Source organism: Cupressus sempervirens, chromosome 3 (assembly GCF_028749045.1).
Source record: "Cupressus sempervirens isolate cs-2001-9-10 chromosome 3, ASM2874904v1, whole genome shotgun sequence".
Lineage (NCBI taxonomy): Eukaryota > Viridiplantae > Streptophyta > Pinopsida > Cupressales > Cupressaceae > Cupressus > Cupressus sempervirens.
This window is the reverse complement of record NC_143120.1, coordinates 25,840,122-25,984,300: the sequence shown is the minus strand read 5'-3', so window position 1 is coordinate 25,984,300 and position 144,179 is coordinate 25,840,122. Positions and strand designations below refer to the sequence as shown.

The 144,179-nt window shown below is 35.4% G+C and overlaps 1 protein-coding gene across 1 annotated transcript; it reads left to right on the top strand.

Annotated features, from left to right (window-relative positions):
• Positions 1-59,714: 59,714 nt before the first annotated feature.
• On the top strand, positions 59,715-124,289 carry LOC149564585 (uncharacterized). The gene is made up of 4 exons (XM_089816887.1): positions 59,715-59,945; positions 123,257-123,500; positions 123,671-123,778; positions 124,119-124,289. Exons 1-4 carry the CDS (start codon positions 59,923-59,925, stop codon positions 124,236-124,238), a joined length of 495 nt encoding a protein of 164 aa, XP_089673013.1. The 5' UTR covers positions 59,715-59,922; the 3' UTR covers positions 124,239-124,289.
• Positions 124,290-144,179: the final 19,890 nt, after the last annotated feature.

The following is a 144,179-nucleotide window of genomic DNA, read 5'->3' as shown; positions in this document are numbered from 1 at the left end:
GAGTTAGATGAGTTATACTTGTTGGATGTGAAGAAATTGTGACTCGTAACTGCAAAACAATATTTTTTTAGGAGAGTTTAAGAAAGATTGGTTTGTCTTACAAATATACAGATTATTATTAAATACATAATATTTATAGTTTGAAAATTATAATGTGCAAAATAATCAATAATTACAGTTGTAATGAATAATTTTTATAACATAACCCATCAACATATAAGTCCACTCAATTTCGAATAAATACAAGTTTAAAAAATAATTAGGTAAAATAAACCCACCTCATGTCTTTAGAATTCATTGTGTTGTCGATTCGTAGAGGACTAAAGAGGAGGATACCTTTAGAGGGTTGCAATGATCCACAATATGAACTAACAATGTTGTCATATTTCTATATATGTGTGTCTAAAATAAATGAAACAAGAAAGGTGAATTAATGGATGTAAATATTGCATTTTTAAGTTGTATATTTTTCTCCATTTGCACCTATGAATTCAACTACAAACATTAAATTTGTGTTCATGTATAGACAAAACTTGGCTTTAAAATAGGAATAGGACTAAGCATTGAAACATAAATCTATGGCATGGTGCTTGCATACTAAACAAAAGACTATGACTTGTTTTTATACCTTACATGAGTAGGGCATCAAAGTAATTCTATTGTTGTAAGAACATGAATCTTATAATTTTTTAGAAGCATTTGCAATGGAAAGTCAATTGCAAAATCTAAAATTATTCAAAAATTAAGAAACATATAAAAAAAAGTGCACCACATGAAAAATAGAAAGTAGTTTATTTATTGAAAAAATAGAAGGTTGATCAAAGAAAAATTTAGAGGTATATTCACTAAATCTAGAATAACCAACATCTAGAAAATGTCTAAATGTACTTGTCGAGGAAGGGTAAGGAAGCTACATATTACATGTATAGAAATATTAAATGACAATATAATAGGTATATCAATGTTTGAAGAGGCAAATATAATTAAACAAGATATTTTTAATGAACTCAATGCACACCATTGGTTAGGACCTCCATATGGACTATAGTTAGATTTACAAAGAAGTTATCATTACTAGAAAAGGAAACTCTGCCATGATTGGCAAGAGTGGCTTGAGTGCCAAGAGAGTGATTGTTGATGGCAAGTTTGAGCTAAATTTCAAGTTCTTTTTTTATGATGACACAAGCATTTAGTGAATCCATGGAAGTTTCACCTTTAGTGAGGAAAGTATTTCGTAAATCAATAAATATGACAATTTTGGGTATTACTAGAAAATCAAGGTCATGTATAGATTAGGAAATTTTGACTCTTTCAATGAAATATTGTTTCTACACATTTTTAATGGTTTTGTTAGGGAAAATTGTTAGTATTAACAAAAAGAACATCAGAGCTCATAAGTTGTATTTTTTTTTCTAGAAACAATGATGGTAAAGTGACCCATTCAGCATCATGAAGTTAAATATATTTTGCATTCTAGTGGGAAAAAACATAACTTGAGCAAGTGGACTCTATAAAGACCATCAAAGTGAGAAACATAATTGATTGAAAACTTTAAAACTAAGTGTTTGAAGATAATCGTATGATGCACTTACCAATGGACCTTAATACATGATTTAAGTTTTGAAACAAATTTTGTGACTGATTTATTGTGGAAATTTAACATATTATAAATGCAACTACAAAAAAATCATAACTTAATGGCTTGCACTTTGTAAAGATAGTCACATTGAAAAAATTAGAGGGTGAAATTTTTCAAACTAAACTATTGAAGCAATTTTTGTGAATCTATTATAATTAGTATAAGATAGTTAAGATAAGATAATCATAGGATAAAAGTTGATATATATGTAAGGTAATAAGCATAGTGATAAATTGAAATCCTTGTCTACAAATTCATGTAATCAAAATAAATGCAATACACATGAATTTCAAATTAAAACCATTACAACTCAATGGACATCCTTAACAAAAAGAAAAATGAAAAAAGAAAGACTACATAAGTTAAGTATATGCATTATGTATTTTACATTTTCCCTTTTTTTGTGAACCTTTATATATGAGTAAATAATAATTATGCTTTGTATTTGAATTTTCTATGTAACCATGGAAAAATAAAAATGGGTCATTAGTGCACGTAGATATACTTACCACCATATTCATCTTAGGTACGTCTATGGACATCCTTCACCCATGACACCATATTGCATGCTCATTGAAGAGAGTGTCATGTGGTGAGGCCATGAAGTTTTCAAGAAATAGGAAGTATGATCAGTGCCAACAAAGGATATGAAGGCCTACCATGTATCCTGCCCACAATCAAACCATATAAATGATTCCCCGGGGTCCTCTATTTAGGTAAAATGATATCACTTTCTTGTCCAAATGATAAAGAGTCAAGGATCTATTAAAATCATAGGGGAAGCTTTATTAGGATTAGAGAGATAGAAATAACAATTACATGCAAATATAAGAAATATCATAAAGGAATAAAGTGCATAGAAGAGAACACAAGACACAAAGATTAAACATGGTTCACCCAATCCCCAGGCTACATCCACCAAACAAAAGGCCAAATATTATTATCTAGTGGTTTTAACCCCTTGCAACTCAATATCATAGGAATAAGTTATTAAATCATCATATTTCATAAAATTCATAATCCTAAGCCATTTTATACAATAATTATGTTTCTTACAAAATTAGGGCTAGAGTAATTCATCCAATAAGAAAAAATAACTCTCAATGCCTTTAACAATAGTAAAATCATTGTGTTCTTTAGGAGTGTTGCTTCTCAGTCTGACACCACAACCTTGTCATGGGCACTAGCTCTAGATCCCATAAGGAGTATTCCCCTTGATCCCTAGTATAGGGGTGTTGCCCCCAAGCCCCCATAGGAAAAACATGGGGAAACTGCTTCTAACAAAGTTAGGAAACGTTAACCTCTAAGTTTGGTAATCTCCCACTTGGAGACTAATCAAACTCCACAACAATAAGCTCACACTTGGAGACTAATCATATAAATGGTAAACACGTAGCTCCCACTGCAATGCAAAACCACCTTGGACTATGTTGTTCTTTTATTATTTTTAGTCAAGAAGACCAACCGAAGCTGAAGAGGAGTTTAACTTCTCCCTTGTCACTACCTTTATAAACATATATGTTGGATCATAATCTCTATGTATATTTTCTAGGTTTAACTATCCATCATCTAAAACTGACCAAATAAAATAGCACTGTGGTTGTATGCATTTTGTCTTTAAATGTAGAGAAGAATTCTTGACAAGATGAATGGCACTTTAGCTTTATGTAAATAGACACTCTAGCTTTATGTAAATAGATAATTGTCCATCTATGGGTGCCCCAATGTCTATGTGAAAAATTGAAGCCTTTTCATCTCCATGGTTGTCTTTGTAGAAGAAACATACTTTGCCTCTATAGTGGATAAAGCATTCACCTTTTATAATCGAGAAATCCAACTCACTCCTATTATTCCAAGAGTAAATACATATCCTATAATACTTCATGGACCAAGGATTATGCTACCATTGGCTTCTTTTGGCCTTCATTACTTAATTTCTTTCCTTTTTGACTTGGTCATTTTTTTGCTTATATCAAGGCTATAAGCATAGTAATATTCTCAAGTTAATTTTACCTCATATGGATCTTAGCCATGGTTTTTTTCCTATACCTTCCATACCTCCTTTATCTATGGCTTCTACATCTGTTGATCAAGCTCCTCCCATTGCTTGTCAATCTCTTGATAATCCTATTAATCCTCCTATAGAATAGGTGAAGGATCCCGTAGTTGTTCCTCCTAGTTCTCAACATATTTCAATTAGAATAAAATGTAATTGTTGGTGTAAATAAGTATTTACTATTTACACTTTACTTAAGTTTACTTAGGTTAATGCATTAGCATATTAGTTATCATGTAAACAACTAGGAGTTTGCATATTCACATGAGTTATCATATAGACAACACAGTTGTCTATTACATCTCTTTATGAGATACACCTTTGTATTATTATCCTCTCATTGTTGCACATAAATTCATGCACAATGGAGGATAATCCACTCTTGGTAGACATGTGCTTAGTTGTTATGATTATCTCTTTGCTGACTCCTAGTCATCCTAGTTGCCTTTATATATAGGTACTTCTATGATGTAATTATCTTATATGCATTATCATTTTGATCATTATTGAGATTCTCATTTGATCACTATTTGTCTCTCTTGTGCTATCTACTGAGCTTCTTGATCTTGGTGTTGAATTATTGCCTTAGGAAAATTCTTACATGGTATTAGAGCCCTAGGAGCTTCATTGCATAGCCATTGGAGAGCTTCATTTTGCTTCATTTTGGAGGGCCACGATTCAGATCTGGGATATCCATAGTTTTTGGGAGTGTTTTGAGAAGGATTTGACCTCATCATTGCGTCCAAGTGGCCATTTCCATAAATTTTGACTATAAATTTTCCTATGTTGGGCAAAAGTCAAATTTGGGGCAATTTTTTTCTTTTACAAATCAAACTTGGAGGCTTGATTTGCCAATTTGGAGGATTAAAGCTCACCGCAGTATGGATATGAGTTTTTTTTAATTTAAAAAACTATTTTCAATTTTTTTTTCAAATTTGTGTATATTCCATTATTTGAAGATTTGTAAATTTGGCATTATTTGGTGCATATTTTTGAATCTCTATTATTTTAGAGTTTTGAATCTCTATTATTTCAAAGCCTTTTGTGGTATTTTATTCTGCAAAAATTATGGCAAAATATTTTGGTAAAAGTGCTCTTTGACTTTGTTAGAATCTCCAAGAAAAGTTCAACATCATTTGCAATGACTTTTGTCTATGGGTTTGATCAAACAATTGTGATCCTAAGAGTTATTAGCATTCTGTATCAAGCACCATTCTTCATACCCATTGACACATTGGTAAATCTGCATCTTTGGCCCACTTCCACATGTGACCAGACCTTGACCACCTTAGTCAGGAAACTTGTGTCATTCATTTGATCTTTGACATCATCGAACACTAATTCTAGTGAATACATTGGCACGTGTTTGGAGTTTTTTCTACAGTCATTGGCTTGATCATATTCTCAATGTGGGTATTCATAAAAGGTTTGGCATTGTAGCGAAGTTAGGCAAGCTCACTGCATGATCATTGTCATTATAGATCCTCACCAATTCAATCTCTCTATGGTAACTCTCCTGATTTCCAATCACCACCATTCATCCAACCCTTTATATCTGTACATCTGCAGATAGATGACATCGTGACTATGTTATGCCCCTCCTCACCTAGATATACCACAAACCCCCAATCATAGTGATATCACTGCACATTCAAACCAATGTCTGACACTATTGTGTTCCCAATTCATCTGAAAATCATAGATTTTGCGAGATCCAGTAAAAATTGGCAATTCATCAAAGTGATCCGATAGGCAGAGAGTTTTTTTTTTGCAAAGTAAATATAGATTAAAGATCCAATTTACCTCCCGCTTGATGTGTGTGGTGTATTCCATTATCAAAAAAGCATTGACATTGTGGCTTTGCATTGATCCCAATCACCAGGACATTGGACATCATAGGTAGGTCTGGACTCAATAACCATCCACAGTGAACCATGGCTTCCTACCAACACAAAATTGGTAAATTTTATTAAAATTTTTGCATTTCCATCAATTTCTTGTAAAGTAAAATTTGACTGGTGTACAAGTCTCATTAGGTGGACATTTTTATTTTGCCTTGATGGGATCCAAACTGTCAATTTCAGCTATACAATTTGCTGATGTCATCAGCTACTTATAAATGGAACCCCTCTTCATATGTGTTTTTGATTTGATAGTATGACTTCAAAGAGCCATATCTTGGTCATTCTAACTCCAAATCAAACACATTTTTTTCAATTTTGGGCTACATTTCCTAAATTTTGCATTGATGTTGTATCACCTAATCTAGTAGTGCCATGAAGAAATACTAATTAATAAATGAAAGCATTCATAATACTAAAGCAGTTAACACTTATAATAGGACCAAAGTTATTGCCAAGAAGGAAAGAAAATGAAAAATGGTAGGATCCTTATGGTATAACCTACGATGACGTAGATATGTCCCTGATGGATGGGGTTGTATGCTCACATTGTGCTCAAGCTTACAATGGATGGGTGTTTATCATGTGTGTACATTGATGAGGGTTTCAACAATGGAGGTATGGATGGATTTCAGCATTATGATGGTGTAAAATGGCTATGATGGAGTAGTTAGTGGAGCATTATAAGGTTGCATAAAAGTGGATTCATGGATTTTTGAGAGGGAAGGGCTTTATTTATAGGCCAAGGGGTAGAGAGATGGATGGTCAAGATGAAGGATGTCAAAATGGTGAGGGAGGGTTAGGATGCACTCAAAGGGGAGCACATGGATTGTGCTTGTTTGGGGCCAATAGGGGAGTGACCCTTGTCAGAAGGAGGATGAGTGTGAGGGGATGGGATAAGGGTTGGTCAAACAGAGTAATGAGGGAGAATGAGTGTGTAAGAGGGATGTAAGAGATATAAAGAGGGATGCAAGAGGAATTAATGGCATGTAAGAGCCATTAATGCTCTTGGATAGGGATGGAAGAGGATAAAGGAGACTTCTTGACTTTGGCTTGGGTTAGCAAGTCTTAACCCTTGCTTAAAGTAGTGCACATGTTTAGGAAGGGGATTAGACTTAGCTTAGGAAGTGGGTTAGGGAGCAAGTGGCTTAGCTTCAATGGGATGGGTTAGATGGCTAAGTGAGGTTAGTATGGGTGAATGGGTTGGATTAGGGGGTTTGGGATAATTTATTAAATGTTTTATTTAATAAATGGGGGATGTGAGATTAAATTAAATAGATTTGAGGATTTATTTAATTTAATAGAGGAATAGGGATTTAATTAATAAGTTGATTTTGGGTTATCATTTGATTTTATCAATTGGACTATAGTTAATTTAATTAATTAATTAACTAGGGGATGACGAATAATTAATTAAATAATTAATATTTAATCAATAATATCCTAGAAGATGACTAAATATAATTACCTATTTGTGTAATCAGATTTAGGTGTCTACATTTTGCCCCTCTTTGACATAGTATTGGGATAACACTATTTCAAAGAAGTTTGAAATATAAACAACACGAAGAAGACTTTAAAGCAACATGGTTGCCCTAGTCTTTAGTAGAAGAGGAGAGAATGGACTGCATGATGCCTCCTCAAGAAGGTGGTGGAGAGAGAAGGTGAGGCCCAATGGCTTCTTGAAAAGTTGAGAATCTGAGGTGAGTAGGAGGACTAAGAGTGGCTAAGAGAGGAGGTTTAAGGAAGCTCATACTCTCACTGTGGGAGAATCATATAAAGGAAAATCTTATGTGTAGGGATAAGTGATGGCGAAGAATAGGGGTTATAGGGAGAGTGGGGAGGATGATTGGCTATTCTAAAATGAACTCAAGGAAGTGATTTGTATGATGGTGGGGTTGGGGAGATTATGATTCTAGGATTATGATTGGTGATGACTAAAATTATGATTGATGTAGAAGCTATGATTATGATTGATGTAGGAGTTATGATTATGATTGATTCAAGAGTGATGATTATGTTTGATGCATGAGCTATGATTATGATTGATGTAGGAATGGATACTATATGATTGATAGATTGGTTGGATCATGATGGCAAGGGTGATTGGATGGGATGCTTTGACAGGATGTGATGTTTTGATAGGATGGGATGCTAGGATAGGATGGGATGTTTGGGATGCTTGGATAGGATGGGATGTTTGGGATGCTAGGATAGGATGGGAGACTTGGATAGGATAGAAGTGTGAAATAATCTATTGGAGCTTAAGTGTGGGGGTGTTCCAAAGGGGAGCACCACCATATAGTTGAGCACTTATTTTGATATAGGAATATAGGGGATATGCAAAGGTTACCAAGAACATCAAGGCCTTTGCACCAATATTACATAAGACTGACATGAAACAAACACACAAGGATTGCCCTAGCATCACACATGAATTCCAAAGGAATCAGAGTGGAAATGATACTATATAACCCACAAGAAAATGATATTTCCCAAGTTCACCATGTAACCAAAAGCAATCACATGTTTGTAATATGCAAGGGTCATATCTAACTAACTCACAAGCAAAAAAGAATAGGAAAAAGACCTGATCAAAACCTTACCCTTGAATTGCCCCATTTGTAGCACACCATGATATAAAAGATTTTGGTGACCTTGAGGAGGGAACAACCCAAATCACTTGGAAGAGATACTTTAAGAACCAAATTTGAAATCCCAAAAAGAAAATAAACCAAAAGAAAATGTGAATCCATGAAAAAATAACCTTTTTCCAAATGGATCAGTTAGACTAGATAATGATGGACCAAGATTAGACAAGAGGAAGGATGCATCTTACAAGAATCTATCAGTAATATCGAGGATTAGGATGAGCTGGGCAAGCAAAACTTTTTAGGAAAAAAATTTGATGACAAGGAATCTCATACGAGGATTCGCTAAAGCACCTAACCAAGATAATTGTAAGTTGTGATCAAACATGAATTGACATGAAGAGATTAGAGATATAAAATGGTACCAAGTGAAGGACTAAGGTGCAATGAATATAGCTGATAGACCAAAATATTTACAAGGGATTATTGTACAAAAGCTTAGTATGATAGGATAATAGCAGGAAAGATAAAGATGAGAAAATAGTGGATGAAAGATTTGGGATGAGAAGATTAGTGGATAAAAATATCAGGATGAGAAGATAGCAGGGATGAAAAAGCTTAAGATGAGGAGATAGTGGGTGAAAAGCTCAAGATGAGGAGATAGCAGATGAAAAGCTTGGGATGAAGAGATAGCAGGTGTAAAAATCTCAAGATAGTAGATGAAAAGATTGGGATGAGGAGATAGCAGATAAAAAGCTCAAGATGAGGTGATAGCGGATGAAAGCTCAGGACAAGGAGATAATGGGTGAAAAGCTCAGGATGAGGAGATAACGGGTGAAAAGCTTAGGATGAGGAGATAGCAAGTGAAAAGCTGAAGATGAGGAGATAGTAGATAAAGCTTAGGATAAGGATATATACCTAAAGATAGGGAGAGGGAAGGATGGATCCCAATTATGATGATTGGGGTGTGATTGAGGCTTACAACAAGATTGGGTAGAAGATTAAGAAGGTGATGGGATGAGTTGAAAGATGTGTGATGGGATGGTGCAATGGATAGTAGATTTCTAGGAGCATTAGGAGATGAATGGATGATAGTGGGGATATGTTAGATACCAATGACAAGGGCTGTACTAGGTGATAGAAAGATGGAGAGATCGGGAGAAGTGCAAGGATAGAAGAAAAGGGTATGACTAGTTTTGGGGATGACAAGATGAAAATAGGCTGAGAATGGTGGGAAAGATGGACACAACATGGTCTCCAAGGAATATAGTGCCCCCAGTTATATTTTATTCAAGAGGAGGTTTTATAAGGGGTAGGATAGGATGGAAGATTTGTCAACAAGAGGACGAGGGAGATAGATGGAAGCTAGGATGTGAAAGGTGAATGAGGCAGAGGATAACTCATGATGGGTGGATGAGGGTCATGGAGGGATGATATGGATGAAATAATGGTTGGATAAAGGATAGGTGGATACAAACTATGATGGGAAATGGATAGCAAAAAGGATGATCAAAAGCATATATCTAGTGATGGACTTTTTTTGTATCAAGATCCAAAGGAGGATGGCAAGTAAAATGGATAAGATGTGGTGGGTATGGTGGGTAATGGAATGTGCACCCAAGTGTGTAGAAAATTTGGATAAAGGGATTGCGCATGATGCTTCTTTACCAAGTTTTCATCATGGTACTTATCCACGGTGCTTGAATTGGCAAGTTTTCACTAGTGGATGATTTATTTTTGTTACTTTCTTTTTTCTTTTTCTTTCTTTTTTTTCTTTCTTTTGTGACTTTTTCGATGCATTTTCACTCATAGATGTTAGTAGGAAGGGGAGGAAAAGATTGGATTAAAGAAGTGGAATGGTGGGTGGGAGTTGGAAAATATGGGATGGGAAGACATAAGACTTGTGGGTAAATGGATGAGGAAAATGGAAAGATCATCATTGGCACACACCTTGAGAGGTGATGAAGTAGTGGGAAAGATGATGTTGAACGAGGTGAAGGAGAAAATGGAGAAAGACAAATATAAGGACTACAAGTAAATTTTTAAGATGGAGGATGGGAAATTTAGGATAAGAAGCATATGAACTAATAGTGGATTGGGGGGATGAAGGATGTATATATGGAGATTTGGATAAAGTATGAATGGATGAGGCTTTTTGAATAGCATGAATGGATGCCAATTGAGATTTTTCTTTGAGATGCATTTCTTTTATGAGCATTCTCCTAGGTATCCACATGATGTTTTATTTTTTCATCTTGGACCTTTGTGACCTCTTGACTTTTTCTTTAATTGGGATCAAATGCTTCTCTTCGAGAACATGTATTTGAGAAGGGACATGTCGATACTTGGATTTGTGTGGATTTTTGGATCTATGCTTTTTTATTTTGGCATCTAATATGCTTCTATTAGCCATGGTATGAGAACAAGAGCATGGGGGATGTTGAGAGATTGTGGATGGAAATATAGAGGTTGAAGGTCGAAAGGGATTCAAGGATGAGTGCCTTTGATGATCTAGCTTGTGGATTTGAGGGGATGGAATGATGGATTGGACTATAGGTCCAAAGCTAGAGCAAGAGTCAGTCCCATAGCCAATTGAAGAACCAGTGCTAGTCTCAGTTGGACCCGTTCTATAAGAACCAGATCGAGTGCCCCTACTATTATAAAGGGTGGGGCCCCCCTTTACTATATTGGGGTTGTGGATTTAGCCTGACTGGGGCAGAAGTTGATCTACCAGCAGTTGCAGGAGAAGCAAAGGAAAGGTAGGACCAGACTCTACGGGACCAGACCCTACAGAGGATAGAGTTCTCAATTGAACGATCGAAGTGGAGGGGATAGTTAGATAGTATCACTTAATCTAGTAGTGCCATGAAGGGATACATCATTATAGGCCACTTATTGGAAACACATAGAATTATTTAACATGTGTGACTGGATCACTTTTCCCTCTAAAATTATCAAACTTGGGGATCTCAGAGTGTTTAAGAAAGGGTGTCATCGTGATGGTTTTTTCAAATGGATATGGACAATCATTTTCAAATTTAAAATTTTTGGAGTCTATCCCATCTTTGAGGGCTTTGAGAGAATTTTCTTAGAGTTTATAGACGGCATAACAAGTGCTCCCAGTCTAGGTGCCACCAGTGTGGGATATGTAGTAGATATGGAAAACCCTGACTACCATATGATGGTTGTAGAAAAATAGGTTGCACAATTGGTGGGATAGATGCTATGGGTTGTTGGAATGTAGTTTGTTCATATTGTTGCATCTGTTGGGAAGATTATTGATGGGGAGTGTAAGTATGAGGTTGTTGCCCTACTAGATAATTTTGCGAGGATTCCTAGGCATATGGTTGGCATGATGATTATGTCTCAAAAGATGGTAGCATCAACAATACCTAGGCCATGCTTTGGGAATGTATACTTTGCCCAATATAGGTCGGTTGTGCTCCTACTTGAGAGAGCAACTTAAAATTAATAGGGGCAAGGTAATTAATGTGGGGAAGAGTGTTCATAGCATGATATTGTGGTGGAGGTGTGATTTGGCTATTGCCTAAGGGTAGCATAGAAAAATAGTTGGTCATGGGTGGTAGCGAATAGACATGAGGAGTCAAGGATGAGAGTGACTAAGGTATGGATGCAACGCTAAAGGGGAGGCTAGTGGTAGGCCCTTGTGTTGTACCAACACTCCAAGGTTGTAAAGGAAATAAAGCCGAAGTACTTTGGATAGTAACAAATGGATTGGTAGTTATGTTGGGTGGGATGGAGGATGATGTATTTGACCCTAGTGGAGGTATTTCGATAATGAATGGATTTGATGTGCTTTGATATGGAAGGGAAAATGTGGTGTTTTTGGGTGTAAAAGGGGGATTTTGTGGAGCAGGGAGATGGGTAGTGGAAGTAGATGCATATAATAAACTTGGGATTGGTTGAGATGTGGTATGTACTAAGGGTTGAATGAGGATGGGATGGGTGTTTATTGGAATAGGAGTAGTCACCTAGGTTGAGGGTGCATTTAGGTCTACTAGTTCTATCTATGGTGGTTGGTACCCGCTGTTGGGTGAAGAGAAAGGATCATGAGGGACAAATGACCCTATAGATGGTTGTTGCCATCCAAACAGAGGATGTGTAGGATCCGTAATGTTGGTAGGTGGTGGGCACCCAAACTCAAAGACACCAACATTGTCCCTTAAGAAATTTGCCATGATGGTTTCCTTATTTTGATCTATGATGGCATTAATAATGGTTGCTTGGCCAGGCTGTTTCATGAAAGCATCAATGTATATGGAAGAACTTGTCTCTTCAGGGGTTTGTGGTGGTGGATCTGGTGGTTTCATGGAAACTATGGGGTATGGCTAAGCTTGAGCTGTGCTACTACTATGACTAGGATCCATATCCTTCTTTTTTCATATTTCTTACCAAAGTGTGTGGTGGATGGTATGAAAGGATAACTTCCCTAAGGGTAAATATGAAAAAATGATGATGAAAAGTGTATGAAAAAGTGATTTGCCTAAGTGTAACTAGGGTGGATTTATTTCCTAAAATGTAAAGAAGAGTGGGTGCAAGTGTGTTTAATGATACCTTAGGGACTTAAATGCTATGGTACTAAGTGATAGGAGATTGTGTTTCCTTTAAGTATGATCTTGAAACTGTGATGGTGATATCAAACCCTAAGATAGCCTTATGTCTACTTTTTGGAAGACAAAGAAGGATCAAGTGTGTAGCCTAACCTTTGGCTCAAGGTGATGACAACCTATCCTAGACAATGCTTAGTTTCAAGGATAACTATGATGATGAGGTGGATGGAAATTTTCTTTAGGGAAAAAAATCCTAATGAAGTGATGCTAAAATGTTTCTAAGAGGATAAATAGTGAAGGATTTCTAAAAACCTAAGGTTTATGTCAAAATGGAAGGAGGTGACTCTATTTTAAATGTTTGAATGGGGTAGTGGTTTTATGTAAAGGACTAAACCTATGAGGAGATAAGTGCATAAGTGTGTGTGCAAAAAGGAGGACCTAATCAGAGTGTGTAACACTAGAGTTGTTGATAAGGCTATGGTTGACACCTCGTCAAAGAGTTAGGTTCTAAACTTTGTAATCCCACTCAGTTTGTAATGAAATCTATGCACCATCTTTCTCAATTTGGTCTAGTTTGGAAATCCTTGGGTTGGGCACATATTTCTTGTGTTCTGCATCTATTTCCTCATAAACTAGTATTTGTGGAAGTTTAGCTTTTTTGAACTTGGTCTTGGTTTGGCTTGACATGAGATAACTCTAAGATATTTGATCACAACTATGGGGTTTTATAGGTAGTGACTATGCTAATAATACATTGTTAAGCTTTGGTTGCAAACATAAATTAGTTGACAAATAGCTAAGTTTCCAGAAATGGTAAAGTAGTGAAGTGGGGCAAACTAAGCTTAGGATTTGTTGCGAATGAACTTGCTAACAATATTTTTGAACCAAGGTAGGGAGGAACTATTTTTGAAGACAAATGTGTTATTTTTGGTCAAGTAGGATAGGTAATCAAGGATAATTGGAAAGAGACAAATTTGGACCAAGTAAAAAAAAGGTTTGTAACTGGATTTTGCTACTAGTTGGTTTTGAGATAACAAGTATAATTTTGGAAAAGGTAAAGTTGAACCAATGAGACAAAAGTTGTTGCAGATGGACTTGCCAACAAATATCTTTTTGATGTGATGGATTGTGAGCAAACAGTTTCTCAAAGGACAAAGCAACTTTGAGAAAGAAAAAAAAAGTCATCTCTTTAGCAAAAGGATTTAATAGTAACCATAGAATTGTGTATGTTTTTTAAAAAAAATTTCATGGGTCTTGAGCACAAATAAGACACTTCAAACACACTCTTTATCCCTAAGGTCAATTTTTTGGTTGCAATATGCCAATCAAAAGCCCACAACTTGGTGTTTCCTAATTCTAGTGTAATATGTCGTTCTAATCAAAGAGGTGAGTCAATGCAAGAGTTGATCAACAAAGGATACACATCAAAGAATCTTCAAGGCATGGCAAATAGGAGTTCCCCTTCTGCGGGAACAATGACCATTGGAGATGAAACCCAAGTGGCCTTATGCCTCTACCAGGGGAACACAATGGTAAGTAATCTTGAGGGATGTTTTTTCCCTTGCACCATGAATGAACATACCATGTATAAAATCAAGAATTTTTTAGTAAAAGAGGGTTGTAAATGGGTCTTTGGAGCCTCACCGAATGGTTATTACATATGTGATCCACTTAAGAATCTATTCCAAACATGTTGAAATTACAAGAAATTGTTCCCACCTCAGGCTACCCCTAGAAACACATTGCCTGAACTTCAGTGATAGAGTGAGAAAGTTTACCTTTCACCTCATTTATATAACAGCCAAACTTTTTAATAGTTTGAGCTTCTCACCAAAGGGGACGTGCTTCCTAATGGTGGATGAACTCACTAGAAGCACTCCTAGGTTGTTCCAAATGATCTTGCTAACAACTTTTGGTACATGTGTCATGTACTTTAATCTCAAAACATGCAAGACACTTGATTCATTTCTATTTGGATGCTTTAGTGTATCCTAATCAAGCTATTTTCGGAAGACACACATGAGCTCAACATTCAATTGTTCATTCCAACTTTACAACAATGGTCAACAAAAGGAAATCAAGTCAATGAAAGGTAAATTGTGTGTGAAAGATTTGAAAAGGAGGGAACAAGAATGAGTATATGCTTAAGGCATTTGAGATTTTATGAGTTCATTTTAAGCACTAAAATTGAGGTGTTTTCACATAATGTTCATTTGTGCCTTGAAATGAAGTGTTCATCTCATTGGTATACTTGACATTCAATAGTGGATTTTTTTGAATTAAACTACCCAAGCATTCCAATGAGAAGTGATCTAAAATTTTAGCATACATTCCATGAAAAAGAAAAAATTATTCTTTTTAGAGAATTTAAAGATGGATTTTTTTTATCAAACACTTAAGGAAACTTACAAAAATGTGTTAGTATTCTGCTCCAACAGATACCTGCAAAAATAAGGTCAATCCAGCAATCTCGTAGACATAAATAATGATCTCACAAGTTTAAATAGTGATCCCACAATGTGGGAATGTAGAGGAGAGCCAGCTGGATTGCACTTAGAGAACTAGTGAAATCATAAGAAAATAGGCCACAGGTAAAAAATCACAGAGCGATCCCATAAAAATTATGATCCTACGAGTTTGTGAGGGAGCATTCCCATCGAAGGATTTGTCTACGGGTTTGACAGAGAGGGAAAAAAAGTGGAATATAATGGTTGAAAAAATATCTCAAGCATTCCCATAGGCCTTTTACAGAGATCCCACTGGTAAAAATTGGTGTTCCTATAGGAATAGGGTTAGTAGGAAGGAGTGAGGTGTTTTAAATTACACATGGCAATGGGTTTTGGAGTAGAGAGCAATCCCACCGATGCAGGGTCATGTTCCTACGGGTTTAGTCTACAATCCTGTGGCTATGGGTTCATGATTTTGCATTCACAGGATTACGAACAAAAGGTGTGAAAAGGTTTCCAAAGAGAGAATTTTCTTCTATGGCTGGGAGCGCAATTCCTAATAAGAGACTTTGGTGCCTGCAAAAATATTAGAAAACCACCTGCATAGACAAATAAATGTAAAAATGTTATTTGGTTAGTTCAAATATTAACAAGCAAAAGCAAGATTGTAGTGACCTAAATGTGGGGTCCCACTAGGTGTGCCAAAATGTATCACCTAATCTAGTTAGTGTAAAAGGAATACTAATACTAAAAAAAGCATTCACAATAACCAAATAAGTAAACACTTATGATAGGATGAGGTTATCACCAAAAGGAAGGCAAACCAAGCATGGTAAGCTCATTGGGCATAACCAATGATGATGAAGCTATGTCCCTAATGGATGGTGGATGTATGCTCACATTGTTCTCAAGCTTCGAAAGGGTGGGGGATTTTACCAAGTGTATACATGGATGAGGGTTTCAACAATAAAGGTATGGATGGCTTTCAACATTATGATGGTATAAAATGGCTAAGATGGAGTAGTTAGTGGAGCATTATAAGGTTGCATAAAAGTGGATTCATGGATTTGTGAGAGGGAAGGGCTTTATTTATAGGCCAAGGGGTAGAGAGATGGATGGTCAGGATGCAAGGATGTCAAAATGGTGAGGGAGGGTTAGGATGCACTCAAAGGGGAGCACATGGACTATGCTTGTTTGGAGCCAATATACGAGTGGCACTTGTCACAAAGAGGATGAGTGTGAGGGGATGAGATAAGGGTTGGTCAAAGGGAGTAATGAAGGAGGATGAGTGTGTAAGAGGGATGTAAGAGGAATTAATGGCATGTAAGAGCCATTAATGCTCTTGGATAGGGATGGAAGAGGATAAAGGAGACTTGTTGACTTTGGTCTAAGTTAGCAACTCTTAACTCTTGCTTAAATTTGTGAACATATTTAGGAGGGGGATTAGACTTATCTTAGGAAAGGGGTTAAAGGGCCAGTGGCTTAGCTTTGATGGGATTGGTTAGTTAGGTGGCTAAGTGAGGTTAGTATGGGTGAATTGGTTGGATTAGGGGTTTGGGATAATTTATTAAATGTTTTGTTTAATAAATGGGGGATGTGAGATTAAATCAAATAGATTTGAGGATTTATTTAATTTAATAGAGGAATATGGATTTAATTGATAAGTTTATTTTGGGTTATCATTTGATTTTATTAATTGGACTATAGTTAATTTAATTAATTAATTAACTAGGGGATGAAAATTAATTAATTAAATAATAAATATTTAATCAGTAAAGTCCTAGGAGATGACTAAATAAGATTACCCAGCGATGTAATCAGATTTAGGTGTCTACAAGAATACGTATCATATTTAGGTGTCTAAATGGGGGATGTGAGATTAAATTAAATAGATTTGAGGATTATTTATTTTAATAGAAGAATAGGGATTTAATTGATAAGTTAATTTTAGGTTATCATTTGATTTTATCAATTGGACTATAGTTAATTAAAGTAATTAATTATCTAGGGGATGATGATTAATTAATTAAATAATAAATATTTAATCAATTTTGTCTTCGGAGATGACTAAATAAGATTACCTAGTGATGTAATCAGATTTAGGTGTCCCACTAGGCATGCCAAAATGTATCACCTAATCTAGTAGTGCCATAAAGGAATACTAATTAATAAATGAAAGCATTCACAATACTAAAGTAGTTAACACTTATGATAGGACCAAAGTTATCGCCAAGAAGGAAAGCAAACCAAAAATGGTAGGATCCTTGTGGTATAACCTATGATAATGTAGATATGTCCCTGATGGATGGGGATGTATGCTCACATTGTGCTAAAGCTTCCAATGGATGGTGTTTATCAAGGGTGTACATGGATGAGGGTTTCAACAATGGAGGTATGGATGGATTTTGGCATTATGATGGTGTAAAATGGCTATGATGGAGTAGTTAGTGGAGCATTATAAGGTTGCATAAAAGTAGATTCATGAATTTGTGAGAGGGAAGGGCTTTATTTATAGGCCAGGGGGTAGAGAGATGGATGGTTAGGATGCAAGGACGTCAAAATGGTGAGGGAGGGTTAGGATGCACTCAAAGGGGAGCACATGGATTATGCTTGTTTGGAGTCAATAGGGGAGTGAAACTTGTCAGAAGGAGGATGAGTGTGAGGGGATGGGATAAGGGTTGGTCAAAGGGAGTAATGAGGGAGGATGAGTGTGTAAGAGGGATGCAAGAGACATAAAGAGGGTTGTAAGAGGAATCAATGGCATGTAAGAGCCATTAATACTCTTGGATAGGGATGGAAGAGGATAAGGGAGACTTGTTGACTTTGGCTTGGGTTAGCAAGTCTTAACCCTTGCTTAAAGTTGTGCACATGTTTAGAAGGGGGATTAGACTTAGCTTAGGAAGGGGGTTAGGGGGCAAGTGGCTTAGCTTTGATGGGATGGGTTAGTTAGGTGGCTAAGCGAGGTTAGTATGGGTGAATGGGTTGGATTAGGGGTTTGAGATAATTTATTAAATATTTTATTTAATAAATAGTGAATGTGAGATTAAATTAAATAGATATGAGGATTTATTTAATTTAATAGAAGAATAGGGATTTAATTGATGAGTTGATTTTGGGTTATCATTTGATTTTATCAATTGTACTATAGTTAATTTAATTAATTAATTAACTAGAGGATGATGCTTAATTAATTAAATAATAAATATTTAATCAATAATGTCCTAGAAGATGACTAAATATGATTACCTATTTGTGTAATCAGATTTAGGTGTCTACAGATGCAACTATTTTCTAGTTTTGGTGAACAAATTTTATAGAATTAAGAGATTTTGGTGATTGTTCCTATGCAATCCTCAGTTTTGTGACTTTAGAGGCTTCATTCGGGCTCATACGAAGACATTTTCAGGTGTCATTTTTTCTAAGTGCATAATTTTTTCTCTACTTTCCATATCTAATATCAATTTGGAGAAATTGTAAGCAAATATTGTACTTTCAGCATTTGGTCATTTTTGACCTATTTTAGCACTTGTACTTCTTTAGATCATTAAGAGATCTGATGTCTTATGTACTTGAGTCTGCTATAGCTTCATCTTTTCTATTGTAACCATCAAAATTAGAAGTCCGCTTTGGTCTATTTTGGCAAGTGGAATTTGTAAATGTACTATATATAAAGTGCCAAAAGCATCACTTTTGGGGTGGTTCTTTGATTCAATAATTTGGGGGGGTGTCTTGTGTTCTTGTTTCTCTCTTTCTCTCTTGTGCTCTTTTAATTTTTTCTCATGTGTTCACCTAAAAATCTACTTTTAACTTCAAATGATTATACTATATGGAAAGATATTGTATGGAGTAGACTAATGGATAAAGGTTTAAATATACATGTTGATGGTACAATTGTAAAACCCACTAATGCAGATGCACAAGTTGATTGGAATATTAAAGACAACTAGTCTTTAGGAATTATTATGAGTTGTTTTCATAGAGATCTCTTCTTCCACATTTCTAGCTTTAAGGATTCCAAGGGTGCTTGGGACAAACTTGAAGGGTTGTATAGTAAGGTGGATGAGGAAAATGGATTCCAAATTGAGGATGATCTACTTCTCTTGGATCTTAAGAATTTTGACACAATTCAAGACTATGTCAACAAAGCCAATGAATTGAGAGCACTACTTAAGGATTGTGGTAATCCCATGAAGGATGATAGATTGATTCATCACATCTTGAAAAGGCAACCTTCAGAGTATGCATCTTTTTTTCTGAGTTACAAAACTCATAAGTTGACCATGGAAGTGCCTTCACCAAGCCTTCATTTGATGCATTTGTAGAAATGTTGATGTTGGAACAACCCAAGTTGATAGATATGGAAATTATCAAGTCATCAAAGTCTAAAGCATTGGTGGCTAGTAATGAGAATCAAACAAATTAAGGCGGAAAAAGTTTTACCAACAGCAAGAAAAAGTAGTGGAAGCCAAAATCACAATCAAAGAAACAAGAATCTTCCTCCTCTCAATAAGGCAATTCTTCTTCCATCAAGAAGGGAAGCAATAACAAGAAGGATAAACTATTTTGTGCATATTGCAAGAAACCAAATCACAATGAGCATCATTGCAAGATTAAGAGAATAGATGAGTTGGAAAGCTTACTTAGGAAGAACAAAATTAATGTGTCAAATGTTTCCAAGGATTCAAATCCATCCACTTCAAAGGGAAAATGGAAAGCACTTATGGCAAGTTTAAGTTCTTTATGGGAATGGATTCTTCACTTGGGTGCCTCACATCATATGGGTTCTTCAGAGAAACTCTTTTTTTCCATTGGAGCAATCTAAGGTACCTCACATATTTGTAGGGAATGATACACAAGTGGAAGTTAAAGGGAAAGGACAAGTTGAGATGGAAAATGGAGAGTTCAAAGATGTTCTCTATGTTCGCAACCTTAGCACTAATCTCCTTTCAATTTACCAAATCACTCATTGTGGAGGTGTAAATAAAGTTGAGTTCCTTCTTGATTCAATAATGATGCAAAATCTTAAGGATGATTCATTGGTTGTAGTGGGTAAAGTTAATCATGACACAAGGCTTTATTCTTTCTCCCACTTTGTACCTTTAAAGTTTCCTTCACATACCTTGTTGACACATTCACAATCACAAAGTAAATTATGGTATGAGCAATATGGACATCTTGCCTTCTTTTATCTTCATCAATTTTGCTATAAAAAAATGGTCAAAGGTATACCTACAATCAACTTTTTTAAGGGTGAATGTTCAACTTGTTCAATGGATATGCATCTAGAAGAGAAGTTTGACAAAGGGAAGTCTTGGAGAGCATCAGTTGTTCTTGAGTTGGTTCACACAATTCTAGCAGACCCTTTTTTAGTGACATCAATTAGCAAGGGTTGCTATATCCTCACTTTCATTGATGACTTTTCATGCTACAAATGGGTCTACTTTATTAATCACAAGAATGAAGTGTGTGATAAGTTTCTAGCCTTTAAGAGTCATGTTGAGAAGCAATCAAGTAAAGTCATCAAGGTTCTTCATATGGACAATGAAAGTAGATATGTGAACTTGAGACTCAAAGACTTTGTAAACTTTAGGGTATTGATCTTTAGAATCTTGTAGCAACTAGTCCACAGAAGATAAGTGTTTCAGCAATGAGGATTAGAACTCTTAAGTCAATGGCAAGTTGCATGGTTCAAGTTAAGTCTCTTGATCCATCACTTTGGGTAGAAGCTATAAGTAGTTTCAATCACATCCTTAATAGGTCTCCTCATAATGTCTTAGATGGAATGTGTTTTAAAATTATACATCTAAAACATATAGTCAAATAAGCATTCACAATAATATGACACAAGATATGATTACCCAAAAACCCTCCAATGAGAAGGTAAAACTAGGGTGTGGATGACACCCACAAATCTTCACTACTATAGTAATAGAGTGTACCCAAAAAAGGTTACAATGTTTGACCATGAAACATGATCTACCCTATGAAAGGTCTGCCCTATTAAAAGCTTACAAAGATGGTTAGGTCTTACCTGTTAAAGGATTTCAACACCCTGTTAGAAGTGTGCCTAGTTAAAGGACTTCATCTCATAATTAAGTAAGCACCTTGTTAGAGGATTTCAATACAAACTATTAGGACTACTCTATCAAGAGATTTAATTGATTCACTTGTTAGAATGTCTTAGCAATGATCCTATAATTAGCACTCTATTTCTTGATGTCAGATCATCTTTAAACTGATGTATTCTTGATCCTTCTTAACTAGATGTCTCTTTGCTATTCATTGTTTCCTTCCTCTATTCTCCTTTAATTGATTTGGTAATGAAATTTAGACCATAATGCCTTGGTCACCATGAATGTCCTAGTTTGCATATGCAAACCTCTCCTTTATCATTCATTCATTCCCTTTCACACTCATAAGAAGTTTAAGGTTTGTCCTACTTAAGAAGAAGAGCTAGGTGACTTAGGGTTAGGTATGAATCAATGGTTGTGATTCATCCATATTGTTGCTTAAATATTTCCTTTACCTCATTGGATGCATGTAATGCATAGGGATTCTCACTTAAAAATTTTCCTTATCAACAAAATATCATAATTCAATCCTTAAGTCAGCCCAAAAAAAGATTTACATGGTAGTTTGTGCTAATACAAACAACTCTATCAAAATTGTGTTACTTAGCATCTAAAGTCCCTAGTGCTTGGCACATACTGTGACTTCAATGTTATCACTCGACATCTGAAAGACTCGGCATGCACTGCTTACTCAATTCTAGAATCACTTGACACATAGTGTCTACTCAGCACTTGAGTGACTTGACATATGAGTGACCCGACACTCATTGTTTACTCGGCATGCTCTAATTATGTTGTGCTTAGCATATGTTACTTGTTCGACATGGTGCAGAAGAAAACTAGTTGTGAAACACTTCAGAGTTTTTGGTTGTCCGGCATGGGCATACATATCTTCAAGGGAATGCAAGGCACCACCACCAAGGCCTTGTACTTTTATTGGATATAAATAAAGTGTTAATGTATATAGACTTATGGATCCTGAGAATCATGAGATATTCATAGAGAGGAATGTTCACTTTGAGGAAAGTTCACCTCGCTTATCATCTAATCCTCTCCATACTTCATACATTATGGAAACTAATAGTGACAACAATGTTAGTGATTCAATAGGTTTAGATGTGGGGGATCCTTTTGATAGATGTAGGACAAGGTCCCAACATCAAAAAATTCCACATGCGTACATTGCTACAGTGATAGTTCCATATAATTCAGTACAATTGGGTACACCTTGTCTTTTGGTTCCAGCATCAGGGGGTGACTACTTGATAGATTTTTCATGTTTGTTTGTGGAGTCCTACATAGAAGATTTGAGAGACATTATTGATGATACACATCTTCTCTTTGATGAATATGATCCTTCTTTAGTTGTTGCAAGGGAACACTTTGACCCTCTTTTCCATTCTCTACATGATCATTCTTACAAGGTTGATATGATTGTGGATCCTTATGTACAATAGTTGTAGGAGGTCTCTTTATCATTCAAGGAGACAGTTGGTTCTTTGGAATATGTTCTATATCCATCCTTGCTAGATTTGAACTTGTTCTTTTCAGTAATGTTGGAAGGGGTGACTGTCAATATCGATGTAGGGACAATTGAGTAATTTTTAGAGACAACATTCATATTTAGTATTCTTTTTACACACTGGGGAAGCATCTCATATGTACCTATGACATAGGGGAGGAAAATTATTTGGTAGTCATGTATCAACTTCTACATTCTTCTTGAAATAGCTATCACTAATGGGCATTTTATATTAAGGGGGGACTACCTTATATCATTCCTTCTTCTTCTACTTCTTCTCTCTTATGGGGAGGACCTTTTCCTTTTATAGGGTTTTATCCTTCTCATACTTCTCTATTGTATATACATGATGTATGTTGTAATGGGGGATCTTAATTACTCCATCCATCCATGGATCTTGTTTTTTCATCTCTCTTTTTGGCGGAGGGTTTTTCCCATTAGGTTTTCTCTCTTTCTCTACTTTATGAGAGCTTGCATGTTTTTTACATTTTGTTCATATGTACTTAACATGGCCTGGTAGTCAAGACCCTGCAACACCCTTAATATTGGTGCATACAGGGTTATGAATAGTCAACTTGTGGCTATCTTAATTCTTGATTAAGTCATGTTATCATTATTATATTATTATTTAGGTAGGTAGGTTGTCCTAGGTGTTATGTAGGCTTGTTTCTATTCAACCTAAGCATAATTATGTATATATAGGAGGTTATGAGTCTTATTTCAACATCATATCGTGAAGTGTGTTCTCATTGGAGATATTTGGAGGTTGCCCCCTCAAAGTGGCCTATTACTCTCATTTATTATCAAGTATTTATATAATATTTCAAATTATTTCTTCTATTGTGCAATTAATTTCATTACAAGTGGTATTAGAGCAGGATCTTGGCACCATAAAGGCAAGATTTTTTCTCAACATTGGGGTGATTTTTGGAAGAGCATAAATTTTAGATTTTAGCAAATTTTGCAAAGATTTTTATAGGATTTTTCAAGAACATATTAAAGAAGCTATAGTCCAAAATTAAGAGGAATTGGAGAAAATTTGAGAAACTTATTGTAGAATTACTATTTCTACCCAATTTATTGAGATCTTCATATCTCTCACATCCTCTTGAATTGGAGTATAACTTGTATTGGGTTTTCCAATATATAGTAGAGGAACCTAAATTTCAAAGCTTGGAGAATTTTTTATTTTTTTAAAAGGCAAGATATTGAAAAATTAGGAAAATTCTCTCTCAAGACAACAAATTTGCTAATTTTTTTGGGATTTTTTTCCAAGTAAGGGTATCTTGGCCCTAGTAAGTTACAATAAATAAATAAATCAGAGAATTTACATTTCATTTGTGTGATTTATTTTAAAATACTAGTTTCCATCATGATGGGGCCTTCAATAAGAGGCAAAAAGAATGCTACCACACTGGGGAAATCCTCTGATCAAGATTGGGAAGCAACAGAGGATAGTAATTCCAATGAAGAACTTAGTAAGTTCAAGGAAGAGGTTAAGAGGGATATGTGTGACCTACAAGGAGATATATCAAATATACGAAGCATGTTAAGCACCTATATGAATGAAACAAGGAAGGAGTTCTCAAGCAATCAAGGTGAAACCTTCAAGTCAACTAATAATGACACAAATTTATTAATCCTACGAGATCTAGGATATTTTTTCCAGAGGTGGATATGCAAAAATTAGATGGCAAGGATCCTCTAACATGGATAAATCAAATGGATAATTTTTTTGAAGTACATCAAATCCCATATGGATAAAATGTCATGATGGTTTCCTTATATCTAGAACCAAATCAATTCATTTGGTATCTTTTGCTTTGTACTCATAGGAGGAAAAAGGTTCTCACTGTATCATGGTCAATTTTTACAGAAGAACTCCAAGCACAATATAGCAATAGTATGACAGAAAACTTCTTTAGCCAACTTGGTAAGCTTTAACAAATATGGTCAGTTAAGGATTATATTCAAAAACTCCAAAATTTATCCTTAAGAGTCAATACAATTACAGAGGAGAACATGAATGATTTATTCTTAGGTGGTCTCAAGGATCACATTCAACATGAGGTATGTGTGTTTTGTCCCAGCTCAGTAAATGAGTCTTTTATCACTAATACATTAGGGGTGAATTTGCGACATCAATTTGCGACGACGAGCAAATGTAATGTGTTTTTGGCTTTTTTTTTTCAATTATAACCTGACAACATCGCAATTGCGATGTTAATAGGATATAAGGAAAAAAAAAGTGTGTTCGTCATTATGCCCTCCAGAGCGCACAAGGGTTTCAAAAGGTTTTCAAAGTTTAGGTGAGGTTTTTTGTTTCCTTTTTCTCTTTTCTTCTGTGATTCATAGTAATGAAATGAGGTTTGTTAGCTTAGGTTTCTACAATTTGTGAGGATTAGAAAGTTGCTTATGATTTTAAGGTTTGGTAATCCACTGTAATGTAATCGGATAATTTGAGGATTCGGATAATATACCTTGTTCAAACTGAGGATGGAATGCTTATCGTGCTTTAAAATGGAATGGAATAGCATATTTTCAAGATAGCTCTTGTTTTGGATCACACTTTTTTTTTCTCTCGGATTGAAGCTACAATACATACCTTATGGATGAGCCATGGAAAAGCAAATATACAGACAATAATGTTCTTTTGATTAACAAATACATGATGAAATTAGGTGGTTTTTTCAGTGATTATAATGATAAATGGAGAGTTGGGAGCAAGTAACATTTTGAAAAAGTCCCAAATCCGATGGCAATTATAAGGACTCATTAATATTTCAAGCCTGAGGTATGGTTCAAGAACCACCAGAAAGCTCCAGCAATCTAAGTTGAAGCAATGGTCAAAGCTACAATATACATCACCATTTTTTATTTTAAGTCCTTAGTCAATAAAACCATTGGTGTCATACCAAGGTTAGAAAAACCACTTTCAGAACCCAGTGGTAAATGGAACAATATTGATACCCAAGACTTTTGATGGAAAATGTGAGCTTTGTCACAGGAACATTAATGCAAAATGAAAGTATGTAGAAGCATAGCTCCACCAAAGGTTAAAATAAAAGGTGTTAATGTAGTGACTAATGCATGTAAAGGTGGCAGTAGTGGCAAGAGGAAGAAATGTCAAAAAAAGGCATCAGCATTTTGCATGGGTTCCAAATGTAGTATTGGATCTTGACACAACATTTAGAATTATAAAAGGATAGGAATTTTCAACATAGCTTCCTAATTGGACTTTAGAGCCTGATGCGTCATCTTGAAGTCATTGCATAGGTTACTTTTTAGGGTTCTTCAAGTGTTATCAAAGCCCGCCATATTACTTGGAACCATGGATAAAAAATGTCAATCTGGTGTATGTGGTTGTTTTGTGTGTACTATATTGCTGAAAATTTCCTGAACTAAATATGATCTGAAATATATTGAAGAATATAAAATTTGTGTATTTTGATTTTTGATTTCACAATTTTGAGCCGGATTCACTATCCCTTTTCAGGAGATTATTATCCCAAGGAAAATTGGGTTGAAACAAAATATGAACCCATTTTTATAGCCATGATTCAAACTCCATTAATTAGGAGCCCCTTTAATCTCCCGTGAATTTTTATTTCGAAGGCACAATGTGAGTGTACTTTTTGTTTGATATCAATGAACAAATTGTAACATCCTTTCATTTTGCATGAATCTTAGCTATCTTCACCGTGCCTCCCTCACCCTACTTTCTTGCTTGGAGCGATGAGTGTTTCTTTCTATTGCTTTGTTTTCCAATTGATTTAGTAATTACTCACCATTTGTCTTCTACATGGGTGTGCAGATCACTTGCAATAAAAAGACTACAGCTTAATAAATACCTACGTTCATGTGCAATTCTCTTTAGGATTTGGATCATGATACTCTCTAAAGATGCACCAACATAACAGGTAATAAACCCTAGTCACTAGCAGAGATGGAAACCCTAGTCACACCAGCAATTGAATATGATAACACGAGAATAGAAGAAAAATCCTAGGGAGAAGATGCATTAGACTTAATCTTAGTTGAAACAACAACCCCGGCTAGGACCTCAACCCTTAACATAGAGCTAGTAGGTAGAGAAACCCTGGGAAAATCACCTCTAGCCTTTGTAGAAGGCTCAACACCAGCAGAATCCCAAAAGCCAACAGGATCCAGAAGACCAACACAAATATTTTCAATGTTATCATTGACAACATCATAACATTTTTGTAGTTTTGCAATATGAAGATTCATATGCACTCTAAGGCCCAAGAAAATATAAAATGGTGATGATGACCTTGAATATCATGAAAAACATGATGATATGGTTTTTATCACATTCGACTCTCTTTGACCAAATATGCACAATGCTGCCTAGTTGTTCCTAAAGTATAAATCCATGCCAACTTTGGCTTTAAAATATTGTTTTCCATTACATCATTGGTCTAAATTATCGATGTAATTTATTATACTTACTATGCCCTACTAGGAACTTAATTAGTTTTGGCCTTCAATCTAAGCTTGAGGTGTTCTTGCATGATACTCCCGAAGAGAAGAAGTCTAAAGTCCTCTCAGAGAAAAATTAATCCAAATCAATACATTTATTCCTAATTTCTTCCTCTAGCATCCATGTAGCTTCCAAGTTTTATAGCCTGATCCATTATCAATTATTTTTTCCCATTAAACCTTGTGCCTTGTCATTTTGGATTCTCAAGTATCCACAATAGCTTTAATCTATGTTTCCTTTGTCAATGGTAATTCAGACACCTAGTCTTCGTCATTTAGAGTTGAATATGTTTGTTTAACACCTTCATCCATAAAATCTTTGAACATGGTCAAATCTTAGATATTGAATATAGGAGAAAGACCTATATAAGGTGGTTACAACAACTTGTAAAAATTTTCTCCATACTTTCACAGGATTCTGTGGGAACCTCTAATTTGTTTGATTGGAGGTAAATTCCTAACACCTTTTATATGTAGTCTCATAAGATATAGGTGTTTAGGCTTTCTCAATCCAATTCATGGTAATTGAAAACCTCCAAATTGATTTCTTAAAAACTACTGATTTTCGTAAAAAGAATATAGTATATTGTTTTCTTCCTTTTTTTGACTCAATTTATTTTACACATTTATCTGGAATGCCATATTATTACAAACTCTCGGCTGATGTAATCCATTTTCGCCATTTATAAATACAAATATAGAGACAAATGAATGCCAGAAAAATAATGATGTAAACTACTAATTTTAATAACCCTTTACATATTTATAGATTTGCAGATAGGAGCATGTTGCATGAATGTCTCTCTACTAGGGCTTCATTGTAGGATTTTGAGTTGAGCAATGAGTTGGTAAATGACAAGGATCATGGGTTGGTGAGTTTTTGTATTTGGCTAGATGTGAAAAAGGCATTCTACACAGGGGTGTAAAATTTATGCCATTACAAATTGTAATGGTAGGATAAGATGATATTGTAATTGTTTTTGTTGCATAGTTATTTGATACATTGATAAGAAATCATTAAATGATAGTTAGAGTTAGTGAACTATGTCATTACATGATGACTATGAAAAGAATCTAGGAACATTTGGGTTTGGTGCTATAAAATGAACATGTAGTTTAAGCAAATGATATTTAAGGTTCTTATTATGTGATTCATTAATGTACTTAGATGGTTTAGATATGTTATAGTAGCACTGCTCAAGTAGCAACTTTAAGAAACCCATAAAGGACCTAGGATTAAGTTAATTATTTTCTATTTATGTTTTATGAATAGTTATGTTATGTGATGATGTATCCATAATTCTACTTTCTTAGAATGTAAATTGAACTTAATGTTAAAATAGAAGCTCTAATCATATGTAATGAATATGTAGTTGATTGTTTAAACAAAATATTTGCACCTTTATTTTGGCTAGATTAGTGTCATCGTCTTGGGTTCCTTAGCGGGGTGTTGCACAAATAGTCCAAACAAAAGAATGGAAGCAATCTAATTGTCTATCTTCCAATATTTTGTAGCTTGAATGTCTATCTGAACAGTACAATGGATCAGCTTTGACTCTTGTTGAATCTCTTTCCAGGTATATTGGCTCTGTGTTATGTTATAAAAATTGACATACTTTAAATGTATCTCACACATCAAGCAGTTGTTCGTAGCAACATGATGTATTTTTAAAAATGAAAATAGTATTATTTTCTAAAGAAATTAGTGAAATTTACAACAGACATGAAAATGTTGTTGATATTGGCCTCAAATAATTTGATTATTAACTATATCAGTGTTGGATTTAACAATTAAGGGACAAGACAACATTAATTTATAATTTTGTTTCCAGTTCATGAAAAAGTTGATTGATACATGTGTTATTGCCCATAGACAAATGCTTATGCTACTTTGGAACATTTTCGACAGAGTATACTGATATACATTGTAACATTTGTGTTTTGAGTTTTAGCAACATGCCTTAATCATGTTGCTAAAACTCAAACTATATGTTTTGAGTTTGAGTCTTGCTGCATTAGCTACTTCAAATAAACCCAACTGGATAACCAAAACATATACAACAATGTTTATATTATGATAAAAAAATTTTTAAAAAATGAGTGCAGCATATAAGGAGCAGTACATCAACAAATAAGCATATAAAACAATGTTTATATTATGATCAGACAGATAAAGAAGAATGAGTGCAGCATATAAGGAGCAGTACATCAGAAAATAAACATATGATACTATCAACATTTCCTTTATAGAAATCTTTAGATTTCTAAGGGTGTAAAATTTGTCTCAAGCACCTTTTACCAAATAAACTTCAAAAACACAATAAACTAATCAAATAAAAGCTACATAAGTATGCATTGATCACATGAGAATAATTAAAAAAATTTGATCACATATTAACTCTATTGAGGGTACTACTAGCTTCCAATTCCACTTGGAAGAAGTTTTGTTAAAGTTCCTAATGGTCTTGACATTGTTTATCACCACACTTATCATTTTTTTTTATGGTACCTCTAGTTCTTGTGTTGAGACCAACATCCCCCTTAGTAGTCATCATAGAACCAAAACCAATTGCGACATGTATGCAAAAATATAGATGAGGCACATGAACTCTTTGAACAAATTCATCTAAGAAATTTGGTATGATATGTACAAAATGGATTTTTTGAAAAGGCTTTAGAAACTTTCAAGAAAATACTATTGCTAATGATTTATCGCTGCTCTATTTTGGTATTTGATGATTGTCCATGCTTAAACATTTAATGTCATTATGGTTATATGAATGGATTCTTTGCCTTAGAACACTATCATCTTCAAAATCCTATATGAAATCTATATGACCATTTCATTTCTTCAATGTTCCCTATGGATGTCCCTATCTAACTATATATCTTTTAATTGCATATAATAACTAATTTATGTGTTTTTTCATGACTATGTTTGACTTATATAATTGTGATCTCTCTAGCACTATGATGTCGTTTAATATGTCTTGCTATAGCTTGTAAATTTTGTTCCTTTTTCCATGTCATGTAATATGTCTTGCCTTGTAGCTTATATGTTTTGAAATTGTTGTTAGGCCTTGTAGCTTGTATAATTTGATTGGAGAGTTTCTACAGCTAAGCAAGAAGACCATTGCACGAGTTATAGCCACGCGCTCGGGTATGAAAATTGTATATTGTTTACTCTAATGTATATTGTAAGTAGACTTTTAGCTTATATGTTTTGAAATTGCTTTTAGTGGCTTAATGTTGTAAGGTCTCTTGAAATAAGACCTTCAGGCGGTTGGTCAAAGTTTTACAAATAATCTTATTCACAAATTTTCCTAGAGCAATTGACTGAATGTTATAAAAGGTGATTGGGTTAAATGTCTTAGGAATAAAGTCAAAGAAAGTATTTTTAAAATATTAAATTATTTAGTTACGTCTAAGAAGATTTGTGTACTTTCAACAATTTTTCTTAGTTTGTGAAAGTTGTAGACCAAAGTTTTCATAGCCCAATTTATGCTTCCTATGAAGAACGATCATGTCAGATAATATAAGTGAAGAACAAAATAGGGAGACAATCGCTAGATTGTGGTCTAACTTGAAAAGAAAAGGTGATGGAAAATGTTATTGTCCTTGCAAAATTTGTAAGGGCTTCAACTGTAGAAGACTGCTAATCAAAACAGTTAAGAGACATTGTAGGGAGAATGGTCACATTGAAGGGGGGCATGACTATCATGCACTGGTAAGTTGTTCATTATATCATTTTAACAATTTATATACATATGAAATCACTTGATGATGAGTTGATGATCATGGTTTATTTATGTTAATCAATTTTATATAGGTTGATCTCCCTAGGGAAGTACATGATATGAACCACAACAATCCAAAGAATATGTTTTTCGAAGTGGAGGAACATGGAGGTGAGAATATCCAAGGTGAAGATAATGATCCCATGGAAGATGACGATCATGCACCAGAAAACACAATTGAAGATGATGGTATAAATACATTGATCCATGACACATTTAGTCCAAGCGTATCTGATCATGATGATGATGATAGCCTCGATGTACCTCTACTTGAGAAGGCATACGAGCCCCTATACAAAGACTCCCAAACAACTCTTCTCTCTATTGTATTGTTGTTGTTGAACTTGAAGGTTATGAATAGTTTATCCAACATAACAATGTCACGTATGTTAAGGTATGTCATATATGTCTTTATAGTTAACAAAGGATGAATAATGTACCACTAATATTGTTTATATTAACAACTTATATTTTTTGTTGTAGATTGATAGGTGATTTTCTATTACCACCATCAAATATTCTACCTCACTCATATCGAGAATTATCTATTGTTATGAAAGATATTGGAATGGAGTATGAAGCAATACATGCTTGTCCCAATGATCATGTTATATATTATAAAGAACATTAATTTGAAACACAATGCCCTATATGTCATACAAGTAGATATCGAACAGATTGACTAACAAAGAAGGTACCTCAAAAGGTTCTTCATTACATCCCCATTATTCCACAGATGTGACAATTATTCAGGTGTAGTAGCTTGGCTCAATTTATGGATTATCATGCACCCAATAGAAGTCGAGATGACATTATTCAAATCCCTATGGATGGTTCGGCATTTATACACATAGAGGAAAAGTCGCAACACTTCAAAGAACCTCGTAATCTCGGGCTTTCATTAGCAGCGGACAATGTCAATCCATTTGGAGAGATGAGATCTATTTACTCGATGTGGCCTATTTTTGTTATCAACAATAACATTCCTCCATGGATGTCAATAAAGAGGGAGCACATTATGTTGGCAATGATTGTTCCAGGTATCTTATCATTTGATAGTTATTAATTTACATGTACTTACAAATCTTGCAGTAAAACGGTCACAATAATTATGTAATGTTACTGTTCATTCAAGTAGGTAAATATCAAGTAAAAGATATGAATGTATATATTGAGCCTCTTATTGACAAGTTGGTGGAGTTATGGAACGGTGTCACTATGTATGATGTGTCTAGATCAATAGGACAAAGACAATTTCAATTCCATACAATACTTGCATGGACAATACATGATGCCCCAAGGCTAACGCATTTTTGTGGTATGTTATAGTGAATTCAAGTTGCGCACGATAATTCTAATTATAAAAATCAACATCTTTAATAATCCAATTATATCATTATCTTGTAGGTCTTCAAACAAAGGGAAAATTTGCATGTCTAGTTTGTGGTCCAAAGATGAAATCTTTTCATTCAAAAAGTTTAGGAAAGCAGGTGTTTGATGAGTGTAGACACTTCCTCCATGGGAATCATAACTATCAAAGTACAGAAAAACATCTTTTCAATGGGAAAGAAGAGACTACATCAAAGCCACGAAGAATGACACCTCAACTATGGAAGTTGGAATATAACAGAATTAATCGTCGAGGTAATGTCGTTCCACCTAATGATTTATATTTGTAATTTATATATTTCTATTGTGATTTTTTTTTACTAATTGTGTAATTGATGATCATGAAGGTCGTTAAGGCAGTACTGACAACCTTCCAAAGGGACTAAAAAGCTATCCCAGACAATTTAGTAGGTTTCCCTACTACGAGAACTTACAAATTGTGCATTTGTTTGATACTATGCATATTGGAAAGAATATAATAGAGACATTGTGGAAAATATTGGATGGAAGGCGTGACAAAGAAAAAATTGTAAAAATTTGTAATGACATTCATGAATCCAATCATGCATTGAAGAATTTCATTCACTCAAATAGCAATAGAGATCAGATAAATATAAGTGCCCTTCCTTGGTTATTAACGGAGCAGCAAAGTGATGTCATAAAAGAAGTCATACAAAAAAATTGATTTCCCACAGGATTTGTTGTGAACATAAACAATCTCATGTATTAAAAAAGTGAATTTTTGCTAGGGCTCAAAATGCATGATTGGCATACTTTCATCAAGGTAAGTTATGTTCTTTTGTATTTACAATATATTCATAAACTACATGTACTATTTGTTATGTTATGTTAGAAAATAATGAAATGATTGGTTTATAATTACTACAGTACGTGCTTCCTCTATCTCTCCCAGAGCACTTCAACAATAACATCAAACAAGTGATATACGATCTTGGAAAATACATGAGGTAAGCAGTAACATCTATTCAATTTGTTGTATATATTTATTATATTCGCGATTTGTTTTTCTTGCTATGTAATCTATTGTATATTATTTTGTAAAGTCTCATATCTATATATTTTTTGTGACTTGAATCTCTTAATGTAGGTGGTTTTCATCTAAAGAAATCAATAAAAAAGATATAAACTATTGCAAGAGAAGAATTCCTCATTTACTATGTGAAATGCAAAAGTGTCTACCTCTAACTTTTTTCAATGCATACGAACACTATCTCATACACCTAGTTGAGGAGATTGAATTGTGTGGACCTGTACACACTAGGTCAATGTGGATGGTTGAGAGGCACTTCAAATATTTGAAGGCTTTGGTTCGAAAAAGAGCACATCCTGAGGGTTCTATGGTAGAGGGATATATGGTATACCAGACTATGGTGTACATTACTGAATATCTTGCTAAGTTTGCATCAAATATCCATGTAGATCGCATTTTGCATCAAATATCCATGTAGATCGCATTTGGGATCTCAAGCCTTTTAAAAAATTAGAAGGGGAGTACTTGATGGGGAAAGGTACATTGAGGAAAGTGAGAGGTAATAAATTATAAGATGTTACTGTAATAAATTATTTCTTAATCTTCAAAATAAATCGGTTGTAAGTTTGTTTTTTTTTTTTTGTACAGGTGCTCGAGAGTGGGATGCACTACATTTGTATATTGCAAACAATCTTGATTTGATGACGATATGGATTGAACGATGTCAACATTATGGTCACACATTAACATGGGAAGGTGTATCTTCATTGGTTAAAGAAGCTCATCATAATGGAGATTTCAATGTTACGCAAGGGAAATAGATTTAGCATGTGGTTTAAGAGATTTCTAGGTACGTACAAATTTATTAATCACACGTATGTTTATCAATTCACGATACAATAATTTTGACATGTTTCACATATTATTGCAGGTTAAACACCACAAGGCTATGTTCTGTAATGGTCAAAAAATTTGCATCAAAGTGTTGGATGACATGAAGAAAACTTGTGATTCAGGAATAACTGCAGTCTTTCAAGTGACTAATATTTCATCTAGAAATGACTTACATCCTCGAGAGTCTGAAAATTGATACTATGGCATTTTGGATGATATACTTAAGAGTGACTTTAGTTCCTTCAAATTAGTACTCTTTGTTGTCAAATGGTACAGGCTACGACTTAATCCAAATGATCTTGATAGAACTATTATTGAACATGATAACGGATTTACAATGGTTAATACAAGGTCGTTTGAGCCAGTTGGGGATGAGCCCTATGTTCTTCCAAGCCAATGTGAGTAGGTATTTTACTCAGAGGTTCCACATAAATCAGGTTGGTCATTTTTTGTTAGACATGAGCCAAGAGGAAGGCCAATAAAGTATATTGTGATGGAAGAAGAAGATACCAAAGAAGTAGAAGATGATGTAGATGGTGACCATGATCGACAGTTATTGGATGATGTTCCTGACACAAATTTTCATGAAGAAGAAGAAGATGATGATGATGATGCTGCTACTAATGATGATGATGAAGATGATGTTAATGTTGATGATGATGATGTTGATGATGACGATGACGACAACGATGATGATGACGATGATGACGATGACAATGATGATGATGGCGAGGATGATGATGATGATGATGACGATGATGATGACGATGAGGATGATGATGATGATGCTGCTGATGATGACGAGGATTATGATGATGAAATTTAGAGGTATGCCATAAATCCTTAATCTATTTAATATTCATTTCTTGATAGAAATTTATTTGTCTTATATGGTTACATAGTTTATTCATTATCTATTTAAAAGCTACAAGTTTCAACTACAAATAGAATACTGCTAATCTAAATTAACTATTAATCTAAATTAATTAAATAAAACTATTTAAAACACATATTGATGCGTGAATGTATTGAGCCTTATTATCTTTCAGGTCAAAAGCATTTGTAAGTGTTTAGTTTAGAAAAGGGAATTCATTAGATATCTATAAAAGGGAGTTGTACCTAGAATAAAATTCATAGGGAAAACATAATATAAGTGCTTACCTAATTTTTTGGTTAATAATTCTGCCTCTATAGGTGATGTAGAGACCCTAGGTGGACTTGCAATCATTCATAACAAGAGGGACTTCCATAGTGTTCTCACAACACCAACCAAGCATCTTCATAAGATCCCTCTCCTTGATCCAAGCCAACTCCATAACCTATTAGAGTGCACACCAAATCCTTATGCCACCTTAGGTTCTACATCTTTGGAATAATCCCATGAATGTCCCTCAATCTATCCAATGGATTCATCCAAGCAATCTAATCAACAAACTATCAAATGCTCACAATGCCTCAATAGGTGCCAAACTTGACTTCACCTTAACTAGGTGTTTCATCCACCTCCACACACATCAAACAACTTCAAATAGCATGTCACCAAGGTGACTAAGCCCTCAACTCATCAGCTGATACAAAAACCCAGTTTTAGCCCTTCACTAGGCCTACTTCCCTAGTAGGATTATAATGTGAGCCTGATTTAAGTGTTATATTGTGTACCTTTTAATGTTTTTAATTTTTATGTGATGCTTATGATGGATGTGATTATGATTATGATGTGATTATGCTCACGATAATTGAATTACATTTGCAGGAAACTAAACTTCTTTCAGGAGTATCTCGCACAGTCTCATGGATCGACAGGTATAAGTCAATACTCCTTATAGACAGCCTATTTAATACACTTATCAATAGTAAGATTGATTTCTTCTAAGATCTCTCCCATTTACAGGTAATAGTGAATAGGTATTTGTCAGAAGTGTCTTCCTCGAGTGAGGGAAATATAGGAATAGAATAGGAAAGTGAGACATGCAGTTTATCTAGAACAGGGAGATTAACTAGAGGTCAAAGGGCTAGAAGGGAATTCAATAAATGCATGAAATTTTTCCTTGCTTAAGGGGGGTCATTTTCTTATGATGATGAGATGGAAGGTGACATCAAGGTGCCCTTGAGGTACCAACATCTACAGAAACATTGGGTACCCAAGGAACTTCCTCCAATAAACACTAATTTTTGTGTTAACGAGAGGATATATCGCATAGCACCATCATCATTACATGGTTTGGGCCTATTTTCTATGGACAGAATAAAGGTTTCTTACAAAAAAGTTTTTGAATTGATGGAGTATGTTGGACCATGTTACGATTACAAAAGTTGGATGCATATTGTTCAATATAAAAAAAGTATGCGTAGGTATGCCCGCTTGGAAAATTATATACAATAGCAAGACAATACTCAAAGTAAAAGTGTGGCTATATACATTGATGGAAGGCCAAAAGAAACAAGGAATATTGCAGGTTTTATAAATAGTACATGACCTGGGTCAACTATAAAGCAACCCAATTGCATATTTGAGGCGCACAAGGGAAATCGTGTATTCATCTGTGTGATAAAATTAATACGTGCAAGGGAAGAGCTTCTTATTGATTACAATTTGAACCGCATAGATACAAATGAGGCTACTATCATGGGGGTGGTACATACTATTAAACCAACTTCTAATCAATGACTCCAACATACCATTTAGTCAATAAATTTTTGGCTAACATTTTTAAACTTGATCTTTGTCACGGGGGCACAATATGGAGCAACTGCCCAGAGGGGATGCTGGCAATGTTCCTGGCTCATCTACACATGAGCAGGTAAAACTCATTGTAATTGTGCAAACTAGATAGAAGCAAAATGTTTTTTTTTAATGTTTTTTTCTTCATTGTTTTGGAGTAATTTTGATAATACTAATACTATTGTTGTCATAGAGGGCCAGTGGTCGGAGGGAGGGAAAAGAACCTGCAATTCCTCAGCAGCCCCCCCTGAGGAGGACCCTTTTTATATTGATTTAGCAAAGACTGATGACGTGATCAATTTAGTTAAAAAGGTGCTAAAGAAAATTGGCAGAGAAATTATACATTTGGCAACCATAAAGCCTACTACTCATGAAATAAAAGATAGGGGATCTGAATTGTTGCAAACCTTTGAAACCTTAAAAGTAAGTATTAATGAAATTTTTAATTATAACAAGAGTTCAATAATGGTTTTTATGTTATTCTCTTTTATGGCATTAATTAAAATATGGATGCATTGTCTTTACAGAGTTTTTTCTATGATTTTGAGCCCCATTCCCATGATAAGGGTGTTGCAGGTGGTCCAAGTAGATCACATGTTCCATTCCCCACTTGTGTTTTCCACTGAATATATATAGGAATGATCATAATCATTAACAATACATGCTCAAACAATCTTTTTTTTTTAATTCTCTAACAATCTTGTCCATGCTAGTTCACGCGTTCTATATTTATGCATGCTCTAACAATTTTATTCTTTAGCTTCAAGTCAATTATATCCTATGATGACGTCGCCTCCATCCAGGACAACCACAAATATCTTTTCGACTACTAAGTTGACAACATGTAGCTTACAAGCATCATTTGTTGCACCATCTACTGGTACACAAATCCCTCTTTTTCTCTGTTTTGTTATGTGTTTAAGTGTTATGTGTTTACGATGTAGATTGTAATGACCCCCCTTTAGTAGTCACTCAACGTTTAAACTTTTTCACAATTCCAAACCATAAGAACTCAACTCCATTCATAGCTTGGATATACAAGGTTATGTTATAGTTCAAACTTCAATTAGTTGTCTTTAGTTATGAAAGATTGTAATATTGAAGATCATCTTCTCTTGTAGTATATTATCACAATTATATTCTGATGCAGAGTCTAGCAACCACTTCTTCTACTAGCCTTCAGAAGGCTTTCACAATCCAAATTTATAGGTGTCCTGCCTCCTAGGTACTTGTTCCCTACTTGTTCCCCTGCCTCCTAGATTAGGTGCCCTGCACCATATTCATGTGCTTGATCATGCAATGAGATGTGAATAAATATTGCTTTTATTGATGAAATAATTGTCTAATATAATGTCCTTGATTTCATAGAATGGTTAATGGGATAATAAATCTATAGTGATGTTGATATTTCAGATGAGCCTTATAAACTTACATCAAGTATGATTTTGTTTCTAATGTGTATGAGTTACTTCATGATAAATGGAGTTTTCTTGCTTTGATCTTCCTTAGTAGTAATCAATGCTTTCATCATCTTCAATTTATATATATATATATATATATATATATATATATATATATATATATATATATATATATATATATATATATATATGTATATGTATATATATATATATATATATATATATGTATATGTATATATATATATATATATGTATATGTATATGTATATGTATATATATGTATATGTATATATATATATATATATATGTATATGTATATATATATATATATATGTATATGTATATATATATATGTATATGTATATGTATATGTATATGTATATGTATATGTATATATATATGTATATGTATATGTATATGTATATATATATATATATATGTATATGTATATGTATATATATATGTATATGTATATATATATGTATATGTATGTATATATATATATATGTGTATATGTATATGTATATGTATGTATATATATATATACATACATATACATATACATATACACATATATATATACATACATATACATATATATATATACATATACATATATACATACATATATATATATATATACATATACATATATATATGTATATATATATATATGTGTATATGTATATATGTATATGTATATATATATATATATGTATATGTATATATATGTGTATATATATACATGTATATACATATATATATATACATACATGTATATATATATATATATATATATATATATATATATATATATATATATATATATATATATATATATATTGCCAAAACCATGTTGTAATTATTGGCTTTGACCTATATCTGATTTGTCGTCTTCCCAATAGTCACCCTTCATAAGTTACTCAAGGATTCAACAATGTCTTGGAATCCACTCAAGGAACTAGAGTTCAACTTAAGGATCAATAAGAAGTCCCTAACTTTAGGATATCAACCAAACACTCCTCTGTAATAGGTTCACTACCTTGATTCATTTTGAACAACTTTCAATTCACTTTGTCCATGTTTCAACTTCCCTTTCATTGGGAACACTCCTAATTCACCCTTCATGCAATCAACACTTAATCTATGTCTTCAAGGATTCTCCTAATCCTTCCAATGCCTCAATAACCTTCAAATAGCATAACTAAGGAGTTCCAACCCCTACCAAGCATCAACTCTATACCAATCTTCAAAACTACCTTTTGTAGGACTGTCCTATTAGCCCTGTCTTGCAAGCAAATTGCATTTTTCTTCCATATTTCTCAAACACCATGGTAACTTCTCCACCTCTTCAAATACCCTTTAATGAGTTCTTAAACCCCTGCAAATATAAACCTTTCAACTTATGACTAATGAACCCTTCTATGGCCGTCTCTACAATCAATTAGGCCTAATTAGCCCTTGCCTAACAAAGCAACTACCTTTTGTGCTTATTATCAACCTCCCAAACCTTTACCCAACCTTAAGGAATCTAATAAATAGTAGGATTCCTCAACTTGTTTAACCCTCCATGCATTTCTAGATACTTTTCCATCAAACCCTCCCTTTAAGGGTTTCTAGCCTAGGGCTTCCTAGAAAAGACCCTAAATCAACTTATAAAATCTTTCTAATGGCTCAAACACTTTTAAAAAAACCCTCTCAGATGTTTTCAAGCAGAATTTAGTCATTCCAACCCTCAGATCAGCATATTCACCATGTGTTGCCTTGCAAATGCACCTTCACTATTTGGTTCAACAATGACCCTGCTATTCCTTTCTTTGTTCAATGTCACCTACATCTAAATCATGTTAAAGTCATCATATTTACAAGCCTTAGTACCTCTCCCACAAGTTACATTTTAATCATAGAAAGTGGGAGAGGCACATTTTCCCAAATTACTTCAAAACAATGACAAATTGTCACATTTCCTGTGACAGTAATGATCTAAAAAGTAGTTTTGCTTGAGAATAACTTACAAAACCCTTGCACAAAGTTAACCAAACATGAAAATCTCTTCAAGAAGAAAAATGGTAACTTTTGAATGGCAAGAACCTTATTGAGTTACCAGTTTGAATCTTGCAAATTAGAAAACTGTTTGTGTGATAGTGAAGTGCAAAATTCTTTTATTTATATCTTTTCTTCGTACACACACACCCCTTTTCTTGACAACGAAACTTATGTCTTATAAAAACCTTGCTTTTCAAGCCTTTTTCCCATCTAATTGACTCATCAAACTGAACAAAGACTCCTTGGATGCCAACTGCCCTTCATAACCGTCTTATGACAGCAACAAATAGTTTTTTTTTTTTACAACTTTTTAACATCAATTATCATTTGTTCTTTTATACTTCATGACAAAGACTTATGAAACTTATGAAAATTTTTGCAATAGGAGCTGCAGCATCATTTCCTAGATGTTCCTATGTTCCTAGTACGGGAACATTGAAGGATGTCATATTGATCGTCAGCGACAATGAAGGCATTCCATTAAAAGTAGCCAAAGTTCCAGGTACTTTAAAGTTATTATTATTCTATAGTGATATAATAGTAATTTAGTTTTTGATCACTCTTCATCGACTAAAGATCCCATGATTGTTTTGTAGGGAATGATGTTTTTTGGAAAAAACTTGGTGATGAGTGTTTGCGAATATTCGGGCCCACCCTACATACCTGGTGGAACATCATATCCTAACTAAAACTCCAAACCACTATTTTGATTTCATATCATTGCTAGAATAGTTTTCCTTTTCATCCATTTCTTTAACTATATTAAAGGTAGCTTCACTTCATTTATGAGTCTAACATGTTTTTTTTACTTAAAAGGTGGAATAACCAAGACAAAAAGTTGAAGGATGATCTTATAGAGAGCATGACCCAAATCTTTGGACCTTGTGCATTCGAGAGAAACAAGCTCCTTGAAAAAGTCAATTCATGTTTGAAGTATATTAGGGACCAGTACAGAAAAAATTTACAAGATAACCCCAGGTACAAGTTTCCACCCTATGTTCCAGAGGCTGAGTGGCAGGCTCTGATTTTGGATGGAAAGTATAAAGCTGAAAAGAAAAATAATATTATATCGGTAGAGAGTATAGCAAGGTATGTGATACTGTTGAGAATGTAATTATGTACTAATTAACCTCTATATTTATACTATCTAACATATTTCAAACTTTTCATAGATTGCCTGACACATCAAAGGCAACAAAGGCAAGACTAGAAAAGCATGGGACACACAAGCTTGGCTCTGGTGGTTTTTCGAAACTTCAAGCACAAGTTGTAAGTATTAGTAAATGAAAAATTGTATCAAATTTTTTATATATTGTGATGGGAAATGCTAGGATTGACTAGCTTGTCTATGCTCCTGATCCTCAACTTGGATCTCAATGTTCCTCCACACCAATATATGATGTAGAGTAACATTCTTTGGAAGCACCAACAAACTCCTAGCACCTTGGAACAACTAAGCAGTTCAAGTTATCACCCCAATCATTTGTTTTTCATATGAACATTCAAGGCTTGATTCACCTTCAAACAAGGAACTAATATTTTGTTACAATTGCTCCTTTAATTCATGGACCTAACTCATCACATAAGGCTGCATACTAGTTACTTCTCCCTTGTACCATTCAAGGCCTCATACACCCAACCTCTACACCAAGTGTGTTGGAAACTTTTTTATTTCCTTTTGATATTTTAACTACCCTCCATTGGTTGATGAAACAATGCAAGTAAAATTCACCATACCACGCAAAAATGCAGGGTCAAAGTTCAAGAGATGCCTCATAGAAGAGGATAAGAGAATTGGCTTCCAACAAAGGTATAGAGCCGTGGTTGAACAGCTACAAGCTGAAATCAGTGTGGAAGGTTCTAATAATGATGCATCTGAGCCACATGTAAATAAGATAAATGAAATTTATTTCAAATTGAATACTTTACCAATTAGTCTATTTGATGTTAAGTTCCAATATAAAGTGACTATATCTATTTTAAGCAAGCAATGATAACAATGTGTAGGATGTTGGAATGCAGCCTAACAATCCTTCTACATAATCTGTGGATGTTGAAGGTTCGCATGATGTGCATCCCAGTGGTGGAGGTATACATTTTCTTTTAAAAAATTTATATGTAATTGCAATTGGTGTTTGGATTAACGTAACATTTTGTATAGAAGTTGTAGAGGATCGAGGGGTCGATGTTCATGAGCGTGTTGGCGTTGAGTTCAACAAAATGATGTGGTTAATCAGGTAAAGAGAGCCACAGTTATGTTATTTAAAATAATTAAATACTTGTAACAATTATAATAAATTATTTTTAATTTAACTCTTTTATTTGTTATTGCAGAGGACCCCCCTGTGCAACATAATAGGAATTTGAGATCATCAAGAATAGAGAATAGAACAACTAATGAGGGGGTAATTGATGATGACATTGATGCTCCTCTTAGAGCTTACATAGAAAAAAGAAATAGAAAGAAAAAAAAGAAATGATTGTCATCTACATACCTTAATTGATAATGACTAAATTTTACGTCTCAATGAATTTAATTATGTGCTAATGAATGTTCATGAATTATGTGTTAATGCAAAATATTGATGAATGTTGCATGTTAACGAATCTAATGTGTTAATGAATGTTATCATATGATATTGATTGAATGTTATCATGTGATATTAATTGAATGTTACATTTTATTAATGGTTGAAAGAATGAATGAATGTTAGAGGTTAACAGAGAATGTAGAGTGATGTTAGGGGGAGGGGGGTGGGTCCAAATGAGCTTCCACCTTCACATGGTTGGCCCTATTTAGTAGAGAATATTAAACTATTCTCAAAACAAAGTGAAGCTCAATAAGATACTAAATATTTCTCTATTTTGTCCTATGTTTAGACTATTGTCCTATGCATCTAAGGCTTCATGCTTTGAACTGTCATGGAGTTTTAAACTTGTAGCTTTTTTATTGTATCCTTGAATCTCAGCACTATCTTGGGATTGTATTATCACCAATGATACAATTATCATAATTAACTAGGGAAACAATGAGTCCATATGTTTCATTAGATCTCATGCAATGATAGAAAAGAAATGAGAGTATAGATACTTGTGATGACACTTGAGAAAAACTTTGCGTTTCTATCCTACATTATCATACAATCAACTTACAATTGATGCATGTGTACAAGTTCTTAAAATTTATAGTACAATTTCCTCACTATCATGATCAGACTCCCTTTTCCAAATGATGCCTAATTCAACAAGCGAGAGGGGAAAAAGACTGACTAGCATCCACCTCATGCCAATAGATTGTGGTTAGACAATGTCAGAATCAAAAGATCATAATTTAAGTCAATAGAAATAATTAAAATATTGCTTGTATATGATTTGCAAAACACAATCAATTTTACCAATCTTATTTATAAATTATTCGAATAGGAGGACCTATGGAAAATATTTAGACTAACAAGATATCAAGTCATGGATATTCATAAAATAATAAAATACTAATTGACATAAATTTGTATTTAGTGTCATCACATTTAGTTCATTGTATCGAATCATCAAGTGCACACAAATAAATAGTTAGTTAATAATCATTTTTTTTATTCACATAATGAGTTAATAAAATGGGTTGTGAAAAATAATATAGAATGCTCATGGAATGTGGAAAAGACAAGAAAGCTTATGAATAATATAATCAGGGCCACAAATGTCATACGCAACATCTCACCTCATTGTAACTTAGCCTAAATTGGAGAGTTCAATCTTCAGAAAAAATTGCAAACGTTACTTTGATTTCCACTTTTTTGTATCATGGATTTTTTAAGCAGTATACAAATCTAGTCCTAGTGTCATTATTGTTTTTTCTTGTGAAGGTATATGGGCAGGTATGAAAACTGTGCGCTATTTTGATGGGAAAACTTATGAATGGGTGGGAATAAGTCAACAGTGTAGTATTATGGGTAAGGTAAGTATTATCTTCATGCTCAATTTTCCTTATCCAAATAGAAAAGTATACTATTTTTTAAAATTTCCAATCTAATTATATAGCTCTAGAAATAATGTATTCATAAGGCAGAATGTTTACCTATCTCATCTTTTAGAATTGTCGATTGTATCTGTTTGATTATTTACAGCACAGGATTTATCAAGTATTAAACATTTTTTCCTTCTCTAATTGAAATTTTGAAGTGTGGAATACTTTGAATGACTCTCAAATGCTTAGCAAATCTTTAGCTATTCTTATTCGTACATAAGGATTTTTTGACTCTACTCAAGAAGTCGTGAATTTTCTACATAATACACATTCCCTAAACTTTGGTGTAAATGTACTGACATTAATAGTTGTCTCCTACAAAATCTTTCTCATACAATCTATATTAGAATTTACCAAGGTGTGAGAAACTTTTATCTTGTTTATAATACTTAAGTATATATTTCTGTTTTTCCCTATTTGGAAGACTTCCAATTGAAGAAGTATGTCTCAAATATCTGGTTTCCATCTTTAGGGACCTTGCCTCTGGTGTAGTATATATCTGTCAAGGGTCATTTCTCTCTGTAAGTTTGACTCCCCATGTTAGTGAACTCTTCTCATCATTACATTGCCAAGAGAAGCAACATATGGGTAGCACACATGCACATGATACAAAATAACTGAAGTATGTCTATAAACTGACAATCGGTTTCATGCGATTCCAATGCTTGATAGTACTCCATCTTAGATCAAAATTATTTACAGCATTGTAGAACATGGCCTAAAATTTTAGGCACTTTAATGCTTAATTCAATTGAGTACGCAACTTTATTTTTTAGATTTTAAATTCTGAGTGATCTTAACCATTGTATCAAGGACATCTCAAGATGACCTCCATGGCTAGTGGAACACAAACAATTGCTTAATGCACGTTGGTAATATCTTGCATATAGGATAGCTAAGCATTTGTTACTAGAGGGAAGAAACTTGCAGCCTTTCACTCTGTAGCAACTTCATATGTGTATGCATTGAATACATTTACATAGTAGGCATCTTTCCTAGTAAGTTTTTGTGTAAGTTTTTGTTCAAATAATTCAAGTAACATTAATTAAATAAAAAATGATGAGATCAATATGCACATCTCAAAAAATTATGATGATGCTTTACTGGCATTAATATCCAGAGATATTTTTGATCCAATTACATATATCAATGTATTCAATCTAATGCCACATCATTGCAATCTTTCTTCATAATATTTGTTTTCATTGAACCTTCCCAATTTTACTGGCTTTTGCTTTCATGGTTTCACTACTTCTATATTTGTATAGGGTACAAATCCTAAAACTTAATAGTAATGACATCATAAAGGTCCACTTATGATAACCTTTTGATGTAATGACATCAAAAAAGTCCACCGAGTTGAACTTTATATGCAGTGACATGTAAAATGTCCACTTTTGATAACTTAAAGTCATTTAATCCACTTAATTTCATAAAAATGTTACTAAATGGATCACAAACAATATTTATATATCATATTAAAAAATACAACATATAAACATCATTTAAATGAGCATTTGATTTAAAAAAATTAAATTAAATTGGAACTATATAGTTATATAGTCACTTTAATTGAAATTTTTGTTTAAGTAACTTAAAAACATAACAAAAAGTGAAATTAAATTATATTTATCAAAAATTGAAAGTCAAATTAAAAATATAACATCATATTTTTAATTTGTGCTGTTGCACCAAAAAGGTCCACTTTTGAGGCACTAAAATAGGCATATCTCTTGACTTACAACTCCAATTGAGGTCTAGGTTAGGCCGAATCAAAGGGAAAATTGAAAGCCATGATATGAGCACAACCAAAGGACTAAAAATCAACAAACACAGACTCAAAAGAAAAGAAAATGATGATGAAGGCTTCAAAAATTAAGTAAAGGCTCGACAGGAAATAGAACGAAAAAGACTTGATGATGTCGTTAGGAAATAATGTAATGGGATGTACCTGTCGAGGTAACAAGATGTATGTGTCAGTGTATTGGGATGTTCCTAACAGGATATTTGGTTGAGAGGCTATCTTGGCGAATGCATAGAGAGCTCGGGAGGAGTCAATCATCTAGTTGAAGGCACTTCAGTGACACTTGGCTCAGTGGACCCAGAGTTGGAATCAGACTAAGTAGCACGAGTGGCTATCAAGGTTAGCTAAGGAGATAGTTTTTCTTGTCTAGTCGTCGAGAGATGACTTTTCTTTTTGGGGGCGATGATGTCGTCAAGAAATAATGTAACAGGATGTACCTATCAGGGTAACGAGATGTATGCGTCAGTGTATTAGGATGTTCTCGATGGGGTATTGGGAGGTTCTCGACAGTGTATCAGGAGCTTCCTAACAAGGTATTGAGAGGTTCCTGACGGTGTATCAGGAGGTTCCCAATGGGGTATCAGGAGGTTCCTGACAGTGTATCAGGATGTTCCCAATGATGTATCAGGATGTTCCCGATAGTTTATCAGGAGCTTCCTGACGAGATATCGGGAGGTTCTCGACAGTGTATCAGGATGTTCCTGACAGGGTATCAAGAGGTTCTCCACAATGTATTGAGAGGATTTTGCCAGTGTATCGGGATGTGTGCCGTCAGGCTGACTTGTATCGAGATGTATCTAGAAGGTTCTATTATTGTAGTAAACATGTTGTGTGTGGCCAACGGATACCTTCGAGAAGGTTCCTCGAACAGTATTTATATCTCCCTTCAAGATCATTGTAACCATCATATCAGAACCTAATGTAATATCTTGGCATATGTGAATAATAAAAAGAGTTCTGCTATTCGAGTTCATGTTCATTATCTATGTGCAATTCTTAATTAACCTATGCGGTAAATAGATGAAAGCCTTAAGTAAAACAATTTGATATACGAATTGGAGTTGATTGATCAATCAACATTAAGCAATTGAATATCAAAATCAAACTTAGAGATACGTGAAACTAGCTTGAAAAAGTTTCATGTTGTTACCAACATTCTGTAGTGACAAAATATAGGACAACAAGCCTCCTTCAAGAAGAAATAAAAATAATATTTAATTTCACTTTCTAGAAGATTCACCCTTTCTTATAATAGTCACTTGCACTTTCAAGTAATATTAAAAATATAATTAAAGGGAGTGTTCATTCCCATTGGAGGAGCTTGTTACTTAATTTTAACACATGTTAAAATTCAATTGTGAAAATTTTAAAAATGTATTTGCTGAAAGCACTTTTTATTTGATATTTGCAAATGAATATAAATGTCCTTGTATTATTCATTTTTTGAATATACAATTGATATTTTACAAAATATTGAATGAATTAAAATGCTGAAAATGAAATATCTCACACAAGCTATGAGTCTAACTACTACTGTTCTACATATTGAGAATGAAAGAAAAGTATAAAATATGAGAGAATAGTTAGGGGTAGCCAGTCATTTCCTTTTCAGCCTTTGATTGGTTAAGTGTTATTTGTTGCCGCTCCTGGTCCAACCCTCAATCTAGTAGCTCCTAGTTTTCATTCTCTAGCATAAGAAAGAGCGGAGTTAGATCTTTAAAGATCTAAGCAATGACTGATTATCTACAACTACGTACCCACACATGTCATATTTATCTTATTTTGAATACATACAAAAATAGTAAGTGTATTCTAAGTGCTCAAATGCAAAAAATAGAAAGTATAATGTTAAAGGGACATATTATTTCTAATATGAAACCTTGCATTATAATCAAGAACAAGCATATCGATTTCATAAGGAATAGTTGTAGATCACAGAAAGGTAGTTTATGAGTGTCATGAGCCCATGCTCAAACCTCATAGAATACTCCTTAAAATATCACAGAATGAAATAATTCAGCACTCAAGGAGTTGTTTCAGAATATGATGAAAAATTGCATAACTTGCTGCAGAAAGGATCAAGTATGGAGACAACACAGAACATTACTACAGTAAAAGAGCTATTTTCAAGTAGAAGCAAAAATATGCTGAAGATTGAGAACAAAATTAATGAAATAATGCACAGAAATACATACTTGACAAGTGTTAAGAGTGTAATTTGGTATGGTTGGTTCCTCTGGAACTTCATGGGATAGAACTTAGTTTAGGATTTGAAAGATATCATACTCATGGAATTTCTTGTCCTACTAATCACTTGTGTTTTTTGGGTAATTCATTCCAAATAGATACAATTGCATATCATTTATTAGTCTTAAAAGCATTCTGTCTTGATGGCATCAGAGTATTTTCTTCTTAACAAACAAGTAGGAGACCTTGGTAATCTTGGAACAATTCGAGAATGAGGGCAGAAAAATGAGCCTGTAGAATATGGATATGACCCAGCTCTCTTGGGAAAATAAATATTCAGGGCTCCAAGTACTTGCATCCATGTTGCTCATGCAAGCTAGAAAGAATCTGCAATGTCCCTATGGAAATGTTGATTACAATCAGCAATAACAAGAATATTGCAACCAGTATATGAATAGGAATTCAGAGAAAAATATTTCTAGTTTGGTCTCAACTCCAATCAAACTACCAAGAATGAGGCTTTACAAGTCCTTATAGGTAAAGAAAAACATGGTCAAGATGGTGCATAGAATCATAGGAAAAATGGAGTATAACTTTCGAGAAAACAAAACCCTTATGTAAATATAAAATAACAAACACTTCATTCAACAAAGAGAAATTTACAAGAAACTCTTAACTTGCAAATTCATGAACAAAAACAAATATGAGAGTAGATGCTACAAGAAATTTCCACTGAAAATGCAAGGAAATTGTTGTTGTAGCAAGACCTTCCAATATGGTCATCATATATTTTAAAATGAAGAGTAAATATAACAACACATGATAGAGGAAACAATGAAAAATTGAGCTTCCAGCTTAAATATCAAATATAACCCTCCAGCAGTATCATTTATAGCTACAAATGAAAGAAAATGCTCACGTCAAAACCAGTAATGAGCAGCTACAGCAGCCATAACCTCCAAATAGCAGAGTAAAAAGAGTTACTGAAGAAACCCAAATTGGGTTTTTGAAAGAATGGAGTATTGCATATCAGATCTAATATCTACATCAAGTTGAAAACAAGTAATAGTATCCTCCTTTACGGTGCTTCCAGCAGCACAAGTCAAGTGCGAATGAAGATATTACAGTAAAATGCAAAAAAAAAAAAAAGCAAAACAAGAAACCCGTCAAACAATAAAAAATTGTTCTTCCAGCTTTAATGTAAAGAATGGCGACTCTAGCAACAAAGAAAATTAATATAATGAACAACATTATCTGTCATATGGCAAAAATTTCGAGTGGAAGATGTAGGGAAAAATCAAACGTATTACCTCTTTCTTCATGGAATGCAAAAGAACCCTCAACAATGGCGACTACAGAATAAAATATATATCTTCTAACATGGCAGCTCAAAATGAACAATTAGCAAGAAGTAATTGCCAATATGCTTCCAGTCATGGTGGCTGCATGCACCAAAAATGTGCCCAACAAGAGGAAAAATGCAGGCCTCATGAAAGTCAAACCCTAGCCACAAGTTCATTTCTCCAAGAAATTGCAAATGCCAAATGAATGAGTTTAGGGTTAAGACATGATATATCTTGCCCTTAATCATTTTTTATAAACTTTTGGAGTCCAATGCATTGTGTGGGTTTTATTTCCCATTTTTTTTCCAATGTCTTATACATATCATGGGTTATGAGCTATATCTTTTTGCAAATCTTATGTAAAGTAAAAATATATAATAGTGCTCTTATAAACTATTTTATATTTTTATTAAATTTGCAAACCTTCACAACATGTGTTCCTTTTATAATTCATTTTTTTACTATGTCTAGCACTTAGGATAAGTGTGGCATGTGTTTAAAGGAGGAGAAATATTAGGTGAAGACTTAGTACTTCAAATCATTTTGAGTCATGAGGGATTATAGGGATTCAACTTGGGTTGGATTTGGTTTGACTAGTTATTTTTGGGGGTCTTTATGATTAGTTAGAGATTTGTAAGGGAAATTAAAAGTGAGTCATAGGTCCTGTTTTGACTTAGTAGGGTTATGAGGTAGTGAGTCATATTTTTTGATAGGATTTGACTCCTTTTTTATATACTTGTTTCCTAAGTCTGACCCTAAGGGCCCGTTTGGTTGTTGGAATATAAATTAAGCATTGGCATTCAGAATGTTGGCTTTGGGATTCTGGAAGTTGGAATCTAGATTATGATTAGGGAATCCAATTTGGGACTATTTGGTTGACCAAGAATTCAATGTGAGAATACAGATTTCCTCCGTTTGGTTGCACATTGTGGAATTGGAATACTAGCCAATATAACATGAAAAATATTATCATCTAGCTGTAGCATTATCATCATGCAAAAAAATTCAATATTTATTTGGTTTGTTGAAGTCCAAACATTTTTAACAAGTATAAAAAGATTAAGTCATGTTGAAAGTAAACATTATCATAACGGATGAGGACGAGATTGTACTAATGGATACTAAAACTTTTATGACTTGCTCTATAAAAAAAATACCATTGATTATAATTCACATAATTACTGATATGAAATATGTATATTGTTCAAGTCTCGTTGAATGAATCTGAATCACAAGAATTGATGAAATAAGAGTCAGAAACATCCCATTAAAAATATATATATTTGTAGAGATCCAATAAAAAAATTGATCATCACAACATTCAAACTCACAGGTGCAAAGTCTAAATTTTTATATTAAATTTTTACGAGATCTTACCTGGAAACACTTTTACGCCAGAAAAAAAATTAATAGAGTAGATTGTTTTTGTCCTGCATACAATTCATTTAACTGAGAAACAATGTATGTGAAAAAGTTATTTTACCAAACTTTTTTGTAGTAACTATTGAGGCGGATCAAGCAAAAAAAGCCTGATAAATTACTCAATAATGGAAAATATATGAGCAAGGAATAGCGGAAAATTTTCTTCCCATTTAAAAAAATTAAATTTCAAAAATTAGTGCAAAAAAAAGTGCCCCCAAATGGGCATCCAGAAGTCAAACCCAATCAAATTTTACTTTAGTTGAAATCCTCATTTTCAAAAAATGGGATTTAAAATGGGAATTAAAACGGGAATTCCAAATAACAAGTATTTGAAGGAATTTGGAATCCTTGTTTTGGGGGTCAAATGGGGATATCGAATTCCACTTTTTTCCAATTCCAATTCCCATTGTGCGGACCCAAACAATGGATTAGAATTCTTTTAGAATTTCGAATGCCAATTCCACTCTAATTCCAGCTACCAAACGGGCCCTAAGGGGTTTGTATTTAGCATTCTGAAATTGTCAGACTAAGGGATAGAGAGATGTAGTTTTGAAAGGAGAGAAGACTATTTTGGCATTCCATTGTCCTTTGTATGCTCATTTTTTCTGAGTTGTATCTTTGAAGTTGAGGTTCTTTGACCTTTGAAGGCATAATACAGTTAGCTTGATCTACTTTGGGACTCATTTTCTATGTGCAAGACTAGTGATTGATGTTTATTTTCTGTGTTTTCTCAAGAAAATTTAAATTTATGTCTCATTTTTGCACCTATCCTGTGTTAGTAAAATTGTCATGCATAGGTCATAAGTTGTGCAGTTTAATGAAATAATACTGACTATGGTTTATATCTTTTGATATTATTCATTAAAGCCTTCTTCTGAAACACTTTATATGCAGAAATTTTCACCAAAGTTGTATCTCATAGTTGATTGTATGTCCCATCATTGTGTTATTAAAATATCAAATCCTTCATCTTGTTTTGGTGCATCACCTTTTAGGTTTAAATAATCCTCTTTTGTACTTCCTAACCCTTTTCCTCATAAGTTCATAGTATAGGTGGAGCATCACATAACATCAAACAGGAACTGGCCTAGAATCTGTAGGTTAAGTCACCTACATAGTTTACCCACAAACTTGTGATTTTTCCCATGTTCTCCAAAATTTCTAAGTATTTAGGTGCTTAGTTTTAGGGTGCAAATTCTAGTGTTAACAGAGCTTTCACCACCTTAGTTATGTGAATCAATGGGAGTGTTTGTTCCCAATGACCAATATAGAAAACTACAGAAATTCATGGCTCCACAAGTTGTTAGGAAAAGTAGATGGAAACAGGTTCGATAACCAATAATGAGGCTTCCCTCCATATTCATTCTTTTCCTCCACAAGGTCACCCTCCTTTAAGAAGAAATAAAAATAAAATTTAATTGCACTTTCTAGAAGATTCACCATTTATACAAAAATAATTGGTTGCACTTTAAAGTAATATTAAAAATATAATTAATATAAAGTGGAAATATCATAGGCTACAAGAAGTCTGTGGTTGCAAGAAACCTATAACCACCATAAGTTTGTGGTTTTAGGAAGACTATGACAACAATAAGATTTTCCCACATAACCCTCTCCTTAACACCTTGCCTACGAAGGTTTGATTATAGGCCAAACTCCATTAAATCTAAATACTAGTGAGAAGGGGACATTACAACTTACAACTCCAATAGTATCCGCTCTATGTCCTTATAAGTCCATGCAAAAGTTTCCTTGTACTCCATGAAAATTTTAAATGTCTTTGCCTTGATCATGGCATTCTAGTCATCCCCTACCAAAATCATCTTGGCATCATCTTCATCCCCTGAATTTACTTTTCTTCACACTTGGATCTTTCATATTTTATAGTCTCGTCTCTTTCAAAATGGTGTGTAGGGGTCTCATCTACTTGTGCTACTCCTTTATATTTCTCATATTGTGGAGAAAAACTCCCTTCCTCGACTTCCTTTAGCTCCCCAATTTGAGATGGAAGACTCTATCTGCTAGTGAAACAAGCCATTGAGGGAATGGTGCACCACCACCTAGGCTAACTCCTAGTCCTGACTCTTCTTGGCTTGTACAGACCCTAGCCAAGTCAGTTAGGTGTGTTTGGACCTTAGAAGGTCATGTTTGGGTTTGTTTCTAGGTGGATTTGACTAGGTCCAATCCACTTTAGTTGGTTTGAGTTTTCTTGCTTTAGGTAACTTGTGTTTTAATGTTAGGGAGCTAACCTAGGGTTATGGGTCTTATACCCTAGCAACCTGAGAAAGGTATGGTTTTAAGTTATCTTCTCCTCTAATATGGTTTTATATCCTTGTGCATAGGTCATAGGCTATACCTAAGTCATTTGGCAAAAGTTGGGAGATGTCAAAACGATGTAAATTGTGAAAAGTTGTCAAATAGGCCAAAATGGCTAAAATCATGAAAATTGATATCCTAAAGGCTAAAGCATGCCTAGAAATCATTAATAGATCATATTGGACAGGTTTGGAAGTTCCCAAGTGAAGGAATTCAAAGTTTCTCTAAATGGGGAAAAGTTGTAGAAGTTGTCAGCAATTTTGAAAAGTTGCTTCACAACTTTTTGAGAGGAAAAGTGCATAATGAAAGAAAGAGGTTGATGGCTATTCTAACTATCTGCAACCTCTTGAGGAACTTATAAAACCACAAAATGAAACCATCCCAATGGTTGGAAGTTGTAAACAAGTAGAATTTTACAAGTGAATCCACAAAATATGATCCAGATTTTGATAGTATTGAGTTTCTTGGTTGCTTGTACGAACTAATGGATTGATAGACTCATCTTTGTGTTGAATTCTTATTGCTCATGTTATTACAATGCTTTTCATTTTAGATTGCAAGTTATTTAGAGTTCATTTGTGTGTAGTAGGAAATCATTTGTACATAGTCTGTTTACCATTCTTGCATTGGCAGATTTTGGGAAAATGGCTCCTCCATGAATCCTCACCGTGGAATCATCATGATTTTTGAGGACATGGAAGAAGATCCCTTCTAAAATGTACATAGCAGTGGAGAAGCCTAGAAAAGAATGACAACTATTTTTAATGTGATGCCCTAAGCGAGCCTTTGGGGCATGGTTAAGTTATCATAGAGCTAACAAATGAATGTGAGAAGGTTGAATGCATCACTTGGTTCAATCTGAGAGTTAGGAAAGGAGGAGGGATGTGTGAGGATGCCCCATGTGGAAGGACAAGTTTCCATGACCAATTTTACTAAGGTTTTCAACAGGTCCTTGTGATTCCTATTTGACATGATTAGAAACCCTTGTTTTTAGGCATAAAAATAGCAAGGGGGTGTACAGACAGGTTGGGAGTCTGAGAACCACAAAATTTCTTAGTACTTCCAAAAGGGTATCTATAACTAAGATTGGTTTACCACCTTGTTCAAAAAAATTTGGAATGGTAGCCCTAAAACTGACTTTGGAGGCCTAATTCTATTAGGACTTTCCTAGTTTAGTTTGGTCCAGTTTGGTGAAATCGATAACGAAGATCATGGATTTTAAAACCAAGGGTATAGGTGAGGTTAAAAACCTTTAGTATGAATCCCTCACTCCTAGTAGAAGATGGGAAGATCAAGTTTGGTGAAAATAGGAGACTCGAAGGCTTGCTGAAGTGACTTAAGGGAGAATGCAAGTACAAAATTCATTGGTGAAATTGGATAGGAAGGTGTAGGGGATAAATAAGAAATCCTTTGAGGATAGGGTGACAAGGGAAAACCCTAATAGGCTAGGAGAGAAGCCTAGGAGGCCCTTAGTGAAGGTAAGGGCTAGTGGAGGCAATCATGTTACATCACGAAACTAATCTCATCTTCAAAGAAATCTTCCAATTCCAGTAGCCCTTTGTCATTTGGTTCCATTTTTCTCCTTTTTTCATCCACCCCAAAATCCTTGTCACATTTCGAGTTAGAGGATGCCAATTCCTTTCTCACCACTTCTTGGATCAATGATGTACTTTCATCCTTCCCTATCAATGGATAGGGCATTTCTCTTTCAATCATGATTTTCCTTGGTATAGATGAACCAACCTCTCCTGAGGAGAGTGTTATACCCTTCTCTAGTGGGATGACTACAAAGTCGAGGCAGAAATGTCATGTGTTGATTGTCACCTTTTGTGCCACAAGTGTTCCCAATGGCTTAATGCCAAGTGGATCGACACACACCAAGTGAAGGGCTGGTGGTTAAAGTGTCGGCTTCCCAAGACACTTAAAAGTTTCTTTTGGCAGTACATTGACTCTCAAACCTCTGTCGACAATGGTGTTTCTCAACTTTCTTCCCATGATCTCTATCTCAATAATGAATGACTTCCTCTTGATTGGTACTTCCAACAACATGGATCATTGGCCATGTCCCCTTTACATAGCCGTTCCTCTCTCAGCTTCCTTTATTCTAGGCTTTTTCCACCTTTGACTATTTTTGTAATAGCCATTTTTAATTTTTGCATGGTTTGTAGGTATGTCGCCTTTGACATAAATTGTTGTTTGTAACACTTACCTCATTATGTTCTTTTTAGACTTAGACCATAGTGGCATATTGACAATTTCATTTGAGCATTTTCTTTCATCCATCATTGCTTATTTCATGTAAGGTTTGGCTTCTTGCAATTTTTCTCTTTGTATGGTGATCTGGGTATGTTACCTTCGTTGTTTGTAGCATGGTGATCACTAGTACTCCATTTGGCTCCTCTGCCACCAATTATTTACCCTTTTCTACATTGTACAATCAACTTCTTCATGTTTCATGGGTCCAGATCACTTGCATAACAAACCAAAGTTGTTTTGACAACTTTGGCTTTGGTAGTCATGGGAAAAATAACCCCATTCATTGCACATCCAACATTAGATCATTGGTCTTCCTTTTGTATCATAGTGGATTCTATTCATTTTTACTATTGTTATTATTATTGTTATTGTCTTGCTTCTTGTTATGATTTTTGCCAGGTGAGACATTTGAGTTGACAAGTGGTTTTGTTTGTGCGGACGGTAGGGTTGATTGCTCCCCTTATGCAAAGAGAACTTGTGTGCTTCTTGTCTCTCGGTTGTTTGTATTTGGTTTTTTAGTTGTTGATGAGTGGTTGGTTAGTTGATAGTTCTTGATGGTTGGTAATCTTAACTAAGGATTTCTATATATGTGCTAATTTCTATGGGGAGACCATTTTTGATTTTTCATGTACAAATTGTGTATCAAACTAAATGGAATAACTACTTTGTCTCTCTAAAAATTGGATTTATACTTGATACTTTATGTTTTGTATTGATATCTTATGTTCTTAAAGTTTTATTCTTATTTACTCTATGTATTAAATAACATAACCTTATTAGACTAAACAAACTATAAATCTTAAAACAACCATTTTTAATTTTTGCATCCATTTCAAATCCTCATATTTAAATCAAAGTGATCACAAGGAGTAATGCAGGAGCATCCTTGGTGTAAGCGCAATCTTGTGTCACCCAAAAATATTTTTTGGTCTGGCTTTTCAATAAGGGCTATCTTAAGTGTAGAGTTGTTACTTCTTGAAGCTTACTATTTTAATAAGTTGGTCATTCGAGCCCAAAATGTTTTGATTTCTTCCCAGGAGGTTCATTTTAGATAGATCAACCTAATAGTAAAGTTTTATTGCAAGATCAAGTCTATTTGTGAAGTTATCAAAAAAATTTGGTATTGGTAGTAGGGTTTAAAAACTTTGATCTTAGTTTTGAAGGATTTAGAGCCTCCAAAAGGGGTCAAACCTCAGCTTGCTAGAGGTTGAGGAAATTTTAGGGTATAGAGTACTTTGTGGCTTTTCTGAACTGGGTTCATAATAACCAATTAGAGCTGTTGGCAATGAGTCATGGTCTCGAGAAGTTGCACCGCCTGAAATGGACGAAAATGAATTTCGTTCAAAATTTATTTTGAGTTCCAAAAGTTATTGGGGCTACTACAATGTAAGAAAATATGAATAATAATATCTTAGGGTTGGTCGGCCTCAATGTTTAGGCTTAAAATTTCTAGAATTTTCTTGGGCTGTTAAAATTTGTCTATATAAGGAAGGCTCATAGGGTTGTCTAGGATAATTCTAGGGAGGTATCTGGTGGCTCTGGCTTATAGAATTTATTGAGGAAAATTTCCATGTGGCTTGGCATGTTAAATTTTTGAAATTTGTAGTTCTATACTTTTGGAGATAATAAGAAGCAATTTTTATGTTTGTGCAACTTGTTATTTCTCTATTTATGTTTTGTGTTTGTGTTATGAAGGGGAGTATCCTTAATCAAGGAACTTGCATTTAATTCACAAATACTTTTTATAATAATACGTGTTAATCTTCTAGGCACTAAATCATAGATCTACTATATAGTTATAATTAGTGTAACGAAGGGAAACCTACCTAGGTTTTGTAGATCCTAAAATGTAGAGTGAAATATAAGTCTAAGTGTTTCCTATTTGTTGGCCAAATCTCTCATTGTTTCCAAGCATAGGACCTAGTAAATCTTTAGGAATCATTGGAGTAGAGATTTGGGAAACAAAACTTTCAACACCCAAAAACATTGAGTGAACTAGCAAAAAAATAAGAATGATTTCTCCATGCATGCTTCTTCATACACACATGCTTTTTTCTTTCTTTCATGCATGCACTGTTCTTTTAATTCATGCATGTAGCTTTTTTATTTCATTCATGCATTTCTTTTCTAATTCATTCATGCTTTTCTTTTTTAATTCACGCGTGCATGCTTTTTTCTCATTGGAATGAGATCATAGCTTCTCATATGATGACTTAGTAAAATAAGGGAACATGAAAGTGTAATCTAGTGTGTTTCTTGTGATGATTCTTCATCTTCACATTTAACAAATTATTTGTGAAAGTTGTCCCATACAGAGATGTGCTCCATTGGATTAAGAAAAGAAGATTAAAGCAAGTGTAGAAAATAGATAGCTTGCATGGGTATGCATATCCACACCCCTAGTATGTGTACCCATGTACCCAAGTACTAGGTACTTAGTGGAGAGCATCCTAGCTAAGACCTTGATTAAGTTTTCTATTTTTTGTTTGCATGTAGGATTGTTTTTATCAATCTTAATTCAATACATAATCAATTTGAAACTTCGATACAATGCTGATTAACAGCAACCTTTATCACTGTTCAAGTCAGCAGCTTATCCTTTGCAATATATCATTGTTATATGTTTTATGATCTTCTTGCTCATCTTTAAAGTCTGCCTTCTCTTTTATGGATCTAAACACTTATCATATATTATTATTACAAACATATTGCAAATCTAAAACTGAAAACAATACATTACATTTGCAAACTTTATCACTGTTCTTGTTTTGAAAAACCATTCTTATGACTCAAAATTTCAGATTTTCTACAAATATTAAATTATATTAAAAAAAAATTTGATGTACCCAAGTATCCCTATTTGGAAAAATAGTCATACCCATATTCATACCCTAAGTAGCCAAGTACCCTCCACCCCTGTGCAACCTTGGAAAATAGACAAGATCTCAGAACTTCACATGTTTGCTCTGGAGCATAGATACAGATAACATATAATATGCTTAAACAGATTGTTTTTGCTTCTTTTATTTTCAACTTGGGCACAAAAAAGGACAAAGAGATTAGAATAAATAGAGTAATGGTAACACAACCATGGTTTACTGGTTCACATGGGTAGCTAATAGATGAACAATGTGAGATGGACAAACATGCTTTGAAACCGCGAGGGACATGCTGCTCTGTTAAAAGTAACATCTATAAAGGCTACAATTTTTTTTTGGAATTTGCACAAAAATGACTTTAAAAAGAGGAAATCACTAATTAGTGGGATCACTGGTTGACATAAAGTACTACTGTGGAATTCACATCAAAATTCAAGAGACTAAGGAAGACATCTCCAATGGATGTGTATTCACTAGCTACAATATTCCTTGATTGATAATAAGATTTACGAAAACAAGATGACTACAATCCATTTTAATATAAGCGGAAGGGATCAGTTCAAGTAGTTTTCTATTTAATGCTTTATTAGAATTTCTAGCCATGAAAGAAATTTCATGTGATAGCAAAATAGAAACAACTTATTATGAAGTAGTAAACTTACACAAGTTTTCTTATTTGCATAATACTTTTATCACATGAAAAAACAATCTATATAGAGATACACAACATATGCACATACATTTAGAATATTGCAGTCAACATCGATCACAGAAGGCTTGTGAATAGATTCCTATGCATATTGATACATTTTGGAAATTATAAAAGTTTATAATGCATGATATCATTTGAAATAATCAGTAAAGTACTTGATGCCTTTCTTTGTATAATATATCTTTATGCATTGAGGTTGGTTGTGCAGGTAAAATTAGGCACATCAAAATGGGAAAGAATTTCAGCTGAGGCTGCAAGAACTATTCCAGGTAGAGAAAATGGTGGAAATTGTGACATAAAAAATCTCAGTAGGGGATCAAAGATATACTTTCTTGTATTTGTAGATGGTGCAAATCTCAGTATGGGTGACATGCATTTCTCCTAGGGTGACGGTGAAGTCTCTTTTTGTGGGGCTATTGAAATGAGTGGATTTCTTGAGCTTAAGTACTTTATCTTCTCTCTCCTTTAAAAATTTATATTTTTAATTCAAAAAATATTTTTGTGAACTATCTTTGAAAATTTTCCCATAAAATAGAGCAACAAGGGTTCTCTTAATTCAATTTGCCAACCAATCTCTACAGTGATATGGCCGATTTGTAATGCAATTTGTTGGAGCCTTCTCAAAAAATAGATAACTATCTGCAATATCTCTATCTGGCTACTTCACTTTTTATATTTTTTTTACCTACATTAGCTGGGGTTAGTTACACACATAGTTGAAAAACTTGGACTCGACAATAATTTGGCTAGCTCTAAAATTTAAAAAACTTGAAACTTGCCAAAACCTTAGCACTTTAATTGAACATGTGAAAATATATAATTTCATAAAATATTATTTAAAAACACATACACACCAGATTTGTAGAACATATACTAATTTGAGATTTCCATCATATATAAATCAAGTTTTGAGTTAAATACACAGCAATTAGAATTTAGCAAATTAGCATAGTCATAGACCAATAAAAAAGTGCAACATCTGAATAAAATTTAGTTAAATACGTATCAAAGTCCAACTCCAAAAAATAAATAGAATCTTTGAATACATATTAAGTTCAAGTTTTGGTATTGATGAAAACTAGAAAGCATGAAGTGTGTATGTGATGAAAACTCAAATAAGATCGTGACTTCAGTTTTCCTTTGCCCGATAGGTAGAGTATGTTCGGATTTGTTTTGTTAGCAGACCACACAGTCTCTTACATACTGCAATACATCTCCTTTAAGTCCTTTCCATGAAAACCTCTCCTTGAGATGCCTGTAAGTTTTGAGGAAGCCCGAGTGTCCTACCAAGGGTGAGTCGTATACCTCCTTCAAGATTTTCTATTTCAATTTGGATTTCAGCACTAAAAATATCCTATTCTTATAGTAAATTATGTCATCCACCACTTTGTACTGATCATCCTGGATGTTTTCGTCCATTAACTCACAAGCAAATGTGTTTTTAAAATATAATACCAAAAAATGTGCTTTCCAGTCAACTGAAATCTGGGTCAGTAAGCAGATGGCGGGTTTCCTAGACAAAGCATTTGCAATCACATTGTTCTTTCCTTTCACATATTCAATGTCAAAATCAAAAGCCTAAACCTTTCTTACCCTTTTTTGTTGCCTCTCGTTCAAGTCCTGTTGCTCCAAAAAATATCTCAAACTATTGTGTTCTGTACGAATGACAAACTTGGCACCCACCAAATACTGCCAGAACTTGGTTAGTGCATGTACGATGGCAAACATCTCTTTGTCATAGATGAAATATAAGCAATCTGTTTGCATAAGCTTACTGCTCTCATAGGCTATGGGGTGTCTATCTTGCATCAGTACGTCACCAATGCCTTCTTTGGATGCATCACACTCCATAATGAATGTTTGAGTGAAATCAGGTAAAGCAAACATGGGAAAAGTGCACATTGCTTCCTTCAACTTATCAAAAGTGAGTTGTGCCTTTTCATTCCACTGGAAGGACCCTTTTCTTGTCAAATCTATTAATGGTGCGCTAAGCTAAGAGAACCTTTTTACAAACCTCCGATAATAATTGCATAGTCCAAAAAATCCTCACAACTCCATGAGTGATTTTGGGGGAGGCCAATCAAAGATAGCTTGAATCTTCTCTTGATGAACTTGAACGCTATATTTACTAACATGTCCCAGGTACAATATTTTTGTCATACCGAATTCACACTTGGATTGCCTAGCGAACAAAGATTGATCCTTCATGATTCTTAGGACTTCATCCAGATGCTTCAAGTGCTCTTCCCATGTCCTAATATAAATAAGAATATCATCAAAAAATACTAGTAAGTACTCATGCAATTGTTTGTTGAAGATGTGATTCATGCATTATTGGAATGTAGCAAGTGCATTTTTTAATCTGAATGGCATCACCAAGAACTCATAATGTTTTTAGTGACAATGAAAGACCATCTTTTCTACATCTTCCTCCCTCATGCAGATCTGATGGTATCTAAAAAGGAGATCTATTTTTGAAAAATAGATTGCACCATGTAATTCATCCAACAACTCATCTATCCTCAGAATGGGATATCTATTCTTTGTTGTGTTTTTGTTCAATGCATGGTAGTCCACACACATGTGCATCATCCCATACTTTTTGACCAAAACCACTAATGATTCAAATGGGCTAGAAATGAGATGGATCCATCCTTTCTCTAGCAGTTCCTAAATTGTCTTTTCAATCTCACCTTTGAATTTCTTGCGATGGCAGTAGGGTGTGGTTATGACCGGCTTGGCTCTTGCTTCCAACAAGATAGTGTGTTCAAACCCTCGATGAGGCTATATGCTAGGAGGAATGTCTATAAAAACTTTATCATGTTCACTCAAAATATATTGGAGGTCATCATCTTGTGGAGTTGTCCATTGGCCTTTTATAGGTTTCGTCAAGACAAAACAATGTGCAGCCCAAGCAATGTCATCATGCCAAAAAATTGCCTCCATCCAGTGTGCAGAAACTTCCTTTGGACCCTCATTTCTATTCCATGGAGAACAACCTTCTTTCCATCGACAATAAAAGTGAAGTCCATCGGTTTGAAGCTCTGAGTGTCTTCATCCACTATATGCCCAAAATAACCTCCATGTCATCAAGGTCCATTATGAAGAAATCTTCGATCACTGTGTGATTTTCCATTGTGATACTTGTTGGGCATTCGTTTTACATGAGGTCAATGGCAGGAATCCATAGTGTAATTCCTCTCTTGAAAAGAAAATCTTTTTGAGGATCCACTCCAAGGTTCAGTGTTTGTCTTGCGACGTACCAAAATTTGCTCAGTAGAAGATAAATGTGAATGTTCATGAGGAGGCCTTTGCTGGTTCCAAAAAACTCTTTTACCTTGGAATCAAGTAAAATCTGTTCACTGTCTCAAAATATCACACCAAAAGAACAATATTTTTGCATTTTCTGATTTTCAATGAATGCAACTCTAACAATGCAGCTACTATGAGGTTCCATTCTAATAGGGGGGTTAGAAAAGCAAATAACGAAATTGAAAGCAAATAACATGAAATCAAATAACTTGAAATTGAAATTCCTAAATGGACATAAACTACAGAACACAACATGTCGTGAGTTAAACCTTTGAACAGATCGGTAGGAAACTAATGAAAACAGGAGCAGGGCTTCCTAGAATCCACTGATGCAATCATCGGTGAGAATCTGTAACAAATCGAATGATATTTCACTCTTCATCAAATTGCAAGGCCACAAAAAGTGCACTCATGCAAGACAAAAAGCTATGTAGACACAATTGGGTGATCTCTTCTCAAGCTCGTTACATCAATGAAATTCATATATCTGTAGCAAACACCAGAACTAAAAGATCGCACAACCAGAAACAATGCAATAAACCTTTGGCTCAATCACAATCTCATGAATAAAATCCATAAAACAATGACACATCTAGGCAAGAATAACTACACTCTAAATGCTAGTACCAAAAGCATAATTTTATTGCATAATAACGGCGACCCTTGTTACATTTTACAATGGGGTATTTATAAGAAATTGTCTCCTCAATTTGTGTTGAGAGTGAGAGATATCTTGATGCAATAAAATGCTTTTAAAAAATTAAAACAAACTAAATATATAAAAACTGGTAATCTAACTGGTGCTTAGAGGGACTCCATCCATATTTTATTCATTAATTGGATGCATGAGCCCTTTACATGTCAAAAACAATGAAAGCATGAGAGAGAAAGTAGAAGGAAGCCATCAGTCAAAGTAGAAGTGCATGGAGACACCCAAAAATAGAATTTGGCCCTTCACTTGATGTGTGTCGGAGTTAACTTGCCATCAAAATGTGTCTCCAATGCATGGAAAGTGCTATTTTTGAAACTAGCAATCAACTGTCAGCGCACCTCTGAATTTAGGAGCTACATGAAAATGTCGAGTTGCAGAGCTGTGGACTTGCGGAGCTGACAACCTGCGGAGCTATAGAGCTCGACTGAGTCAAAAACCTCAAAAAAATTCTAAGTGTCAAAATTGAAATTCTGGCATCTAGGTTTTGTTCATCTTCATCCTAAAGATATGTTTGGATATTTGCCCTTGAATTTCTCTATAATCTCAATAATCTTAGCAGCATCGGCAAGATCCAAAGCCTCATATTTATCTTTAACCTTCTATCTGTAGTTGTCCACCTCAATTCAAGTTTTTGCAAAATCCCCAAGTTTGGTATCCAACTCTAACAATGCTTCTTCTATCCTAAAGGCTTGTCTGATGTCTTCATCACTGGATGCTTCCTCTAATGTCTTTCTAAAGTTTTCTACAACTACCTCAACTAATAAAAGCTTCTCTCATTCTTCATCTTCAAAAATATCCAAGCATGCATCACTATATAACTTTTCTGCTTCCAAAATTTGCTCTTGAGCTTGGCCCTTGACCCTATGTATCTCATCATGCAATGTTTCCATCACTTTATTTCCTTCTGCAATCTTTTCTATCCAATCATCTATCATGTCTAGCTCTTCGCCAGTATATACATCAATGAGAATGTGGTACCTTTGTCCTTTTATGGCCTGTAGAATTTGCAAATCCTTGCTCCAAACCCGTACCTCATCCATAATGTTGAAGTCCTACCTCAAAATTGCCACGATCTTATCAACATTATCTTGTGTAGCATGCAATAATTTCAGACTTCCTGTAATTATAGTGATACCCCTATCCTCAAGGTTGTCTCGCCAATCCTGACAAGCTCTCAAAAATGGATTGAGCCGTACACCTTCCCCTTCTTTAAAAATGGTAGTCAAAGTCTCCTCGGGGCATTCAAAATCAAGAGGACAAATAACTTTAGCTAGATATCCTTTCAAGATCTCAACTTGCCTTCGAAGTGCTCTGATTTCAATCTCATCACATTCCATGTGGTTAAGAACCTGTTTGACTCCTATACTCATCATTTGTCAAGAAGTATCTCGTGTAGGTTTCCCTAACGTGATATCCTTTACTTCATAGTCCTGAAGGCTGACAGCTTCTTCATCTGTACCTTTCAGGGGATGAGCCACTTGTGCAAATAGGTCCTGATTTCGAGTAGTGGTAATGAATGCAAATGGTGTTGCATCCTATAATGGAGAGTCAAGCTTGCTCAAAATCTCTACAATTTCACAGATATCATCCTTTGAAGCAAGGAATTGATGCTTAGCACTTCTCATTATTTCCTTCCGAAACCATCTCGGGATGTGTCTTTCTTCAACCTTAGCTCTAGATGATGAAGGGATGTGTTCAACTACCTCCTTCCCTTTGTCATTTTTTCTTGGAGTTTCGTATTGTGAGGGTTCTTCTTCTATAGTCTTAGTTTTTGTAGATCCCATAGTTTGATCCTCAACTTCCTGGGAAGGCTGTTGTATACATTCCATTACGTGTGCCTCTTTTGGTGGCTCATTAGTCCTTGGTTCTGGTTCTCCTTGTAATGATGATTCTTTTTTAACATGTTCCTTTGAACTTGGAGGTGGAGGTGTCACTGAAACCTTATCTACCATCATAGACTGAGGTGAAGATGGGAGCGTTGGATGAGGACCTTGTGTCTCAGGTGGCATCTGCGTCCAATCTTGCTGTTGAAATTCACCTATAGGAGTACCTCTAATCTTATCTCCAACCAATTTTGTACCTACTGGCATGAAATCAAAATCTAGAATGGAGAGAATATCATCACCTAGCTCTCTTTTCTCATTCACCCATCATTGTACTTCATCTTCCAATGAAGAGAGCTCTACTATTTCAGTTTGGGTGGGTGGTGGGGTATTTGTGACATTCTTCTTTCTTTCCAATTCTATAGCTTTGACAAGTCAGGTTCTCCCTTGTAGAGGCACTTTCTCTTCCTCCCCATCTAAATCTATTTCATCCTCATCTGATTCTTCCTCGAGAATGGTTTCAGGAACAGATGGATTAGGCACTAATCTTTTATGAACTCTCTGCCTCTTGTTCATTCTAACCTTGACCCTCCTTTGCTTCTGTGGAACCATAGGAGAAGCGAGCTCTTGATGCATCAGAGAAATGAATGTCTCCGGAATCTCTCCCTCCTCTTGTTGGCTTGACAAAATAGGAGGTAATGGAAAATCAACCTGGATATGAGAAATCCCAGAGTCATGGGGGTCCTGGGGAGTAGATTCATGTTGCTACAAAGGGGTCTGTTCTTCAACATGCTCTGTCTGGATCCTCTGAGGAGAGGCTATCTTCCTCTTTTCTTTCTTCTTCTCTGGTGGATGGTAATATCCCACTGGATGATCAAGCTGGTAGACTATTTTTGGCCTGAAAGGAGACTGGAGCACAAAGATAGGAAATGTGACTTTCCTCCCCTTTACCTTTTCTGGGCGAGCATGTATATGGAATATCACTGTATCTAAAATTGGATCAAGTGGAAAGGGTTTCTTGATCCAACTCTTTGTCATTCTGATGACATGTCTTGCTCAATGATTAATATCATCTCCTTCCTCTCTATCAATTTCTGCATTTAGAACGGGCCTCTCACCAACTTTATCTGTATTGAATAAGGGATCTAGTAGCTCCTGCGAATCTTGTAGCCTTATCTCATCCAGGATGGTCAAATGGAGAGCCTTCTCTTCTAAATACAAAGTCATTCTACAATAGTCCCTGATACGGGCATCATAGTCATCTGTGGCATTCATCCAATGATCTTAAATGGCATCCTCGTGGTAGAACTCTTTTCTTGCCAAATTTTCCACTTTACCAACACTGTCAAAAAATGGTTGGGGAGAGTTATATTCTTCAAGAGGATAGTTCTCCCACTCCCACTTGAACGTCGAGATATCCTGCTTTCTCTTTACTTGGTATGCCCCTATTACAAAAGGCCAATCCCAACAAGGCCTTCATTGTTTCTTGATCCTCTCATAGGCTAACTCAATCTGTCGAGAAATTTCCATCAGAACCAACTTGTCACTTGGGTACCTTGGGAGCTTCTTTGGATGGATAGATGCACCACCAACCTAAATGTATGTGAATGTCCAAAACTAGATAAAATATGCACCGAGAGCTGTGATATGTGCCTTGGCCTCATCAAACAATCTCTTTCCATAGTCACCTTCGATGAATTGAATGATGGCAAAGATAAAGGCATCATTCACAATCTTGTACTCTTTGCTTTGCGGTGAGAGCTTTTTCTTAACTAGCTAAGGATAAACTATATACGGCCATGCATTAGGATCCTACATACTGGCCCTTTTGTACAACTCAAGATAGTCAGTGGCTCTTGCTGCAAGTAGATATATCACATAAGAAGTGATATAGAACTTCTTCTTGTCCTTTACTATCTACAACTGATCACACAAGTTCTCACTAAGTGTGGTAGCCCAATCTAGTGGCATCTTTGCATTTCTAATGGTTTCAATGAAGTTAACCATGAATGGAGCGAGATGACCTGCTATAGGCAATCCCATAACTCTCCTCAGGAGAATGATTGAATATCCAATGTCATCCCTCATGTATCCTCGAGCCATATCTACTTTGCTGATTGTCTTTCCTCGAGATGGCTTCTCAATGAAGTGTGAGGAATATATGATGTCCATGGCCTCCTGGTGATGATCCTTATGCCACCTGTCAGCTGCTTCATATGAAAGCCTGATATACTGATCAGCTCTAAGTAAGTGAAAGACTCTCTCGATATTATCAAGTCATAGATCCAAGACTACTTCCCCAATGACACTCTTTACCACCCTTTCCTTGGGAAGAAAATGTCGAGATAAGGTCATAATCAATTCAGTTGATTGAACAGTCCCAGGATGTAATGCTGCATTTACCAATCCAAACCGTATTAAGGCTGATCTCAAAGAAGATCTTTCAGTTGGGTTGTTACAAACCCTCAAAAATTCTCCCAAGTTCGTGTGTCCAAGTTCTGTGTCTTTGATCTCAAAGTGTTCATTGTGCAATCATGACTTCGGGGTTACGCCTTGGAACTTGTATACGACTAGCTTTACTATTGATCTGGATGTAGATGCCATTTGATTGTATTACTTGCACATCACAAAAAAAAAGGAAAAATGATTAATTACTGGATACATAAAACACATTAAAAAAAAATGATATTCAAAAACGAATTTTATTTTACTTATGATTTTTATTTTTATTTTAATTTTTAAATTTTTTTTTTGGGTTTTTTGATCAAATATAAAATAATAAAAATTAAAAATTAAAAAAAAATGAGGGCGATGGTCGTGGCCACATGTGCCGCGCACCCAAAAGGGCGATGCAGCACGTGCGCAGCCCTAAAGGCACGCGCAGCACACCGTGCATCCAAAAGGGCATCGCGGCGAAGTGACACATGTGTAGCCCTAAAGGCGCATGCAACACCATGCATGCGCCACACATTGAAAAGGGTGTTGCAACAGTGTGGTGCACCCACAGCCCTAAAGGTGAGCGCAGCGCCGTGGGCACACCGCGCGTCCAAAAGGGCAGCACGACAGCGCGGCGTGTGCAGCGTGTGAATGGAGAGAGGGGGGGGAAGAGTTTTCTCACCTTCCTCTCTTAGCTAAAAAAACAAAGGAAGTGAAAAAATCATAATGACTAGGAGGAAGGAGGGGTTTTATAACACCCTCTCCTTACTTGTTTTTACAAAGCGCGCTAGCCTTGATATTCGCGCGCGCGAATTTTTTTTTCCTTTTTTCTTTTCTTTTTTTTTTAAAATTTTCAATTTTACTCTAACTGATTTAAATGAGACTTTCTCCTTCTTTCGATTTCTAAACTATGAGCCCGGGAGTCAGAAGAAAGTAGGGGGTCCCCATTCCTAGTGAGGAATGGGGCGTGTGTTGTGGATACCACAACAAATAGCCCCAGAAAAAGGAAGAAATGACCAAGGCATTTCTTCATCATCAAACATTCTTCCACTATGTGTCAAACACCAACCGAACCTCAAACACCTCGAGCATATCTCAAATGACCTTGCAATCCAAATTTTCAAAGTCTAAACCTTCAAACTCAATGTGTGCATTGTGTATTCATTCTCTTTGACGTATCAGGATGTCATCAATCAAAGTTTTCTGTCAAATTAAAACAATCTTCCACCCCTCTCAGTTCATTCATTCAAAATTTTCACGAAGGCTCTTTGTCAATCAATTGCTTGACCAAATAAGAGAATCAGTTCGAGGGCTCTTGGCAGGATGTCACGTTCTTTAATTTCAAGCCTTTTGCATAATTGATCCATTTCATTTAAAACGTTACTTTTGATGAAACAATACTTTTGACTACAAGGTGCTTTGTTTTGTAATGCACTTTTAGCCATTTTAAATCAATAGAATCCTTCTGACTTAACACCGTCTCCCCTTTTTTTTTCTTTTTTCTTTTTTCTTTTTTCTTTTTTTTTTTTGGTATTCTGACTATGCTTAGATTGTGTAGCCAGAACATCGATGTTGTTTCTTGAATTTGATCTCTTATGAAAATCCCATGCGTTCCTCTTTTAGAACCTTTTAAGAAACTCTTACGCCAAACAACGATCTTAGTAACCCTTCGAAGAGACCCCTCCTGTTTGAACTGGTTAGAATTTGGATCATTTCTCATCATCTTTGACTTGAAATTGAACCACACCTAACACCATCAAATCTTTAAATTTGCAAAGTTTTGAGAGTTTGTTAGTCTAGGCTTCTGATTTCTAGATTGAAAATCCCTTTAATTCCATGAGAGATGTATGTTGCTTGGTTGGTATAAAACACACAATCAGCCAAATGTTTTGACAAAGAAATACCTCCTCCTGAAATCGAGACCAAAGAGTGGTCAGTGAAATCTCAAGAAAATTCCCAAGTACACCTTACCCCCTAGGACCAACCTGACTTTAAAAGAAAACACACGACTGAAAGAAAACACACAACTTAGGAAAAGGAAACACACTTGCAGAAGTAAACACCATTGCAGAAATGAAAATTTCATCTACGTGCGGAAATGAAACCTAACTTTTTTTCTTTTTTTTTTTCCCTTTTTTTGTTTTTTTTTTTTAGACCTCAAAATAATGTTTCAGAAATTGCCCATTTATGGGCAAAGGTAGAAACTCCCCCTATAAGGAACTTAGCCTAAATGTGTTTTCTCTAAGAATTTCTGCAATCTGATATTGGCCTGGCCACAAGCATTAAAACTTGGTATGGCTTCCCGACTTTTCTTTCGCCTTATCCCAAAGTAGGACTAGGTCAGAAATCCTATAAGATTTTATGGTGGCCCTCTTGTCGAACCATCTCTTGACTACGGCTTGATGTTTAGCCATGTGTTCTAATGCAGTTGTTCGTTTCTCATCCATTTCTAGAAGATTCATCAATCGGATTTGTACTCTATCAGTGTCATCCACATACCCACTCATGAATTTTAAAACAAGAATCTTAAGATTGAGCAAGAATACCCATTCTTGCCTGTAAACAAGTAGATAAGGAGAAGTACCCAAGGCCTTTTTTATTCTAACCTGATCTGTCCACAAGGCATATTTCAATTGTGTATGCCAATCCCTAAGGTTCTCCTTCAATAGTCATTTTATCACAATGATCAAATTTTTGTTTGTAGACTCCGCTACCCTATTTCCTTGCAGGTAGTAATTTGAAGAGAATCTGATGATGGCTTTGTTTTCAAATGCCCATCGTGTCAAAAATGCAGATCCATTGTCACATACAAGAGAAAATGGCATTCCAAATCTGGTAACAATATGTTCTTCCAAAAAGTCTGTCACCACCTTAGCAGTGCAATTTCTGAAAGTCTCAGCCACCGTCAATTGTGTGCAGTAATCGGTACTTGTAAGGATGAATGTGTGTCCAGTTAATGATGGTGGGTTTACTGGACCAATGAAATCTAGTCCCCACTTTGTGAAAGGGCACACCTCATATACCAGTTGGAGTGGCATTGTTGGGTGCCTCTCTTTGTTAGCACTATTCTGGCATGTATGACAAGAATGCACATGTTCAAATGTATCCTTGAATATTGAGGGCCAAAAATAACCCGATCTTAAAGTCATGTGTGTTATGGCTTCTGCTGAATAGTGTCCCATTCCATACTTATCATGAAATTGTTTCAGGACATCCTTAGCTTCTTCATGTCCTAAGCATTTCAAATAAATCCCCTCATAGTTCCTTTTATACAACTTGTTACCAAGTAACTTGTAAGACTCGCATTTCATCTTAAGTCCCCTACGTTGTGAACTGTTCATCCACTTGGGGCATTGGCCTTGTAGGAGATAATAGACAATATCCTGGTACCACACATCTATCACCACACCTTGATTGATATCAACTTGTGATACAACCATCTTCTTTTGATAATCTTCATCAGTTTCATAATCAAATTTGAATTCCTTTTGACTTCCTTCTTGGTTGTCAGCGATCATTTTGGATAATCCTTGGCCTCTGACTAATCGCATAGGTTGAATCTCTAGATCGAATTCTTGAAGTATTGCCATCCACTTTCCTCTTCTTTCACCAAGTTCATTCTGCATCAAAAGTGTTTTTACTGCTGGGTCAGGTACAATTGCATACACCTTACTTCTGAGTATGTAGTGACAGAACTTCTTTACTACCTTATTAATGCAAAGGACTGTTTATCAAGATTTGAATATTTTAACTCAGCATTCTTTAGAGGATAACTCATGAAAGAAATGGGACGTTCATCCTTCTTTTCTCTTTTTTGTGTTAAGATCCCTGCGCAAGAATGTTCAAAAGCAAAGGAATAGATCTTGAAGGGTAACTCGTAATCTGGACTTACCAAAATCGGGGCTGTGGAGATGAAAACCTTAATATCTTGGAAGGATTTCTTTATCTCTGGTACCCATTCTATTTTAGCCCCTTTTTTGAGTAAATCATTGAGGGGGTGCACTATCTCTACGAAACCACTTATGAATTTGCGTACAAAGTTTATCTTTCCAAAAAAAATTTAATTCCTTCTGACTATGAGGAGGTGTTAACTTCAAAATAGACACAACTCTATCTAGATCAATGGAAATTCCAACTTCAAAAATGACATGTCCCAGGAGCTTTCCTTTAGTAACACCAAACGAACATTTCTTGGGATTGAGTGATATGTCATACCTGTGACATCTATTGAATACCTGCCTTAGATCAGCAATATGAGTACTTTGATCCTTCGAAAAGATATTCAAGTCATCCATGTAGATGACTATACACTTGTTTATCAATCCTTTGAAGGCTTCATCCATTACTTGTTGAAATGTAGCTCCCACATTAATCAACCCGAAAGGCATCCTTCTATAGGCAAACGTTCCCCACTTGGTCGTGAAAGTAGTCTTTAGCCTATCTTTTTCATCAACCATCACTTGGTTATATCTTGAGCAACCATCCAAAAATGACATCATCATTGAACCATTAATGATTTGCAACACTTCATCTAACGAGGGTAGAGAGTAGTTATCCTTCTCAGATGCCAAGTTCAAGTTACGAAAGTCAACACAAAGGTGAATCTCTCTAGTCTTTTTTCATACAAGGACCAAATTTTCTACCTAGGTGGAATGACAAATAGGGAATATGATCTTAGCATCCAGTAGTTTTTTTACTTCTTTCATAATTACTGGTTCGATTATCAGATTTACCAATCATTGTCTTTGCCAGAAAGGTTTAGCATCTGGTTTCAATGGGATGTCGTGTGTGATAATCTCAGGATCATAAGTTTTTAATTCTTCATAGCTCCAAGCAATGACATCTTTGTACTCGATGAGCAACTTGAGCATGTCTTCCCATTCCTTTTGGTTGCATGCTTTTCCTATTTGTACCATTTTTGGTTCTTCATCAGTGCCTAAATTGTACGAGTCACATTCTTCGATTCCTTTCTCTTGAGTTTGCCTTATATGGAGTGTTGATTCATCATGGTCGAAGATGCGTTCAAGTTCAACCATCCCTTTCGGAATATTGTTGGTTTTCAAATTAAGGATTCCATCATCATCCTCAAGCTCATCATCTTCGAGCTTGTCTTCAGGTGTATCATCAATCTCTTGTCCTTGGAAATGGTGACTGCACATAATAAACTCAATTATATGTTGATCATCTTGAAAGACTTGAAAGTTCATGATATTTTTGGGAATGGCAGGAATGGCAACTAATTCAACTGAGAATCTTTTCAACTTTGTTCTTTCTACTGGTTGTAAAGCACTGGCTAAAATTGCAAGGGCGTCTGCTACCACATTCTTTCTTCTTGGAATGGATTTGATGTTTAGAGCTTCAAAGTCATCCATTATATCCCATACCCTTTTCTTGTAAGTGATTAATCTTTTATCGTTGAATGAGTATATGGATTTTACTTGCCTTATCACTAGTTGAGAATCCCCTTCGATTATAAGAGTAGCAACTCCTTTTTCCAATGCAAAGAGAAGTCCTCGAATCAAGGCTTCATATTTTGCGCCATTATTAGTACATCTAAACTGCAATCGATATGCGGCATAGAAAGACCTACCTTTTGGGTTGATTAGTTCAATACCTACACCGGCTCCTTATTTGCATCTAGACCCATGGAAGCAGAGTATCCAAATTGTATTTTCCTTGGGTTTTCTGACTTTGTGCCTATTTGTCCTTAACTTTTCTTTTACTTGAGTCTTGAACGATTGTTTCTTAGGAACCCATTGTAACTTTTCTTGTGTAGGGCTTGATGAATCTCCTTCATATCCCATGGATAGAGGAAGAGTGTGTTTTTCTTGCTCCTCCTGAATTTCCTCTATTAGCTCAGTGATTTGTTCAACCTTAGGTTCTAGATGAATGACTATTGAGGTCCATCCTTTACCTTTAACATATCATCTTCTTCTCTGAACTTTAATCATCCCAGGAGGAGAAGAAGATAAACCTCCACCATTTGAAGAGGTATCACTGTATGATACATTTAAATCTTCACTTTCCTCCTCGGTTTGTTCAATAAGGTTGGATGAATTCACTAAATCTTGAATTTCAATAATTTCATCACTTGAGGTCTTTGTATTCTTGTTTTCCATTATTTGTGTCAAAACCTTTGCTACTGCTTCTTGGCACGCTGAATGTTCGAACTTTGAATGACTAACTTTGTGCAACTGGAAAAATCTTGGAAGGAGGAGGATACTAGGGTCAGCTTCCTCTCCTGAACATTGTAGATTGTCACCAAACTTTCTATGAATTGTGTCACAATCTCACTTTTGGGTACCGACACCTCAGGTTCTTCATTTTGATCTTGAGATGTCTTGTTTGGGACCATATTCAATAGCATCACTTTGTATGACCCGAAGTTAGATTATAAGAATGCTACCTCATTCAGGGCGTTGTAATCTGTGATCATTTTTTTCAATTTGGGCTCAGCATCTATCTTGATTTGATTGTTCAAACCTTTCCATGGCAACCATAATTGAGTGAAATTTGTAGAGAACCATCCTCTGAGACATTTTTTCCATTCTCTGCTAAGGAGTAATCCGTAGGTCTCTGGGATGTCAACCACATGTATGTCAACAATATCTTGGATCCGAGGATCAATTGTTAGCTGTATCCGCACATCTTTCAACACTCCAATGAATTTTACCTCTATTTTATCCAACTGTATTACCACTCGGTTAGAGGGTTGAGGATTAACTCCTAGCCTTTGAGCTATTGATAATGGCATCACATTACAAGAAGCTCCTGAATCAATAAGACAATTGTGTAGATTCTTTCCATATATCCTTATGCTCAGCAAAAATGGGGGTACCTCAACTTTGTCCTTGAACATAGTAGGCATTGCTTCTACAGTATTTACTTGTTGTGGCGCCGTCTTTTGGGGGATATTATTGATATTATGGGAAACCTTTGTATTATCCAATGCCTTCATGAGTGCTTCTCTTTGTTGTGGGCAATTCTACAACATGTCAAACATGGACATATTGGCTTTTGTTTTCTTCAGGTCTTCAACCGCATTATATTTTTCAGTAGACCAAGCAGGGTTCCTCAGTATTGTCAGTATGTTTACTTGATTCTGATACTGTGGTCCTCCTTGGGCTGGTCTTACCAATGGTGGATTGTTGCTTGCTCTAGGATCAGGTGGGGTTGGTTGCAAACCAGGAGGAATTCCATCAGTCAAGGGATCCTTTTTGTTTCTAAGATTATATGTGTTTTGATTATCATTTCGAAAGGAAAACATGTCATCATGTTGAAGATTGGGTTCTTGAGTAAAAGGGAACGAGAATTCTTCATTTGCTTGTTGTTCCACTTGTACATTCTGGGTAGAATCATAAGATTCTAATAGCATTGCATTAAATTGAACAGGAGGCTAATTATCATTCATTGGCAGGTTTTGATTCACATCCTAATTACCATTATAGTATGCACCATCATTGCTAGGCATATTTTGGCTATCATCATACTAATTAATGTCGGCATGCTGAATGTGGTTGTTATCGGCAGAAATGCTTCCATTATTTGGTCTAGTGTTCCATTGTCGATTTTGTCTTTGGAAGCCATTGTTGCGATCAAGAGGATTGAAATTGTTTCCTCCCCCATTATTTCCTGCATTTTTGTTGTCATTATTGTTGAAGTTCCTATCGTAATTTTGACAAAAATTGTTGTTGTAGGGGCCATCATTGTTTCTCTGGAAGTTGTTACTTTTTCCTTGAGACAATCTAAGATGCGTCAATTCATTGTTCATTTGCGACATGGTTTTCTTCATCTGACCAACTTTCGATAGGAGATTGTTATCTGCTTCCACAAGAACCATCACCTTTTGTTCAAAGAAGGCTATTTTCGGGGCTCATACCCTAGATATGTTATCGCTTGAGTTTGTGGAGCTGGTACCTGTTGTAATGGAACTGGGTTCATAGGTATGAACTAAATAGGTACGGTGGGTGCTCCCATAGGAATTGTTGGCATTGCAGGGACTGCCTGCATAGAAAGCATCATTCCTCCTCCATTAGGATTAGCTTGCTTTGTGAACGTAATTGCTTCTGCAAATACTTTGTCCAATGTGTCAATATTTGCTGTAGGGAGTCTCCTTAGAAAAATCACAGTAAGAGGATCCATGGCATTGAAATAAACTTGGATGGTAGCTTCAACTGAAATTGTGTACAGTGTCTCCAACTTGCGGTAGGCCATATGAAAATGATGATTGAAGCATGAAACTATTTCAGCTAGGTCCCTTTTTATTGATATGAATTGTTGATGTATCACTGCTAGATTGATGAATGTTTTGAATTGTTCCAAAAATGATTTTTCAAAAGTGTCCCAGTCTCCAATACATCATGGTGGTAGGTTCACATACCAATTGAAGGCAATTTCCCCCAAAGAGTAGGGAAATAAACGAAGAACCACATCTTCATTAGCAATTTGCTATCAGTTGCAAATTTCCTTCAAAATCTTGACATGATCTTCGGCGGTTCTTGTTTCTCCATAAATAAACCTTGGATAGAATTTCTCAGGATTCTTAGGGAGGTCATGGAGGGCACGTCTCAAGCTAAGGGGTGAATCAATTGCATTTGAAAAAAGGCCATTGGAGGATTTTGTGGACCTAAAGGCGGGTGGAAAGGTGATGGGAGTGTTGGAATATGTGGAGGTCCACCTAGTGGTTGAATGGGTGGTGGAGTAGAAGAAGATGATGAAATTTTGAATGGAAGTGGTTGAATTCGAGGTATTCCTCTGTCACTATGTGGCTTACAAAAATGAGTAAGCTTTAGAAATTCTTGGGCACTTGGTGAAGATCTTAATGCTCACTGGAATGGGGATCTAGGATCAATATCTTCCAGCTTGTATCAATTCTGGGAAAAGCGCACCTCTGTAGAAGCACACTTCCTCACTTCTTCTAAATTTTGTGGACCACAGAGTTTTGCGGATATGCAGATCTGTGGACCTACAGACCTGCAGACCTGAATTTCTAAAAATTTTAGAAGTGATTTCTAAACCTTTTACGTAGTGTAGATTTATTGCAAGGGTGCAAAATCTTTGACATTTGATAAAATCTTTCTTGTTTTCAATAGTATGTTCTTTGTAGGGGCTCTCCTTCTAGCACCACTTTTGTTGGGCATTCATTTTGCACGAGGTCAACGGCAGGAATCCATAGTGTAATTCTTCTCTTGAAAAGCAAATCTTTTTGAGGATCCACTCCAAGGTTCAGTGTTATTCTTCCGACATACCAAAATTCGCTCAGTAGAAGATAAATTTGAATGTTCACGAGGAGGCCTTTGTTGGTTCCAAAAAACTCTTTTACCTTGGAATCAAGTAAAATCTGTTCATTGTCTCAAAATATCACACCAAAAGAACAATATTTTTGTATTTTCTGTTTTTCAATGAATGCAACTCTAACAATGACGCTACTATGAGGTCCCATTCTAACAGGGGGGTTAGCAAAGAAAATAATGAAACTAAAATAAAATAACATGAAATCAAATAACTTGAAATTGAAATTCCTAAATAGACATAAACTACAGAACACAACACACTGCAAGTTAAACCTTTGAAGAGATTGGTAGGAAACCAATGAAAATAGGAGTAGCGCTTCCTAGAATCCACTGATGCAATTGTCGGTGAGAATTTGTAACAAATCGAATGATATTTCACTCTTCATCAAATTGCAAGGCCACAGAAAGTGCACTCATGCGAGGTAAAAAGCTATGTAGACACAATCGGGTGATCTCTTCTCAAGCTCGTTACGCCAACAAAATTCATATATTTGTAGTAAACACCAAAACTAAAAGATCGCACAACTAGAAACAACGCAATAAACCTTTGGCTCAATCACAATCTCATGAATAAAATCCATAAAACAATGACACATCCATGCAAGAATAACTACACTCTGAATGCTAGCACCAAAAGTATAATTTTATTGCATAATAACGGTGGCCCTTGTTACATTTTACAATGGGGTATTTAAAAGAAATTGTCTCCCCAATTTGTGTTGAGAGTGAGAGATATCTTGATGCAATAAAATGCTTTTAAAACATTAAAAGAAACTAAATATATACAAACTGGTAATCTAACTGGTGCTTAGAGGGACTCCATCCATATTTTATTCATTAATTGGATGCATGAGCCCTTTACATGTCAAAAAAAATGAAAGCATGAGAGAGAAAATAGGAGGAAGCCATCAGTCAAATTAGAAGTGCATGGAGACACCCAAAAATAGAAGCTGGCCCTTCACTTGATGTGTGTCGAAGTTAACTTGCCATCAAAATGTGTTTCCAATGCATGGAAAGTGCTATTTTTGAAATTGGCAGTCAATTGTCAGCACACCTCTGAATTACGGAGCTGCATGAAAATGCAGAGCTATGGAGCTGTGGAGCTCGACTGAGTCAAAAACCTCAAAGAATTTTCTGAGTGTCAAAATTCAAATTCTGGCATCTGGGGTTTGTTCATCTTCATCCTAAAGATATGTTTGGATATTTTCCCTTGAATTTCTCTATAATCTTAGTAATCTTAGCAGCATCGGGAAGATCCAAAGCCTCATACTTATCTTTAACCTTCTTTCTGTAGTTGTCCACCTCAATTCGAGTTTTTGCAAAATCCCCAAGTTTGGTATCCAACTCTAACAATGCTTCTTCTGTCCTGAAGGCTTGTTTGATGTCTTCATTACTGGATGCTTACTCTAATGTCTTTCTAAAGTTTTATACAACTACCTCAACTGATAAAAGCTTCTCTCATTCTTCATCTTCAAAAATATCCAAGCATGCATCACTATATAACTTTTCTACTTCCAAAATTCGCTCTCGAGCTTGGTCCTTGAGCCTATTTATCTCATCATGCAATGTTTCCATCACTTTATTTCCTTTTGCAATCTTTTCTATCTGATCATCTATCATGTCTAGCTCTTCACAAATATATACATCAATCAGAATGCGGTACCTTTGTCCTTTTATGGCCTGTAGAATTTGCAAATCCTTGCTCCAAACCCGTACCTCATCCATAATGCTGAAGTCCTACCTCAAAATTGCCATGATCTTATCAACATTGTCTTGTGTAGCATGCAATAATTTCAGACTTCTTGTAATTATAGTGATACCCCTATCCTCAAGGTTGTCTCACCAATCCTGAAAAGCTCTCAAAAAAGGATTGAGCCATACACCTTCCCCTTCTTTAAGAATGGTAGTCAAAGTCTCCTCGGGGCGTTCAAAATCAAGAGGACCAATAACTTCAGCTAGATATCCTTTCAAGATCTCAACTTGCCTTCAAAGTGCTCTAATTTCAATCTCATCACATTCCATTTGGTTAAGAACCTCTTTGACTCCCATGGTCATCATTTTTCAAGAAGTATCCCATTTAGGTTTCCCTAATGTGATATCCTTTACTTCATAGTCCTGAAGGTTGACAGCTTCTTCATCTGTCCCTTTTGAGGGATGAGCCACTTGTGCAAATAGGTCCTGATTCTGAGTAGTGGTAATGAATGCAAATGGTGTTGCATCCTGTAATGGAGAGTCAGGCTTGGTCAAAATCTCTGCAATGTCACAGATATCATCCTCTGAAGCAAGGAATTCATGCTTAGCACTTCTCATTATTTCCTTCCGGAACCATCTCGGGATGTGTCTTTCTTCAACCTTAGCTCTAGATGATGAAGGGATATGTTCAGATACCTCCTTCCCTTTGTCATTTTTGCTTGGAGTTTCCTATTGTGAGGGTTCTTCTTCTATAGTCTTAGTTTCTATAGATCCTGTAGTTTGATCCTTAACTTCCTGGGAAGGCTTTTGTATACATTCCATTACCTGTGCCTCTTTTGGTGGCTCATTATTCCTTGGTTCTGGTTCTCCTTGTAATGATGATTCTTTCTGAACATGTTCCTCAGAAATCGAAGGTGGAGGTGTCACTGAAACCTTATCTACCGTCATAGACTGAGGTGAAGATAGGGGCATTGGATGAGGACCTTGTGTCTCAGGTGGCATCTGCATCCAATCTTCCTATTGAAATTCACATGTAGGAGTATCTCTAATCTTATCTCCAACCAATTTTGTACCTACTGGCATGAAATCAAAATCTGGAATGGAGAGAATATCATCACCTAGCTCTCTTTGCTCATTCACCCATCGTTGTAATTCATCTTCTGACGAAGAGAGCTCTACTGTTTCAGCTTGGGTGGGTGGTGGGGTATTTGTGACATTCTTCTTTCTTTCCAATTCTATAGCTTTGGCAAGTCGGGTTCTCCCTTGTAGAGGCACTTGCTCTTCCTCTCCATCTGACTCTATTTCATCCTCATCTGATTCTTCCTTGGGAATGGTTTCAGGAATAGATGGATTAGGCACTAATCTTTTATGAACTCTCTACCTCTTGTTCATTCTAACCTTGACCCTCCTTTGCTTCTGTGGAACCATAGGAGAAGCGAGCTCTTGATGTATCGGAGGAATGGATGTCTCTGGAATCTCTCCCTCCTCTTGTTGGCTTGACAAAATAGGAGGTAACAAAAAATCAACCTGGATATGAGAAATCCTAGAGTCGTGGGGGTCCTGGGGAGTAGATTCATGTTGTTGCAAAGGGGCATGTTCTTCAACATGCTCTATCTAGATCCTCTAATATTTAATCCAGACATCATAGTCATTTGTGGCATTCATCCAATGATCTTTAATGGCATCCTCCTGGTAGAACTCTTTTCCTGCCAAATTTTCCACTTTACCAACACTGTCAAAGAATGGCCGGGGAGAGTTATATTCCTCAAGAGGATAGTTCTCCCACTCCCACTCAAAAGTCGGGATATCCTGCTTTCTCTTTACTTGGTATGCCCCTATTACAAAAGGCCAATCCCAATAAGGCCTTTATTGTTTCTTGATCCTATCATAGGTTGACTCAATCTGTTGAGAACTTTCCATCAGAACCAACTTGTCACTTGGGTACCTTGGGAGCTTCTTTTTTAATGGATAGATGCACCACCAACCCGAATGTATGTGAATGTCCAAAACTAGATAAAATATGCACCGAGAGTTGTGATTTGTGCCTTGGCCTCATCAGACAATCTCTTTCCATAGTCACCTTTGATGAATCAAATGATGGAAAAGATAAAGGCATCATTCACAATCCTGTACTCTTTGCTTTGCGGTGAGAGCTTTTTCTTAACTAGCTGAGGATAAACTATATACGACCATGCATTAGGATCCTGCATACTGCCCCTTTTGTACAACCTGGGATAGTCAGTAGCTCTTGCTGCAAGTAGATATATCACATAAGAAGTCATATAGAACTTCTTCTTGTCCTTTACTCTCCACAACTGATTGCACAAGTTCTCACTAAGTGTGGTAGCCCAATCCAGTGGCATCTTTGCATGTCTAATGGTTTCAATGAAGTTAACCATGAGTGGAGCGAGATGACCTGCTGCAGGAAATCCCATAACTCTGCTCAGGAGAATGATTGAATATCCAATGTCATCCCTCATGTATCCTCGAGCCATATCTACTTTGCTGATTGTCTTTCCTCGAGATGGCTTCTCAATGAAGTATGAGGAATATATGATGTCCATGGCCTCCTGGTGATGATCCTTATGCCACCTCTCAGCTGCTTCATATGAAAGCTTGATAAAATGATCAGCTCTAGGTAATTGAAAGACTCTCTCGATATTATCAGGTCATAGATCCAAGACTACTTCCCCAGTGACACTCTTTACCACCCTTTCCTCAGGAAGAAAATGTCGGGATAAGGTCATAATCAATTCAGCTGACTGAACAATCCTAGGATATGATGTTGCATTTACCAATCTAGACCGTATTAAGGCCGATCTCAAAGAAGATCTTTCAGTTGGGTTGTTACAAACCCTCAAAAATTCTCCCAAGTCCGTGTGTCCACATTCTGTGTCTTTGATCTCAGAGTATTCATTGTGCAATCGTGACTTCGGGGTTACGCCTTGGAACTTGTATACGACTGGTTTTGCTATTGATCTGGATGTGGATTCCATTTGATTGTATTACCTGCATGTCACAAAAAAAAAAAGAAAAAATTATTAATTACTGGATACATAAAACACATTAAAAAAATGATATTCAAAAACCAATTTTATTTTACTTACGATTTTTTTTTTTTTCAAAATTTTTAAATTTTTTTTTTGGGTTTTTTGATCCAATATAAAATAATAAAAATTTAAAAAAATTTTAAAAATGAGGGCGATGGCCGTGGCACGAGCGCAGCCCTAAAGGCAGGCGAAGCGCCGCGCCCAAAAGGGCGGCACAGCGTGCGCACAGCCCGTCGCTCGTCCAAAAGGGTGGCGCGGCATGTCTACAACCCTAAAGATGCACTCAGCATCGTGCGCGCGCCGCACATCCAAAAGGGTTGCACGACGATGCGGCATGCACGTAGCCCTAAAGATGCGCGCCGCGCGTCCAAAGCGGCGGCGCAGCGCATGTAGCATGTGAATGGAGAGAGGGGGGCGAGGGGAAGAGTTTTTTCACCTTCCTCTCTTAGCTAAAAAAAACAAAGGAAGTGAAAAAATTATAATGACTAGGAGCAAGGAGGGGTTTTATAACCCCCTCTCCTTGCTTGTTTTTACAAAGCGCGTGCGCCTTGATATGCGCACGCGCGCGAACTTTTTTTTGCTTTTTTTTTTTTAAATTTTCAATTTTACTCTAACTTATTTAAACGACACTTTTTCCTTCTTTTGATTTCCAAACTATGAGCCTGGGAGTCAGAAGAAAGTAGGGGGTCCCCATTCCTAATGAGGAATGGGGCGTGTGTTGTGGATACCAAAACAAATAGCCCCAAAAAAAGGAAGAAATGATCAAGGCATTTTTTCATCAGCAAACATTCTTCCACTGTGTGTCAAACACCAACCAAACCTCAAACACCTCAAGCGTATCTCAGATGACCTTGCAATCCAAATTTTCGAAGTCTAAACCTTCAAACTCAATGTGTGCATTGTGTATTCATTCTCTTTGACGTATCAAGATGTCATCAATCAAAGTTTTTTGTCAACTTAAAATAATTTTCCACCCCTCTCAGTTCATTCATTTAGAATTTTCACGAAGGCTCTTTGTTAATCAATTGCTTGACTAGATAAGAGAATCAGTTCAAGGGCTCTTGGCGGGATGTCACGTTCTTTAATTTCAAGCCTTTTGCATAATTGCTCCATTTACTTTAAAACATTACTTTTGATGAAACAATACTTTTGACTGCAAGGCACTTTGTTTTGTAATGCACTTTTAGCCATTTTAGATCAGTAGAATCCTTCTGACTTAACACCGTCTCCCCTTTTTTCTTTTTCTTTTTCTTTTTTTTCTTTTTTTTTTGGTATCCTAACTATGCTTAGATTGTGTAGCCAGAACATTGGTGTCGTTTCTTGAATTCGATCTCTTATGAACATCCCATGCGTTCCTCTTTTAGAACCTTTTAAGAAACTCTTACGCCAAACAACGATCTTAGTAACCCTTCGAAGAGACCCCTCTTGTTTGAACTGGTCAAAATTTGGATGATTTCTCATCATCTTTAACTTGAAATTGAACAACACCTAACACCATCAAATCTTTAAATTTTCAAAGTGCTGAGAGTTTGTTAGTCTAGGCTTCTTATTTCCAGACTGAAAGTCCCTTTAATTCCATGAGAGATGTATGTTGCTTGGTTGGTATAAAATACACAATCGTCCAAATGTTTTGACAAAGAAATACCTCCTCTTGAAATCGGGACCAAAGAGTGGTTAGTGAAATCTCGAGAAAATTCCCAAGTACACCTTACCCCCTAGGATTGACCTGAATTTAAAAGAAAACACACAATTGAAAGCAAACACACAACTTAGAAAAAGGAAACACACTTGCAGAAGTAAACACCATTGCAGAAATGAAAATTTAATCTACATGCGGAAATGAAACCTAACTTCTTCTTCTTTTTTTCCCTTTTTTTGTTTTTTTGTTTTTTTTTTTTTTAAGACCTCAAAATAATGTTTTAGAAGCTGCCCATTTATGGGCAAAGGTAGAAAATCCCCCTGTAAGGAACTTAGCCTAAATGTGTTTTCTTCGAGAATTTCTGCAATCTGATATGGGCCTGTCAACAAGCATTGAAACTTGGTATGGCTTCCTGACTTTTCTTTCACCTTATCCCAAAGTAGGACTAGGAATGAATGTCTTTGGAATCTCTCCCTCCTCTTGCTAGCTTAACAAAATAGGAGTTAATGGAAAATCAACCTGGAAATGAGAAATCCCAGAGTCGTGGGGGTCCTAGGGAGTAGATTCATGTTCCTGCAAAGGGGCCTGTTCTTCAACATGCTCTGTCTAGATCCTTTGAGGAGAGGCTCTCTTCCTCTTTTCTTTCTTCTTCTCTGGTGGATGGTAATATCCCACTGGACGATCAAGCTGGTAGACCATTTCTGGCTTGATAGGAGACTGGAGTGCAAAGATAGGAACTGTGACTTTCCTCCCCTTTACCTTTTTTGGGCAAGCATGTATATGGAATATAATGTATCTGGAATTGGATCAAGTGGAAAGGGTTTCTTGATCCAACTCTTTGTCATTTTGATGACATGTATTTCTTGATGATTAATATCATCTCCTTCCTCTCTATAAATTTTTGCATTCAGAATGGGCCTCTAGCCAACTTTATCTGTATTGAATAAAGGATCTAGTAGCTCCTACGAATCTTGTAGCCTTATCTCATCCGGGATGGTCAAATGGAGAGCCTTCTCTACTAAATACAAAGTCATTATACAATAGTCCCTGATATGGACATCATAGTCATTTGTGGCATTCATCCAATGATCTTCAATGGTGTCCTCCTGGTAGAACTCTTTTCCTGCCAAATTTTCCACTTTACCAACACTGTCAAAGAACGGCCAGGGAGAGTTATATTCCTCAAGAGGATAGTTCTCCCACTCCCACTCGAAATTCAGGATATCCTACTTTCTCTTTACTTGGTATGCCCCTATTACAAAAGGCCAATCCCTGTAGGGCCCATTTTCCATTGCACCAAAAGCCATGACTGTTAGTGAACATGGAACACCACATAATTAACCACCTATGGGCAGGGGAGCGCATCGTATCACCCAACAATCTCCCCCTCGACGTGCATACCAGGTGCTTACATGGGTCAGGAAGGCACCGGGGAGATTTGAACCCATGACCAAGCCAAAACCAGGCTCTGATACCAATTGTAGGGCCCATTTTCCATTGCACCAAAAGCCATGACTGTTAGTGAACATGGAACACCACATAATTAACCACCTATGGGCAGGGGAGCGCGTCGCATCACCCAACAATCCCAACAAGGCCTTCGTTGTTTCTTGATCCTCTCATAGGCCGACTCAATCTGTCGAGAAATTTCTATCAGAACCAACTTGTCACTTGGGTACCTTGGGAGCTTCTTTGGATGGATAGATGCACCACCAACTTGAATGTATGTGAATGTCTGGAACTAGATAAAATATGCACTGAGAGCTGTGATATGCGCCTTGGCCTCATCAGACAATCTCTTTCCATAGTCGCCTTTGATGAATCGAGTAATGGAAAAGATAAAGGCATCATTCACAATCCTGTACTCTTTGCTTTGCAGTGAGAGCTTTTTCTTAACTAGCTGAGGATAAACTATATACAGCCATGCATTAGGATCCTGCATACTGCCCCTTTTGTACAACCCAGGATAGTCGGTGGCTCTTGCTGCAAGTAGATATATCACATAAGAAGTCATATAGAACTTCTTCTTGTCCTTTACTATCTACAACTGATCACACAAGTTCTCACTAAGTGTGGTAGCCCAATCCAGTGGCATCTTTGCATGTCTGATGGTTTTGATGAAGTTAACCATGAATGGAGTGAGATGACCTGCTGCAGGCAATCCCATAACTCTACTCAGGAGAATGATTGAATATCCAATGTCATCCCTCATGTATCCTCGAGCCATATCTACTTTGCTAATTGTCTTTCCTCGAGATGGCTTCTCAATGAAGTGTGAGGAATATATGATGTCCATGGCCTCCTGGTGATGATCCTTATGCCACCTCTCAGCTGCTTCATATGAAAGCCTGATAAACTGATCAGCTCTAGGTAAGTGAAAGACTCTCTTGATATTATCAGGTCATAGATCCAAAACTACTTCCCCAGTGACACTCTTTACCACCCTTTCCTCGGGAACAAAATGTCGGGATGAGGTCATAATCAATTCAGCTGACTGAACAGTCCCAGGATGTGATGTTGCATTTACCAATCCAGACCGTATTAAGGCCAATCTCAAAGAAGATCTTTCAGTTGGGTTGTTACAAACCCTCAAAAATTCTCCCAAGTCCATGTGTCCAAGTTCTGTGTCTTTGATCTCAGAGTGTTCACTATGCAATCGTGACTTCGGGGTTACGCCTTAGAACTTGTATACGACTGGATTTGCTATTGATCTGAATGTGGATTCCATTTGATTGTATTACGTGCACGTCACAAAAAAAAAATTAAAAAAATGATTAATTACTGGATACATAAAACACATTAAAAAAAATGATATTCAAAAACCAATTTTATTTTACGTAGGATTTTTTTTTTTTTTAATTTATTATTTTTTTATTTTTCAAAATTTTTAAATTTTTTTTTTGCGTTTTTTGATCAAATATAAAATAATTAAAATTAAAAATTAAAAGAAAATGATGGTGGTGGCCACAGCGCATGCGCAGCGCTGCGCACATGTCACGCGCCCAAAAGGGTGACGCGGCGGCACGGCGCGTACAACGTGTCGCACGCCAAAAAGGGCACTGCGCGCGCAGCGTCATGCACGTGTGCAGTGTTGTGCGCATGTCACACGTCCAAAAGGGTGCCACAGCGATGTGGCACGTGTCCAAAAGGGTGCCGCGGCGGCGTGGCACGCGTGCAACATGTGAATGGAGAGAGGGGGGGGGGAAGAGTTTTCTCTCCTTCCTCTCTTAGCTTAAAAAAAAAGGAAGTGAAAAAATGATAATGACTAGGAGGAAGGAGGGGTTTTATAACCCCCTCTCCTTGCTTGTTTTTACAAAGCGCGTGTGCCTCGATATGCGCGCACGCGCAAATTTTTTTTTCAATTTTACTCTAACTGATTTAAACAAGACTTTCTCCTTCTTTCAATTTTTGAACTGTGAGCCTGGGAGTTAGAAGAAAGTAGGGGGTCCCCATTCCTAGTGAGGAATGGGGCGTGTGATGTGGATACCACAACAATACTTAGCTGAGGAACAAGGTGTGTGCAAGGCAAAAGAGTCCCTCCGACAACCTAGACCTAGAATCCTGTGTACATCTCTGTAGGTAGACCTCTTCACTTCACCAAAGATGAGTCTATGAAGTTTAGAGTAGCCCTACTATTGAGCATCACCATAACCCTTTGTCCTTGAAGGGTTCCTCATACATGAAACACCGTACACCTCAAGCTACCAGCAAGGGTGATAGTTCCTCTGCACTGTACCAATGCTGTAATTCTTTCCATACAATTCAAAGTAACCATTTTGGTGTCCTCATGGGTTTGGTTTCTTCGGAGGATGTATCTTCTTGTTTGTCCTTATCATCAAACATGACCTCAATGTAGTGGATTTTTGCTTTCCCGAGGCATCTGTGCCCAGGTTCCCATGGTCCTTTTTAGTTGAAACATAATTTCTTACTTTGGAGCTCTTGTCTAGTAGCTTTGTCCATGTACAACTTTCTCAATGGAGGTTTGTTATCTTTGTCCTTCGAAAACATCGACGGTTTGGAATGTGAGTAGCTTTGTGAGGATGATGCCATTGATGATGCCATACTCTTTGCCTTCTTAATGGCCTTCGACAGGGTGGTAGGATTAAACTCTTTTACCCAACCCTTCAGTGGTTCTATTAGTTCGTCCATGAAGAGCACTATCCGTCTTCTTTCAGAAATGTTCGTGACCAAAATAGAGAGTTTCTAAAATTCTACAATGTACTGGTCAATCGATCTAGTTTGCCTCAACTATGCCAAATCTTTGAAATTGAGTTCTCGATCTTTACTATCAAATCGATCTATCAATCTCTTAGTGAATTCCACATAGGTATTTATTTGATCATGTCCCAGTGTGATGGCATTGTGATGCCACCATTCATGCACAACTCCCTCCAAGTGTAAGGCTGAAAATTTAATTGCTTCTTCTTTAGGCATGGGATTAAGCAGGAAGTAAGTATCTTCTTTCATTACCAATGCTTGTACAAATATGGATCCAAATCCATCAACTAGTGACAAATTTACTTAACTTCCTTCTAAGATCATCGTTAGAATACCCTCAATTTCTACCTTCGAAATATCTCATTCTCAGATTTGTGTAATATTTGTAGGATATATCTTCCTCCAAATTCACATTCTTCCAGTCTTCTTTCAGTTGTTCTTGTATTTCTTCAAATGTCGGCTGCTTCCCTCTGGGTGGTGTCTCCATCTGTGGAGGAAAAGACAGCATGGAAGGTCGAGAGTGTGTTGAATGAGGGTTTGCTCTACTCAACACCAAGTCCATGTTGTGACCATTTTGTGCTCCGGATATTTTATTGTCTTCCAACTTCTTGAGAATCTCTCTCATGAGTCGTTGAGTATCATTGATCTGTGCTTGATTCCTCGCAAGCTCTCTCAGTAGTGCCACAAGTTCGGTAGCTGTGGGTTCCGATTCGGCAACCATTCTATCAAAAGAATGGGTTCTTCTCTTTTGGCTATAAACTCTCATTCACTATCCACTGGTTGGCAGGATCGAAGCTCTGATACCACTGTAATGAACCAACCTAGCAATGCAGTGTCTAAGTACACAATGAATAGTTAGGTACAAATGACAATCTGTACATGAAGGTAGGAGTTCATATGGTGGAGGCTGGGCTGAAACATATTGTACAGTGTAGAGGGGATGTTGTAGTACGATGTAATGGAAGGACCATACACCAACAACAAACGAAAGAGCATATGGGGTGGTAGGATGAAGTACGGTGGAGTAATAGGTTGTACGGTAGGAGACTTGGCCGTACAATGCAAGATGTAATGATTGTATGCTGTGACAATGATAACCGCAAGGCAAGCAACAAGGCCGAACGGTAGACTTGGGGTGAGCTAGTGAATGTTGAGGGAGGCCATACAATTGATGGAATGAGGGAAATGGGAAGTTGTTGTATAGTAGGACAATGTAGGCACACAAAAAGATGAACTTTGTGCAAGAAGAAGTGAACAGTGTATTGATATTAATAAAGCCAAAACATGAATGGAGATAGAATAAATGGAATCTTCAAATAATATTTGCCACAAGATGGTGCTTTGATTTGTCAAATCCAAGTGAAGTATTATAGGTGATGGAATAGGGTGAGGGTTGAATCCCACCGAAACCAAAAAGCCAAGAAGGGAAGGTTTTTCACTTCCAAAATGGTAAACAAACCAGAATTCCAATAGGAATTCATAGTATAAAGAAAATAATCCAAATTGCATACCTCATGACTACTTGCAAGTCGTGCTTAAATACCCATTGGGAAAAAATTTCTGAGGGTGTACAAAGATAGCTGACGGCAACACAAACTATGGAAACAAAAACAAAAATGGATCCGAGATATATTAAATCAATTGGCTCATTAACAATAGTTTGATTAATAATCTATTTTATGACAGGGATCTTACACCTTCGTTGTGTCACACTATCGACGAAATTTCATTGTGTCACTCTAATATAAATATTGTCATGTCCATTGTGTTTAGGATCCCAAACACACAAATCTTGAAATTCATCAATATAATCCTTCATGGTCACAAGTGGAGGATAAACATCATGATCAAATAATGATATCAATTGTTTTTGCAAATGATTGTCGGTATTGCCTCTACCGCTAGGTTCATGATTGCCTTGATGTGACTCCAACTCACTACCCGTATGCTTAGGAAGATTTATATGTTGGCAGTATGACCAATCAATCAAATAAGGTGAGATATGTAGTTGTCATTTATGGCAACATTTGTTTTGCAGTTTAGTCATGATTATTTGTGAAGGAAAATTGTCTTAGATATTGTTACAGCAACATGACAAGATTTGTTGATAGAAAAATATTCCCTTGGAATATTCTCTTGCGTAGTTAATCAGAGATGCATGACATCATCCTAATGATGCATACCACTGTGCATGTCTGTACGAGCAACCAAGTTCAAGTTATGAAGGAAATAGTGATGAAGTGATATCACAGTGCAAAATAGAGCATGTCAGTAGAATGAGTTAAACGACTTGAATAATTGTTTTAATTATTAATTCTTGATGAGCTAACTCTAAGGATGATATGTGAGCCGACCAAGGATAATTTTATAATATGTTTGGTATATATAAAGAACTTCACTTGTGAATTTAGTGTGATGCAATGATGAAAATTTTTATGCAAAGTAATGTTATGTGATGCGAAATATGATGTAGTTTGACATATGCGCAGTTACCCTTTGTATGAAGAACTGACAATCAGAAGATTTGTGAAGTATAGCAAGTAATCTAATTTTATATTTTATGTTCCCAATGACTTCTCCTAGCCAAATCGAAGAATTTCAAAATCCATACAGATGTGCAAAGAAAATAGGAGGTACAGACTGAATTGGAGGAATGAAACAGTGCCATACGGCTGATAATTGCTAGTTGTACATTGAGACAGAGCTCTGTATAGGATTCCAAGTTGATGGCCATACTTAGGACTAGATAGTCCGTACAAATGCTAGAAGGCCATACATTGTAATTAGAAGGTTTTACGTTGTGCAAGGAAGGCTATACAATTGAAATAGAGCCAACCGTACGGTGGATTGGAGATGGTTGTATGGTGTTTGGGAGAAAACCATACGGTGACTATAGTAGGGTCATACGGTGATTCAAATGGTTGTTTCTCAACACATAATGGCGAGTATGATGAGGTGTATGGACAGTGAAAGTTGTGGGGAATGACAATATGAGAAAAGGGGATAGGAACCCAAACCCAACACAGAATATAAACGTGGTTCATGCACAGAACACCATAGAACTTAATAAAATCCACAATAACAAAGACTTACATATGAATAATAATTACCAAAGATACTTCAACTTGCCAGATTTGATCCAAGCAATACATGCATAACACAATAGGTTGAGGGTTGAATCCCATCGAAACCGTCGTGCCAAATAGGGAAGATCTTTCACTTCCTAAATGGAAAACCATTTCGAACTCCAATAGGAATCCGCAATACAAAGAAATATAATCCAAGCATGCCTACAGACTACCTATGAGCCATGCTTAAATACCTATTGGAAAACTCTCCGAGGGTGTACAAAGATAGCCGACGATGACACAAACTACAAAAAAAAAAAAGGGTCCGAGATAAATTAAATCAATCAGCTCATTAAAAAGGTTTAATTAAATGCATTTATTTTATGACGGGGACATTACAGTTCTCCCGTCCCAAAATTTGCTTGTCCTCAAGAAAATGCAAACCTAGTTTTAATCCTTCCGTATTCAACTCCTTCAGTTCCAAGTCAAGAACTAAGTAGATCTTCCCATTGCAGTAAATGATGTTATCAATAACCTTGTATCTTTCATCGTGTACATAACCATCCATCAACTCACATGCAAAAGTGTTCTTGGAATACTTGTCTAATAGATGGGCCTGCCAATTATCCAAGGAATGCAGTGAGGTGTTGACTATCTTGTTTTTACTTGCAGCATTTGGGGCTGAATCCTATTTAAAAATTGTCTCCATCTTCTTGATGGTGACTTCCCTTCATCCTTTATTTGACTTTCCTCTTAACAACACCTTCTTGTCATCCATCTCGAATGAAAAGTCCATCCTATTGAAACCTTGAGTGTACTAGTCAAGAGTTTCCAACCATTGGATGTCCAAAATGATATCAGTATCAACCAAATCTATGACAAAGAAATCATCTGCCAGGGTATAGTTTCCCATGGAAATTTGTAGCCGTGGGATCACATGAGTGCAAGGTAACAAGGTTCCTCCTATAACTTTAACCTTAATTCCTCCATGCTCAATTGTGCACCGGCCTTTACTAATGACCAAAGATGAATTAATGAAATTGAGTGTGGTGCCACTATCAATCATGATTTGGACTTGTTTTCCTAAAGTGTGCTACGAACTCTGAATATACCACCTCTAGTCAGTGTAGTGAGGGTAGCAATGGAACCCCCTTTTTGTATCAAGGCATTTATTCTCTCTTGCTAGGTAATTTCTTCATCAGTTGCTACAAGTATTTGTTCTTCGTCATCATTAGGCATCACCTCAATGTAATGAATCTTTCCCTTCCTAAGGCAATGATTATGAGGACCCCATGGTTCTTTGCACATGAAACAGAGCTTTTTCCTTGTAATGTCCCCTTTTTTGATAGGCACCAGCTACTTGTTTTTTTAGCCTATAATTTTCCCCAGAGGCTAAAAAAGGGAGAAATAAAGGGGAAAAATATATTAGATTAATTACTTATAAGGTTATTAAAAATAAAATATTAAAAAGTAACCTTATATTTAATTAATTTAATATTAAAGTGACTAAAGTAATAAAATATCAAAAAGTCACTTAAAAGAAAGTAATAGATTATTCTAGAAGTTTCTTGAAGTTACTTATGAATTCTTTATAAGGAGCTTTTGGGGGGGATATTTGAGACATCTTGAGTTGCATAATCATCTATTGTGCTGAGAGCTTTAGTGCTTGCAAGTTTGCCTGAGGGTTTGAAGACTCTAAGGTGCCAATTTCAGTTGTGAGATATCAACCCTATTTGGAGGAGTGAAATTGGTATTCAGCCAATTCATTTGAGCTTCATTCGGACTTAATTTTTGCAGGGTTTGTCTCAGATTGGGCATCAAAGTTTTGACATCATTTTTGCAAGGTGAAGGGCAGAGTTGAGTTTGAAATTCTTGGACCAGGAAAGGGGTTCAAATTTTGTGAAGTGAATCAAGGAAGAGTAGTTCAAAAGTTTGGAGGAAATCCATGTTCATTGGTGGCATCAATTTCAAGTCTTTTTGCAGGAGTTTAAGGCTGTACGGCTGGGCCTAGGAAAGCATTTTTGCCACCCATAAAAAATCACAAAAATTGCTACATCAAAATCACAGTCTAGCTGGGTTGATGTGACTTTATCCTAGGCATATAACGACAATTCCTAACAATGATTATAATAGGTTGAAGAGGTGAAGGGTGACTCAGTTTGGTGCAAGTGTACATAGTAGAAGTTTCTAGCCTCATAGTGGATAACAAGAAGGTACAGGTGGGTACTAGTTTAGTTCAGCAGTAGAGATACAACAGTGAAAGGAAGTAATGCACAATTCAAACTAGAAGACAGAGTGTGTAGAAGCAAATCCAGGGACAGATTTTTGAACTCAAGGGAGACTACTCAGCCATAAACATCTTCAATACTATTCTAGGTTCTCTCCTTGTTTTACAATTGTGAAAGGAGTTTCATTTTGATAAGAATTTATTGTCTTGCCATGTATTTGTGCTAAACATTCAGTCATTTAAGGAAATTTGTTAAAATTAGCTGTTCAGTTTGTATGCCAAATGTTTGATAAAATGCCTCATTGCATATTCATTCATGGGATGCATGCCAAGTATTTGTGAAAATACCTCTTGGCTGTAGGAGTACTTTTCATATTAGAATTTCATTTGCATTGAAAAAAGAAATAGAAAGAAGTTGCATATCATTAGCATTTCAAGTAGTTACTTTGCAATCACTTGTATTTACCAAAACATCATTGGCATCAAAAGCCAAAACAAAACAAGCAAACATTAGCAAACCCAAGTTGCAGGGAAAGTGTTTGACAAAATTACCAAGGCAGAATACAAGGATAAAACTTCAAATTTGTCAAGGCACTTTACATTCCTCTAGAGTTCTTGCCAAGAATCTTCATCAAACTGGGGTTTTTTTTGAATTGGCTCCTTGTCTTTGTTTCTTGTGGGGATGGTGTCGGTGTAATTGCGTGAGTTTTGGAGGAATATGCGGCCATGTCACACACTTTCTTAATAGCTTTTTCGAGTGTACCTAGGTTGAACCCTTTGATCCAGCCTCTCAAAGGCTCTCTCAACCCATCCATGAATATCACAATTTGATGTCTTTCAAATATGTCTATGACTAATACGGACAGCCTTTGGAACTTAATGACATAGTTGTCGACTATGCCCATTTGCTTTAGCTGAGCTAGATCTTTGAAGTTTAGCTCAAGATCCTTCCCATCAAAAAAATTAATGAGTCTCTCAGTAAACTCAACATAAGAGGTCACTTGATCATGACTGAGAGTAACTAGTCCATGATGCCACCACTCATGCGCCACTCCTTCCAGATGAAGTGCTACAAACTTGATTGCTTCTTCTTTGGGCATTGGATTGAGTTGGAAATAGGTATTTTAGGACCCACGACTATGCGGTAATGACTCCAGATCCATCAAATGGCATAATTTCACCTTTTTGATCTTTCTCCTGAGATCATCATTAAAATAACCATGATTTCCTCGACCAAAATATATCATTCTTAGATCAACATAGTCTCTATAAGATATTTCACCTTCCATATTTGCGTTCCGCCAATCTTCTTAAAGTTTTTCTTGCATTTCCTCTAAAGTGGCCTCTCTTCCTTTGTGTGGTGCTTCCGTCCTTGGAAGGAAGATGGGTATTGAGGGTCGAGAGCGAGAGGGTTGAAAGTTTGTCCTTTCAAAAATAGAATCATCGCTATGCCCATGTTGTTCTCCTATTGTCTTTCCCTCGACCAATTTTTGTAGAGTTTCCTGCATAAGCCTTTGGGTTTTGTTGATTTGCATTTGATTTCTGTTCAGCTCTCTTAAAAGATTCATGAGTTCTTTCGTAGGATCTTGATGATCTGCCATCCTATCAATAGGTTATTTTGTCTTCTCCTTCGAGTATAAACTTGCATTCACTTCTACAGGTAGGAAAGATCAAAGGCTTTGATACCACTATAATGTTCCTGACGACTTCTCCTGGCCAAATTGAAGAATTTTGGAATTCGTACGGATGTGCAAAGAAAATTGGAGGTATGGACTAAATTAGAGGAATGAAACAGTGTCGTACAGCTAATAATTGTTGGTCATACATTGAGACAGAGCTCTGTATGGGATTCCAAGGTGATGGTCATACTCAGGACTAGATAGTTCGTACAGATGCTAGAAGGTCATACACTACAATTAGAAGGCCATACATTGTGCAAGGAAGGCCATATGGTTGAAATAGAGCTAGCTGTACGGTGGATTGGAGATGGTCGTACGAGTTTTGGGAGAAAATTGTACGGTGATTGTAGCAGGGTCGTACGGTGATACAAATGATTGTATCTCAGCACAAAATAACGGGTATGACGAGCTATATGGATAGTGAAAGTTGTGGGGAAGGACAGTACAGAGAAAAAGGGGGTAGGAACCCAAACCCAACACAAAATATAAATGTGGTTCATGCACAGAACACCATAGAACTTGATAAAATCCACAATAACAAAGACTTAGATATGAATAATAATTACCAAAGATATTTCAACTTTCCAGATCTGATCCAAGCAATACATGCATAATGGAATAGGGTCAGGGTTGAATCCCACCAAAACTGTCGAGCCAAATAGGGAAGATTTTTCACTTTCGACATGGCAAACCATTCTGAACTCCAACAAGAATTTGAAGTATAGAGAAATATAATCCAAGCATGCCTACAAACTACCTACAAGTCGTGCTTAAATACCCGTCAAGTAACTTTTTGAGGGTGTACAAAGATAGCCAATGGCGACACACACTATAGAAATAAAATTAAAAAATGAGTCTGAGATAAATTAAATCAATCAGCTCGTTACAAAGGTTTAATTAAATACATTTATTTTATGATAGGTACATTACATTGTATGTATATCTATTCTCTTGAACTTATTTGTATAGTTGCATGTTAGGGCAATGGGCACTTCTTGCACACATTTGTATATGATATATCAACTCCTAATAGGGTTGAGGCTTCTAACAAGGCCTGGTTTCCTAATAGAGACTCAAGACATTATACATTCTTCATAAACTCCTAACAAGGTCAATATCCTTAATTGGATTCTTTATATAGTAAATCATCTTGTGGGTTCCATCCACACCGGGGTTTTCTCTTGGCCAAGGTTTCCCTAGTTAACAAAATATGGTGCTATGAGTTCTCTTCATGTCTGGTTGTTTATATTGTTTAGCACTATTGGTTCTCTTTCTTATGCTTGTGGAAAAGTAATTAATAACATTCAGTTGTGGGTAAAAAGATTGAAAATACTAATTCACCCCCCCTCTCAGTATTATCTATTTCTAACAATTGGTATCAGAGCCTACTTATTTAGAAGAGGCTTAACAACTTGAATAAAATCCCTATGGATATGGAACAATTGAAGAAGAATCTTGAAAAAAATCTTGAGAAAATTGATCTTCTTACTAATGAAATAGATGGCCTAAAAGACAGATACAAAGATGCAAACACTTAGATTGGTGAACTAAAGGACAAGATAGATGACCTGAAGCAAAAAGGGCCTAGTGAGCAAACTAGTGATGATGATATTGAAGATCTAAAGAAAGAAAATGAGATCTTGAAACATTAGTTTAAAATATTGTTTAGAATGTAGACTCTAAAATAAAAGCTGAAATAAAAGGATGACTGAGAAATAAAAGCTAAGAATGCAGATCTAAGATCCCAGTTAAGCAAAGTAACATTTGAATTGGAATCTATCAAGTTAGAGCATGTAGAATTAGAAAAATACAACACTATGTGTAAGGTGAGTTGGTGCAAACCAAACAACAACTTGAGAAATTATATACCAACAGTGAAAAGATTGAAGAACAAATATTTGTACAAAGACCTAGTTATGACAAGACTGGACTTGGATTCTTCCTTGGACAATCCACCAAGAAATCTATTGAGAGAAAAGAACCTGATACCCCTGAAGTCAAAAAGGATCTAAGCATAAGCAAAATAGATGATACATCTAAGGAAAAGGAGAATATTGTTCACTTTGAGAAATCTAAAGAATCTGATCAAGATGAGGATAACAGAAGAAAGGAACCTCGTGCCTGGTACAATGAACTTGAACATATTGGAGACGATTGGAAAGGTAAGACTTTTAAACCTATTTCAAAGTTTTATTGTCATAATTGTCGTGGATATGGACATTATGTAGTAGATTGTAAAAACCTAAATGTGATAGTGATAATGCAAATAGTAGAATGTCTAGGAACACTAATCATGCCAGTAATAGAAGAAGATACGGATGGAGGAACCAGACTCTTTTTCTACTAGAGCTTTAAACTGCTGAAATATAGGAAAAACATCTGATTTTTGCTTAAGAAAATATACCCACATTTTGTGACTAAAATCATCCACAAAGAGTAAAAAATACCTATTGCCAGTAATAGAAGGAGTATTCATAGGACCAAATACATCAGCGTGGACCAGCTGGAGCACTCTAGATGCCTGCCACGATTCACCATTCTTAAATGGTGTCCTATGTTGCTTCCTTGCTTGACAAGCTCTGCAAACGTGATGGTTCTGGGTCTGAATATTAGGTAGGCCATGGACTAAATTATCTCAAGCCAGGTGTGCTAGATACTGAATGTTTAGATGACTATATCGCTGATGCCAGAGACAGTTGAGAGCAGATGATTTGGCAATGAAAACATGCTCAAGGAAATCACCTGAATCTACAAGCCTATAAATACCATGATCCTCAAGACCGACAACAAGGGTAGTGCGAGAAGCATGATCAATAATCAAACACTTATTTCCACTGAAAATGACATCCAACTGAGGAGAGTGCTTCATAATCTAACTAATGGACAAAATATTATGTTTCATGTTAGGAACATAACATACATTGAGGAACATGAGTTTTCTTCCTCCAGACTAAATCTAAATATTTCTCTTGATCATAATATTGTATTCTTCGCCACCTCCAAAGATTACTAAGTTAGAATCGGGAGTGAATTCAACAAACCAATCACGCCTATTAGTGAAATTTTGGGAGGCACTAGAATTGATGTACTAGGTAGAATATTTCACATGATTTGCAGGTATGCTGGCCATAAAGGCATGGTAGATAGATTCTTTTTGCTCTGAGTGTTGGGCAGCATGGGCTTGTTGTTTAATTGAGTCTGACTTCTGATGTTGCTAATAAAAATGCTCAAATGGCACAAACATCGAGGTGAGAAAATGAAAGACCCAAAAAAATTGAAGTACCCAGAAAAGAGCTCGAAAAACTCAAAAATAAAGTGTTGTCAAAATTTAGATCCACTAGCTCAAAAATTAAAGCACAAAAAATGAGGCACCCACAAAAATTTGATGAAGACCCATTGAGATCTCCAAAAACCCACCAAGAATATGTGATCAAAAATATATTTTTTCGAGGTCAAAAACTAGGGTTTCGAAGAAAACCCTAGTCGACAGCTATGGAGGTCGATATTTGCAAAAAAATGGCAGATTGCTTTAAAAAAATGGTCGATTCTGCTTCCTAGCACATGATTATAGATTGAGACGTTGCTTAAAAACAATCTATGACCTCCAAATAATGGTAGATGTTGTGTCTTTTAAAAAACCAGATCCGTCAGACACGAGTTGAGAAAAAACTATGCAAGTGTAGGATTGAAGGCGTGATTTGTTCTCTCAGTCGCGAGTTGAAGAAAAGGAACCAGACAACCCAGATACAACAGCTGAAAACTTGATCTTTCCAATGGATTTTACTAATCCAATGTGAGAAAAGAGATTGCCAAAAATGGACGCGATTTTGGGAGATGATTTTCAGACAAACCCAGATTCGGGATTTGCAAACAGACCTGAATTCAGGATTTTTCCTTTAGGTTGAAAACCCTAGGCAGGTTTCTCAAAACGAGCACCAAGAAATGCACAGAATAATTTTGAAAAATTTAAGCACTAATAATTTCAAAAGAAATTACAAATTTTTGAAATAATAATGTATTAGGCTCTGATACCATGTTACAAACGTAAATAGCAGAATACTTGATCTTAAACAAAGATCAAAACGATCAATATATACAAAAGGAGAATCGAATAGAATAGAAACATTCTATTCTAGACTACACCTAAATATTAGAAACATTCTAACATTTACAATAAGCTACAAGAGTGAGCATTAAAGATTATTCTAATATCTATCACATCACAATCATCTTCCTCTTCAATAGCTATTTCCAATGGAAGGCCATCCTCTATCGTAATGAAATTTTGAAGTATACAACATGCTAAAACAATATAAGATTGTGTCATGATATCATAAGATGTTGCATGTCTTAAGATTGTAAAACATTGCTTCAAAATACCAAATGTACATTTGATTGCATTTCTAAGAGAGGAGTGTCGATGGTTGAACAACTCATGTGCAGAGTTTATTGGGTTATCTCTTGACCACTCTTTCAAGTGGTATCGTGTACACCGATAAGGAGCGAGAAATCTAGGTGCATTCGGATATCCATCATCCACAAGAAAATATTTTCTTACATAAAAAAAGTATATTGTCAATACTTGAAACATTTAGCATACCCTTGAGTATATTAAAATGTGATTTGGCTTACCAGGGGGAACTACAAGTGGATCTTATCTGGATAGAGCTAAGGCTAGAACACAACTATCTATAGTAGAGCCTTCCCAACCAGCAAGGTAGTACTGAAACTTACAATCAAAGGAGTAGACACTCATAACATTTTGTGACAGGTTCCCTTTTCTATCACAATATTTACCCTGTATGTCGACATCGACTCGCACTAGAATATGGGTTCTGTCAATAGCTCCAATGCAATCCTATGGGATATGATACACTGATCAAATGTATGCTCAAGTAATAATAAGATAAGGACAACAATCCAAACAATAAACTTGTAACAATGCAAGATTTACCTTGAAGAACGGTTCAAAACAATCCTTCCCACTAATTTCGAGAGGAGTGCTTGGACTAGGTGGTATGAAGTAATCCCTGTGAAGGGCTAAGACAACTGTCAACACCTTGTGGAAGTACCAACTAACTGTCTCTCCTGAGTGCCCAAAGTTATGGGCGATCTTGCAGTTCCTTAGATTGTGCCCAAGGGTGTGGAGGAACATCACTAGTTGTTCCTGTAACTTCAAGTGGATCGTATCTCTCAAGATTCCTTTCAACCTGAGAATATGAGCTAGAAAAAAGAAGGCTACCCTACTCAACCGCATCTAATCATGACAATCCACCTCATTGGAATGAATAATGTCACTACAAAAGGAATTTCCTTTTCTTATTCATTTACCCATTTGACTACCTTCTTGGGCTACCAGTACTTTGGCTATGCCAACAAAAGCAAAAAGAATTGTGAGAATGTTGGTGTATGTGGTCTTCCTAACTATGCATCCTTGAACCTCTATACTATCCATAGGATCCATCAGTGGACTGAAACATGGACAATTTAAACACTATCACTTATGAGATATCAACTATCACCTATCGAGATACAACATGATTATTTACTAGCCTCATTGCATTAAGAAGTCAATTATTTATTCAAATACAACAAGGAGTACCAACTTCTGAGGATCATAAGCCCATAATGAACAAATTACAATAATGTGTCATTCTACCCCATGTAATCTATCTGTACCAATGAAAGCATAATATTGATTCCATTTGTCTATATGTATACACACATGTATGTGTGTATGTATGTATGTATGTGCACACATATGTATGTATGCATGTACATACACACACATGTATTTATGTATGTATGTATGTATGTACATACACACACATGTATGTATGTATGTATGTATGTATGTACATACACACACATGTATGTATGTATGTATGTATGTACATACACACATGTATAAATGAATAGACACATATATGTACGTACACATACACATGTACAAATTATAACCTGAATTTGGGTTTTTATGAATGTTTTTTAATAAACCATCGGGTCCGCTGAAATTGAGGCTCATCTTTTAGAAGATGAAAAGGAGCATTGTTGGCATGTGGAAATAGGGTTTCTTTTTGCATTAATCTATACATAGTTTATGACCTCATAAACTATGTATAGTTGATGTATACATAGTTTAGTTGCTCATTTCATTGGCATGATTTGCATTGATCTCATTACTGAGCACATATTTGTTGTTTTCTTCAAAACAAAATATTGATTGTTTTGCTAAGTAGATAGCAGATACAAAAAGAACCATTATAAACTATGTATAGGTCAACTATGTATAGATAAAAGCTACAATTGTCATTGATTTGCCACGTATACAATATACTACATAAATATAGAACGGATTTAGTATCCACCCTTTCCCAATGCAAAATTGAAACATGTGAATAGGGTCATAGGCATAAACGCTTATAGTTAGGTACATCCATACATAGTTTATGACTAGGCAGTGTTTAATAGATTTGCAATGATCTATACATAGTTTATGATTTGGCTGTGTTTAATAGAATTGCAATGATTTATACATAGTTTATGACCTCACAAACTGTGTGTGCATGAACTATGTATAGATTAGAGCCAAGATTGGCATTGATCTATACATGATTTATGATGCCATAAACTATGTATAGATAAAAGCCCTGATTGTCATTGCTCTATACATAGTTGATCCATACAGAGTTTACGACTTGGCTCTATTTAATGGTATTGCATTGATCTCTCACAACACTTTACTAGAACTCATTACTAGCAAGAAACTATTACATAGTTTAGTTGTTCATTTCATTGGCATTGGCATGATTGACATCTGAAGTAATTTCAGTTTATGAGTTTCCTATTTTTAATGATTTTGCATGGATTTGTACATACTTGATATATCCATAGTTTAGTTGTTCATTTCATTGGCATGATTTTCTTTGATTAATGGTATTGCATTGATCTCTTACAGCACTATACTAGAACTCATTAATGATCACATATTGACTATTTCGCTAAACAGTTTCAAAACAAACAGTTGCAACATATATTGACTATTTTGCTAAGCAGATAGCAGATAGAAATAGAAACATGATAAACTATGTATAGATAAAAGCTATTGATATACTTGTACATTTCATTGCTATTGGTACAGATAATCAAAGCTTTAACTATGATATATACAAGTAATCAGAGGTAATGGCATGAGCACATACTGAAACTCATTACTGACCATATATTAACTATTTTTTTAAGCAAACTTGCAAAAAACCCAAAATGCAAATGTGGGTGGGAGAAGAGAACCGTGTGTGCAGAGGTTGGTGGGAGAAGAGAGCTATGTTCAAAGTTGATGCCGTCATCCAACGCGGAGAAACCCCAGCGACGACAAACTTGCCACAACAACAACCACATCAAACTCACCACAACAACAGCTGCAGCAAACTCGCCAGAAACCCTCGTCTTCCTAGAAACTCTCCACAACAACAACAGTGGTGCTAGAAAACCTCGTCTTCCCAAATGCATTTTTGATCTTCCAAAAACCTAAGTAGATTCCATGGACTCGATGGTCTAATTCAAACCCACTCATAAAAACCCAAATTCGGGTTTTCATTTCAACTTCCACCTATTTGTTGGAAGATGTTTCTTCCATTTTTGGAGCAAAATTGGAAGAAGAAACTAGAAACTAGGTTTTGCGTTTGATTATCCAAATGCCCCTTTTTTCCTCCATAACTAGGTTTTAGCCCTCAAAAACCTATTTTGCCCCTCATCTTCCTAAAACCAAGCGGGGCCTCAATGTGATGTCATCATGGACTCTCTCAACATGATGTTCACTTCCCAAAGTGAAAGAGATATTGATGGGGACACAACCCAAGAACAAAATGGACACAACAGAAAAGGGAAATTATATTAACTGAGAAAATAAACTAGTACAAATAGTACAAAGAGAATAAACTTCAGAACATGCCCTAAGGGCTTACAATAGCATAAATCTAGAGAATCTCTCAAACTCCACTCCGAACTGCCTTTTACAATGCCAAAAATCTCCTTAAATAGACCCTGAAGGGTTAAGGACTAGGAGTACATTCTAGAAAGTGCTAGTAGGCATCCACCAACAAAATAGAAGGTTCCAAAAGTTGCGTTAGAAGTCGATGTAAATCTAGAAGAATCCAGAAACGGTAACCGAACTTCCGGGAGGCATAACTTTTGAACCGTAGCTTCGATTGATGAACCGTTTACATTTTTGAAAAGCTCTCGAAGTGCTCTATAGCCCAATGGACGAGCTTAGCTCATCCCCCATTTTTCAACCCTTTTTGAGGTCATTTAATGCCCCAAACCTGACTTTGAAGCATTCTTAGGAGGTCTCCAAAACTCAAAAAACTGCAATAACTTTCAAACCGTGGGGCCTATTGACCTGATTCTTTTTTTGGAATGCTCTAAATCATGATTACATTCATCTGGACAATTCACACCTTCTAGTTTACCGAAATTATGGCCCAAATACATGCTCCTATTTTTTTGGGATTTTCAAACGCATTGATATTTGAACTATGAGAGTTGGAACCTTTATTTGAGCCAAATGGGTATCCAAAAATGTAAAGACATGAAATAGAAACTAAGTCTAAGTACATTTTTTTGGTTGACACAAGATTGCCCTTATACCTCTGGATGCTCCTACATCAGACACCCAAGGTAGATTGAAAAGTGACCCTATCACTTTATGGATGGTAGAGGAAATCCCAAATGGGAAACCTCAGATGCTGAAATCCAAGTTGAGTCCTCGATTGGCCGTCCTTTCCATTTGACCAAATACTCTTCATACTGCCTATTTCTGGTACTCCTACCCACATGATGATCTAGAATGTCTTCTATCTCCTCCTTCTTAGAAGCAGGAATTGGACATGGCTCTAACACCAGCTCCTCATCTGCACCATCATCATGATACTCTATTAAATCTGCAATGTTGAAAATGGGAGAAATCTGAATACCATCTGGCAGCTCCACTTCATATGCATTTCCTGAGTCATGTTTCTTCAAAATTTTGCAGGGGCCAAATTTCTTCATTTTCAGCTTGTTGTAAGTACCAACTGGAAATATTTCTTTTCGTAAGTGCACCATGACTAGATCCCCTACTTGGAATTCCTTATGTCTTCTCCTTTGATCAGCCCTAGCTTTATACTCTTGATTCATCTTGGTAATGTGTGCTTGAACCTCCTCATGTAGACGCTTGATATGTTCAGCAAATTCCTCAGCTTCAGCACTTGTCCTCTCCCCTTGTTCTATCTTCCTTAGCTCTGGTGCAGTCCTTGGGCTATTCCCATATACAATTTGAAATGGTGATTTTCCAGTACTCCTATTTACAGAGTTATTATAAGCAAACTCTGCCTGTGGTAGAATCAAATCCCATCCCTTGGGCTTATCTCCAACTAAACATCTCAGCAAATTGCCCAAACTTCTATTTACCACTTCTGTTTGGCCATCAGTCTGTGGGTGATGCGTGGAACTGAATTTCAAGTCTGTTCTCAACTTCTTCCACAATGTCCTCCAGAAATACCCCACAAATTTAGTATCTCTGTCAGAAACTATACTCCTTGGAAGACCATGTAGTCTTACCACCTCTTTGAAAAACAAGTCTGCAATATGGACAACATCATGAGTTTTGTGGCATGGAATGAAATGTGCCATTTTGGAGAACCTATCAACCACCACAAATACTGAGTCATTACCCCTTTGTGTCCTTGGCAATCCAAGAACAAAATCCATACTTATGTCCTCCCATGGCCTTGATGGAACAGGAAATGGCTGATATAGGCCAGTATTTTGACTAAACCCCTTGGCAACTTGACAAACCTGGCAACTCTGTACAAACTTCTTCACATCCTATGTAATTTGAGGCCAAAAATAATGTTCTCTAAGAATGGAAATGGTCTTATCCCGACCAAAATGTCCTGCCATCCCTCCACTGTGTTTCTCCTTAATCAGATTTTCCCTCATGGAACTCCTTGGAATGCACAATTGACTACCTTTGAACAACATGCCATCCTGAATCAAATAGTCTAACCACTTGGTTCTATCTATAGCAACAGGTTCTTTACAAGCTTTCCATGCTTCAGCAAAATCAGGATCCTCGGGGTACAAATTCTTGAGTTCATCAAACCCAACTACTTCAACCTACATTGTTGTAAGCAACAATTGTCTCCTACTTAGTGCATCTGCAACCCTGTTAGATTTTCCACTTCTATGCTTCAACACAAATGTATAACTCTGCAAGAACTCTACCCACTTCATATGCCTTTGATTCAATTTACCTTGGCTATTTAGGTACTGTAATGCCTAATGATCAGTATACAAAAAAAATTCCTTTGGAAATAAATAATGCCTCCATTTCTTTAAGGCTTGAACTATTGCATAGAACTCTTGATCATAAACAGAATACTTCTTCTTTGCATCATTCAATTTTTCACTAAAATATTCAATAGGCTTACCTTCTTGGCTTAATATAGCCCCAATAGCACTACCACTAGCATCACAATCCACCTGGAATAGTTTTCTAAAATCTGGAAGTGCCAACACAGGCTGTTCAGTCACCTTCTTCTTCAGCAATTCAAAACTTCTCGCAGCTGTTGCAGTCCATTTGAACTCTTTTCTATCCCCTCTTATTGTATCAGTTAGGGGTGCACATATGCCACTGAAATTCTTAATAAACTTCCTGTAAAAACTAACCAGACCATGAAATGATCTTACCTCAATAGCAGACCTTGGAGTAGGCCATTCCAAGATGGCTTTTACCTTCTCTGGATCCATTTTGAGACCTTCAAGTGATATAAAAAATCCCAAATAGACTAACTCCCTTTTGCAAAGACACGCTTCTTTAGATTAATTAACAGTTTCTCTTCCCTTAGCCTTTCAAGGACACTACGAATATGCAGTAAATGTTCTTCCAAAGTCTTGCTGAAAATTAAAATATCATCCAAATAGACAATAACAAATTTTCCCAAGAACTTCTTAAGTACCTCATTCATGAGCCGCATGAAGGTGCTTGGGGCGTTCGTCAATCCAAAGGGCATGACTAACCACTCATAAAGACCCTCCTTGGTCTTGAAGGTTGTTTTCCACTCATCTCCTTCTCGAATCCATATCTGATGATAGCCACTCTTCATATCTATCTTTGTGAAGTACTAAGCTCCACTCAAGCAGTCCATAAGATCATCCATCCTTGGTAAAGGAAATCGGTACTTGATGGTTATCCTATTTATAGCTCGAGAATCTGTACACATCCTCCACTCTCCATCCTTCTTTGGTGCAAGTACTATAGGTACTGCACATGGACTTAGGCTCTCTCGAATCAAGCCCTTCCTCAACAACTCCTGAACCTATCTATTTAGCTCCTCTGTTTCAGTAGGAGACATCCTGTGAGCAGCCTTGTTAGGAAAACTAGCTCCTGGAATCAGATCTATCTGATGACTGATTTGCCTTACTGGTGGCAATCCATCTAGAACATTATCAGAGATAATATCTCCAAATTCCCCTAGTAAATCTGAAACTTTAAATGGTATTTCACTACTACCTTCTTTATCTTTCCTAGGAATCAAAGCATAGCACATATGTTGATGTTTCATGCCATCTAAAAACTTCCTTCCATCAACAAGACAAATCCTAGCACTACTACATACCTTTTCACCTTCCTTTTTCATGGGCTTCAATTTGTGGTGAACTCCATCCTTTGTCAGAGAGTATGTGTTTGCATGTCCATCATGTATTGCATGTCTATCAAACTGCCATGGTCTACCCAAAAATAGATGGAAAACATCCATCGAAATAACATCACAGAGAACTTCATCATGGTAACTCCCAATTTTGAATTTTACTAAACATTGTTCACTTACCAGGACCTTATGATCATCTTTTACCCAAGAAATCTGATAGGGTTGGGGATGTTTCTCCCTCTTGAGCTTTAGCTTAGAGACCATTTCTTCTGATACCAGGTTATCAGTGCTACCACCATCAATGATCACGTCACAACATTTATCCTCACACTTGCATCTGGTACGAAACAAACTCCTTTGTTGTCCTGGTTCATTCTCACCACTTAGTAGGACTCTTTCATTTACCAAGGTCTCTCCTCTTTCTGCATCCTCTGAATGTGATGATTGTGCATCCTCATCCACATGAGCAACCCTAGCTTGGCCCTCAGCTCTCGTATCTTTCCTTCCTTGTCATTGAGGGCATTCAAAGGCACGATGACCTTCTTCATTACAATGGAAACAGGTACCATGAAAGCCTCCTCTTCACTTTCCATGTCCTCTACCTCTTCCTCTTTGATTTCCAAAGTCTTGATCATTGGAGCGGTTGAAACCCTCATTCCTCTGGTTTCTGCTAGTACCCACATCTTCATTTTTCTTTTGGGTTTCATTGCGGCCTCCAGATGATCTACCGCTTCCCCTTCCTCCTTGACCACACCCTCTTTGTCTTCCTTCAAACCTGTTATTCAGCTTCTCTTCAACTCATAGGGCAAACTGGTATGCCTCTTCAATGCTAGTCATTCTTACCAGACTTAATTCCTCCTGGATGCTAGGTTGCAACCCACTGATATAATGAGCAACCTTCTCCTTATTTGCTTCTGCATGCCCCACTCTAATCAAGAGTCGGTAAAACTCCTCTGTATATTCTTGGACTAATCTTCCTGCTTGCTTTAACCCATGCATCTTCTTAAACAGATCAAGCTCGTAATCCACAGGAATGAACTGCTTCTTCAATTTGTCCACCATGCGATCCCATCTTGCGATCTTCTCCTTTCCTCTTCTAAGTCTTTCCAGTTGAACCTCTTGCCACCAGATTTTGGCATGGCCTTTCAGTTTGGCCTTTGCAAACTTAACCCTATTTGGGTCCCTTATATCCTCATACTCAAAGTATTCTTCCAGTTTATTGATCCAATCGATCAACTCATCTGGTTTCAGATTTCCTAAAAATATACCCACTTCAATTGTAGGTCTTTTTCCAAACTTAGTAATGGCCCTAAAAAGCCTTTCCTCTACAGGATTCAGAACTTCCCCGTCAACTTCCTCTTCTGGTTCCATTACTTCCTCTTCATTGTCATCCTCACTATTGTCACCTGTGGCAACATTTGCTCCTCTACGAAGCTCCTCTTGCAATGCTTGTACCTGCCTCTGGAGGGCTCTCACCTCCTTAGGATCAATAGCTCTGGCCCTTCCACCATGCTCTCTTTGTGGAGGCATCTTCTAACTCGAACCCACAACCATACAGTCCTGGCGCAAACTGCCTCACAGTCGGTGCTCTGTCTACACACTCAGGAAAACCCGCTCTGATACCACTTGATGGGGACACAACCCAAGAACAGAATGGACACAACAGAAAAGGGAAATTATATTAACTGAGAAAATAAGCTAGTACAAATAGTACAAAGAGAATAAACTTCAGAACATTCCCTAAGGGCTTACAATAGCATAAATCTGGAGAATATTTCTCCTTTTAGCACCTCCTCTCAAACTCCACTCCGAATTGCCTTTTACAATGCCAGAAATCTCCTTAAATAGACCCCGGAGGGTTAAGGACTAGGAGTACATTCTAGAAAGTGCTAGTAGGCATCCACCAACGAAATAGAAGGTTTCAGAAGCTGCGTTAGAAGTCGGTGTAAATCTAGAAGAATCCAGAAACGGTAACCGAACTTTCGGGAGGCATAACTTTTGAACCGTAGCTTCGATTGACGAAATTTTTACATTTTCGAAAAGCTCTTGAAGCACTCTATAGCCCTATGGAAGAGCTTAGCTCGTCCCCCATTTTTTGACCCTTTTCGAGGTCATTTAATGCCCTAAACCTGACTTTGAAGCATTCTTAGGAGGTCTCCAAAACCCAAAAAATTGCAATAACTTTCAAACCGTGGGGCCTATTGACTTGATTCTTTTTTTGGAATGCTCTAAATCATGATTACATTCATCTGGCCAATTCACACCTTCTAGTTTACTGAAATGATGGCCCAAATACATGCTCCTATTTTTTTGGGATTTTCAAATGCACTGATAGTTGAACTATGAGAGTTGGAACCTTTATTTGAGCCAAATGGGTATCCAAAAATGTAAAGACATGAAACAAAAACTAAGTCTAAGTACATCTTTTTGGTTGACACAAGATTGCCCTTATACCTCTGGATGCTCCTGCATCAGATATGAGACTATCCTTACTAACTCATTATGAATAAGAGTTCACAATCAACAAGAAATGCAATCATAGTTAAGACTTGTTTCCATTAAGAGTCTCAAAAACCTACTATACCAAAATACCACCAACATATGTAAGAATGGAGGGGATTCAAAGAACTACTTTCATCACCAAGAAGAGGTAGAAAATGAACCCTCCCTCTGAATCTCAAGCTCCCTCTGAAATTCATATCTCAAAATATGTATCATTTAGTAAACAACATCCTCATGCAGTTTGCATCATCTCAATGGATCCTTTATGTTGGTGCGAAACCATAATCCATTGAGCAACCTTTGTAGTCATCTCTGCTACCATCATCGGCATCTCAAGAGCCAAATGTTTCCCCTTTTTTATCAGCTTGCTGCCTTCCTTGAAGCATCCAACTCTGATCAGTAGAAACACAAAGAAGATACATTGAAATAAATTTGATAATTTATACACCACTTTTCTACTTATATCCATAACTCCTAAAATCCTGTCACTTTGTCTAGAGTTCAAATTAACTATTGTTGGTCCAAATGGTAATTTCCTTAAGTCTAAGCTTGTCAGGTCTATATCTAAGAGAAGGACAAATTTTGAGAACCTGATACAAGCTTGTGCCACCATTTTTAAAGGAAACCTGTCAAAATTTACCCCAAATTTGATTTTGCTCTAAAATTTCTTCAGTAAAATGTTTCAAAAACTTATCAATGGATATATCAGCAAAAATAGGACTCGCATGAAATTTTTTTCCAACAAACTCTGACCAAAATTGCCATTACAAAGTGAGTAGTCTTAAATTTTCTTCAAGGACCTTGATAGATCAAAAGGCATGAATTGAGGCAACAACCATAGAATTTTCACAAAAAAAAAATGACACAACCAAAAGACAAGGAAACTACTGTTACATGTTACTGACAATGTCCACTTCATGTTCAATACACCAAAAGGCATCTCACGATGAGGAACAAACAATAATCACTTTGATAAAAGAGCTTTCTCGCATACATGATAACAAGATTGTCCCCATCTTCCTAAAACCAAGCGGGGCCTCAACGTGATGTCGTCATGGACTCTCTCAACATGATGTTCACTTCCCAAAGAAAAAGAGATATGAGATTATCCTTACTAACTCATTATGAATAAGAGCTCACAATCAACAAGAAATGCAATCATAGTTAAGACTTGTTTCCATTAAGAATCTCAAAAACCTACTATAACATATGTAAGAATGGAGGGGATTCAAAGAACTACTTTCATCACCAAGAAGAGGTAGAAAATGAACCCTCCCTCTGAATCTCAAGCTCCCTCTAAAATTCATATCTCAAAATATGTATCATTTAGTAAACAACATCCTCATGCAGTTTGCATCATCTCAATGCATCCTTTATGTTGGTGCGAAACCATAATCCATTGAGCAACCTTTGTAGTCATCTCTGCTACCATCATTGGCATCTCAAGAGCCAAATGTTTCCCCTTTTTATCAGCTTGTTGCCTTCCTTGAAGCATCCAACTCTGATCAGCAGAAACACAAAGAAGATACATTGAAACAAATTTGATAATTTATACACCACTTTTCTACTTATATCCATAACTCCTACAATCCTGTCACTTTGTCTAGAGTTTAGATTAACTATTTTTGGTCCAAATGGTAATTTCCTTAAGTCTAAGCTTGTCAGGTCTAGATCTAAGAGAAGGACAAATTTTGAGAACCCGATACAAGCTTGTGCCACCATTTTTAAAGGAAACCTGTCAAAATTTACCCCAGATTTGGTTGGGCTCTGAAATTCCTGACGGCTGAATATTTCTTCCATTTCTTCAACAAAATGTTTCAAAACCTTATCAATGGATATATCAGCAGAAACAGGACTCGCATGAAATTTTTGTCCAACAAACTCTGACCAAAATTGCCATTACAAAGTGAGTAGTCTTAAATTTTCTTCAAGGACCTTGATAGATCAAAAGGCATGAATTGACGCAACAACCATAGAATTTTCACAAAAAAAAATGACACAACCAAAAGACAAGGAAACTACTATTACATGTTACTAACAATGTCCACTTCATGCTCAATACACCAAAAGGCATCTCACGATGAGGAACGAACAATAACCGCTTTGATAAAAGAGCTTTCTCGCATACATGATAACAAGATTGTCCCCAACTTCAAAGTGGGTGATAACAAGATCGTCCCCAACTTCAAAGTGGTTCCATAACCTCTATCGATCGAGCTCGCAACAATAAAAAATCAAGGTGTTGCATTGCGCGTTGAAGCCAATAGAGAATATAATTAGAGAAATAAATGTCTTCCACATAGTTGCCTCTTGTAGAGAATAATGAAAGACTTTTGTTTACACTACTGATCAAGAAAAAAATAAAGAACCAAAAAAGAAATGAACAAAGCTGACAATACTACCCGTTTTGTCCAAGACTGATCATTGTAATTCTTTAATTGTCACTAAAATGCATTGAATGTTAATGATTCCACACAACAACCTGCTTTGACTCCTCTAGTATCATGATCACCACTCCACTCTAGTCAGGTGCCAATGGTTTACACAACACCAACCATATTCACCAAGTAATTAAATATAACTGATGAAGTGATCTAATGCTAGAGAGATTCCTCAAATTCCCATGACAAATTCCAAAAGAACTTAAACAAAATTTATCTTGCAAAAGACGAATAAACATAGATCATTGTCCAAGGAAGAGTCATGCAAGAGACAAGGTGATGGAAGGTACATAAGACATAGGAATCAAGAAATATGAAACAACGTGAACAAAAGAGGTCGATGGCTAAATTAGGAAAACTGACAGATGCAAGGAATAACCAAAGCTAGAGAAGAAGAAATCATACATACGATGACAAACATAAATCTTCAATTGTTAAAAAAGCCAGCAAGAATGTTGACACACACATAGTGCCAAAATTAAGTACAAGATGTCAAAGGGTAGAACATCCCACAAACGAGATGATAAAACTTCTATAGAATAGAAACATGGAGATAGGAAAAAAAGAGAGATAAAGAACAACCAAATGCAGAGAATCTCTTAGAACTCCATAGAAAAATAGAACACCAACCATAAACATACATAATACTAAGAAGCTCAATCCAAATTATAGATAAGCCTACCAAATAGATGCACAAAATAATGAAAAAAAATTAACTCCTTTATAACAGTTATCGAAACATGCTATGATACCATGTTGGATATAGAGCATAGAAAATAATGATGATAAACAACAATAAGAAATGAGCCAAAATTGAAACAATAAACACTAGAAATATCCTAGGAAAACCCTTCTAGAATGAAGGGGAAAACCCAGCCACAACAAAAATCATTTTATTGATCATAAAAGTTCAAGTGTACAATGTCTTCCACTTGAAGCTATATATATAACTTAAAGAGAGGCTTTTCACATTCTTACCAAAGGTCTCTTCAATTTCCTAAAAATAACTCTTTATTACAACTCTTCATATTTACATGCCTTAACACATGTTGAATATCACATGTATTTATATTTAATATTACAATTTAATCATAAGTGTCCTCTTCATCTAAAGGCAACCATAACAATAATTGTGTCCATATTTCTAGAGATAAAGATCTTTATCGCAGCTACAAAATCCAACAAAGACAATGGGCAACATAAGGGCTCCAAAATAATGTCAAATGCCTAGCCAAGCCATCAAAGCTTTGTTGACTACCACATAAGTAGTTGCATTATCAGTCACAATATAGACGACATTCGCACACCCACTTCCATCATTAACTCATCCAATATGTTGCACAAAGTCTGCATTTTTCATTTGATAAGTAGGACATATTTTCCACAAGTCAAATAGTGATATTTCTATTAGGATTCAACTTTGTAGTTTTTAGAATCAAACTTGTTGACCCATGTTTCATGAGTAGTGGTTCACACAAACCCATCTCTTATGAGAATGAATGGAACACTCCAAACTCATTGCATCTAGGTGATGCTCACAGAGGTGAAGCATTGGGACTTTTGGGGAGGTCTTTTTTTCTAGTACTACTCCAACTTGAGTGCACTTAACTATGGAGTTTCCTCTATGATTTTGCAAATGGGGTTACAAGAAGAATTAGTTTAACCATGGAGGAAACTCCATAGTTAAGCACATTCAAGTTGTAGCAGTACAGAGATCGGTGACCTCCTAGGAAGTCCTAGTGCTTCACCTCTATGAGCGTCACCTAGATGTAATGAGTGCTAAGTGTTCCATTCATTCTCATGAGAGATGGGTTTGTGTGAACCACTATTCATGAAATATGGCTCATAAGGCTGACTCAGAAAACTACACAGATGAGTCCTAATAGAAATATCACCATTTTTCATTTGATTAGTGGGATCAACTAATCTTCATAATTTCTCTAAGAGTGCCTTTAAATCTCCTATAAGATCAACTTCTGAAACTAACCCACTCTATTTTTTTGTAGTTTTACAAAGATTCTTTTGGATATCCATGTATCACTTCCTAACGAGGAAACCCTAAAAGCTAGGTTGTGTCTTTGATACCAATTGTTGGTATTACTGAGGAGGGGAGGGGGAAGCGAATAACTAATATAACAAACCAAAATTATTTTTTACTTAACAAAAGCTTATGATAAAATTCAATAGAAATGAGAGATGACAAGACAATTGAAATATGCACAAAGAATATAACACAAGATATGTCCTCAATGAAAACCCTCTAGGGAATAAAACCACTTGAATTGTGTCACTGGCTATACATATGTCTTAGTAACAATGCTATCTCATTGATAGACTTTTAAATGTCTCAATGACTTATCTTCACTTTACAAACACCGATTCATACAGAGTTCAACTATGTAATAGCAATCTTGATTCAGTACGATACATCATTCGAAAGAATTTGCACTTTGTATCAAACAATGCATCATATTAAACAAAACTGACATTATTCTTATCTGGTTGTCAAACTAATGTGCACAAATGAATACTAAATGTATCATGAAAATTCAATCTCTCTATGTGTACATTGAGAAAATCCCTACTGTCATGTTTTTACAATATTCCTTACTATTCAATTGAAATGCAACTGCAATGTAGAACTGATTTACAAGTTACTTGAATTGTCTCTGATTATGCTAAAAAAACTGATTGTCATTTTCCTTAAGAAATCATTTAAGAATGTATGTTTGTCTCTATTTTTCACATAATGAATCAATTTAATTAAATCCTTAATCATGGTCCCTTAAGATGTCTTGATCTAAAATCATCAAAGTGAGCTTAACTAATGATTAAGAAAAACTCCAACAATCTACTCAAACTTTGAAGACCCAACTACGGGTATTAAAACTCAATACTACTCAAAGATTCATACTTAGGTTAAAACAAAACCACTCAAATCCAACACAAACATTTAAAGAAAAATTGAGAGACATACAAAACCCTTATCCAAGAACCCTTGACTAGGGTTATAAATAATACAATTGTGCATTCCAAGGAGTTCTATGAGGGAGAATCTCATCAAGGAGAAGCATAATGGAGGGCTGAGTGGAAATTTTTGTCGAGATAAAACCATTGCTTTGATTAGTGAGAATTATTATTGGCCACATTCGCATCAAGATGTCAAGAAGTTTGTATAGAGTATATCAGATGAAAAAGGGAGAAAAGAAGAATATAGGGTTATATCAACCATTACCTGTACTAGAGAAGCCATGGGAGGATATCAGTATGGACTTTGTTCTTGGTTTACCAAGAACTCAGTGAGGGCATGATTCAATTTTTGTGGTGATTGACAAGTTTTCAAAGATGACACGTTTCATTCCTTGCAAGGAGACTCATGATGCTGTTTATGTGGAAGAATTTTTTTCAGAGGAGAAGTGAGACTACATGGTCTACTAAAGAGCATAGTTTCAAATTGAGACACCAAGTTTGTTGGGTACTTTTGGGAAAATTTGTGGAATAAGTTAAAGACAAATTTGAAATTCAACTCAACTCGTCATCGATAAATTGATGGACAAACAAAAGTGGTCAATAAGATGATTGACTAGAGATAAGCCAAAGGGATGGGATTTGATTTTACCATAGGTTGAATTTGCATAAAATAATTCTTTCAATAGGAGCACTAGTAAATCACCATTTCAAATAGTATATGGAAGTAGTCCAAGAAATGCTTATGAATTAAGGAAATTGGACAAAGGGGAGACAAGTAATGCCGAAGCAGAAGATTTTGTAGAACACTTGAAGAACTTGTATGAAGAAGTAAAGAAGCACATTACTAAAATGAATACACAATACAAGGCTAAGGCAGATGAGAAAATGAGGCATAAGAATTTTTAGATTGGAGATGAAGTCATGGTTCATGTGAAAAAGGAGAGATTTCTTTTGGGAACATACAATAAGTTGAAGATGAAAATTTTGGACCATGTTAGTGTTTATGTGAGTTTTTGTACCACTACATAACATATTAGCAATTAAACACTTGATATGGAATATCAAGTCCTCAATTTCTCTCTTGAAAAGTTAATGCTCATGGGACGTGAGAATAACTCCAATGTTCCTTACACCTGTGGATACTCGCTCAATTTATCGATGTGATTTGCTGGTAATCACGTAGGTGGGCTTACGTTATTCATTCGAAGATAACTTGGTTTTTAGTGGAATGATGGTGATGGTGATTCGATGTGAATGCCAGACCATGTTGATGGAGAAGGTGATGGTGAAGGATATAGTGCCAGATAATGTTGATTGCACAAGGAGGAGGCAATAATGCTTCTAATGACTTCTACCTTCCTAACATTTTTAGGGTGAAATTTGACTACTCAACTACTTGCTATTCTACTCCTACTCCTATGAATGGAAAGATTAGCAAATGGACAAAAATCGAATCTAATGAAAGCTTACCAGTGGCTCCACCTCCATAGATGTAATGATTCAAAGGAAAAGAGAACTAGTTTACCACAAAAGGCTCCCTAACCAATGGCCTAGTTGTAGATCCCTATCAAACATTCACTAACATCACCATACAATTAGCCATCTACTTCTACTTTAACAACACGAAATGAAATCCTAATTTAATTTGAGAGATGAGAAGAACCATGCAATACACCAAAATGATCATGTATATCCACCATGTGAGCCACAACAATGAATAGAGAACAATTTTGATAGTATTTTGGCAACAATTCTCCAACATAACTCTCCCACAAATGAGAGCAAAATGGCTTATATAAAGGCCAAAATTACAACCGATGGTAGAGCTAAAGAAGCAAAATCAACGATCCAGATTGAATCCTAGAAACCCTAATTAGGGTTGCCACCCTATCGACCAATGAGAAGATGCCACCTCATTAATAGACCAATGAAAAAAGTGGAAAAGTGGCAACCAATGAGAAGGCACCAAAATGGTGGCCAATCAGAAATACACTTGTCCTATCCTAGAAGAAAGGGAAACTACCACTTGGGCTTACATCAAATGATCTTCTAATATAAATCTCCCTTTTTCTTTCATTCTTTTAGGTAGGGCAATGAACCTAGCTAGCCTTTCATTGACTTTTTCCATGGGAGGACAAGGTGTATGCTTTATCTTGAGCTCAGCCGATTTCATCATGTTGCTTGCTGCTTGTAGTGTCTTCTCGTGATCCTTCTCATATTCTTTTGCAAATCCAATAAAGGAATTGAGGGAGGAAAGGGTGTTCAAATGTTTCTTCTTGATAGAAACCTTTCCTAACTCGTCCAATCTTGATCCAAGTTTTGTCTCATTGGTATCCTCTTCTCTGATGTCTTCAAAATCAAGTGCGACCCCAACGTCGCTCATCATGGTTGAAATGGAAGTTTCGATGCTTGGACTATGATGTGCAACTGCCTTCTGTATATCTTCTTTGCCAAGGAGGATTGTCCTTCCTTTAGTCTGTCCTTTACCTGTATCATGTTTACTATACCAACATTGGTATTGGTTATTCATCTCATTTTCGAGAAGAAAGTTATTTTGGGCATCATATCCTCTGTCTTTCTTAGAGTTTGTTCCCTTAGGATTCTTGCTTGCACTAACATCTACCATCTTGTTGCCATATGACAGGATGGTAAAGTGGTGGATAATGAATGCAAGAATAACCAAGCGAGACTATCTAGACAAGATCGAAAGAAGGAAGTCAGCTTAAGGACCCCTTTCAACTCTAAATGATTAAAAGTCACCTCTACCAATAGCTAGATCTTTCTTTTGGAATTTAGGATCAGACTTCGAGAATTTCAAATCCCTTACAAATAAGACCTTCATTGTTTATTTCTTCACCAACAAAATCGTCCAATCTCAAGGAGAAAATCGCAACCCCTCATGAAAATCAGAATTTTGTCTTCCACAAATTTTGGCTCTCACAAAATTCGGCTCCCTCAAAATTCACCAACGAAGAAGAGTGCAAATCTGCCCTCAATCATGGAAAATCGCCAAACATAGAGATCTTTACCATGAAGAAATTTGCCAACAATAATGCCAATTTGCCCTAGCTGGAAAAATAACCCAAAGAAGATGTCAATATGCCTTAGGAAAATCACTCAAGGAAGAGAAAATCTGCTTCAAGTCAAAAATTTCCTAAGCACCAAAGAGGAGTGAGGAATGAGGAAATGAGAGGAATGAGTTTCCTCTTATACCCAACTTGCTCATCCTCCCTAGCTGGTCGACTAGGACCCTGGGAGCAAAAATAAATTAATTAGAACACAAGACATGGCCCCCAATTAAATGCTTAGCCCAAAATTAACTTTTCCAAGATGAAATTTACTTTTAAAAATTGCCAATTAGACCAAAATTGCAAAAAGAAAGTAAATAATGCCTTGGAGATGCTAAATGTTTACATTTAATGATGACTTAGTAATTAATGTCATTAAAATTGGATTAAATTACCAATTTCATTAAAGGCTTAAAAAATTTCAAGACAATTTAAATCCATTTAAAGCTAATTTTTTTGCAATTCAATTCAAATCGATTTTGCCAAGCAATTTTAGTTTTGACAAAAATAAAATCATTTCTCTAGAGTCTAAAATCGATTTTGCAATTTGATTTCATCATCACAAAAATTAATTTTCTCACTGAAAAAAATCAATATTTTCCAAATAACTTAAATCTAACAAAAATTTATTTTTTGAAAATTATTCAAATTTGCACAATTATATCCAAATTTTCAAAAAAATCGTCTAAGTACAAAATTTACAATTTTATCCTGCCAAGTGTGGTTCTTTGAAATTTGTTTGACCTAAGGATGAAATTGGTCATTCTGGAAAATCAAGTTTAGAACCGGGTGAAAATAAATCTAACCCCCTCCCTTCTGGCTTGAAGGTGTCCAAGACTTGAAATTTTCAAAAAATCAAATCAAATTTTTTTTGGACAACTCAAAAATTTGCCAAGGCGATTAAAAAGGGGGTCCCCAAAATTTTTGGGGCGATGGTGTGAAAACCTCACAATAATAAGATAGTGAAGAAACATGATTCAAAGAATCCCTCTGAAGTGGAATTTCCTAGTGAACTAAATATTTTACCTGTATTTAATATTTCCAATCTGACAAAGTATCATGAAGGAGGTGTTGAAGATGAGGTCACAAAAGTACAGTGAAATATTCTAGCAACTACTTCAACTACATAAAAGATTGAAGACATTTTGGGTAGTCATATTGGCAAAAGCACCAAAAACAAGATATATGAAGTACATATATGGTCAAATGGAAAGGAAAACTTGTTCAAGATTCATTAGGGCTATTCAAGAAGGAGGTTAATTGTCTTAGTTTTCCTCTTAACACTTGAGATTTTACAGAGTCACTTCTCAAATTACCTCGGGTGTAAAGGAAATCTTGCATCCTTAAATCCAAGTCATAACCATCAAAATATATCAACCCAAGCATTTGGAACCTTGATGAGGAGGTTTTGAAGGTATCTGAGTACTTAAGGCCTTGGGAAATACTAGGTAACTTGCACAAATTGGTAAACTTGTAGTTGGTACATCTATACACCACCCTTACCTCTGCATTAGATTTTAAGGGTTATCTCAATACCGAGTTGTTATTTCTGGAAGCTTGCTATTTTTAGTAAGTTTATTGTTCAAGCTTAGAATGTTTTGACTTCTTCCCTGGAGATTCTTTTTTGATATATCACCCTACCAGTTAGTTCCATTGGAATCTCAAGTCTATTTCTGAAATTATTAAAAATAATCGATTTTGGCAACAGGGTATAAAAACTTTGAACTCAGTTTTGAAGGCTTTTGAGGCTCTGAAAAGGGGTCAAACCTCATCTGACTAGAATTTGCACAAGGTACTTGTTATAGAGGAATTTGTGGCATTTCCAAAATGAGGCAATAATAGTAAATTGGAGCAATTGGTGACGAGTTATGGTCTTCAAAAGTTGCACCACCTAAAATGGACAAAAATGAATTTCCTTCAAAATTTCTTTTCAGATCCAAAAGTTGTTGGGGACTACTCTAATGTAATGAACTATGAATAATAATAATAATATTTTAAGGTTGGTCAACCTTAGGATCTAGATTTAAAATTTCTAGAACTGTCTTAGGTGGTGGAAAATTGTCTATATAAGAAGGCCCTTAGAGTTTTCTAGGACATTTTGGGAAAATATTTTTATGGTAGCTCTAACGTATAAAAAATTGTAAGGAAAATGCCCATGTGGCTGTGCATGTTATATTTCTAAAATTTGTATTTCTATACTATTGGAGATAGTAAGAAGCCCATTTTTTGTTCTTGCAACTTGCTGTTATTTTTCTACTTTTGTTGTGTGTTTATGCTATTAAGGGGAGTGCCCTTCATCACAAATGAGGATAAAAAATAATCAAATCAAAAAAGAAAAATTCCAAGATTTTCACAAATCGAGTACCTGCAATTAGGAAAAAAAAACCCAAAATTGTCGAGATAACTAGAAAAAACTCAACGAAAATCTCGGAAAACAACATCTAAGGGATAAAAAACCAAGGCCAAATCAAGGCATGATTGACTGCCTTTGAGAAACGCCTTTAAAATGTCTACCTTAGAGAAGAAGTATGAATTTATCAAAAATTTTGTAGTGTTGTCTCAAGTTTGCAAATTCAAAGTTACAAACAACAAAATCACCCACCAATGTCCTAGTTTGAGCTTTGACAATGAAGATTGAGATTGGAGACAATGCGGAAGAAGAAAACTGAAAGGTGGAAATGATCACACGTGAAGAAAGAGAGCTTGAGGTAAGAACTAGAACCACCTCATTTATAGTTGAAAGTTAAATATATTGACATTTGATGGTCTGCAGAAAATTTAGATTCTTCGATCAAGTGAAGGTGAATTTTAGTGACCACAATGTGAGTGAAGCACAAATAACATCCTTCGCACATTTCAAAATGAGTGACATGCTCATGGATGGTGGGAGAGCTATCTCACTTCATGCGTGACTTGAAGAAGAAATTGACAACATGTAGTTGGCTTTAAGATCATTTGAGGAAGAATTTTTTAATCTAATTGATCATGTAACAGTATTGATTGTCTGCAAGCTTTGGGTAGTGATAACTTATAGAGTGGATGAGTTGATAGTTGTGTTCTTGGCAGTCAGAAAGTTCTTTAAATAGATTTTGTATCATCAAGGAAATTAGCATGATAGTCTGATAAATGGGCTGACCATCTTTGGTCTACTTCTATAATAACTTAATAAGAAAATAAATTTATATTTTTACTCTTCTACCTTGTATGCATTATAATTCTGTTCACTATTTTAAGTATTAATTTTATCAGATTGGAAATTAAACATCTATAAGCTAAGTTGTTGGGTTCTTTCAAAATTGACCATATTCTTGTACCAAATGGACAAACCTGCCATCCTAGAAGGGTACTCGTGATGCTAGGACCCTAAAAAACAAATTTTGAAACTATAAACAAAACAATTTCTCACGTGTTGAATTAGAAACTATTGACTCCTCTAGCACTAATCTTGTATTCTTTTATTAACCTGTGCATATTTGTAATGACTTGATTGAATGAGTAAAGACCATGTGAATTATCTATCTTGTGCAACATTTGCTGCAAGTATATGATTTTAAGAACAATCAATGAGACAGGCATAGTTTGCTACTTAAACTCAGTAGACCAAAAATTTTCAGTTTGCTGAAAATTTGAAAAATAAAAAGTAAGTAGGAGATATTTTCACAGCAAGTCAATTTCTGATATTGCTATCAGAATTTAACTGTGTAGTTTTTGAGTCAAACTCATTGACCCACGTTTCATGAGTAGTGATTCAACACAAATCTGTCTCTCATTATAATAAATAGAACACTTAGCACTCATTGGATCTAGGTGATGCTCACAGAGGTGAAGCACTAGGACTTCCTGGGAGGTCACCCATCCCAGTACTACTCCAGCTTGAGCGTGCTTAACTGCGAGTTTCCTCCATGGCTAAACCCACTTTGCTTGCAACCCCATTTGCAAAACCTTCACCAAGTGTTATGCTTTATAAACCAATCATTAGAAAGCCCCTAAAGCTCATCAATTGATAAGTAGGAGATATTTCCACAGCAATTCAATTTGTGATATTGCTATGCTATCTCCTACTTATCAATTGATGAGCTTAAGGGGCTTTCTAATGATTGGTTCATAAGGCACAACACTTGGTGAAGGTTTTGCAAATGGGGTTGCAAGCAGAGTGGGTTTAACCATGGAGGAAACTCTGTAGTTAAGCGCACTCAAGCTGGAGTAGTACTGGGTTGGGTCACCTCCCGGGAAGTCTTGGTGCTTCACCTCTGTGAGCATCACCTAGATCCAATGAGTGCTATGTTCTGTTTATTCTAATGAAAGATGGATTCGTGTTGAATCACTACTCATGAAACATGGGTCAATGAGTTTGACTAAAAAACTACACAGTTAAATCCTGATAGCAATATCACAAATAAAAAGTACTAAATTTTTTGAATAAAACATTAATTTAATGCAAAATAAAACTATTAAAGTATCAAATGAGTTTTGGGGACAGCACTCCTACCATGTTCTTGTTGCATTATGTAGGCATGACATGCAGAGCCCTCATCCAAACCCAAATGAAGACCTTCAAAATCCATGACCTTCGTAGTGCTTACTATTTTCCTGATTTTAAAGTGTTTTAATCGACACTTTTGATGTGCAGTGGAAGTCAAGGCTCTTAATCATCAAGTACCTAATGAGAACTTGCTAGAAAACAAGCCAAAAATTGTCAAAAACTCACTATAAAATCATGCATGTTAATACACTGATAGTTTGTTGTGATTTCACAGCAACTGCCCTAGTCTGCTAACTATGGCTATAGAAAATGCTTTGCATGAATTGGGGTATATCATAATAGTTTTGAAACTGTTTCATATCTTGCCACAGTGGTAACAAATATAAGAGTTATTGCAATCAGAGGATAAAACATTATCTTTGTTCATCACATTTTATCATCACTTATCACTCACCATGTTGCTTGGGCTTGCAATCTGAATGAGAGCATATAAATGCACACGAAGTGCTAGACTTTATAATCTTTAATTTAAAATAACATTATTACTATATTTTTATCGTCTTCACAATTTTCTATCAAATTTAAGTCACCATCGTTTATATATTCTGTACTTTATCTTGCAAATTATAGATATTTTATATATATGGCACGGCCAAACACAGCTGCATTGTATCCAGGGAAGAAGATTGCAGTACCAGAGAACTTGAACTGAAACCTGTACCCAGTATCATATCCAAACGGACAAGTTAAGATATAAGATCTACATTATGCCTTTTTGGCAATTTCCATCCATAGATGAGCTTACCTTTCCTTGCCAAAGAAGATACTACAACTTACATGCTAAATTGCGAGAAAATGTAGCTAAGATCCCTAATATATTGTTTATTAGCTGTTACATTTTAGAAAGATTGGCCTTTTCCTAGCAAGTGGCAACAATATTGTTGCAGGTGTGATGTTTGTAAACAAATATAACATTTCAGTCCTGAACTATGTCAACTGGATAACCTAAACTTAACTAGAATGTGACCATTTATTTGATGACATACTTGATTATCATTACTTATCCGGTCTGAACATATTTCTCATATATCAAATGAAAATAACTCTCAATTTGCTTCTCCGGTAGAATTCTTGAATGAGCCTGATGAAAAATTTACTCTCTCCAAACAATTCTTGATTCCAACCATTCCAAAGACCATTAGTAATCGATTGCCTTGCTATTCAAATGACTGGTGTGACATACGGAAATCTAACCCATTGCCACTTGCAAACTAGTCTCTCCATAATTGTCAAAAATCGGATCTTTAAGTATGTTATTTTTTAAGATGCTAAGTTGGACTGTGCTGGATTTCTTGATGTGACTTTGAATTTCTCATGAGATTTTACGTAATAGATTATAACCATATTCTATCATTTATAATTTCCATTTTTTTACTTTTATTTATGTTGTAGATGCGAGATTATACGAGGTGGGATGGAGAAATACCTTACTCCAATGGGGCCAACAAAATTACATGTAAATCCTATTTTTGAAATTGGTCCTCTTGAACCTCGATTCTCTGAATGGTTGGCATTTGAAGGTATCAGTGTGGATGAAAAAGGACGGCAACATTACCTTGATGCAAGTGTAGCTTATAAACGGGCTATCCTAAATGCCATTGAATATCTATCTAAATTTGGATATTCGAGGGAACAGGTGCATCATTATTAACTTCTGTTGATAACTTCTTTTTAACTAATATGCATGCATATATCACCATTAATGTCAATCTGCTAAAAATTGTTCTCACCCTCATAATAATAATCAGTGGGCGATACTTCTTATCGTATATGTGATCAAAATTATAACACACAACGTAATGACAGGTTTACTTGCTCTTATCATGTCGTCCATGCGAGGGGAGATTGGCAAGCATCGTGGATACCCCTAATGCTGTTGCAACAATTGCTATTCGAACGGCAATTTTTGATCAGGTTGATTGCAGCCCTTACTTTAAATTTGGAAATAGAAGGGAGAGCTTGATGAATGTATGGATAGAAAAATTGAAATTCGAGATAGAAAACAAATGAAATGTGGTGTTTATTTATAATAAGCATTAGAGCTTGCAAGTTTGTAATCTGTATGAAGGCTTGTTATTTTCAAATTTTCTAGTATTTTCCAGGCTTTAAAGGGTTGAGATTTTCACAGATGAACATTATAGCATATGTTTCAAATCAACTGTGTATTGAAATTTTTTCAGGATTGCTTTTCCACATATATTTCTGTACACAAGTTTAACTTAATAATAATGATCTATTACTGTTTTGAGTGTAGGATATTCGACCACGAAAGCAGGATGTGCCAATAGGTCCACAGCTAATCAAGAAACCGGATGTTCTGAAATGTACCTATGATGGAACACTTCCTGTCACAAAATCTCAGGCTTCTGTTTGAGCACTTAAATATGTTTTCTAAGAAATCGAGGAAATACAAAAATGTGTTGGTCATAACAATTATCTTGACAATCTCACATTGGGTAAAACAAGCAATGAATTTACTTAAAATTGCAGAAAAACATAATGTATTTTGTAGTTCACATTTGTAAAATATAATCAATATGATGATCTAACTAGAAATGTGTCTGTAGCCTGCACCCTGTTTTGTGAATTATGATATATAATATTTCTCAACTGGCGACTGTTAACTTTAAAACTAAGCTTATCTGTATTGTAGTATTTGCAAACAGCATGGAAGCACGTGTATTATTGTTGAGTTTGGTGTGGAAACCACCTAGCCCTGGACAAAATAGAAAAGTTAATGGAGAATGTACTTATAGATGGCAAATAAGAAAGCAAAATGAGGAGAAACTTCCTTTCAATGCAATTCTCCTATAATACTAGTAAATATTTCACATTACGTATCTGTCGTGCTAGACCAATGAATGGTTTGATCCCTGCCATTTTCAAAAAAAAAAAATTCTAGTCACTATAGATGCTAAAACGCTTGCAAAAAGAATTAAAAGAATGTAAAAATAGCATTTTTCCTTTTTGTGTTAGAAGGAAGCAATTGATATGTAGATTTTAATACTTAACTTTTATCAATCATAGAGTTCCAAGCTATTTTTCAATTTAGGAAAAAACCATTTAAAATTGTAGCTTCTTCACAAAATATTGTCATTGAATATCTTATTCCATGTATTTTTTAAGATATCACTTATTCAATTAGTATGGATCATAGTAATTACTATCACCCTTGCAAGACTTTAGGGTTGTTATTTTTGTTAAGGGTTTGAATCTGCCAAACCTTTGGAAACCCTAAATCTTTATGTTGTCCTTTAGATCCATGTTTTAATTTGTCATTGACTTGTTATGGTTGGTTCTTGGTTACTTAAGTCACAACATAAGTCGCATTGTCAAATTGACTAGACTCTTGTCCTAATGATCTTCAAAGTTTATCGGCCACACAAAGCTTTCCAAATGTCTTAAGCCATCTCTACTTGGTTCATGATGTGGCTTGGACTCTATACCTCATTCGAGTCAATTGTTTCTTATTGGTTTTGTGGTTTCCCAAGTCTATGTTCTAAGCTTTTCTCATAGATGTGCTTACTTGTATGTTTGGTCACTTATTGATGTGTCTTGTTCTTGCCACTTATCATCTCTTCGTGCTTTTGCAAGACCATATATGATTTTCATTTGTTCTATAGTTTTGAACATTAGGGTTAGTATTCTTAGGAAATGGTCTAGATTCTACACAAATCACCAGTACCTAATTGGTTTCACCATTTTGCATGTCTGAATCTGTCAAAAGTGTGAGCTCTACAATATTGAAAAATGGGATCCACTTCTCCTTTTGTGATGAAAACATAGACAAAGTCAACTTTTTCTAGCTTGGGCAACTCTTATTGCTTTTGCAATTTAAACATCCCACCCAATTCCAATTGCCTCGAGCGAAAAAAAACCAAAGGTGCTTTTTTCACATTTTTAAAATTGTGAAGTGAGTTCCTTGCCACTTTGGAATTAACCTTGAATTGAAATGATCGAAATAGAATGCTAGCAAGTAGAGGTGATAGATCTAGCATGAAGAAATGTAAATTTATGAATATGCTCTTGAAGTTGAAATGTAATCAAGTATGTAGATGTAATGGTTTTGACTCAACTTCAAAGACCCTAGAAAGGAAATCAAAGTGAAACCAAAACCTTTATGAATTTATGTGCTTGAAAAATGCCTTTATAGATCTTGAAGGAATGAAGATAGAAGATGCAACAAAGGATCTTGAAATGTATGAAGGGATATCTTGAATGTTCAAAATGCAATAGAATATCTAGCATAAACTCCTTCAGTGGCTTGAATGTGATGCAGAGCCACACCTTGGAAAACTTAGGAGGAATCAGTCACTCAACTGAGTTGCTTCAAGGGGCATCTACAACCTTCAGTATCACACACGATATATTATAACCACCCATTGTGATTTGAACCAACCATTCTTATCATTATTATTATTATGAAAACACAACCAGAGATACCTTAGACTCAACTCATAAGACTCTTATAACCATCCACTAGATTCAATAAACAAAATTTTGAAAATAAATCCCCCCAAAAATTTCTTTTTGCTGCCTCCGGATAGACTTGCACTCAGACATGAATAACTTTCGAACCAAAAAATATTTATTCAATCCAACCGTTGATATTTTGTGTAACTAGGTTTAAAACAACATATAAAAATTTTAGAGAAATCCAACGGTTCAAACTTGAGATATTGACCCTGCATCAGAGTACATTTTTCTGCAAAACATTGTTTCTTGCTGTCTCTAGCTAGACCCGTGAACAGACATGTATAACTTTTGAACCGAACAATATTTTCTCAATACAACCATTGATATTTTGTGTAATTATGCCTATAACAACATATCCAAAGCTCATGAAAATCCAACGGTGCATTTGGGAAATATTACCCATGCATTGAAACTAATTTTTTGCAAACATACCGAATTCGACCCAAAACTAAAACTTTTTAATCTTCTGCAAACTATCAACTTGTTTCCAGTGAGAAGATGAGAAAAATCCGTTCAAAACTTAGACCATCGAAAACTTTCACAAAGACAAAATAAAAAAACATTTCATATCTCTCCAAATTCGATTCCTTTTTTTTTACATAGCCGACTGGCTCTCATTTTAAAACTAACTTTCTTTTCCTAATTAAAGGATGTGAAACGTTTTGTTCTTATTTAGAAAAGAAGAACGTCTTCTATCCAAAAAAAGGATAAGAATTTGAAACATTTTTTCTACCAATATTAGATAGTCATTTTCTAAATCAGAAATATTCCAAAAACTACCTACTACCTATTATTGGATTCTAAAAATCATTAAACACTCCACCTATGAACTAAAAAAAAACTATTCTAATTTAAGATCCACACACCTGGTCCTAGGTGGCTATATCTGGAGAGCTTATCGAACTACTACTCTAGGTATGCCACCACATGTAGGATGTTATTACAAACTTCAAAAACTAAAATCATTTAAAACATAACATTAAATTTCCTATTACATTTTCAACAATGTTGCCTCCTATAGTGTTTCTCTTCTCTGTCACTGCAGCATACTCCCCTGTAGAATGAATCTCAAGTCCTCTTGAGATGATGTGTTGTAGAACTGAATCTCATTCTTCTTTCGAACTTTCCAATTTCTTTGAACTAGGATGAGCATATCTACAAGAAAAACAAAAATAATATCCAACTTCTCCACCTTGTAGCTTTGATTCTTTAATGTTGTAAATGTCACAGAAAATTCTCCAGCATGATTCACTATACATGAAATCTGCATCCCTGCTTCTTGACTATCAACCAGTTTCACATCTTGAATCTTAAGAATCATATTTATCTCTTCTTCCTTTATTAAACATTTATCATCATCTTGATCTTCTGTAGTAATCTCACTTTCAAATATCTCTTTCTTATTACAACTTTGCTCAAGAATAATAACAGTATTGCACTCTTTCCTTTCTTCTTCAAGCTGAGTTTTCGTACTACCGCCATGCCTTTTTCATTCTCCCACAATGGCTGCAAATTTTTTCCATAAATCAGATTCTTCTTTAGAACTTGCTATTACACATTCCTTAGCTTCATCTTCATGCCATTCCTCTTGAAATTTTTCTTCATTATGCATATTTAAGGCTTCATCAGTTGCCTCCAAAATATTTTTCGTAGGAGTACCTTCCAACATTGTACTCTTCTCTATTTTCAAAGGACATGTTACTGTTCCAACCATAGATTGTTTGCATTCAAATCCAATAGGGCTTGTCTTGTTACTGCTCTCGTCAAGAGATACTTGTTGCACTTCTTGTTGCTGCACTTTGTGTTCTTGCTACACTTCTTTCAACTTAGCTTTATTCTCTTTCAACTTAGTGTCATTCTCCTCAAGTCTCCTTCTCAAATTGTTTATCTCCTCTTCTATCTTGCTTAGCTCTTCTCTTTGTTTTCTCCTTTCTTCTTTCTCTCTTTTCTTCTTTTCCTCTATCTCCTTTTGTTTAGAATCCTTTCTCTGTCGATACCTTCTAAAAAGATACAATAAAGTTGCTTCTTCTTGTCCCATCATTCCTCAGCTAGGTTATTTTCTTCTTATCTAGTCTCCTGGACTTCTTCTCAAACTATTTCTCTCAATCTTTCACAATCACACAAACATATACACAACTACTTTTTTCCAAACCTTTTGCTGAGCTCTGATACCAAAAATGATGCAAAGAGATCAACACCGGAACTCTCCTCGAGGAATTAAACACTCAAGGGACTCAACAGTGGATCTTCCCTATATCTTACTAAAGTTTATAACGAGCTCTTCAAGAAAATCTACAAACACCCTATCAATCATTGGCTGCATGTATTGGAGGGAATAGAAAGGAACGAATTGTTGCGCAAACAAAGGATCAGACCCCCAACTGAATGGACGTGGCATATCAACCAGAGCATGAAACAAATCTCTTATCTATGGTCTGAGTTTCACCCTCTGCTAGGAACATGTCATCTCCCACAAATCATTTAGCTGATGCCAAATATCATCCAATGCTTGATTCCGTTCATGGAGGGAGTGTTGGAGGAGCTTAAGTTTAGGCTCGCGCGTTGAATTTGCAGCTGCAACAACTGCTACAAAAATCTCAAAAATTGTATCATCAAATAAAACGTGCACAAGAACCAAAACGCATTCAGTTAAGAGAAACCAAAAATCCACACCAAAACATCAAAACTTTTCATCTCTATCTACTTTGAATCCGTTCAATTCTACAGGGGAGTATGTTGCAGTGGCAGAGAAGAGAAACGCTATAGGAGGCAACATTGTTGAAAATGTAATAAGAAATTTAATGTTATGTTTTAAATGCTTTTAGTTTTTGAAGTTTGTAATAACGTCCTACATGTGGTGGCATACCTAGAGTAGCAGTTCGATAAGCTCTCCAGATATAGCCACCTAGGACCAGGTGTGTGGATCTTAAATTAGAATAGTTTTTTTTTAGTTCGTAGGTGGAGTGTTTAATGATTTTTAGAATCCAATAATAGGTAGTAGGCAATTTTTGGAATATTTTTGATTTAGAAAATGACTATCTAATATTGGTAGAAAAAATGTTTTAGATTCTTTTCCTTTTTTTGGATAGAAGACGTTCTTCTTTTCTGAATAAGAAGAAAATGTTTCACATCCTTTAATTAGGAAAAGAAAGTCAGTTTTAAAATGAGAGCCAGTCAGCTATGTAAAAAAAAAGGAATCGAATTTGGAGAGATATGGAATGTTTTTTTATTTTGTCTTTGTGCAAGTTTTCGATGGTCTGAGTTTTGAACGGATTATTCTTATCTTCTCACTGGAAACAAGTTGATAGTTTGCAGAAGATTAAAAAGTTTTAGTTTTGGGTCAAATTCGGTATGTTTGCAGAAAATTAGTCTCAGTGCATGGGTAATATTTCCCAAATGCACCGTTGGATTTTCATGAGCTTTGGATATGTTTTTATAGGCCTAATTATGAAAAATATCAATGGTTAGATTGAGAAAATATTCTCTGGTTCAAAAGTTATACATGTCTGTTCACGGGTCTATCTAGAGACAGCAAGAAGCAATGTTTTGCAGAAAAATGTACTCTGATGCAGGGTCAATATCTCAAGTTTGAACTGTTGGATTTCTCTAAAAAATTTATATGTTGTTTGAAACCTAGTTACGCCAAATCTCAATAGTTGGATTGAGTAAATATTTTTTGGTTCGAAAGTTATTCATGTCTGAGTGCAGGTCTATCCGGAGGCAGCAAGAAGAAATTTTTGGGGGGATTTATTTTCAAAGTTTTGTTATTGAATCTAGTGGATGGTTATAGGAGTCTTATGAGTTGAGTCTAAGGTATCTCTGGTTGTGTTTTCATAATAATAATAATGATAAGAAAAGTTGTTTCAAATCACAATGGGTGGTTATAATATATCGTGTGTGATTCTGAAGGTTGTAGATGCCCCTTGAAGCAACTCAGTTGAGTGACTGATTCCTCCTGAGTTTTCCAAGGTGTGGCTCTGCATCAAAAAGCATAAATCCTTAATCTTCAATGGACAAGTAGCTTGTATGCCTTGAATTCTTGAAGAACGCTTGAGAACTTGGATGCTTAAATATTTGAGTGCTAGAGTACTTGCTTGTAAAGTTGATGGATATGACAAATGGAGAAAATGGAAGGGTTTATACAGAACTCAAAAATAACTAACTCCAGCATGCTGAGCAATCTAGAAGTTAACACCCGAACATCTCAAAAGACAAGACCCAAAGAGGGGGGCCAAAATAGGGCCTCATCTAGGGTGCACTATTCCCTTGATTTCCCCATAAGGGGTAGATTGCATCTCTGATTTTTTAGGGGCCTAATGATCGGGAGCACAAACCCTTGTGGCTCCAAAATGAGTCCCAAGATTCAAAAATCAAGTCCAAATTCTGAGGAAATCTTGTTTTAGTGTACAGAGTGGATTCAAAGTGGATAGATGAATTAAAGGAAGGACCTAGGGGATAGAGATCCTACCTCAAGCTTAACACCATGAAATAAGAGCTTTAAAGAGGATCTATTAAGTTTTGCCCCAATTCCACCTAGGAGAAAGGACAAAAAAGGGAATAGGAGTTGATGTTCTTGCATTAAATAGGTGCTAAATCTTAATCAAATTGGAGGTCATCCAATTTAAGACAATACAACTCTTTTCCACATAGAAAAGTTTTGCACTTTGGAAGATAATTTGATAGAGTTATGTTCTTGTGAAACTACATGGTTGTACCGCATGGCTCCCATCCAACCATCCATTCCCAAAAGATCAAAGGCTTGTCTCATTTATCACTAGATTTTTAAAAAATTCTATAAATGAAATAGATTTAAGCTAAGAGAATAGTTAGCTCCCAACAACTTGTCTTGCATGTATCAAAAGATAGGTTGTTATGTGTGAAAGGGAGTTGATGATTTTCTAAAGTCTTTATAGAAAGTCTTGCAATATTTCATGGTTTTGCTCAATTAATCAATTCATTATTTGATGAGTTTCCCTCTCCATTTAAAATCTTCATACCACAAAGTGCATCTTATAGTGTTTTGATCTATTAGGATCTTTTTTGAGATAGCAACGATAATGTCCATCATAGTTATTTCTACTAACTCTCAATTATCTTATCCCACAATACTTCATCCTATTTTAATCCAATAATTTAAGAATGAATAAGCTTCCTAAAAGAGACATATTTAGATAAGTTGTTTTAATCTTTTCTAGAAATGATGGACCTTTGGCATGAAGATCTTCAATCCATTCCCTAGTGGTTTTACCAAGGGAATTATCCTCTTATACTCTATTGAACATGGCTTGAGCACTTGGCAGATGAGATTTTTATTTTCTTGGGATTGATTTACTAGCAACATAGAAGGACAAACATTTTTTTTAAACAATCAATTTGAACATCTATTTGTGCTCTCATTTTGTGCTTATCTGTTTAATCCATCTCTAATCTCTTCAATATTCTAATTGTAATCACTCAGAAGTTATGAGTATCTACTTGCTTGTAGGGTGACCTTAAATCAACTTTTAAGACATAAATGTGAGTTGTGATAGCTTGACTATACAATAAACTAAGCTATCTTTACATAATTATCTTTTTTGTTTTTGTCCTCCATCAACTTGGATAATTTTTTTTTAAATTTTGGTCTTCAATGTCCTTTGTGACAATTGTCCTACTATGTTATCATGTATAATTTTGAAAGGGGCTAATTTCCTTCTCTTAGATGGTGAAGTCTCTAACCATGATGGAGAGCCTAGACAAAGTCTATTGGTGTAAGCATATTGGGAGTAGAATAATCTAAATCTCTCATACTAAGAGGCTAGTACGTCCTTATTAGACCAAATGAGAAGCATGGAGGACTTTTTTCATTTTGGCCTCTAGGTGGCATTTTTCATACATCCAAAACTTCCACTTTAACATTATTTACCTTTTACTATTGAGAGTTTCCTCCTAAATTAAGTATTGTGACACTCCCACATGTCTTTTCTTGAATTCTTTTATTTTTTTGGAATCTTCTCCATCTCCAACCACTTCTACTTCATGCTACAAACTATTGAGAGGATACACTTGTAGTTATTGTAGGGGAAACATGGGTTGCAACAAGTTCTAAACTCATTGGTTGGATTCCTTTAATACTTGTCCTAGAAGTATCACTTTGTTTTCTTACGAACCACTATTGTGTTCTTATTAAGATTAAAATACTCTTGGTTAGTAGGTTAGTGGGCTTACTTGGACTCTGATCAATGTCGAAGATTGGTGACCCATGTATTTGTAAGTGGTAGAAATGATCAACAAGATTGGTTTCATCTCATCCCACCCAAGTTTATTTAGCTCAATCCATTTGAGACCAAGCCTTATACAATTCCTTACCTCATAATCATCTCCATAATCAACCCAAGAGTCTTCAATATGTGGGATAGGATGGAAAGAAGAGATCAATAATAAATGATTCTTGATATAATTCTAACTATCAAAAGGAAATCATCTTTCAAACATCGACCACATGTATTTCACATTAGCTCTTTCCAAATTAGAGTATCTAACTTTCATTCACAAGAATAAAATCCTAATTCAATTGGAAATGATATGCCAACCTTGTTACTTATATTACAAAATTTGTTAACTTCAACAATTTATCTGCATACCTCAATTAGAATAAACCTATATGCAGGATACCTTTGCAATTAATGAGATAATACATCCTAGCTAGTTATTTTGATATATGTTAATCTATGACATTGAATAAAATAAATGTCGTAGGTATTTATATGATCTTTGGATTCACATAAGATTCTTTGACCAATATCCCCTTGTAGCTCCCTCACCAACCTCGTGGTGAAAACACCTTTTACCCTTACGAACCTTTTGGAACTCCTTTCAAGTTGAAGATCTAGAAAATAGTTATATATTTGTATATCATCTTCAAAGCCTTATACATGAATCAATCTAGACCATGGTTTAGTGTAGGCCAAAGCATAGAAAAAATAAGATGACATACAAAATGTATTATGAATGCAGAAATTGGTCAAGGCATAATGCAACTTATCTAAAATCAAACCAACCTATTCTAAATGTTGATTCCTAGCCCAAATCACTTAAACAAAGAAAAATATCTACTCCTCAAAATCATAATTTATTTATATTCAATGCAACCTATACAACAATATGATTATGTTTGTGATTTCTTCTATGAAATGGTATTTGTGAATATTTTTACACTAATAAGAGCATCCCTTCTTTGGGTCTACTAGTCATTCCTTAGTAATGATATTTGTATACTATCATCTTCTTGTTAAGGTAATATTGAGGCAAAGAAAAATTGCATGTGTATATTGCTCCTTTTCTAGTAATTTAAGGAAGCCACTAATGGTATCACAATATAAGGTTATTAGCAAGTGATCATCAATGGTTCTTGTTGTACATATGAATGTTTTGTTTTTATTTGTGTTAAACTTGTTCTAGTTGGTCTCAACTAGAAGATATATACTTTGTTCAAGAATTATGCTCTACAATGCCCCTATGTGTTCCTGAACAGTATAATGTTAGCACTGCACATATGTGATATCATCTAGATAATAAAATATTATTGGAGAAGCACGTATTAGATACATTAGGTGTTTTAGGGCTATTTCTAGGGGTTTGGAGCTGATTTTGGTTATCTGCACAAGATAGTGACTATTCTAGTCGATTGGCTTTTGATTTTTTTCTCTACATTTTTGTCTGTATTTTGAAATATAGAGTTGAAAATGTGTTTTGATGTGCTCCACAATAAAAGTTATAATATTTTGAGCATATGCTTGTCAAAAAAATTTATATACTTTAGAGAATGCTCTCATTTTCCTTCTCTTAGTAATTTTGGGCACATGATAGGTTAAAATATTTGTCTAGTGATCAAGTAATGGTATGTAGGTCATCACACACACACACACAAAAAAAAAACAAAAACAAAAAACAAAAAACAAAAATTGATGTATAAATAGAGAAATGTAATCAAAATTATAGAGGAACACATTTGTACTCCATTTAAGCCTAAATTATTATAATTTGTATTCATTTATTTTTCCATAAAGAATTTGTCTTCAAAGGTTTGCAAGTTATTTTATCTTTCTCTCTTAGTAATTTTGGGCACGTGATAGGTTAAAATATTTGACTAGTGTTCAAGTAATGCTATGTAGGGCAACACACACACACACACACACACACACAAAACAAAAAAACAAAAACTCATGTATAAATAGAGAAATGTAATCAAAATTATAGAGGAACACATTTTTACTCCATTTAAGCCTAAATTATTATAATTTGTATTCATTTATTTTTCCATAAAGAAGTGGTCTTCAAAGGTTTGCAAGTTATTTTATCTTTCTCTAGTGTGTTACGCCTTAGTATGTAAATCTTATTCCAAAGTTGTGAGATCCTTAGCCTTTGGCCTAAACTTTTCTAATTAGTTTATGATATAGTTATTCTCGAGGTGGTTTTTTTCATCTTGGATTTTCGACATAAAGTTATGGTGTTGGGTGTGTTTAGTTTGTTCGCGAGTTATATGAATGAATCATCATATTTTAAGTATATATTTTTTCACCCCCTCTCAACATTTGAAAGTGTTCAGTAATTGGTATTAGAGAAGACATCTTGAATAATTAGTCTAACAACTAAGGTATATCCAAAATATGAGTACTACGTTTAATTTTGAGAAATATTTGGACAGTATGAAAATAAATGAGCAAAACATTGATGCATTTGTATATATTGAGGGTGAATTGACATGCACACTTGATGAATTGTATTTCTTTCAAAGAAAGTTCAAGAAAGTTGAAGAAAACATTATTCATCTAAAGAAGTAGATCAAAGAAGAAAAATGACCATTGATGATCTTGAAACAAAACCAAAAATCAAATCCAAATAATGAAATTAACTTAAGATGTTTTCATGTTAAGGTGTTGGGTGTCTTTTAGTTGTTTTCTTTTGTACATGAGATATAACTAAATCATTGGATTTTAAGTATATTTTGTTTAATCCTCTTCTCAAATTTAAAAGTGTTGAGTAATTGGTATTAGAGAAGAAATCTTGAATAATTAGTCTACAATTAAGGTAGATCCAAGATATGAGTACCATGTTTAAATCTAAGAAATATTTGCATCATATGAAAATAAATGAGTGATACATTGATGCATTTGTATATATTGAAGGTGAATTGAAATGTGTACTTGATGAATTTGATGTCTTTCAAGGAAAGCTCAAGAAAGTTGAAGAAAATATTACCCATATGAAAAAGAAGATCAAAGAAGGAAAAATGACCATTGACAATCTTGAAACAAAGCAACAAATCAAATCCAAACAATGAAATAACTTAAAGAAGAGGATTTCATGTTGAGGAAAGAACTAAAAGAATCCAAAGAAAGAAGAAAGCTCTCCAATTGCACTAAACATGAGGATGAAATTAAAATTTTGAAAATGGAGTTAAGATATGCAATGTAGCAACTTAAATAGAACTCAAAGATTAAAAATGGTAGTGTCATGATTGATGAAATCCTAAGTTTTTTTAAACCTTCATGGGACAAAGGCAAACTTTTTTTCGACAAGGGAAAATCTCTAAGACTCCTAACAAAGATGAAAAAGGAGAAGAGAATGTCAAGGATGGATCCAAGCAAGAATATGAAAATAATAAAGGATTCACCATTGTTGATGAAATAAATACTTTAGAAGACATACTCCTCCCCTTATCAAACTAGGTACCTTTTTTCTTTAAATGGTAAATATTTTCCATGTAATAAGTTTGGATGCAAAGATAATATATGTGATAAAATGTGACATGTTGGGATCAAGCTTGCACAAGAAAATGTTAGTGAAATAAGGATCTAAACATGTAAATCATTTGCCAAAGAAAACAAGAATAATCTTAATCTACAACTAAATTTTTATCACAACCTCGGAGCTCAACAAGTGCATCCATGACTTGTTGGTTTTCACATGATGAGGATTATGGGTGTTCTCTAACACAAGTAATTATTAAATCCCACAATGCAAAGATGATTAATCCTGAATTAAGGATGATGACGGGTGAACTAGATGCAACACTCTAGGTAGATGAAGATTGAATTCTTTAAGAGGTTATTATGGAAATAACCACTCTCAACAACATTTAATGCAATCTAAAAGAGTAGATGAAACTAAGATCTTTATCTAAATGCAATTAATGAGAGAATTAGTAATGCATCTACCAAAGTAGATGAGTATTATATAATACAATGAATGTAAATTTTCTAAGAATAACTAGAAAGCTCTAAATGAAAAATATTAGCATGAATCTAATTCAAAATGAGAGATGATAATTTCTTGACATAAGGGCTCTATTTATAGGATTTTGGTGGCCCTTGAGGAGGTGACATTTATGTAGCATCCACATAGATTCCACAAGAAAGACACACAAGTCATACAAAGTCCAAGGTTTTCTCACACGTGTGAGAAACTTGGGATGTGATGGGTCAATGTGTAATCCAAGTGCATTTTGTCTAAGTGTGATGACCCCTTTTCAATTATTCTAACAAATAATCAAATAGCTAATACAATTTTTCCTATGCCCTCCCTTGATGAGAGTAACATTCCATTTATATTGTCTAATAAGTTACACCCTTAAAGACATTGCTATTCATATCCACCTCTTCATTTCATATTGAATATATATATATATATATATATATATATATATTACTATTATTATAATTATTTTTAATTATAGTATTTAATATTATATCATTAATCTATATACATGTTATTGATATACTTGAATATTATTCATTATTATTCTTTTATTTTATTTATTATTGGACTTATATAATTTGGGCTTATATAGTTATATTGGACTTATATAGTTACTTTATTATCATATCTATTATTAGACAATTAATATACTTTATATTAATTATCTATATTTGATATAATTAAAATTATATTTTTAATATTATCATTTAATATATAATTTTTTATTTTTAATATTACTTATTTTCATACTATTGATATTTATTATAATTATTATGAACTATTATTAAGATCCTACTTAAAACTGGGACATGGCAAGTTCAACCCTTTCAAATTTGCTTGTCCTCAAGCAACTGTTGTGATCCTAATTGATTCATAGCTCAAATTCATTCTCTTTCATGCATATATATTAAACACTTACAAAAGTATACGCATTAATATATGATGGTTTATGTGAAAGCATATAAGCGAAGACAAAGAGTATACATGACGTAGGACATTAATGCATGAAGACACAATGAAAACACAATATAGACACACAAAAGCATGAAAACATGAAGTAGACATAGAGAACCCACACCAATGCATGAAGAAACGATGTAGACATAAAGTATACATGCTAAAACTTTGTTAGATTACTTTTCATATTTTGAAATAAGAAAAGGTTAAATAAATATTTACCAAATTTGACCATGAACATCATGCTCTTTCCCCAAGTGTTTGGAAATGAAATTTCCTAAAGATGTATCTTTTATCAACTTGCCTTAGCTAGTACTACAATAGGATACCTTAGCAATTCTCCCTTAATTTTAGACTTTCTCACATTTGATTCAATAGTGGATGGTAGAATTATTGCTACTCAAGTCTAGAAAAAATATACTATGGACTCCCTCAAACTTGTATCCATATTGGGAATCTTTTTCCCCAATATGATCGTATTACTCCCCTTGTGCAAACTCCCTACCCACTAATTTTTTAATGGATGATAGAATTATTGCTTCTTGAATATGGAAACAATCTACTTGGGACTCTCTCTGCTTCAACATGATCAAATTATTCCTCCCCCTATGCAAATTCCCTACCCATTACTTAGTTAAAAGGTTTTTATTTGTTTGTTTTTTTTTAGTTGCACTCATCTTTTTTCTTGTTATCCCTTTTTGGAAATCTTAATGAGGAACAAGATACTGAGAGGAGGGGGGTTTAGGGGTGAATCAGTATCTATAAAACTTTTCATTGATAAAATAATTAACAATATTCACACCTATTACATCTCATATCTTAGATCTCATATCATATAATCATAAACATGTAATGCTGAAATGAAATCTATGTAAACATAATGTCGTTGAAAACATAAACTCATAACATAATGATTTTGGTAACCCAAAAACACTTCAAGTTGAAGGTAAAATTAGGATGGGGATGAAACTCACAAATCTTTACTACTACAATAAAAAAGTTTTTTGAGTAGGACTACAATTTGATCATATCTAATGATCTACCTTGTGAGGGGTTTTATCCTTTGGTTTTCTCTGAAAGCTATTTATGGATCTCCTTTCTTCAATATCTCAATATGGTCTCCTTATCTAATATCTCTATTATGTCCTTCACTACTCCGGTTGCTCTGTGTGACCTCCTTTATGACTTATCCTCCTTTTCTCTATACTTAGCTTGTTCACTCCTTCACTTCATCATTCATCATTTGATCCTAGGTCTAACCCTTGTTAAATAGATAATCATAGAAAGTTCTAGATCAAGATCAACAATCCATATTTCAACCTTTTATCATTTTACCCTTCTGATTTTCTAATTGGTTAATCTGCTTTTCTTGGGATTAATGCCATCTAACAAAACGTGTAATCTTATCCTTAATTGTCTCTAAAATATTTAAATCTTGTGTAGATGACAGCTAAAATGATTTATATAAGTGTTTGTGCAATTACAAACTCATATGTCAAAATTGGTTTACTCAACACTTGAATGTTTTGATGCTCGATCATAACTAACATTCATGTTGCCACTCAACTTTTATGCACTCGGCATATGCTGACTCACTCAAAATTAACTAAATTTCCAAATGCTTTGCCTCTTCTATGTTACGTGTCTTGTATGTTGACTCAATCTCTACTGGGGTGTTCGGCAACCTTTGACTTGCTCAACATATAATAAAATATAAACAAGTCATTTGTAGCTTGACCTTCTCTAGATGACTTGATCGCAATCATGATAACCATCCAACACTACCTTAGAAATGACTAAGTGGTAGACACTAATAGGAAACTTGGGCTTAGAGATCAACAATCTCCCCCTTTGACATTAGTGGCAAAAACACATTTTCATGACTTAAACTTCCATGCAAAAATAATGCTCCCCTTGAGACTGTAACACGGTATTCAAAACTTAATCTCTGCTATATAGTATATACATATATGTAAACTCTAATGTTGTCTCATTTGATAATTTTGTATTTGATTTTTGTCTCCCCCTTTTTGTCATCTTCCTTTTGATTCTATCTTGATAGAATATTTTCCCCTTTGATTTATATCACGTAGATATTTCCCCCTTGTTTTTGTCACTTATGGCTTGGGGCTTGTATTTAACCAAAAATGTTTGATGACAAACCAAAATTTCTTCAAGTCATTTATTTCATCTATCTCTTGCTAATTTGATGACTTAAATATGAATATCTAGCTAAGCAGCTAGATCAATTAGGCTCTCTATTGTTGAAAGATGTGTGTCTTTCCTTATTAATTCTAAACTATAGATAATTCCCTCTGAATTATCTCCAAATGGTGTAGTAGCATGAATTGAATAGAAATCAAGTTATTCCTTGTGGCACTATCTTTAGCTATTAACTCGGATAATCTTTGTTTATCAAATGTCAACTTATTGTATGAAGGTGATCTTGAACTTGCGTTCTTGCTCAATGAAATAGTAAATGCCTTCATATCTGCCTGTATCAAATCAATAGAACGTCGATTCTCCAATGTAAAGGACTCAATACCACAAATTTTTGTGTACAAAGAATGAATGACTTTTAAAATTCCTTCCAACTAAGTGGTAAGGTTAGAAAGCTCAACCTGCCTAATTGCAAGTTCTGTTGAAACTTTCTACAAAATTTTGTGCACAAACTTCTTCTCAGACCATCTCATCAATTTATCATTGGTCTCTATGTATTTTGTTTAAACTTTATCAACTATATATACTAACTGATACAAAATTGGATGTTGCACATTAACATCATAAATCTCAAATGCATCAACAAAAAATTCCTTTATATTATGCAATACCTATTTCTTTTTGTGTTCTCTCAACTTTTCTTGCTTTGTCTTGCGACTTAGCAAGGTTTGCAATTCTTCCATATATTCCAATGCCATGTTGTTCAATTCGTACATAGGAAATGTAATGACTTCATCTAAACTCATTATTTCTTATGTTGCTTCATCTATATGTGTCACCATTTGAGATTGAGGGGTACTATGACTAGGTAGTGATGTTTGCAGGTGTTCTTCCTTTATACTTGATCAAGGTGACTTCCCCTATTGAGTTGGTTTTAACCTGTCAAACAGGGTTAACAATTAAGTTCAATGTTAGTATGGCACTTGATAACTATATAAGAGATTGAATAGCCTCTTGTTCTTTGGGTTTCTCTATCTCTGTCTTATCAAATTCTCTTATTTTTCCTTACTCCCATCTGTTTGGCCCTATGTGACATGAGTAAATTGTGGAAACACAATTATGGCCTTTCCCTATCACTCAACACTCATGTTAGAAACCATTTTTTTTTATGTAACATTAAAACCTTCAGTATCTACACTCTCAATACTTGGAGAGTCTTGAATTTGTAATAAAATTGGATTAATGCTTGGTAGAGAGGGATCTAAGGCATCTTGTGTAGCATTTTTAGATCTTCCTCAATCAACACATTCTGAATTTTTGGGAATGAATTAAGAATGTCCTCAATTGTGACAAAATTTAGTTATTCACACACTACTACCTATTGTCTTATCTATTTTGAAAGTTTACAACTTCTTTTGTATCATCTTGCTCTTCTTTTACATCTTCACCTCTTTCTTCTTCTTTCTCATCTTTGTCAACTGATGGAATAAGCAATCCAAATGCATCCTTCCATATAAGAATGCTCTCTTTCTCAACTTCATGAGTTGCATTCATCAAAAAATTTTAAACCCTCTCCTTAGGCATAAATTTATTTAAAAAATCTTTTAGGGCTATAGACATATGTGTCTTCCCCAAATATGGCCTTGTTTGTGCTAGTGTGGTCTCACAGATCTGTCTCTTAGTGGATAATGCCCACTTCCACTTAGCATCAATTTTATTATATAAATTCTCAAGAATGCCTTCACCTAGCCCTATAGATATAAATTTTAATTGTATCATCATATCTATCATAGATTTTTCAAGCTTCTCTTGGTCATCTTTATTTAAAGAATCAAAATTAATTTTCCTTAATGTTGCTATACTTGTTGATTCTTTCATTGTTTCGCATACTTGGTCAATAGTTGTTGGAGGCAGTCTAGGTATAATCTAAAGTTTTCTCAAATTGTTAGACTCTCTTTCTTCATCACCTTCTTCCTCCTCTAGTGTCATGACCAATTTTCTCCTCAACCTCTTAGGTAGATTTTTCTTCGATGTCTTGGTTGACTTCCTCTTTACTAGGATTCCTTTCTCTTTTACAACTAGGGTTTGAGCTACCTTTGACCTTTTAATCACGCTTCTTTTTGGCTCTTGCTTGGGTGTTGTGAAAACCTTCTTCACAACCTTCTTAAGATCCTCTTTCACTTTTGGATAAACAATCACTACTTTCTTCTTCTTTGTTACCTTGGGCTCCACAACAACTAGCTCTTTTCCCTTTGATGACTTGGTTCACCTTCATCTTTAGATTCCTCATCCTCTCATTTTCCTTTAGTGATGTGAAGTTGACCTTTTCCCGATTTTCCCTCAAGAGTCTTCTTCATTTTCTTATCTATCTTGGGCACTTTTGTCTTTAATGTCATTCTACTCTTGGTTGGGTCATATGTACCAAATGGCTTGGCATTTTTATCAATCTCTTTAGATAGTAATGCAATTACTATTGATTTCATTTCATCAACATTCACTTCACATTGCATCAGCCTTAGCCATGAAAACCTAGGTATTACTATCTGTGCATAGCTAAAATCTATATCTACCATAAATCATATATCATCAAAATAATTATATACAACTGACTTAGGAATCCTCATTTCGTTCTTTATTTTATTCTTGAATTCCTCAAAATAGTTATCCATTATGGTTTCAAAATTGTGTCCTAATTAATTAATCAAATCACTTATTTTCTCAATAGTTGTTCTTTTATCCCATGAAATTGTTCCTAGTGTAGGGAATTGATTCTATACAATGAAAAATATACAAACAAGTAGGGAACCAAACTTACATGATGTATTCTTGAATTTCCTTATTGCTCCAAGATTCTCTAACAATTGTTGCAGTTGCAGCTCAACAAGATCATAACTATGATCTTTCTTCACAATTTTGTATCCCCAAGTCCATTGTAATGCAAGGCATTCTATTCAGTTAGCTAGAATGGTAGAACTTTTGTACAATCACATGTACTAAAAACTCAATGACTAAGTCTTTGATCCCATTGATCAAAATTCCATGACCGTTCCATTTTTCTTTTGTTTGTTGCTCAACAACATCCCTCATGACACTTCTCATTGTCTTATTTCTATCCAAAGTAGGATAACCAGTAACTCGGCATATGATAACCTTGTTAATCTTAATTGGTCCACCTTCTAACCAAATCTTCATGTCATGCACTTGACTCAACACAATATTTATCCATTTGACTATGAAAATATTCAAAAAGGCTAGGGCATGGGTCAGACCTTTCTCAACAAATATCTTTTGTTCATCCTTCAACAACACTCCATTATCACACAATTTCTCATACATTGCACGTAGTTCATAATCTCCAATTTCTCCTACTTTACACATATAACATGATCTTACATCATGAATCATCAATACCCTTGGTGGAACTGATAACAGGGCACTAGATTCATCATTTTTCAATGCAATGTTTGGATATTCTTTGAATTTTGGTGGGGGACACTAATCATTCCTCTCAATCTATGCATTTCTCTCCTTCAACATTTTCTTTGCAGACATAGATGTGGAAGATGCCATTTATGAACTAGGGTTTTGAACAAATTTAGTTCACAACTTTAAAAATAACTTATTTGACACTAAAAACTTACTTGCTATGATCTTTCAATTCACCAATTGGACGCTATGATTCAATTGCTATATTGCTAAAATCACCTTTGAATTGCTTGTGCATTGAAAATCACTTAGTAAAATGAAAGTGAGTATCAAAATTTGATATATACCTTCAATATGTTTTATTAGGTCTATAATAAATGCATTTGTACTCTAGTAAGTACACAATAGCTTTTTTAACCTTCACAAGTTGTGTCATGTTTCTTTTCCATTCAAATACTCGATTACGATCACCTTGCTTAGTCAACACAATTTTGCTCTACCAATACATTAGCTTGGTCAATGTAAGCTCTTGGTCTATATTGCAATGCTCAGTTAATATAGACTATATTACTAATGCTTGACACTTGATAGTGTGTTTTACCTCATTTCCCAATACTTCTCTTATATTTTTCCTAAAGCATCTTGATTCATGTTGATATGGACTTTTAATCACTTTTCTTATTAGAAATTGATGTATGATATTATATTTAAATATACAGATCCTTCCATACCTCTTTTCTTAGTTGGATGTGGTGTGATCACCTAATCCATTGGATTGGGTGATCTCAACTTCACTTGATCCTTTCCATGGTTTGTTCATCTCAACTTTTCATTTTCCTTTGTTGCTTTCATTGTTTGGTGCTAGTGCTTGGGTCCTATAGTTCTTACTCGCATGTCAAACCCTTAAGATAATTGAAACAAACTAGGTTTCCATTCAACCATTTGTTATAATTTCCTCTGAAATGTGTCTTAATGCAATTCTCTAGAATGTGCCCATATTCTCCACAATAATGACAATTATACCATGTTTTGTAATCCCAATTGTAAGAGTTACCTT

Coding starts and splice junctions, on each gene's coding strand:
- LOC149564585 (XM_089816887.1), top strand. CDS start 59,923: ATGAGTGGATTTCTTGAGCTTAA. Junction 59,946..123,256: donor AGTGGATTTCTTGAGCTTAA/GTACTTTATCTT, acceptor TTTATGTTGTAG/ATGCGAGATTATACGAGGTG. Junction 123,779..124,118: donor GAACGGCAATTTTTGATCAG/GTTGATTGCAGC, acceptor TTTTGAGTGTAG/GATATTCGACCACGAAAGCA.